Consider the following 142,167-nt stretch of genomic DNA (forward strand, 5'->3'; position numbering starts at 1 on the left):
AATGCAGAGTGCCCCATTGTTTTTGACTCTAACACTGCCTCAGATAATCTTCCAGTATTTTAGATGGCCAGTCTAACACTATCTATCGAGGGTGATAATGCTGTACATCTAAAACATCACATCACACAATTCTTTGATTAGCATTATTAATGTTTCCAGTTTGGGGCATGCTGACCTTAAGCAGGGAGGCACACGATGAAAAAAAAAACACCTACATCTCTGCAGTTCAAGCCAGAATTGCTGAAGTACTGGAAGAGAGGCTGGTCTCATCGTCACGTGTCCTAACACACACACAGCAGCCGTATACGTTCAGTTGGAATGACCATTACTTTAAAAATTTTAAAGAAATAGAACAAAAGTCTCCATTGGATTCTCCATGATCCTGTAGCAGAGGTTTAAACTTTCTATCATGGGAATAAAGAAAAGGAGTACTTGTGGCACCTTAGAGACTAACAAATTTATTAGAGCATAAGCTTTCGTGAGCTACAGCTCACTTCATCGGATGCATTTGACACGGCTGCTACTCTGAAACCTATCATGGGAATGGAGCTGCTGCCTAAGTTCCCCCAGGTCGTTGAATGGTTCAGCTCTCCAGCTCATCAGAAACTCTGCCCCTCCCAGGGAAAACAAACAAATATCCAAAGATGCAAATAAGATCAGGTCTGTCTGTAGCCAGCTGACCTAGGCTCTCCATCAAGAGGTTTAACGAACTCCCTTCCTGCTGCAGTGGAGGAAGCAGATGAAAGTTTCAACATAGCCTCTCCTATAGGCTCCAACTTTGCACCCCTGAAAGGATGCAACTGACGAGCCTTTCAGCCCACAATTTCTCCAGGTAAGGTCCCTTACCTCACCTAAATGTATTTCCCCCTTGCTGGGGTTCCCAAATAGAGCTGATCAGAAATTTTTGAAATTCAGCATTTTTCAATCAGGAAAGAAATATTATATATATATATATATATATATATATATATATATATACACACACACACACACACCGACATTTTAAAAACACATGTTCCAGCTAACTCTATTGCTAAACAAAGTCCAAAAATAAACCACACTTTCTTCCAGGATTTTTCCTTCTCTGGTGTCTCTACAAACATTTTATCCATAGCCCTTCATGGTTAGCCTCAGCTGCAAATCCTGGTCTGTCAGTCATCTGCACGATGGAGTACCTTGAAATACTTCCTGGTATGAGGCCTAGAATCCTAAGCATCCCTTGGAACTAGTTTCCAGGATGCCCTACTGCAACAATGAGGTAAAGCAAGACACTAGGCCTAGCTTAAAAAGGCCAGCACACATTGTTAGACAGGCCCATGCACCCTACTTTTATATATAAAAATTGTATTGCTGACTAATTGACCAATTCTCAAAGCTTTCTCCCAAGTCTCATGTTTTGTCACTCCCTGGATGTCAGAGAGGTGAGACCTGCCAAATCGTAGTGTGTCTGCCAAGGAGTCACACTCCTGGTATTGATAGTACATGAATTCGGCATAAAGCACGAGTTTTTCTTTAAGGACTACATGACAGTATTAAGGAAAATGAAATCTTCTGCAGAGGGTGAAAAGGGCAAATACTTTTGCTAAGAGGTTTCACTTAATCCCTGTCCAGAAAAAGCAATCTGAAGGGTCAGTTTTAGAAGGCAGAATTACTGTTTTCACCTTTGAGATAAAATAAGGGCACATATCAATGAGTAGAAGTAAAAATAGGACTTTTACCCATCATATCTGCTTACTTACCAAAGAAAAACAATAAAAACACTCCACCCTATCCTAATTGCTAGCTCTGACAAAACTCAGTCTAGCAAAGTCAAGATGGGAGGGGAGGGTCTTTCCTTGTCCTACATCAACAACCGTAATAAGAGTGCTGTAGACCTAATTTTGCTTTCAATTACATCTGTGCAACTCCTACTTCAAAATTAAGCTCTCCCTTATACCCATTGAATTCAGGTGTAATAAATTAATTGTCTTCAATGGGGTTAGGCAAGTAAATGAGGATTGAATTCAGTCCTGTGATAATTAACAATGCTGTTGATGTGTGAGATGTAGCACAAGTAAGTATTTTTTATGGGGGGTTTTTTAAATGACAATTTTTTAAAGTATTCACAGATTTTTTTTTCTCATCATCAGTTGATTTCAGTTTTTCAAAACCCAGAATGGTTTGAGGTTTTTTTGTGTATAAAAAAACCCCTAAACTTCAAAAAACATTTTCCCATTACAAAAGGCATTTTTGTTTGTTTGCCCTAGTAAGAAGGAATAAAATACCCCTCACTTTGTCATAGCAGTTTCCTCTGCACTGCTAACAGAATTAAAAGTACATGCAAAAGTGATACAATGCCAATAGTTAAGGTTTCCTAATCCTTTCTATAACAGCTCTCTTCCACCTCCAACATGGAGTTGTGTCTGCTGCCTCAGTATCCTCTCGTAGATGGGATTCTCAGGAAGCCAGGCTACCTTAATGTGGGCACTTTATAACTTTTGAGTGCTCAACATTGCCACTGTTTTACACATTTTTTGTGTGAAATGTATATCATCAATGAACTAAGATGATGCGGTGCTGAATACACAGGGAACAGATTTGTTTCATGTGTTTCCAACAGACAGAAGCCCTCTCAGGTGTCACTGAGAGAAAAGACTCAAATGTGTTGAATTTACAAGTTTACTTCACCAGGATAAATAGCTTTTATGATAAATCCTATGTTGTGATGCTGGGAGAGAGACTTGTATAGCCATAGTTACAAATGTGAGTAAAAGTGAATATGTTCTAGTATCTGATCATGAGCGTATTTATGAATGACTTTAAAAGTAGGACACATATCCGGCTGTGCTATATGATACCCGAGTTAAAAGGCACTGTCAGAGAAGGACGTCCTGGATTCCTTACAGCAAACAATCCTCATGACAAACTTAGTACCAAGTGCTTTACTTACAGTGTGACTATAACAGCAATTCCCCCACAGTTACATTCTCCCAAGGAGTGGGAGGGGAGGAGGGTTTCACCACTCTGAAATCCAGATCTTCACTAGTCCCTTCTTCCAAACTACCCATCCTCTCTTCCTCCTCCTGTCCCTCTTAACTGTCCTCAGCTGATGAGCTGAGCTACCTTGTTAATTGGTTTCAGAGTAGCAGCCGTGTTGTTCTCCTTTTCTTTTTGCAGATACAGACTGTGTGGCATCTTAGAGACTAAACAAATTTATTCGAGCGTAAGCTTTTGTGAGCTACAGCTCACTTCATTGGCTGCATTCAGTGGAAAATATACGGGGGAGATTTGAATACACAGAGACCATACCCACTGTAACGAGAGCGATCAGGGTAAGGTGAGCTTTTACCAGCAGGAGAGTTGGGGGGGGGGGACTTTTGTAGTGATAATCAAGGTGGGCCATTTCCAGCAGTTGACAAGAACTTCTGAGGAACAGTGCGGGGGCGGGGGGGAAGAGGGGAATAAACAGAGGGAAATAGTTTTACTTTGTGTAATGACCCATGCACTCCCAGTCTTTATTCAAGCCTGAGTTAATTGTATCCAGTTTGCAATTTTTATTCCAAGTCAGCAGTCTCTCGTTGGAGTCTGTTTTTGAAGTTTTTTTGTTGAAGAATTGCCACTTTTAGATCTGTAATCAAGTGACCAAAGAGATTGAAGTGATCTCCAACTGGTTTTTGAATGTTATAATTCTTGACATCTGATTTGTATCCATTTATTCTTTTACGTAGAGATTGTCCAGTTTGGCCAATGAACATGGCAGAGGGGCATTGCTGGCACATGATGGCATATATCACATTGGTAAATGCGCAGGTGAACGAGCCTCTGATAGTGTGGCTGATGTGATTAGGTCCTATGATGGTGTCCCCTAAATAGATATGTGGGCACAGTTGGCAACGGGCTTGGTTGCAAGGATAGGTTCCTGGGTTAGTGGTTCTGTGGTGTGGGGTGTGGTTGATAGTGAGTATTTGCTTCAGATTGGGGGGCTGTCTGTAAGCAAGGACTGGCCTGTCTCCCTAGATCTGTGAGAGTGATGGGTCGTCCTTCAGGATAGGTTGTAGATCCTTGATGATGTATTGGAGAGGTTTTAGTTGGGGGCTGAAGGTGATGGCTAGTGGCGTTCTGTTATTTTCTTTGTTGGGCCTGTCCTGTAGTAGGCAACTTCTGGGTACTCTTCTGGCTCTGTCAATCTGTTTCTTCACTTCAGCAGGTGGGTACTGTAATTGTAAGAATGCATGATAGAGATCTTGTAGGTGTTAGAGCAAATGCGGTTGTATTGTAGAGCTTGGCTGTAGACAATGGATCATCTGGTGTGGTCTGGATGAAAGCTGGAGGCATGTAGGTAGGAATAGCAGTCAGTAGGTTTCCTGTATAGGGTGGTGTTTATGTGACCATCGCTTATTAGCACCGTAGTGTCCAGGAAGTGGATCTCTTGTGTGGACTGGTCCAGGCTGAGGTTGATAGTGGGATTGAAATTGTTGAAATCATGGTGGAATTCCTCAAGGGCTTCTTTTCCATGGGTCCAGATGATGAAGGTGTCATTAATGTAGCACAAGTAGAGTAGGGGCATTAGGGGACGAGAGCTGAGGAAGCATTGTTCTAAGTCAGCCATAAAAATGTTGGCATACTGTGGGGCCATGCGGGTATCCATAGCAGTGCTGCTGATTTGAAGGTATACATTGTCCCCAAATGTGAAATAGTTATGGGTGAGGACAAAGTCACAAAGTTCAGCCACCAGGTTTGCCTTGACATTATCGGGGATACAGTTCCTGACGGCTTGTAGTCCATCTTTGTGTGGAATGTTGGTGTAGGGGGCTTCTACATCCATAGTGGCTAGGATGGTGTTTTCAGGAAGATCACTGATGGATTGTAGTTTCCTCAGGAAGTCAGTGGTGTCTCGAAGATAGCAGGGAGTGCTGGGAGTGTAAGGCCTGAGGAGGCAGTCTACATAGCCAGACAATCCTGCTGTCAGGATGCCAGTGCCTGAGATGATGGGGCATCCAGGATTTCCAGGTTTATGGATCTTGGGTAGCAGATAGAATACCCCAGGTCGGAGTTCCAGGGGTGTGTGTCTGCAGATTTGTTCTTGTGCTTTTTCAGGGAGTTTCTTGAGCAAATGGCGTAGTTTCTTTTGGTGAGTTTCTTTCTTTCCCCCTCAGTGGGATCAGAGGGTAATGGCTTGTAGAAAGTGGTGTTGGAGAGCTGTCTAGCAGCCTTTTGTTCATATTCTGACCTATTCATGACAACGACAGCACCTCCTTTGTCAGCCTTTTTGATCATGATGTCAGAGTTGTTTCTGAGGCTGTGGATGGCATTGTGTTCTGCACGGCTGAGGTTATGGGGCAAGTGATGCTGCTTTTCCACAATTTCAGCCCGTGCACATCAGCGGAACCACTGTATGTAGAAGTCCAGTCTGTTTCGACCTTCAGGAGGAGTCCACCCAGAATCCTTCTTTTTGTACTCTTTGGTCACTCGATTACAGACCTAAAAGTGGCAATTCTTCAACAAAAAACTTCAAAAACACTCCAAGAAGAGACTGCTGAATTGGAATTAATTTGCAAATTAGATACAATTAACTTAGGCATGAATAAAGACTGGGAGTGGATGGATCATTACACAAAGTAAAAGTATTTCCCCATGTTTATTCCGCCCCCCCCACCCCAACTGTTCCTCAGACATTTTTGTCAACTGCTGGAATTGGCCCACCTTGGTTATCACTACAAAAAGTTCCCCCCACCCCACCCCCGACTCTCCTGCTAATAGCAGCTCACCTTACCCTGATCACTCTCATTACAGTGTGTATGGTAACACCCATTGTTTCATGTTTTCTGTGTATATAAATCTCCCCACTATATTTTCCACTGAATGCATCCAATGAAGTGAGCTGTAGCTCATGAAAGCTTATGCTCAAATTATTAGTCTCTAATGTGCCACAAGTACTCCTTTTTTTTCTTGTTAATTGGTTAATCACTTAATACTTAAACTGTTACCTCAGTAATTTACCTCATGTGAGGAGACTTCCAAAGTACATAGAGTGATGAGTTAGCCTAAGGCTACTCACACTGTCACAGGCACATAGACTTGAGATTACATAGCCAGGTGCAAGTAAGGTTCTCCCTTGACACAGATTGATTGAAGTGCTGTACTGTGCCTCCAGGAGCCACAGTACGGAAGGTGCAGCTCCAGGAGAGTGGGAATAAACATGGCTTTAAACCAGTTGTTGTGCTAATTTATAGCAACCTCCCATGAACGCTGAGCTGCTCCACTGTCTGGAGTAGCCCAGAATCATCCACTCGGGTCCTGATATGTCCCTGCCTCTGAATGACCCCTGCAATTCTATGCGCTGACTTAACAGGGGATTCTTGCGCCATATTCCCTACTTCTGTACACCACTGCATCATGTATAGGGTCAGGAAACTGAACCTGCCCTTTTCTGTTATAGAGTTTGTTATATCAAAGTCCTACTGTTTTCTTTTCAGAGTAGCAGCCCAGTGGAGGACTCTGTGGTAACACATTTGTTTATTTTCTGTTAAAGAAGCCAGCTAAGATTCAAGAACTATATCTGAGCCTGTCTCTTATCCATAGTCTGTTACCCACATCCCCACAATGCCCATTAAATATCACAGATGGTTTTAAACTGTTTCCATTTTTTTTAACCAAACGTTCATAGAATTTGTTAAAAACAGTTAGCTGAGGCGTAAAACAAAGTGAGCCAAATGCCTGTACATTACATTTTTAATGTTGCATTTTATGACATTAGAAGGAGGCGGGGAAACAAAGAAGTAAGCCTCAGAGGCAGAATATAAATACAGAGTATGAATATATGCACAGAGTGCAGCACATTGCATTTGTAAAACATTTAAATGCCGAAACAAAATTTACAAAAGCATTTATAATTTCTTTATATGTGTCGACCTTCTTTTAAACATAAGAATAGTTTAGTGAATCTTACAAAGATCAAAACCTTTCACCCTTCACCAAGTTAAGGATGGTGAAGAAAGTGTATTATTTAGAAAAACAAGAACAAAATACAATTTCAAAACAGGTACCAAAGAAACAGTATCTAGCCATCTTCGGTGAAATTCAGCCTCAGGCAGAAGGCCAGCAAAAGGCCAACACATCCTGAGATTTCAGTGGACTTAAGTAGCGGATGGGCTACTGTTGGCTGAATTTTATCCCTAATTTCTGAAACTACTCCTCTCTAACATACTATTTATCGTATATAATAATTCAGTGCCCCATTTCCTGCCCTCATTCAAACAGATTTTAAGATGTTTTCATTTACATTATGATGGATACGAAAATAAAGTGTTGTGCCTCATGTACCAGTATGAGACCTCAATCCTGCAAAGAGTTTTGCAGAATTAGCTTTAAGCATTGTGAACGGTCCCGTCAAAATCAATGGTATTTTACACAATGTGTAAAGGTAATTACATGCATAAATTGTTGCAGGACTGGTGTCAATTCACATTACTGGTAGAGCTACACCCTCCTTTTTTTTTTTGTATGTTTAATTTAATTACACATTTAAAATAAAATCTTTATTTAAAAAAAAAAAAAGATACCCAATACTATGTGGCATCTCGATAACAGTTCTCCCAGTATAAATGTCATGCTTGGTATTTGCAATGCTAATAACTGCTTTGTATACTTTTTTCTCTTATTTGTTCATTTAAAATATAGCATGCTTAAACAACTATTCACATTTCAAATAATTGAATCTGTTGGGGTTTTGTTTTGCCTTTTTTTTTTTTTTTAAGCGATAGGCCAGTAGCCATCAGTAGAATTCAAAGTGAAAGGATCAGATACTTTGCTGTGAAGTTTGGCTCTCTCATTTCCTATGGAAGAGGCCGAGAGAGTTAAATGATGCCATCGTTTTTCAAGCAGAACTCCCTATTGAAATCTACTCAACATTCTGCTTAAAAGCTGCTGGCACTGAATGAGCCAGCTGTATCACGAAGAGTCAGATTTTGTGGCTGTCAAAAATGTTATAAGGAAGTAAATGTGTCTAACTATTGAAGTCAGTGATGTTGGATTGCTGCACACTGACTTTGGGGAATACAACAAAACTAGGGCTGACGATTAAATCGCAGTTAAATCACGCGATTAACTCAAAAATTAATCGCAATTAATTGCAGTTTTAATCACATTGTTAATGAATACCAATGGAAATTAGATGTTTTTATACATTTTCAAATATATTGATATCAGTTACACATATTGAATCTATTTCCCCATGTTAAGTATCCTCACACCTTCTTGTCAACTGTCTAAATGAGCCATCTTTATCATCACTACAAAAGTTTTTTTTCCTCCTGCTAATAATAGCTCATCTTAATTAGCCTCTTACAGTTGGTATGGCTACTTCCACCTTTTCATGTTGTGTGTGTGTGTGTGTGTGTGTGTAAAAAAAATCTCTTACTATATGTTCCATTCTATGCATCCTATGAAGTGTGCTGTAACCCACGAAAGCTTATGCTCAAATAAATTTGTTAGTTTCTAAGGTGCCACAAGTACTCCCTGTTCTAATTACAACACAGAATACAAAAAGTGTACAGTCCTCACTTTATACTTTATTACAAATATTTGCACTGTAAAAATGATAAACAAGAGTCTTTCAATTCACCTCATACAAGTACTGTAGTGCTATGTATTTATCATGAAAGTGCAATTTACAAATAAATATTGTGTTTGTTACATAACTGCACTCAAAAAACAAAACAATGCAAACTTTAGAGCCTACAAGTCCACTCAGGCCTACTTCTTGTTCAGCCAATTGGTAAGATAAGTTAGTTTACATTTACGGGAGATAATGCTGTCCGCTTCTTATTTAAAATGTCACCTGAAAGTGAGAACATGCATTCACGTGACACTTTTGTAGCCAGTATTGCAAGGTATTTACATGCCAGATATTCTAAACATTCATATGCTCCTTCATGCCTTGGCCACCATTCCGAAGGACATGCTTCCATGCTGACGTCGCTTGTTAAAAAAATTAATGTATTAAATTTGAGACTGAACTCCTTGGGGGAGAATTGTATGTCCCCTGCTTTGTTTTACCCACATTCTGCCATATATTTCATGTTATAGCAAAGAAGGTAGCAATGCGAGATTTCTAAAGAAAGCTACAGCACTTGACCCAAGGTTTAAGAATCCAAAGTGCCTTCCAAAAATCTGAGAGGAACGAAGACTGGAGCATGATTTCAGAAGTCTTAAAAAGAGCAACACTCCAATGCAGAAACTACAGAACCCAAACCACCAAAAAGAGAAAATCAACCTTCTGTTGGTGGCATCTGACTCAGATGATGAAAATGAACACATCAGTCCACACGGCTTTGGATTGTTATCAAACAGAACCCGTCATCAGCATGGATGCATGTCCCCTGGAATGGTGGCTGAAGCATGAATGGACATGTGACTCGTCAGCACATCTGCATGTAAATGTCTTGTGATGCCGGCTACAACAGTGCCATGCAAAAGCCTGCTCTCACTTTCAGGTGACATTGTAAACAAGAAGGGACAGCATTATCTCCTGCAAATGTAAACAAACTTGTTGGTCTGAGCAATTGGGTGAACAAGTAGGACTGAGTGGACTCGTAGGCTCTAAAGTTTTAGATTATATTTATTTTTGATTACAAATATTTGCACTGAAAAATGATAAGCAAAAGAAATTGTATTTTTCAATTCACCTAATACTCTAGTGCAATCTCTTTATCATGAAAGTTGAACTTACAAATGTAGAATTGTGTACAAAAAATTGCATTAAAAATAAAACAAAGTGAGCATTGTTCACTTTGTATTGTGTTGTAATTGAAATCAATATATTTGAAATGTAGAAAACATCCAAAAATATTTAAATAAATGGTATTCTATTATTAAACAGCACGATTAATTGCGATTAATTTTTTAACTGCTTGACAGCTCTAAACAAAACATTTTTACATGCTACTGTATTTTAACTTGTTGCTAAATGTACCCATTTACATAGAAAAATAAATAAATAGTTGTCTCATGATGAATGATTAGAGTAAGGAACTTGCTGTATGATGTGTGTATGAGATTATTATGCGTGTAAGTGTTTGTGGAATCAGACCTTTAGTTTGTGTTCATCATGAATAACTGAGCTCCATGCCACAACTCAATAAATCTTTGAGGCCTCAATTCAGCAGTCTATCCCTGTTCAGCAAAGCACTTAAGCATATGCCTAAATGTTTTGCTGATTAAGGACTAGCGTTATTTAAAAATTAAATGTATACTGAAGTTCTCCAAAATCTTAGCAGTAAGTTTATCATACAACAGTGTTTGCAATGGTGTGAGAGCTGACACTTTGAAGAGAGAGGTAGTTTTATGCCAGTCATAAGCTGCTTATTTTAAAAATTATGTAGTATTTTATAGTGCTACTTGTGAGTAATGTCACTAGCATTTGTGAGTGTATGCAGGATCAGACTTCAATCTTCTATGTAAGTTTACCAGAACTCCAAGTACATTTATAGGGAATTGGAATCCTAGGATATTCAGCAGTGGAGTATAACCATGTTTGCATGTATTTAACATGAATATCTATCTGGATTTTTTTCATCATAATCCCCAAAGACTAAAGACAACTCATCTGAAGCTCATAAGCGCCAGGGGCTTCTATCCCTGATATCTGTACCAGAGCAGTTAGTTTATGCATTCCATTACCGAATTTTAAGTTTTAATAAGATTTACAAAACAACCAAGTATGAAATTTCTAGCTTCGATCATTACCTGAATATAGAAGTTCTGATTATAACTTACGATATCATGCTGGGGGTTTTCATCCTCATGTAGCTAAACAGCTCCACTTCTTTTGTTCTAAAGTATCTGGCCTCAAACAAAGTGCAAAAAAGAAACCTGCCTGAGAAAGATAAGAGCAACTGAAAAGGAAGGACTACAATGGAAGCTGAACTCAAGCTTAACAAAAAGCAGCAGGCACTACCATGCAATCACCCATTGATACCCAAATACATGTCAGCCAAATGTTCATATTATCACCACCTCTTTGTGAGAGCTGAGAGGTGAAACTGATCTTTGCTAATTTACGTATTTTCACATACAATAAGAAAATATGGTTTAACATTCATTTTAATTTAATCATGTAAACATTATGTACACTTTAGATTTTCTTTGGACTTCTTATTCTATATATGTTATGTTACTGGACAAATAGCAGTACATAGCACTTAACGTCTTCAAAGCACTGTACTAACATTAACTACTGTTAATCCTCATCCCCTTCTGTGAGGTAAATAAAACACACACCATTAACAATAATCAGTTACTGCAGCATTGACTATGTATCGTCTAAGTTAAAACAAATACTGCAGAGAAGCATTTATACCATAAACGTGGTAAATATTTACCATTTAATGGTGCTTATTGTAACCAGGTATTATCTCATTTTACATTTGGGACCTGAGAGTCACAGGGGCAGATTCTCATCTGGTGTATTTGGCATAGCTCCACTGACTGCAGTAGAACTATGAAAATTTACATGAGCTGAAGATTTGGCCCAGTGAAGTTAAGAGTCAATTTTCTGAAAGTGGCCTCTAATTTTAGGTGCCACTCTTCAGACATCTAGAGCCTAATTTCAGAGATGCTGAGCAACCAAAATTTAAACCGAACTCTTTAGATAAAACTATCTAAATTCAAGCCTTGAGACTGGGAGTGGATGGGTCATTACACAAAGTAAAACTATTTCCCCATGTTATTTCTCCACCCCACCCCTCACTGTTCCTCAGACGTTCTTGTCAACTGCTGGAAATGGCCCACCTTGATTATCACCACAAAAGGTTTTCTTCCTCCCCCGCCCCCCCTTTCCTGCTGGTAATAGCTCATCTTAAGTGATCACTCTCCTTACAGTGTGTATGATAAAACCCATTGTTTCGTGTGTGCGCGCGCGTGCACGCACACATATATAAAATAAAAATCTCCTCACTGTATTTTCCACTGAATGCATCCGATGAAGTGAGCTGTAGCTCACGAAATCTTATGCTCAAATAAATGTGTTAGTCTCTAAGGTGCCACAAGTACTCCTTTTCTTTTTGTGAATACAGACTAACACAGCTGCTACTCTGAACCCTTTTTAAGGAATACCAGGCTGGTAAGGTTCATAGTTTTAAAATGCTGTTCTAGAGTAATTAGAGTACTGTGTAAAATATTGCTTCAGAAATAAACTACCTTGATTCTAAAATAATGCACGCAAAGTAAAGAGAAATTCTATCATCTGTTTTTTCAGTGCTGTGGCGTGCGTTTATTTAAATTAAACTAAATCTAGTATTCTGAATTTGCATCATAAGGAAATCAAACTTTAGATTCTGAACCATTTTATAAAAATCTGATGTTTGTTAAATAACCAAAGAAATTCACATTAAATAGATAATTCTGTAATACCGAAAAAGGACAGAATTTGCATTCTGTTAACATAATTGAGGAATGCAATTACCTTATAGCCATCAATGTACATTGGGAAAAATTCTGCCCTCGGTTAAGTCTATATAACTGAGAGCAGAGTTTAGCCCCTGGTAACTGCAGCATTAATGACAAAACTTTTACAATTAAGAAAGGAACTTCCTCATTTGTTAGGCAACACTGACTTCCAGTATAACAAGAGGGGAAGAAGTGTATCAACCCCACTAAGTGGACAGTTGTTTGAACAGAATGAATACATACAAAATATGAAAAACACCAGGAAGTTCAACAGGTGAGGGATATTGAATATCATGCCATTGGTTATGATTAAAAAGACTTTACAATTCTCGAACAATTTGTCCTTGGGAGTTTGTTCAAGTGAGTTTCTCTACTAGAAGTTCATGGATAAACTGGAAATGACAGTGGTGCTGTAAAAGTGTAAGTAGAAAAACAGTGCAAGGCCAAAGGCCGAACATTTTAATTTGTCATGAGTAACCCCCAAACACTACCATTACCCCTCCTAAAGAGAAAACATACATAAAATACTCTCAGCTTATCGTAAATCACATTGGCCTGCATTGTACTTTATATTTAGAATGTACTGACTACCTTCCTGCTTCACTTAGAAGCTCTGGATGAAGAATAAATACAGTCTTTCAGACTAGTACACTGTCTACTTTCCAGGTTTCAGAGTAGCAGCCGTGTTAGTCTGTATTCGCAAAAAGAAAAGGAGTACTTGTGGCACCTTAGAGACTAACAAATTTATTAGAGCATAAGCTTTCGTGAGCTACAGCTCACTTCATCGGATGCATTTGCATCTACTTTCCAGTCATTATTGATCGCAAATTCATTCAACCTTAATTTTTTTTCAAAGAGAAGCAGACACTATTTATTTAAGGCCTTTGTCCCTGTTAGTCTGCTCCGCAGGCTATGCTTCCTTAAAATAAGATGTTTACCACCGTTTCAGCAGCCAAAGAGCGAAGTTGAATGAAAAGGTCACATTTACAATTGCCAAGAAGGCAAAGTTCCTGAGGCTTAGCCAAACAAAATAAAATTAATGTTCACTTTAGTTCTCTCTTTGTAGCCTGGGAGGGAGGATAGACTAGAGGATTGGATGCCTGATACCTTTTTCTGACTTTGCATCACATTTCATTCTCCTTACAGCCCTTGCCAACTGGGGTTGGAATTACTACTGATTGTAGAGAAAACGCATGTAAATTGCCACAAATATAAAATGCACAAACAGGATCCCATAACACAAGTAAGCACCAACTAATGGTGGTATAAACACCATGGAACCAAAATTTGATCTCAAATTATTCCCATGCAAATCTGGAGTGAAGTCCATGAGCTTCAGAAGAGTTATTCTGAATTTACATTGGCATAGTTCAGATCAGGATCTGAATCATGCTTGCAGTGAAGAACCAAATTAAACTAGAGCATTAAATAACAGCCTTTTAGAGACATAAAGTAACTACTAATAAATCATTAACAACAGTGCTCTTTACCCTTTTGGGGGATAGAAATAATAACTACCAATGAATACAGCTAATATTTATCCAGGGATGTGTGTTATTTGCAACAATTCTAAAAGGGTTACTTGGTGGGATGGGTTGGCCACATCTCAAACCTATACTGAGTAATTTTTACAAGTTTCTTGTTGCTACCCTGTATAACCCGTTTAAAATGTATAAAGAACTCTGAGTGAGTGTGAGTGTGCACGCCCACACAAAGTACAATATATTTACATACACAAATATATTAAATATTATGTACTTTGTGTGGGTACACCCACACCCACCCACCCACCCCATATATGGTTTCCTGCATATTCTATGGGAGATGTAGCATGTCCTTTGCTAAAACATTAGATTTGTTTCCAGAAGTTTACAACATCCACAATACTCACAAAAGGCAGAGGGAAATGGAGCCACAAGTAGGTAGAGCGGTCAGCCCAAGAATGAAGCAGCCATGTATATAAACCTAACATTTCAAGAAAGATGTGCCATGGATGACTTGTATATGCTGCGTTAAAAGGTGATGTTACAAGACAGTGATTTCCACCGAGGCATTGGCAAATGAGATTTTTTTTTTTTTTTAAAATAGGAAAGAATATTGGTTGCTACTGCTCCCACTGAAATCAATAGTAAAAATACCATTGACAACAGCAGCTAGTTTGGCCCCTTTTTCATAGTAATGAATATCCAATTAAGATCAGAGTGTGCAATAGCTATACCATCTGGGTTTATATTTGTGTCGACTGTGGTATTTTCATAGTTGTTAGGTAATACACCTAAATAATATAATTTAAACATAGTTTGTAGTGTGGTGTAGATCATTGGTAATGGTGTAATACACCAAAAATCACTGGTGTGGCATAAGTGAGTGCGTGTTCACTGAAGTACAATCCGTACAATACAATCGTTTAGTTATGAAATGATAATTACCAGAATCCATTCTTGGTAAATATCCTCTTCATTATTTCTCTAGTATTCCCCTCCCCCACCTCACCCCTTCAACACAAAATGCTGTGGCATCTAATTGAAGGGAAGTTATCAAATATATGTAACTATATATTTGTTATTTTAGATAGGTCACAAGCCAGCAGATAATGGCAACATGCTTCTTCTTTTACTTTACAAATCAGCAGAGTACTAAGAAGTGGGCTTGTTCATTTGCCTGTACTCCCTCTACTGGCTGCATGACTGGTTCTACAGAAGCAGAAGAACAACAATATTGCAGGATAAATACATGTTCAGATTCTGGAAGATCCCTCTTTCTGCAAGATTCTAACCGTTTTAAAGGTGGATCATATTTGTGGCTGAATTACTTGACCATGACCTTTTTTTTTTTTAAATTACATTTACACACTACAATCCCCCAGTCATTTCCTCAACTGTGGTTTGCTAGCAATATAGTGGTCTGAAAACAATAGGCTCTTAGCCTCAACTTTGGCAAGTAGAGGGAGAATTATTGGTAGGTATGGCACCAAAACCCAATCTTTGTGCTTTCTCACATACATCTACTATATAGACTGAGGAAGAAACAGTCAGTTTTAGGTTGTCGGTGGGGCATGCTTTTTCTTTTTGCCCCTGCAGGATTTGCAGACACAGCAGATGATGCACGGAGATGCCACAAGCAGCAAGGGAGAAGTCACCAGCGCTATGATACCCAATCCCACCAGGATCCCCACAACCTGCAAAGTTTAAAGGGAAAAAAAATTAACCAACAGGAAAATAAAACAGTGTGTGAGAGAGTTGCAATCCTGACAGATTGTGGTAATTAAGTGAAGGAGATTTCACCTTTCCCTTAATGTTTGGCATTGATCTGTTTGAGCTGGTTATCAGCATACCTGTGTTCTGTTCCACATAACTGAGGCTCGAGAATGACCCAGTTTGTTTCTGCAGGGGCCTTTGTCATAATGTCGTAAGAAGATATCATTCTGAAAGATAGAAGAAAAACCTGTACTGAGCAGGTCACACTAATGTGGGGAGATTAACAGGACAGGAGTAGAACTACCACATTTCTGACAGTGCAGTAAAATTAGCTGTTCTGGTAGAGAAGTTTGCTTGCCTGTTACTTAATTACTTTGAGAAATTAAATGGGAAACTTTAGATCTACAAGTCACACTATTTAAGATATTTCATATCCCTAATATTTCTCTTCTGTATTCCTAATATTTCTCTGTTCTCTAGTCAGTTCTTCCATGGGCTTAATAGACTGCTCTTTAAAATAGAAAGTCCCCACTTTTTTCCCCTATCAAACTAATATTTATCAAACTAATTACTTTATCTCACTAAGATGAGGGGCACTCAGTTTCCAAACACCCTCCCCCTGACAGTTCCCCTGTAGCTTGAGCCCTGCTTTTTCCCCATTCATTCTTTAACCTAACTTTATTGTTATAAAAGCATTACCTTGCAGTAAACTTTGAATACCTGAAACCTTAGTGGGTTTATAAGAGCTATATTGTAACCATGCAATGACTACACCTTGTCAAAGAAATCATTTAATTGACTTATCTTTAACTGATTAAAACCAGCTAAGGGCATATATACAAACAACCATCACAGCTTCACATGTTTAGACTACAATGGAAACTTGACAGCCCTCCAATTTTTCATAGTGTTACACAATCATTGTGTACTCTATGTACTCCAAAACAGATTTGAAAAAATGGCACCCATAAGTGAACTGAACAGAAAGTTGAGCACACCCTGTTTAACATATAGAGAATAAAGAGGAACAAGGAAATTGTTCACCATTTCCAAACTGTGTTGCAAAACCCATTTAACTTTATTTTACCTCAAGGACTAGTACAAAGAGTTCTTTTCCTCACCTCCCACAAGTATTACTACTCACTGTGCCAAAAACTGATGTTATCATTGTACACCAGTATGTTCCTTCTTTTGGACCTAATCCGGTGAGGAATTCAAAGTCAATACAAGTGGAGAATATTTGATGTTAGGGTGGCGGTGCTTGGCAACTTGCAGATTTGGGCACTTTTTAACGATAGTGTCCCCCAAGTTCAGACTTCCTGTTCTCCCTTCCTCTTGAGCTCTTTGTATCCCTAATAAGATTGTGAACATGGAAAGTAGTTTCCAAAACACTTTCATCCTCAAAACTTATTAACTGGATCATTCTCTTCTGCTAATATAGCACTAGAGACCGACTATGGAGAAGTGACCTAGTTTAAATGAGCTCTGAATTGACCGCAATTTGAAACTGTAGCCTTTATCTGTGCCAGACCAAATCGGAACATTAACAGGTTGGAATCCAATGAACTGGGGGGCGAAGGGGGAACACAATTAAATTTGCTGTCCTTAGCTCTCAACCCACCTATCTATAGCTATAGTATTGGAAAATCCCTCTTCCTCAAGAGAATTAGTATTGGACCAAGGGATATGGCTACAATCCACTTCAGTTTAGGAAAAAAAGAAAAATCTCTGAGGCTCATTGGAGGCAGAAGTAACTTAAGCTTTGGTCACCATGAGGCCATTTAAATACAATGGCATTCACTCAAGTAAAGATTCTTTTATCCTTAGCATAAAGGAACAGAACTAGAACATACATGATTCCAGTTATGACATATGAAACTTATCCCCCAAATCCCAAAACTAGCCTTGTTCTAGAACCTTATTCACATGGCACTTACATCCAAGTTCTGTAGGCAGTACCAGCAAAATGTATGCTTGCAGTTCTTACACATCATTTGAGCGCAGCCTTCATTTCGTTCAATATAAATCCGGCACACTGGGCACTGTTTAATTGGAGCCTCTGTGTCAGTCCTGGTAAGTGCTCTAGAAGGGTAAGAAAATATATGAAAGATGAAATTTCAGTGCAAAACCTGTGGCCGTATGACTGGAGTACCAACATCAAGTAGTATATGCATCATTATGTTCTTTAGGGCCTCTAGTTGGCACTCAACTCCATGGTCTGGCATGCTCTGTGAGTTTCAAGATTAAGAAGCTAACATCAGGCAATGTACTGGAAGTGTAAAATCTCATATTCAAGGGAATGCATTAAAACATACTAAGAGCCAAAAAAACAAACGAACTGCTCATGCAGCATAGAGACAAATTAAATGTTCAATTCCACTGATTTTTCATAATGTACAAAGTAAACACTCACTACAGCCATGCATGTAACAGATATAACATTAAAAGAATGGCACTGGACAATGTGGAAAAGAGCTTCTGTATTAAGACGACTGGACTGTGTAACTCAAAGTACTGTCCTTGCTTCTGTATGATAACTTTAACCTCAAGCAAAGCCAAAGATCTAGTTTGAAGATCAAAAATCATATGAAGATCTCACAGGCAATTCCAGTTTGATGAAACACCCCCCACTCACCAGAATGCTTAGTTGTAACTTTCAACTCTTGCAAAAATATTCACAGTGGTGGAAGCCACAGAGCACAATAGAGAGTTTAAAGATTAAACTGTGCATGCCAGGGAATGCTGTTCCGTTTCTGTAAGCACAGGTTAGCCAGAGAGCTGGTGTAAAGCAAACATAAAAGAGTATTTACAGAATTCAGAGACATACAGCCATTGCGAGAACTATGTATCCCCACTAATAGGCTGTTGTAAGGACACACCTAGTGCAGTCGTTTGCATCTGTGCAAAGTGTGTGTAAATGGCTACCAAATCAGAATTCTCCACTCACACCAGTGGAAGAATTTTGCACCTACTTAGCACAAGAGTTAGGCCTAGTCTATGTACCGTTTTTATACCAGTTCAACTATTATGGTTAAGGGGTACAATTTCTCTACCAAAATAGTTAAATTGGTGTAATGCCTAGTATAGACACAGTTATGTTGTTTCAAAAGTGCCTTATGATGGTATAGTTTATTCCCCTTTGTGATGGGTTGTTCACCCCAACACTGGTCCTGAAGGGGTTACTATAGGCTAAGAAGGGGGCCAATTAACCAGACAGGCCACAGCCTGAATAATGAGGGAGCCCAGCTGAGGAGAAATGAGCTGAGCTGTATTTTATGAAGGCAGAAAGTTGGCAATAGAGAAGAGTAACTGCAGTTGCTTTCTGGGAGAAGGGAGTTTTGGAGTGGACAAATCCAGAGAAGTGGGGGAGCCAGGAGGTTAGGAAAGGCTCAGGGAAAAAGCAGTAAGATCTGAAGTGAAATAGACCTTAGCTATTGATCAGAGGGTCCCCGAGATGGAACTTTGAGTAGACGGTGGGCCCAGGTTCCCTGCCAGCCATTGGGAAAGTGGCACTAGCTAGGCAGTGAATGGAAGACTGCCTGACACACATGACTTGGCTGGAAGACTAAGCCATGAACACAGAGCATCTTGCCTTACTGAGAGCAAGGAAGAGAAGGCAGGATGTGCAGTGAAATGGAAGAGAGGCATTGGACCTGGAATCAGTTAATCTCCAGAGCAATCAGGAGCAGGCGCACTAGTGGGAAGCAAAGCAGTGACCCCCTTCCCTGTGGAAATAGCTATATTGGTATAAATCACCTTTATATCGCTATACAGTAACTGCATCCACAGTAGGGAGGTTGCATCACTTTAACTACACTGATATAAGAAAAGGAGTACTTGTGGCACTGTAGAGACTAACAAATTTATTTGAGCATAAGCTTTCATCATTTCATCGGATGCATTCAGGGAAAATACAGTGGGGAGATTTATATACACAGAACATGCAACAATGGGTGTTAGCATACACACTGTAAGGAGAGTGATCACTTAAGATGAGCTATTACCAGCAGGAGAGCGGGGGAGGGGGACGGGGGGAAAAAACCTTTTGTAGTGATAATCAAGGTGGGCCATTTCCAGCAGTTGATAAGAACGTCTGAGGAACAGTGGGGGGTGGGTGGGGGGGAATTAAACATGGGGAAATAGTTTTACTTTGTGTAATGACCCATCTACTCCCAGTCTCTATTCAAGCCTAAATTAATTGTATCCAGTTTGCAAATTAATTTCAATTCAGCAGTCTCTCGCTGGAGTCTGTTTTTGAAGTTTTTTTTGTCGAAGAATTGCCACTCTTAGGTCTGTAATCAAGTGACCAGAGAGATTGAAGTGTTCTCCGACTGGTTTTTGAATGTTATAATTCTTGACATCTGATTTGTGTCCATTTATTCTTTTACGTAGAGTCTGTTGAGTTTGACCAATGTACATGGCAAAGGGGCATTGCTGGCACGTGATGGCATATCACATTGGTAGATGCACAGGTGAACGAGCCTCTGATGGTGTGGCTGATGTGTTTAGGCCTTACGATGGTGTCCCCTGAATAGATATGCGGGCACAGTTGGCAACGGGCTTTGTTGCAAGGATAGGTTCCTGGGTTAGTGGTTCTGTTGTGCAGTGTGTGGTTGCTGGTTAGTATTTGCTTCAGGTTGAGGGGCTGTTTGTAAGCAAGGACTGGCCTGTCTCCCAAGATCCATCAGTGACTTTCCTGAAAACACCATCCTAGCCACTATGGATGTAGAAGCCCTCTACACCAACATTCCACACAAAGATGGACTACAAGCCGTCAGGAACAGTATCCCGGATAATGTCACAGCAAACCTGGTGGCTGAACTTTGTCCTCACCCATAACTATTTCACATGTGGGGACAATGTATACCTTTAAATCAGCAGAACTGCTATGTGGTACCCACATGACCCCACAGTGTGCCAACAGTTTTATGGCTGACTTAGAACAATGCTTCCTCAGCTCTCATCCCCTAATGCCCCTACTCTACTTGCGCTAAATAGATGACATCTTCATCATCTGGATCCATGGAAAAGAAGCCCTTGAGGAATTCCACCATGATTTCCACAATTTCCATCCCACCATCAACCTCAGCCTGGACCAGTCCACACAAGAGATCCACTTCCTGGACCCTACGATGCTAATAAGCGATGGTCATATAAACACCACTCTATACCGGAAACCTACTGACCACTATTCCTACCTACATGCCTCCAGATCACACCACACGATCCATTGTCTACAGCCAAGCTCTACGATACAACCGCATTTGCTCCAATCCTTCAGACAGAGACAAACACCTACAAGATCTCTATCAAGCATTCTTACAACTACAGTACCCACCTGCTGAAGTGAAGAAACAGATTGACAGAGCCAGAAGAGTACCCAGAAGTCACCTACTACAGGACAGGCCCAACAAAGAAAATAACAGAACGCCACTAGCCATCACCTTCAGCCCCCAACTAAAACCTCTCCAATGCATCATCAAGGATCTACAACCTATCCTGAAGGACGACTCATCACTCTCACAGATCTTGGGAGACAGGCCAGTCCTTGCTTACAGACAGCCCCCCAACTTGAAGCAAATACTCACCAGCAACCACACACCGCACAACAGAACCACTAACCCAGGAACCTATCCTTGCAACAAAGCCCGTTGCCAACTGTGCCCACATATCTATTCAGGGGACACCATCGTAAGGCCTAAACACATCAGCCACACTATCAGAGGCTCGTTCACCTGCGCATCTACCAATGTGATATGCCATCATGTGGCAGCAATGCCCCTCTGCCCTGTACATTGGTCAAACTTGACAGTCTCTACGTAAAAGAATAAATGGACACAAATCAGACGTCAAGAATTATAACATTCAAAAAACCAGTCAGAGAACACTTCAATCTCTCTGGTCACTCGATTAGACCTAAGAGTGGCAATTCTTCAACAAACTTCAAAAACAGACTCCAATGAGAGACTGCTGAATTGGAATTAATTTGCAAACTGGATACAATTAACTTAGGCTTGAATAGAGACTGGGAGTGGATGGGTCATTATACAAAGTAAAATCATTTCCCCATGTTTATTCCCACTCCCCACTGTTCCTCAGACGTTCTTGTCAACTGCTGGAAATGGCCCACCTTGACTATCACTACAACAAGTGATACTACACTACAAGTCTCCCCTTCCTTTTTTCTCCCCTTCCTTCCCTCCCCCCCCCCCGCTCTCCTGCTGGTAATAGCTCATCTTAAGTGATCACTCTCCTTACAGTGTGTATGGTAACACCCATTGTTTCATGTTCTCTATATATATAAATTTTTCACTGAATGCATCTGATGAAGTGAGCTGTAGCTCACAAAAGCTTATGCTCAAATAAATTTGTTAGTCTCTAAGGTGCCACAAGTACTCCTTTTCTTTTTGTGACTACAGACTAACACGGCTGCTACTCTGTACACTGATATAATTATAGTATAATTTGTGTGTAGACAAGGCCTGAATGACACACAAAAATGCAAAGCACTGGATAACCCAGACTGAGGACCAGTGGAGCTTCCAACTCCATAAGTAGCTGCTTAATGCAGGACTAACAGCAGCATGTGAATTGTATTTAAAAAACACATCTGTAATGATGTATTAGAAATAAGTCTAAAATATGGAGAAGGCAGGTCCATGAAGTAGATGTGGCATTGGACACCCATTTTGTACCACTAGCAGAGCTGAGAGATGGCACAGCCTAGCTGAATTCTGCTCTTACCCCTGCTCAGTTGGTATTACAATGGGTTGGTTTTCCTGGCACAAGTGCTGTGGGTGCCACACTTCTTTGCAGGATGAACAGAATTTCAGGTGACAAGCTGGGCATTCTACAGGCACTGCTTGCCCTGAGTCAATCAGTTCAACATGGCACATGGTCTGGCAGTCAGCAGCAGGGCACCACGTTCTGCATGGGTCCAAGTGGACTTCTGAAACAAATACGGAAACAAAACTGTTTAAAATCTGCATTCATGATGTACTCCTTTTTTCACTCCAATTACCATTTCTCTAGTCATACAAGGCCTGATCCGATGCCCACTTAGATCTTTAAAGGATTCTGCATTGCTAAGACTATGGACGTTGTGCAAACAGTGTTGCACTGGACACAATTAAGATGAGAATTTGTCAGACACTGTCAGACAAACTTCAGTCTTTCACCATGAGAGGCTGGTGATAAGTTAATGAGTGAATGTTAGATAGTCTGCCCATCTCTCTCTAGAAGAGCCTAGAACAGGGGTTCTCAAACTGCAGTTGGAACCCCTCAGGGGGTTGTGAGGTTATTACATGGGGGGAGGGGAGGTTGCAAGCTGTCAGCCTCCATCCCCAACCCTGCTCTGCCTGGTATTAAATATATTTTAAAGTGTTTTTAATTTATGGGGGAAGGGGTCACCAGTACAAAAGTTTGAGAACCAATGGCCTAGAACAATATTAGCCTCTGTTGCACTATTACAGGCCCCTGCTGAATAGCTGGCTTATCCATTTAAGGTAGTCTCTGGAAAAGTAAATGATATGAAAAACTTTTCTTCCTTACGGGCTGGAATGATACTCCTTCAAAAAAAATAAATAAATGCTTTGCCACGTTTGTACTGCTGTGATTCTAAATTTAAACTGCTCATAAGCCCGGTCCTTGAAGTTTTAGGCAACAGGACTGAATTACAAAAATAGGAATAAATACAGCTAGCTAACAAGTCTGTTAAATCAGGACATTTTTACACAATGTCAACATGAATATGTACCCAATATCCCTCTAAAAATACAAGCAATTATGATCTTGCACTTTTATCAGGAGAAGCTCCACTGAAGTCTGAGTTAAGTCACTTCTCTGGGCCTCATTTTCCCCCATCTATAAGAAGAGTGATACTACTTCTCCTCACTAAGTGGTCATCACTAAAAAAAAACAACATTGGTCGGCTGTTACCACATAATAGCTTCTGTGATGTCGCCATTATCACCCAGGCATTGATGTGGTATCTCATAGACACTATCATTTGATAATGAGTGATAAATGTTGACTTTTGCTACTGTGCCCCTGTGTTGATTAGAGAAATTTCAATGAGAACCCAGCTAAAATATGATCATACTGACAGAGTTTCACTCTGTGATGTATTTGATTTGATTTCACTGCTTTCCAGCACAAATTGGAGGAAGCCAGGCTGCAAACCACAAAAATATATGCAAAAAGTCTGTTAGGAGCAGGGTGCAACTGCTAGTCACCTGCAACTCCTGTTCCACTGGGAGCCTCTAATACAATGGTGGACAACCTGCAGGCCTCACATGGTGCATCAGAGTAATCCGCTGGTGGGCTGCCAGACAGTTTGTTTACCTTTGCGTGGCCACCCACAGCTCCCAGTGGCCGTGGTTCACCATTCCCAGCCAATGGGAGCCATAGGAAGCGGTGCAAGCCTCACAGACATGCTGGCCACTGCTTCCTGCAGCTCCCATTGGCTGGGAACAGCGAAGTGTGGCCATTAGGAGTTGCGGGAGGCCGTGCAAATGTAAACAAACTGTCTAGTGGCAGATTACCCTGACAGGCAATGTGAGGCCCACAGACCGCCCACCACTGCTCTGACACAACCACAGAGAAGGGATGTGGATGGCCCACAAATGGGTGGGATTTTGCCCAATTGTGAGATGTCATTCAGCACATCTCATGGGAAGCCTCTACTGGTGGGACTCCAATGGTAGAATCCTCAGTGAGGCACATTTACTGAGAGTGCTTGATATTATGCAGTGAAATTAATTTGGGTCCCAGATATCCAGAGACTAAAAATGTGCAACTAGAAATGTGCCCACTCTAAACCCCTGGGGTAGAATCTTCTACAAACTGTGGGGATTTCTCACATAGCTCCCATCTTTCTAATGAGCCAAACCAGAGTCTTATATCTGAACACCCCTGAATTTTGGAAAAAAGAAAAGGAGTACTTGTGGCACCTTAGAGACTAACAAATTTATTTGAGCATGAGCTTTCATGAGCTACAGCTCACTTCATCGGATTCATACAGACTAACACGGCTGCTACTCTGAAACCTGAATTTTGGAGTGATTCAACTGGGATCTGAATTTTGCAATCCATGCCCATCTCTAGTGGAAACAAACATTTTTGTCTATTCTATTTTTGGTTAAGAATAAATGATGTTGTCATGAAAGCTGCATCACTAGAGTCCTGATGCCACAGGAGGCTGAGCACTCAACTTCCATGGAACTCGTTGGCAGCTGAGTGCTCAGCACTTCATAAGTTAGGCTCAGCACAGGATAAGATCAGTCCCCAGTAGATACTGACCTATTGTCCAGTGCATCTAGCCTTTGCCACTACAGAAATGTAACACAAAAGTGTTTTCTTCTAGCATTGTAGTGCAGAGAAAGCAAAACAAGTCGCAGTCTCTAATGTACCCAACTCTGAAAACTTGAGTTCTTTCAAAAAGAAAATGGGAGAAAGAGATAGAAGAATGCCTGACTTGGCATTCACTGTTTTTAAAAGCTTATTGGCTTTGTGGAATCTTTGCAGCAAGATATAAATGATGCATGAAATGAAATTCCCTGCCCACCCAGTATACAAAGAACATACAGATGGTATTTTGCAGTCATTGCTGTGATGTGCTATTTGCCTTAGCACAGAGCACAATGAAACCAGAAATGCCCACCAAGCCTAGAAAGTTGCAGCTAAAAATATAAAGCAAACAACTCTAAAAGGTTGTTGAATACTTCTAGTGAGGTGGTGGTCCCTCTCCTGGTCTCCTCCACCTTTCCTCTGACTCACCACAACCTAGGCAGCCAACTAGATTCAGCTCTAAGCAGGGAGGTCTTCCCTAAACTGCATACCAGCCATACCACCAGAGGCTGTGCTCTAGTCAGTTCTCACAATACGAACAGTCAGGTGTTATCTGGAAGACAGCCTAAGAAAATGCAGAATGGTATTTTTGATTCCGTGGGGAATACTTTTTCTTCTGAATTGGTACTAAACCAATGCCTTTCACATGGTATTTGGGGACAGCGGACTGTTAAAAGTCCCATGCTTTGGATTAGACATAAAATGGAGGTTTTGGTCACTTGGGGTCATTAAAGATCCCATGGCAGTTTTCACAGAAATAGAAGCAAAACCCATTTATCCTGGCCAAATTCCATTCAACCAATTGCATTCTGCCTACCTCAGTTGGGATACAATATTAATTCATGTCCTAAGATGTTACATAGCATTACTATGCACTATAAAACAGCAGCTGCCTTTCACTGCAAAGGCGGCTGCACTCAAGTGGTGGATTTGTTTTTTTAGTATCATTAAATATTTAGTAGTGCCTGGATCAAGACTGGGAGCCCACTGTGCTAGGTGCTGTACAAATATATATGAAGACCCACTCTCGGCCCTGAAGACCTTACAATATAAGACGACAATCTAGGAGGAAGAGTAGAGTGATAGGGATACAATCAAAAATATGATATTCTTATAAAGCAGAGCCAGCACCAGAAATAGGAGCAACGCAAGAAGGAGGCAGTTGGGGCAGGGGGGAGCCTTGAGTAACTCAGATCCTTGGCTGTTGCGGAGAAGGAGCTTGGAGAACATGGCTGCAACATGGGGAAGGGATGAAACTGAGGCAACAGCAGCATTGGGAGCAGGTCCAGTGAGCAGGGAAGCTTCCTGGTGCTATGAAGAGAGCCAGACCCCTGCTTGGTGCAACCAATGGGAGAGAAGAGCTCCCGGCCAGGGCCAGTGTAGTGGCACTGGCAGATTGCCTAGGACCAGCATCTGTGAGCTCCTAGGCCCACTGAGCAGTGAAGTGGGCCCCCAGAAGGAGGTGGTGGGTCCTTGTGCCAGAGGAGTGGAATGCAGTCATCAGTGCGAGATAGTGGTTCCTCTTCTCTGAGCCTGGTTCCTGCTTGTGGCAGAGAGGATTTGTTTGTTCCTGGTTGGAGAGATACAGATTTGATTGGGGTGTGGGAGTTAGAGTGTTTGTACCTGGTATAGGAGTAAGAACCTAGGTGATGGGTGACTGCTTGTGAGTAAGGTTAAGATTTTAATCACAGTTATATTCAGTAAAAGTCACGGACAGGTCACGGACAATAAATAATAAGTCACTCAAACCAGCAACCTGTCCATGACTTTTACTAAAAATAACTGGAGGTGAGCTGACCTCTGAGGAAGACTGAAGGCTGAGCCCCATGGGAAAGTTGGGGGGATGGGGTGAAGCCCGAGGTCCTCTGCCTGGGGGTGGCATTCCAGCCGCAGCTGCAGGGACTGAAGCCGAAGAATTCACGGCGGAGTCTTAAAGTCATGGAATCCGTGACTAAATTGTATCCTTACTCATGAGCAAATGCTGGTTACAGCAAAAAGGTCATAGGCTGAAAGAATGGCTTGAGGGCAGAAGGAGCTGGGCTGAATTAACTAAATTTCCTAACAGTTAAAACCTGCCAGCAAGCCCATAAATCTTGGTTATGCAGCACCTCAGCCTCTACCACAATTGCACCTACCTGTTTCTTCGCTCATTCTAAAACTACAGACTTTATAACCCTCCTGCCCAGGAAAAAGGATGTGGTATGGACATATCTTCAGTGGAAATGGAGTTTGATGACCACCCTGCTTCTGGTCTAGGCCCTTTGAAACTCTGTTCCCACTCTTATACAAAGACTGGCGCCCAACAGGAATCAGGCCCAGGATGGTTTTTACAGGACAATTACTTGGCCAGACTTTTGAATTCTCTGTAAAATACTTGGTAGATTTCAAATGTATCTACAGAATCAAAACACAATCTTTTCTATGAATTTTTCATCAGACACTGCCCCTGGTTGTGATCAATGTATAAGATGGGAAAGCTTATTGGTAAAATGTTTAGACATTTCTGAAATAATCTTTCCTTGATTTCCATATCACTTTGGAAAGCCTATGGCAGATGTGGCAAGAGTTTAGACTCTAAGCAAATTGTTTAACTGATTGTGCATCTTCAATAGCTACAAAGCTGAAAAGAGGGCTGGATTTCCCCCCTGCACGTAATCAGTGCAATGGTTCTGGCTTAAAGAGTTTTGACTAATAGTATTTTCAAAAATATTCCTACAGAAAGATCAGAGACTCTGGCTCATTTGTGACACCAGATTTATATCTTTACAATCAGATCTGTGGATAATAGACTTTAACCTACGTAGACAAGAATGTGTGTAGTTAGCATTTAAAAACTGGTGGGGCAGCTAAAAATATCTGGGGAATGGAGGGCTTGTCTTCACTACTGGAGTAAGTTGACCTAAGTTATGCTACTCCAGCTACATGAAGACACTGGGGTATGTTGACGGGAGATGCTCTCCAGTCAACTTCCCTTATTCCTCTCATTCCAATGGAGTACCAGAGTCAACTGGACAGCGCTCTGCCATCCATTTAGTGGGTCTTTACTAGACCTGCTAAATCGACACCCACTGCATCGATTGCAGCAGCATTGATCTCCCCAGTTGTGAAGACAAGTCCCTATAGTTTCAGAGGATACAGAATAAATAAGGTTAAAATGAACTTTTAGTTTGGGAATAGCAGCAAAGAGTCCTGTGGCACTTTGTAGACTAACAGATGTATTGGAGCATAAGCTTTTGTGGGTTAGTTTATAAGGTGCCACAGGACTCTTTGCTGCTTTTACAGATCCAGACTAACACAACTATCCCTCTGATAGTTTGGGAATGATTACTTGAACTCCTCTCCTCCTTGGTTAAGTGATAAAAGCAAGCATAAAAAGATCTCCCAAAAATTCAGTTGGCCTTTATCCTGTGGTACAAGTACATACAGGGGGGTCAGTCTTAGATTTTAATACGAAGGAGTTAACATGCAAAGGATTGAAGAGGTAACAATTGGGCGATCTAACCATAACTGTAAATCTAATGGGGTGATTTGTACTGATATCAGGATTCTCAATTAGTAAATTAAGTTTTATCTCCCAGATTATGAATTTTGTTTTGAAATTTGTCAAAATGTGCTAAGAAGGGAAGATCCTTCAGTGGACTGGCCCTTTTTATTTCAATCAAATTAAATGCTACAGTTAATGTATTAGTTCCAGGTAATCCCTATTTCCTTTATAATATTACTTTAGTTGCTTTGAATATGCTTATTTGCCACCATCGGGATCCTCCTATTATAACAAATCCTTATGGGCAGAGCTAGAATCTTTTATTGATATATTGATTAATAATTATCCAAAAGCAAGTTTTATTTTTAGATCATTTTAATGCTCAATTGGGTGTAGAAGATAAGGAAATGTGAAATTATCATATTTTTCATGCAGTGACTGGTTGTTTGCTCTGCCCTTGAGAAATGCTACAGATAAAACAATAAATTGAGCAATCCAAAAACTTTTAGTGATTTTTGATAGATTCAGGGGGGAAGTTTCTAATGGTAGGCGTAGTAAGGACATGAAGGGGCACTTTACCTACACTGACCAATGGGAGTGTGGAGCTGGTGCTTGGGGTGGGGGCAGCACATAGAGCCCCGTGGCCCACCTGCCTAGGAGCTGGACCTGCTGCTGGCCACTTCTGGGGCGCATCACAGCGTCAGAACAGGTAGGAACTAGCCTGCCTTAGCTGGGCAGCACCACTGACGGGACTTTTAATGGCCTAGTCAGCAGTGCTGACCAGAGCCGCCACAACCCAGTGCCTTACATTCTGCGACCTAGTACTGGGTTGTGACCCACAGTTTGAAAACCACTGCCTTAAGAGAGTTTGAGGCCAAGGTATGTGCTCAAATTTTGTATGGTGTAGAAATATGGAAATGGACTGATCCCATGGGATTGGAATGATCCAAAACAAGTGTTTGAGGAAGATTCTTGGTCTCCCAAATAATACCTCAGCTGCTGTTCTTAGAGCCAAGACAGGCATGAATTCTATTGTCTAAAGTACAATACCAATTTTTGACTTCACATTCATAGTATGCATCCACAACATTTGCCAAGGCTATGCTTAGAGGAACAGCTCAGTAGGGCTTTTTCACATAAACTTCCTTGGTTAGAGTATATTCAAAACTATTTGCATTCTCTAGGCCTCAGAATTGGAAAAGATTAGACTTGAAATTTAAAAATGTGAAATCCCTAATCAAATTGAGATTAGACTATAGTAAAAAGCAATTAGACATGGCAGTTCTTTCCATTACAAAGATGTCTCCTTGGTTTCCTCTTGTTAAAAAGATTCTATTTAGACAGCTTGTCCAATAGCAAGTTATGGACAGTCTTTACAGCTCTGTTTTCAATCTATGCAGACAGCTTACTTAGAAGGCAGCCATACTGGCATTGAGAAATGTAACCGCCTCTCTCCACGTGGCTCTGGGCAGGCAGAAGACCTACCCCATTATATTGTAATTTGTATTGCCACTTGAGGTCAAAATGGCTGTCCCTGGTTTTGGTATCAGATGCCTTTTTCCTATGACCGCTCAGAAAATAAAAGGTTTATTAGGAACTGACCATGCATCTGATCTGAGCAGTTGCTGTACTTACATGGTCAGTCACTAGACTGAGGGAAAAGGCAAATGACACAGTGATTATATATGCTTTAATTGGTTTTATGTTAATTTGTATTTATATGTATTAATATTGTAAAAAAAATAAGTTTTATTGTAATATAGCTTGGTTTTGGCACATTGGCCTACGGTTAAGTCATTATTAATAAACTTGACTCATTAGATACACATATATAATATTTAAAATTAAGTATGTATGCGCCAAATAATCCAAACTGTCACTCAAGTCAACATTAACTGTCTGATTTCTTACATATGCCACGGCAGAGATAAGCCCTGAGAAGCAATTCAAAGGACAAGAGCGTAGTGGCCTTGCCAGTCATTCCAGAATAGGTCTTCCATTCCTAAGGGGCAGCACGGAAGAAGGTGCAGAAAGGTTTCGTGTAAAAAACAAACAAACAAAAAAACAACAACTTGTGAATGAGGTCAACATTGTTGGCTGAGTGGAGAAGATGGTGGAGGAAGGTGTAAAACTAAAACAGACCACTTGGCAGGGACAGAATTGTGAAAGGTGAGCACAGGTAGCTTGATCTTTATGCAGTAAGACAGGAAGAGCAGTGGAGGGATTCAAATACAAGCTACGTGAGCAGAGCAGCAAGCAATGAAGGAGATCTTAATAGCTCTATTCTAAGGGTGTCAGGCAGTTTGGAAAGGAGGAGGTTGTAATCACAAAGATGGGAGAGGAGGACAAATTGGATGACGTGATTTGCCTATTGCCTGTCAAAGAACAAGGATAGATTTTAGAAAGATGATGGAGGAAGAAGTGGGAGGTTGTGGACATGCCCTAAATATCCCAGGCTAACAGAGAGGGAAAAATTAAGAGGACAGACAAGTTGTAGGCTTGAGTGGCTGCAAAGTTGTTGCTAGTATAAAAACAATGACAGAAAATGTGGAGAGTGAAAAGGGGTTGGAACAAAAGATCAGGAGTTCTCTTCCGGCTAAGTTACATTTTAGTTGACACTCAGACATCCATGAGGAGATGTCGGGAAATTAATCTGTTCTCAACTGATAAAAATTTTGTTAAAACAATCAAATTAACGTATTATAAGAACCAGACTTTGTAATCCCTTAACATGCTGATTTAACTCTAAAAATTTTAGCTATATTCTTACATTATTTTTATCCAACACAACAGACAAGATGTTGCGCATCTTATAAAAGACAAACTGAAAATGACTTTCTAAAGAGCAAACTAGAGTAAGTGAATGTGTCGTTTGGATCTGGATGCGCCAAATTCAAAAAAGGACTTAGGTGCCTAACTCCCACTTTAAGCAGCTAAATCCAGCATGTAGGCTTCACTGGCATTCACAAAATCCTTGCTCAGCTGCCACCTAACTCTGGAAGCACCTAAATTCCCTAAGTGCTTTAATTTTTGTTATAAAAGTCCCCTAGGATCCTAAATCTGACTGGGCACATGCACTGCTGCCTCAGGCAGGTGTCTGGACACCTATCTCCTGTCTAAGCCCCAGGTCAATTCTCCAACTACTAGGCGTTGCCCTGCTTATCTTGGCCCAATCTGCAGGGCCCAATCTGGTAAATGTGCTCAGAGCCTAGCTCCACACACAACAGCCATGGAGCCTCCCTGACCCGATGACTCGTTAATTTATGCACAATGGAGCAGCTTCAACAGCACATTGACACAGCCCTGCCCTAGTCTGGTGGTTAGGGCATACACCTGAGAGGTAGAGACCTATGTTCAAATCCCTTCTCCTCCTCATGCAGAGGGGGGGAATTGAACCAAGACCTCCTGCATCCTAGGTGAGTTCCCTAACCAGTGAGCTAAAGGTTATAAGTAAAGTGTTTCTCTTCTGGCCAGAGATGACAACTCTTGAGCGTGGGAGGGCGGGACACAAGTTAAAGATTCTGGAAGGCATGTGACCTCATCATGCATCACCTCTGGGCTGAGGAGCAGCAACAGAGCCAGGAGTGCCAGGGCAACTGCAAGCAAGCGCCTCAAGGAGCATCTCACGGCAGCTAGACTCTGTGGACAGAGGCCAGCTCTTTGGGCATCACCAGCCACTGCTGGGCTCCTTCAGGGAGAGGCAAGAGCACCTTAGGGGTGCAGCTTGGAGCTCTGCCATCTGCCCTGCCTAAGGAGCGCCTGGTTATGCAGGGGCAGCCAGCTAGCACCCCGGCTCCACAGTACAGAGAGCCTGGCTCCCACCAGCTTCCAATCTGCTGGTTCCTGGCAGGAGGCAACGGTTTTCAGACTGTGAAAACCTCTGAGATAAATAGAAGGCATAAATCAAGGCAGGACGGAGGACACAACCTCATCTGCCCTCCCTTCTCCCCCACTCATCTCTGCCTCTGGCTGTTTTATGTGGAGTTAGGCATACACTTCTGCCTTTCTTGCATAGACAGCCTAGACACTTGACTCCAGGACAGTAGATGCCAGCTGTGAATCCCAAGCAGAGATAGGTGCCTAACTCCCTTTGAGGGGCAGAACTTAGGACACACACCCCTCCTCCATACTTGCTCTTGGCTAGGCTTTGGTGGCTCTCCACCTAGTGTGCTAGCTTTTGTGGATTCCATTCTTGAGTTCTCATTCATTGTATAGGGAGCTTAACTCAAGGTTTGTGTATTCCTTTGGCTGGCAGTGGACCTAAAAGTAAGGTACTGCAATGCTGAGTCTCGCAGCACCTAAGTCCCCTCTGCGACTGTAGCCCAACCTGTGGAAACTATGATCACAACCTGCCGCACATTTTGCGATCTGCAATTGACCGAATTCTTGGTTTTACTTTTTGTAGTGGCATGTAGCACAGAAACTGCTCTATTACAGCATTCTGTTGGACAACACACTACATGAAGCTTTAATATTGTTTGCCTTTGAAAAATCTACATATTTTATTTGACTATCTGCTGAATTACAGTATTGTATATTAACTTTACAGTCATTGCATGTTCATACCTTGTTATAACTTTGTTCTTTCCTGTATCTAAAGGAGTAAAGAATCTCTTTTGTAATTAAATTAAAGCAAGTGTGAAGGACATTTGCATTTAAGCATGAAAGTGCAAGCGCTATTGTCTAGACTTTCCAGGAGGAGCTAATAGATATGCACAGTCAGAGCAGGCTAAAACCGGAAAGACTACTGAAAGGGTGTGCTCCTCTGGAAAAGGCTGCAATTACCAGATACATAGATAAACTCAGTATGTGGGAAAGAGCCAACGCTGCTTTTGCAAAGGGAAATCATGCCTCACCAATCTATTAGAATTCTTTGGGAAGTGGGGGTCAACAAGCATGTGGACAAGGATGACAGAGTCAATATAGCATACTTGGACTTTCAGAAAGACTTTGACAAGGTCCCTCACCAAAGGCTCTTAACCAAAGTAAGCTGTCATGGGATAAGAAGGAGGGTTCTCTCTTGGATCAGTAACTGTCTAAAAGATAGGAAACGAAGGGTGGGAATAAATAGTCCATTTTCGGAATGGAGAGGGGAAAATAGCAGTGCCCCCCAGGGATCTGTACTGGGACCAGTGCTATTCAACATATTCATAAATTATCTGGAAAAAAAAGGAGGGGGAAGGGGGGGTAACAGGGATGTGGCAAAGTTTGCAGATGATACAAAATTACTCAATATAGTTACGTCCAAAGCTGACTGCTAAGAGTTACAAAGAGATCTCACTAAACTGGATGATTAGGCAACATCATAGCAGATGAAATTCAATGTTGATCAGTGCAAAGTCATACACATTTGAGACTATAATCTCGACTATATATACACACAAAATGACGGGGTCTAAATTAGCTGTTACCTCTCAAGAAAGATCTTGGAGTCATTGTGAATAGTTCTCTGAAAACTGCCCAATGTGCAGCAGTTAAAAAAGCTAACAAGGTTAGGAGCCATTAAGAAAAGGATAGATAATAAAATAATACCACTACATAAATGTGTGGTATACCCACAACTTGAATACAGCATGCAGATCTGGTCGTCCCATCCCCAAAAAAGATATTAGAATTGGAAAAGGTACAGAGAAGGGCAACAAAATTATTTGGGGGTATAGAACAGGCTCTGTACAGAAAGATTAAAAAGGCTGGACCTGTTCAGTTTAGAATGACTGAGGGGGGATATTCTAGTGGTCTATAAAATTATGGTACAGAGAAAGCGAATAGGGATGTATTATTTGCCCCTTCATACAACACAAAAACCAGGGGTCACCCAATGAAAAATTAATAGGCAGCAGGTTTAACACAAGCATAAAGAAGTACTTTTTAACACAATGCAGTCAGCCTGCAGAGCTCATTGCCAGGGGATGTTGTGAAGGCCAAAAGTATAACAGCGTTCAAGAAACCATGGAGGATAGGTCCAATCAATGGCTATTAGCCCCCTAGCTCCAGGTATCTCTAAACCTCCGATTGCCAGAAGCTGGGACTGGATGACAGGGGATGGATCACCTGACAATTGCCCTGGTTCTGGCCATCCTCTCTGGGGCACCTGGCACTGGCCACTGTTGGAAGACAGGATACTAAGCTAGATGGACCACAGGTCTCACCCATGTCATTCTTATGTTCTTAATGTCATCGGCTTCTTTATGACAAAAGCTGTAGTCCAGTGGTCCCCAAACTTTTTACCTCACGCCCCTCCTTACCCCTATCTGGGGCCAGGAGCAGGGTTGTCACTCCAGGAGTGTGGGGGGGGAACAGAGACAGGGTTAAGGGAGTTGAGGATGGGGCCACAGCTGGGGGTGGAAGCGGAGCCAAGGCTGGGGGCTGAGGCCAGCAGCCGGGACCCCAGACACGGGGCTGACGGCCACGGCCAGGAGCAGAGCTGGATGGCACTCCCGCCCCTCCCCCATGGGGACTTGCCCAGGACCCACCCATGTCTCCCAAATGTTCCTTGGAACCCCACTAGAGAGGTGTGCCTTACCGTTTGGGGACCTCTGCTGTAGTCAATAATAATGAGCCAGATTCCCTCCCATGGTAAAAACCAGGGGAGAAAATCTTTGAGGGTTCCATTGCAGAGGTCTCCCCACCTTCCCTTTATTGTCCTATCATGCAAACTGGGTTTGCTCACATGGGAGCACCCAAGCATTGCAGATCCTCTAGGATCATGAAAGCCAAGGACATCCACTTGGATGCTCCATGCCTCCATACCAACGCCAGACCCTGGCATCCTAACCTAAAGCAAATGCCACCTGGTCCCTTGCAGCACAGCTACACCCATTCTATCATGGATGCCCCCTCGCTGCAGCTCTCCCAAGGACCCAGTATGGGGGATTCTTCAGGAAAGGTAATCCAATCTCAGGCACACAAGTTTGAATATTTTTGCTAATAAGTTTAATCAAAAAAATTGCCCTGTTGGTCCTGTTCCTGTTGATGTTCATGGGAGTTTTGTTACTGACGTGAGTAGGAATAGAATCCAGCCGACTCCTTGTAGTTAAGTTATGTTAAAAGGAAGGCCTTTTCCCTCCCTACAGGAGGGTGCCTTCTAGTAATCAGTAGAACCCCGTCACCCCATATTTTAAGCCATGGTAAGATATATATAAAATAAATGGTTCACACCTCGTTCAAATTTCAGTCGCTGGTATAACTGAAACTGATCAACAGGTACCAAACAGGCAATCTGAAATGAAACATAATAGAAGAAATGTTAGGAAAAGAAAAAAAAGCCAGCCAGCCCCGTATGCCTGCTCTTTTGAGTCTCATCTCAACCAACCTTCCTTTACTAGTCCCCCCCCCCATTCTCCTCAATCCCTTCCTTCTCCAGAGGTAAGTCTAGGTAATTCCAGACCATCTGTATTTCAGGTCACACATTCCAGTAACTTAGTCCCTATTTTTATTATCCTTCACAAGAAATATAGTTCTTCATGGGTACTTTATTTACTTCTAGCTTCCCCATGTATTTCATGTGGATTTATTATTAATGAAAGGTGATAGATTGACAGCCCTGTTTTATTTATGTACAGAAGTACAACAATGAAAGCTTCCCTCTGCCAGTGTCCTTCAGTCTTGGTGACAGGAGTCACCTCTAGGGTACTGAGAGGGGAGTTTAGTCTCCCTTTGTCGTCATTTTGGCTAAGTTTGATGACAACAATGTTGCTGGATTTTGTGATGTGCACCCTTGTCCACTGTGAACTGGACTGAAATTACCAACTCATTTCATATAGCCAACTCGTTTCACATAGACATTAGCTGGCATGTCTGAGTCACTACCAACCATGGCTGGATTTGAACTGGTGACATAGAGGTGAAGGACTGTATCCTCCATTATCTACCCTATAAAGGCATTCAGTCACCCTAATTTTTTTAATATTATTAGCCAGAGCCTCATCTGGTGCAAGTCAGCATGGTTCATTTGAGTCAATGAAGTTACATTGATTTATACCAGCTGAGGATATGGCCCTTTGGATCTTAGATTTTGAACCCATCACCTATATTTATCCATCACTGTAAATAGTCTTCCATCATTCTGAAAAACTGTATTATTCCACCTCAGTCTCTTCTCTTTTCTCCTGAGAATAAACCCACCTTCCTTAATTTTCCTGTTAAATTAGGACCTGATTTCTGTGGTGCCTCAACTCCCACTGACACAAATGAACAGCTTCAGAGGGAGTTGAGGGCTCTCTGCACTTCACATGAGGCCCTACAGCATTACACCCCCAGAATCTAGCCCTCTCCCGTCCTCACTGAAGCAGTAACAACTCTTGGTTGCCTTGCCCTCAGTTGCACCAGTATGAAAAGTATTAGAATACAGACAAAAATACAATACAAGTTATCCTGCTTGTAATTTGGATTGTTTTTGCCACTGGGAAGGAGCAAAAAATGTGTTCATTTGTACATACTCATTTTATTCAAGGTACAAAAATTAATCAGTCTGGAATATAAAGTTGCATTTCAAAGGCAGATGTTTGGATCACTTATTTGATCTAACCCATGTTTTACAAAAAATAATGCCACTGACATCAGGATTTAAGTGTTTTAAAGATGCTTAAAAGATTTATAACTGAGGAAATCAAAGGATTATGTCAGACTTAGAAACATTAGCAAGTTTTTACAGGACACATTCTTAGCTTAATCAGTCAGAGTCTTAAGGTTCAAAATATTTTTTCTTTCTAATTCAGAGATTGAACAGAAATTACTATACACTGTCTTTTCAAGGGACAAACCTCTTTCCTCTGACAGCTCTCTAGGGTAATACGAGCTTCAAGACATTTTTCATCTGTTCATTAAAAATTAGTTGAAACATTCTTAGAAACACAACAGTAATCAAACTTTAAAAAAAAAAAAGGAGCTGAGGAATTTCAGTAAAGAATGAAACCAAAGAGTGAAAAAAGAAAGGTGTAATTTCAGCATTGTCCAGATTCCTCCTGGTTGCCTTGAAATCCGAACAGAGTTTGGAGAAAGTAAGCGTTAGTCCAGCTGTTCCTTTCTAGTCATTCAGGCTCTGACAGCTACTGTATTTTAAAATGTGTGGCATCACTAATGCATTAATTGGTGATTCCTAAGCATGGCCTTTACTACTCTAGCACTGAGGATTTTTGACAAATAGTTTGAGTGTGCAATTTTAATCGAGGTTGGGATTTTCAAATGCATTCAACATTGGCTTAACGCTGCTTCTGTTGAAATCAATGAGAATTTTACCACTGATTTCAGCTGGAGCAGAGTTAAATCAAAGACTAGAGCTGACTGTTTAAATATATGCACTCACAAACACAGCCTTCCATCTAATCAGCCCCTCTTTTCCTACCTAACCTCTCCATGGCTCAGAACCACCTCCCTCAGCTCTGAAATCTCTCTCTTCCATCACTTCCCAGTTCAGAACTCCTACTAGCACACCCCGTACACATAAGCCCAGTGGTGAGCTGGAGCCGGTTCGCACCGCTTCGCTAGAACCGGTTGTTAAATTTAGAAGCCCTTTTAGAACCGGTTGTTCCACAAGGGACAACCGGTTCTAAAAGGACTTCTAAATTTAACCAGCCAAAAGTGGCCCCTTAGGCACCGACTGAACCCGTTGTTAAGATTTTGGCAGCTCTTCACTGCATAAATCCTTCAGGACTTTGAAAACTCATCTCTAGGCTTAGAATCCTTCAGATCTTAGGTACTAATATGACCCCTGTTGTCACAGTATCTGAGCATCTCACAGTCTTTTACTGTATTTGTCCTCAATACACCCTGGGAAGGTAGGAAAGACATGAACTGCTACAGCCTGAGCTAAAGAACCATGGCTAACCCGTCCCCCACATCTCTGATATCTACCACCACTAGGCTCATAAATTGCTGGTCCTGGAGAAGTAGGAGCAGAGGTAACCGGGACAGATGATGACTTCAGGGAATGTATTCAGGGAGCCCCATATTCTGCCTCTATGGAGTTAATGGGAAATAGCCCCATACAAGCCTGTAATCCTGGTTTTGTGCCTCCTCCCTCTGCTGTCTGCAGTCTATATGCTGCAGGGGTTTCCAGGATTGCAGGTCTAGAACACACCAGTGGCAACGCAGGGAGGGTTCTGCTTATTCCAGGGACTGGAGCAGTATTAGCTCTACCAGGAGTCCCAGAAGATGGTATTGCATCAGCTACACAACTCAATATCTACAGTGTGGCTGGTAGGGATGGCAATATTTGAGGGGATTATCCCTACTAGTTTTAAAGGCCAGCTGCCCCCTGTTCACAAGAACCTCTGAACAAAAACAAAAAAAAGCTGTTTTAATAGCTCCACTTAAAGTTAATAAATATACAGTGAAGTGCACAATAGGCCAAAGTTCATTGTAGACTTTACTCCTTCCATGTAATACATAAATATTTGCTCTTTTGAAAAAAAAAAATCCTAACTCTGAGAAGAAAATGTGTTAAAACTTTAATAGATACTATAGTTAAAAGGTTCATCGTGTAGAAAATAGGAAGTACAAGAAATTTCTTTATAGAGTAAATACAGAGAAAAATTGCAATGTGGGCCTGATCCTATTGGTTTCAATGGATTTGACTCATGCCCTATGTTATAAGAGTGGAAGAGAGAAATCTTGTAGCTACATTATGGGTTAAGGAGTCAGAAAGCCTGAGTTCCATTTCCAGCTCTGTTACTGGCTCATTCAGATCTTGGGCAACTCATGTAACCTCTACCAGTTTTGCCATCTTTAAAATGGAGATAACATTTTCTCAGGAGTCTTGTGAGACTCGGTGCATTTAAATGAAATGTGATACAGAAGTACAAAATAAAAAAGTATCCGCATTGGAAATTTCCATACATAAGAAAAATTCACTCTACTTTGCAACCAAAAACATAATCCTATTGGTTATGTAAACAGGGCTGGATCCTCAGCTGTGACTAAGATACATTTAACGGGCAGGGAAGTAGCAAGGATGTCTTTATGTCTACTTTATGACACCCTGACCCTGGGGCTGGTGAGTCCCAGCCCAGCCCTTCAGATAACTTAATTACATCCAGCTGACTAGTTCAATGGGCCTTTCTAGCAACTGGGGACTGCAGGATTGGCCTGGAAAGCGGGTGGCATACAGCTAATTCCCCATTCCATGGAAATCCTCACTCAGACAGACCCACCAAGTTTCTGGCTCCTTTGAACCACAAAGTTGGCAAAAATAGGACCAAGGATCTATCCCACAATTTCCCCAGATTTCCAGGTGCCTTTAAGAAACACCCAAATAGATTATTTTAAGAAATATCATCATTGCTGGTGTATATGACACCTTAATAGCTGCTAGTGCTGTGAATTAAAAAAAAAAAAGAGAGTGATGAAATCATAATTATTTATTTTCAGCCCTTGGCACTTCATAGGGAAATAAAAGTGGCACATCCCTGACACAAGATGTTTTTAATCTCAGTTACATTTAATAAAGCAAAGATGACAAGCATTGGATGGGATCATAGTGAGATTAAATGTTTGTCTCCACCTATCCTGGCATTTTTTCAAGCCAACTTTTAACAGCTCTCTTACATGTCTGTTACATTTCTACCCCCCACTCTCCCAATAATCCCATCCACTATATCCACACACCCAGAGCTTCCAAACCCATTGGGAATCAGGGTTCGGAATCAAAGCTGTAACAAGTCTGATTAAAAAGTGACAAAGAAGGAGAGCAGGTATGTGACAGAAAGGAAAATACCAAAGCTTGTTCCAGGCTAAGAAATTGTCCAATTTAAGGAGGCTGGTTGACAAATGCCAAAGGAAATATTTCAGAGCTGTTTTTAATTACGTTAAAGGTCTAGTGAAAAATGTACATGGAGAAGAGGACAAATGCTCTTCTCCTCTGAAAAGCTGTCAAGCATTACATTTGAGATTTATCATACATTTTGGCTTTTAAATAAGTTTTAGATTTTGTACACATTAGGCACTTATACAATACTGTTATAAAAATATAACTGTAGTTGGAATAGCGCCTTTCTCACAAAGCAGAAAGATTTATAGGAAATCCCAGTAAGCATATGGAGATGCTGTAACTCAAAACGCTCAGTGACGCCCTTGCACAGTGTCCAACAATAGGATTCTTAATGAGTTCTATAAAGGTTACAGTAACTGGGAGACACTGTAGGTCCCTGAGGCAAAGAAACAAAGAAAGGAGGATGAAAGGAATGAGGTTCAATGCACACAAGGCTAGACTGTCCATTTTTTTACAGCCCTCAGTACAGGGTAGCATATGGAAGCAGCTAGGAATTAGTCCTTTCTTGGGCCCTCCCCCACTTGCCCACCCACTACTCCAGTGGCCAGCACATGGGAGGTGGCAGAGTCAAAAAGCTCCATCTACTCTCCCAGATGCATCAGAGATGCACCAGAGAGGGAGCGTACTGGACACACAGCCGCTGCTTAAATCCTCATGCTTGCAATGGAACTCAGGGAGGTCACAGAGGGGAATGGATCTTACATCCATTTATGTCCCTCAGCAGCCATGTGGACCATGCCATAATCTTGCCCATAGAGAGGGAGGTTCCTCACAACAGATGATGTTCTAGTAAAATGGATGTTTAAATAAGTGAGACCACCACAAACACCGTGAACCAGGCTACCACAGGGAGCTGCACCAGCCAGTAACCTCCTCTGCCAAAACCCCTAAATCCATGCCTGGAGGCAGCATATGTAAGCAGGGGAATGGTCCAGCTATTGTGGGGGGAACTTTCTTGGCTTCTGCATTACAACGGTGAAGTGAGCAAGCGAAAGGATCCGAGTCCTCGCTCCCCCTTCCTTTACCCAGAGGCCTCCCTGTCTCTGAGGACTCCCCTTCCATTCTCCGGCCTGGCAGAGTCCTTGCAACCCCAACAAGGCTGGGCCCAGGATATCTGGGGGGCTTGACCCCAAAACCTGCTGTGGTCACCTAGGACAGGGGCTAGGGTGTCCCCACTCCAGAGTACTCTCCGCACTGGGCACTTCCCTGACCCACTGATCATTACATACAATTTAAAGCAAATACAAGTTGTTTAATCAACAATTAATTTAAAAAAGAATAAAGAAAAATGGGAAAGGTTTAAGGAAATCACCACCCCACTCAGTGGCAGGGAACATCACAAACAGTGTCTCTGGAATGTCGGGGCAATTCACAGTCTGTTCCTTGTAGGTCCCAGGCCTTCTTCTCAGGCCCTGGCTGTGCTGCAGGGATGCTGCATGTTGGACACTTGCTCTGGTGGTGGCCACACACCTCCAGGCTTTGGGTGGTGGGACCCTTCTTCCCAGTGTCAGCCCCCCCATTGTGTTAAGATCCCCCTCCCAGTCTGGCCTGCAACCACCCTTGGCTGCAGGTGTCTTTCTGCGCTGAGCCCTTTGCCCAGGGTCCCCCCTTGCTCATCGCACCTGGGTCTGTGGCTGCAGCTTTGCTCCTAGCACAGGGTCTGCTCTCCCTGGGCTGCTTCTGTGACTCTGCTCCCAACTCTGACCTGCTTCCTAGGCTGCTTTTCTGGCCCCTCTGGATCTGGCACAGCTCCACTCCCCAGATCAGCTGGGTCCCCTGCTCTCTCCTTAGCTCAGCCCCACTCTGTCTGACCCAGCCTGCCCGCCCTGTCATTCAGGCTGACCTGGACCATTGACCTCTCCCCATTGTTCCTGGGGACTATCAGTCTCAGGGTCCTGATTTCCCATCGACCCTTCCCCTTTTAATCCTGGGAGCTAGCCAACCAAAACACCCCCACTGAATGTTAGTAAGGGGCAACAGTCCTGTAACCGGGCACAGACTCACTGGCGGCCCCTCATGCTGGTCGTCTCAGGGAATTAGTGTTCCAGCCTCCGGAACGCCCTCTTCAGGCCGGTGTCTTGCCTCGCTGCTGCTGGCTCCCGTGTCCCTCCCAGGACCCCACTGCCCCTTTCACTGGGTGCTGCCCCCTGGTAGTACCCCACAGTTCTGGGTCTCCCCCTCCCAGGGGAACCCCACCACCCACTATCCCTACCTCACCTCAGTCGTAGGCTCCTGCTAGTCACCAGCTGGCCCCCGCGCCCTGGGGCAGACTGCAGTATGAGCCACTCAACACCGGCAAGGTTGGGTTTGGACCTGCTGCCTCTGCCTACCCATGGCTGCCCCTGCAATCCCTATACCTAATTGGCCTTCCCAGGCCTGCAGCCTGGGGCTTTCCTAGGCCAGAGCCCACAACTCCCTTGGCCTTTCCCCAGCCCTGCTCCAAACTAGGTCCTCTATTCAGGTCTCTGCAGTCAGGTCCCTCCTCTCAGAGCAAGCGAGCGCGTGCATGCTCTCTGCTCCTGGCTTTTATAAGGCCCGCCGGGTCTTTTGGGGCATGGCCCCCAGCTGTGGATGCTCTGCCAATCAGCCCAGCTCTTCCCCTGCCCCAGCCCTCTCCCAGGGTTATCTTAAACCCCTCTGGGCCCAAGCGGGTGTCCACCTCGCTACAAGTCCCCTTACACATATACTTTTGTATATGAGAAAAGTTCAAAATCATTCCTCATAGCCTTCCAACCTGCAGACGTCACTTCTACAGAGAATTCACCTAAAAAGGTCACACCTTAAATATTTAAAAGCACAAATTGTATGGCCCTTGCATTTATAGCAGAACGTTATTGACACCACAGCAACAGGAAACACTTTGATAAGTCAAGACCAAACAACGTAGTTGGGTTGGGTTTTCATGGGCAGAGGGAGGTTTCAGTTTCCTCAGCATCGGAGACTAACCTCACTCCTCCCGCCACCAGATACAGTGTTCACTAGTTTCATCATAAAATATTTATCTTCACCATTAAGGAGCTCGCTCATCTCAAATAGGACTTGCTAACTTCGCGTTTATTGGAAGCGCCAGTGGATGACAAAGAGGAAAATAAAATAATTTGGATCCTGGAAAACAAAGATCTGATGGCAGTGGATCCCTACCTTCTTACACTTCACTTCTGGTGAATGAAGAAGCAGTTTTCAAATTAAAAAGAAAGAAAATAATTAACCTTTTTTAAATGCATGCTAATTGGATTTTTGCCCAAATAAGAACTGATATACAATCAGTAAGAACTTTAAAGTTTTGGGCCAATGTTACTTAAAAAAAAAAAAAAAAAGAAAAAAACACCACACCATTCAGACCATCCCTGCATCTCTTTATAAGATAGATGATGGGCCTGAGTCAGCTCTCAGTTATACTGGTGTCTATCATGTAAATCAGAAGTAACTCTACTGAAATCAATGGAGTGACTGTGGTGCAAAACAAGAGAGAGGAGAGTCAGGCCAGATTTATATTTATGCCTGCAATGAAAACAGGACATTTACAGATCTAAATCGTATACACATTAGGCCTATAGATACCAAGTGCTACACACTTCATACTATATAGGAATCAGAAGTAACAGACAAATCATGAACAGAGAGTCTCACACTGTAGGCTGTGGACTAATTGTGGCCAGTTGACCATTCGCTGGCAGTCTGTGGAGAGCTAGCTGGTCATATGATGCTGGCTCTCCTCCTTGTTTCAGCTGCTAAACTGCATTAAAAGACAGCTAATGATGCCATAAGTACTTTCCTAATATTACTTTTCAACATAAGTGATTGCTTTAGCTGGCAGAGGAATGCTACATGAGGACAAATGGAAGAGAAGGCAGCAGGGCTGGGAGAGGAGAGGGACAGTCCCTCGGACACTCTAGTTGGAGAGCTCCTGCACTAGAAAATATAGGCCTTGCCTGCACTGGGGATTTGCTCCGATTCTGTGATCAGCACCATCAGAATTTACCTTTATTTGAAACTGGAGTAAGCTGCACAAATGCAAACTGTGGCTTATGTCTACACTGGAGGTTGTGCACTAATGCAGTTCAGTCACTCACTGACTCAGGGCAAATCCCCAGCATAGTCAAGGCCATCCAGTATGGGACAATTCTGCATCAGCATAGAGAAGAACTGGATAACATACTAGGTCCTTTCCATCTCTAACACCTATGAATCCAATTCAAAATTGGTTCTTAAAGAATAAAACTTCTTGTTTGAGAAGATAACTGGTTTGCTTTTTAAAATGCTTTTTATCTTGAAACAGACCCTTCCTTCATCAAATATTGCCTTTTCATACATGTATGCTTTTAAAATGACTACACTATGAACAACTGTTGATTTAACACAATACCCAGGATTTGACCTAGGATGAGAGCTTGTAGAAAATTTTTCAACAGAACATTATTCTATTCTGTCAGAAAGTGCCATTTCATCAAAGTCAGAACTTGATGAGAGACTGTTGATTTACATGAAATTTCATTGGGGGGAGGGACTTTTTAAAAGCAGTTAAATAAGGTCAAAACTAAACATCAATTTTTTTTATTTTGAAATGACATTTCAAAGTTTTTTAGAAAGTCAGAATGAAGTACTTCCATGTTATTGAATCAGAATGTTCCAAGCAACCCAAAACAAAAAACTTTAAAATTTTGTTTTGCAGAAAAATTCAAGTTTCCAAATCAAAAACAAAACTCAAATGTCTGACATTTTTCATGGATAAAAATTCCTGTTCCAGCACAGATCTACCTACGACATACCTTATGATAAAATATGGCCAAATATTTATATACTTTATGTCGTGGCTAAAATTGGTTATTTGGCTAATAAAATTGAAGTTGTTTTTTCCAGAGCACCAGTTCCACCACCACTACCACAACCACCGTTATACCAATGAGAGCAGAGAGCAAGCTGCCTAAAAGTAACATTTCAAATTGCAAGCATCCTGCTTGCTGACTATACTATGACAACATACTTAAATAGCCATCAGGATTATCCTTTGGATTCCATGGCCTGTAATTCCAGGCAGCCGATGGCCTTCTTGCGTGATAAACTACAGGCAAAACTTTGAACAATCTTTTTAAGTATTCATCCAGAGTAACAATTCACATAACACTATTTATCTTGAAAAATGGATTTACTTCCAATCCATTTTGGATTTAGTATCCCTAGCCCATCAGCAAAACAGTGCTTGCTATAATTTCTATAAACTGCGTACTTCCCATGCCACTTAGGCTGGAATAAATAAAAATCACTCTCTTGGAAATTTGAACATTTTTGTCAGCATATCAATTAGCTGTAAACCTTATATTGACGTCAACACTTTGGAAAGCAGTTAATACTGAGGATTATTAGATGAATTTCCAGATTTGGGGCAACAGAGGATGCTGTGTCAGAGAAGAAATAAGACTTTTGGTCAAAAGGTGGGCAGGGATAGATCTGTAATGAATCCTCACGGCTACACCTCTTTCCTGTATGAAAACTACTCTTCCCGATTTCCTCCCAATGAGCTCCATTTCACCCTACATCTAATTCCCCAACACCTTCCTCAGGCTGGGAGCAAGCAGTACATTCTACCCAAACATACCTGAAACGCTCAGCTGTGCTTTTAAAAAAAAACAAAACAAAACAAAACCACCACAGACATGTTCCTATTTTCATTTGTTTTTTTAAGCTAGTATGGTACATATACAGTCCTTGAGCAACCAGTAATGCAACATTGTTTAACGCTTTACTAGAATACAACGTTTAGCTTTTTCCAGAATAGAAAGCAACAAAACACAGAGCATAGGCTTCAGAATGCAGCTCAGAACAAAGATTAAGCCTGTAAATGCATCTAAAAATTCAGTTACACATCCTGGAGAGTTTTACTGAAATATAAAACATATCTTATTTATACTGAAAAACAGAATAGGCTATGGAGTGGAATAATAGAGATGCTGCACACCAAGAAGATAAAGTACCTTGATAGAGGGGTGTGGGACACATTCATAACACTAGCCTACACTTGCCAAGTTATATCTTGCTTTATGTAGTCCTTCCATTTCATGAGCATTCGGCGCTTCAGTCAACGCTTATTGAAGTCAATGGAAAGACTCCCATCAGTTTTTCAGTTGGCTTTGGAAAGGGTCCTAAATTCACCCCATGACCGTGTATATAATAAAAGGTGGGGGTAGAGGGGTTAATTGTTAGCTAACAACTAGAAATCTTACTTGGCCTCTAGTGTAGATAAAGTTTAACGTGTTTAAAACCAGGTTAGAGTATTGTGAGGTTAAACCTGTGTTTAGATTAGGTATCAAATGTCCACTAACATGATTGGTTTAAATCCTTTTTCCTGGTTTAGACAAAGTCTATTCAAGTGTTCAATAAAATTGAAACGTTGGTTGTTTTCATTTGTCTTTTATTGGTGCTTTTAAAGGAGCATATACTCAAATGAGAAATAAATCATATGGAGGTCTATTCCACCAAATGGCAGAGAGGGTGTGGCCAACTGAGTCACATGGTCTCACGTAATGAAGTTATGTCAGGATTGAGTCTTTATAGGCAAAAGTTGGAGATCAACTATCTCATGAATTCACAAAGTAGATTATAACGTTATCATTTTTCTGCCTGAAATGGGAACTTGCATTTTAGATCCTGTATTGAATCATGTATGTTTAATTAATATTTCCATGCCAAACATCTTCAATATTCTTGTTTGTACAATGCCCTTGTACTGTCATCTATTTAAATACATAGCATGCAATTTGGAATAAAAGCATTCTATACTATCCAAATTGTAAAGGTTCGGACTCACCCCTGTAATGCCTCCTGCTGGTCATTGGGGAAATTAGCTCTTTCCAGCACCGAGCGCCCTCTGCAGAGCAGTGATCCGCACACTCTGGTCCCCCATGTCCCCCACAGACCCTGGTGCCCCTTTCTCTGGGGTTCTGCCCCCTGGCAGTACCCCCACACTCTTCCTTTGGGTCTCCCCTTCTTGGGGAACCCCAACCCACTAGCCCCACCTTGCCTCTGTCTGGGCTACTGCCAGTCATCAAAAAGCCCCTGCTCCCTGGGGCAGACTGCAGTGTAAAGGCCACTCATCATAGGCAAGGGGGTTCAGACCTGTTGCCTTCCTCTGCCTCCCAGTACCTCTGTGGGCCTTGGACCAGGCCTTACAGCCTGGGGAATTGCCAGCCTGGAGCACCCCCGCTCAGCCTGTTTCCTCCCCAGCACTGCACCGCCCTCAGTACCCTGACAGGCAGGCAGGCCCTGCTCTCTCCCAGCCTGGAGAGAGACTCCTTAGGCCTCTGGCTCACAGTCTTTTTATACAGGCCTGCTAGGGCCTGATGGGGCATGGCCCAGCTGCAGCTGCTTCCCCAATAAGCCATCCTTAGCCACAGCCCTCTCCAGGACTGCTTTTAACCCCTTCTATTTTAGGAGCGGGGTAGCCACCCCACTACTCAAATTAACTATTTTTTATTTTTTTAAAAGTTTAAGTGGTGCAGTCCTGTAGACGAGAAAGAGAAACAGAAATAAAAGGTTCCACATATAACCGACAAGTTTTACAAAATAACCTTTTAGATCACTAAAGATAACAGGAGAATGGTTTTACTATTTTCTGCTATCTGTTGTGAACTATTTTTCATAGTAAAAAAGATATATTCAATGAAACCCATAAAACATTTCATTTTAAACAGACTTTTAAAATGCAAAAGGCTCATTTTTCTAGTAGCAATAGGGAGTTTCAGAACATTCTTTCATTCATGGGTCATTAATGCACTTCTTGGGTTGTGTAGTCACTCAGTCTTTAGCCCCAGAAAGCGTCCAAGGAATACATTAATGGCCGTTAATGCATGCCCTGGAGTGGCCTCTTGATTAGCTAATGGGAAATACATCTTTAGAATTTCTGCAGCTCCACAAACATAGCTTAATAGAGTAAAATTCTTTGTAACATTTGTTAAGTGTTTTGATACAACTTTAAAGCAAACATTCTTTTCTGTTCAAGGCTGGTTGCCTACTTCCCAAGATGAGAGAATGCCCACTAGTTTCTCACCTATTTCCATGCAGAGTAAAGGAGGAGAAGAGGAAATGCTGTGAAAGGTGAAGAATAACTCCATCATATGCCCATGTGCTGTAAGAACCCCAGATGTGATTCTCAAGCCCCAGTTCACCAAAGCACTTAAGCACATGCTTAATTTAAGCATGTACTGGGACTTAACCAGGTGCTTAAGTGCTTTAACAACCTGGGGCCTTGCAACATGCTCCTATTACAATATGCACATACTGGCTTTTCAAAGGAGAGGAAAGCAGACCTGGGATACCATCTCCAGTCTGCTAGTAGGAGAAGGCAATCACAGAACGAGGTTGGCTCATCCTCATTTCCTACAGGAGTGAGGAGGAGTTATAGGAGAGCCATATCCTCTGAGTCTTTTCTTCACTTCTCAGCAGTGAGCACAGCTCTTTTTCTTTCATCCACCGGGTGCAGGCTCCTCTCCACACCTCCCTCATCAGGGAAGTAACATCATAGAGCAGGGGTCGGCAACCTTTCAGAAGTGTTGTGCCAAGTCTTCATTTATTCACTCTAATTTAAGGTTTTGCATGCCAGTAATACATTTTAACATTTTTAGAAGGTCTCTTTCCATAAGTCTTTAATATATAACTAAACTATTGTTGTATGTAAAGTAAATAAGTTTTTAAAAATGTTAAAGAAGCTTCATTTAAAATTAAATTAAAATGCAGAGTCCCCCCGGACTGATGGCCAGGACCCGGGCAGTGTGAGTACCACTGAAAATCAGCTTGCATGCCGCCTTTGACGCACACATACCATAGGTTGCCTACCCCTGTCATATAATGAGGTCTTCTTCATATTGCCCCATAGCCCCAAGCCTTCTCTTCCGCTTCCTTTGCTTACTCTGAATTGGTGCGGGGGAAGGGTGCCACAGCCATTCTCATACTAAGTTATAGTTTCTGCATTCCAAGAGGTCGAGAATAGCAGCTTACTAGAGAATGACATTTCACCACAGGTGGAGTGAAGTTTACTTTAAGCCTTGTCTACATTACAAAATAAACCACATTTAAAACAGTTGTTAAAATGGCTTAGCCTAGGAAGCAAGGGTCACTACCTTGGCTATTGTACAGTGCAAACACTCTGAACAAAGATACTCACAGGTCACATTCACTGGGGGATTCACAACAGAATTCTGCTGGCAATGCCCATGTTTGAACTGGGTTATAGTGAGCACAGCTATGCCATCTTTGAATACAGGGCTGTAGGAGGCCCAAAGGATAACAAATAAGTATTTGCTTTTGTGCAATTCAGGGGAAGAAAATTCAGGGCTTGGGTCTCATTTATTTCATTCCTGCATTTGGGGATGAGAGAAAAGGAGTGAGGGCAAAGGTAGTTTAAAGCTTTTAGCCACCTTTGCACTCCCTACATTCTCCCTGTATTTGCCATGTAAGCAAGAACAGTCTTGGGCTGCTCTCTCTGACACTCTGTTTTTTATGGCCTCTGGGAAGCAGAGAATTGCTGCAGTGTAGTACACTCCAGCCATACTAGCGACCCATCTCTTGTGCCAAGGGTTGGGAGTGGGGTCAGTCTAGGAACTTTACATCCTTTCTTCAATAGCCAGGCAACCCATTTGACCAAGGGCTATTTCTGACCACTTTACACAGACTAAATGGCATAAAGGGGACATAATATAACTGAGAATTGGATGCTACCTCAGTTTCTTTATCTCAAACCTTAGAAGTATATATGCATGCTCCTCTGCATGTGTGTTATACATATTTGTGAGTGTATACACACGTGTGTCTGTGTATGCACACACTAGTGTAACCTCCTTGTTCAGCCTCAGGGCTCCCAAAGTCTCATCTATTGGAAAGTTCTCTGTTTTGGGTTTTGAGACTCTCACTCTTCTCATCTGTCAAATCCAACTCCCACCCAGCTTTCCCTTACAATTTATAGAAAGACTTACACCCAAGAAACTGTCCTCATTTTTCCTGCTTCACCCCAATATAAACACATGGGGTTAAATCCTTACCCCACTTAAACCAGTGGGAGATTTGCCATTTACTTCAGTGGAGACAGGATTTCACCCACCGTAGGTATCCATATCAAAGCTGTTCCAACAGTCATTGCTAATGAATGTTAGTGGTTCCTGGATGCAGGATATTTTGGTTAAATCACCTGCCTGGGTAATTCAGAAATTATCTGGATCCCAAATAAGCATTTTCTCAAGACAAAAAAGAAAAACATCTATTTGTCTCTAGTTCCTATGGTCAGGCAGGCTTCCTGTCACAGACTCATGAGAGGTAATTAAGAGGAGGAAACAGAACAATATTGTGTTTATTATGTAAATGAAGGTGGAACTAAAAAGAGGAGAGACGACAAGTGTCACTACCTCTGCTTCTTGTAGGATCCCATGGTTCAAGCACACCATGTCTGGACAAGTGATGGGAGAACCACAGCCTTCTCGAATTGCCAGCTGCATATACTGCTTCAGGCACTAGAAAGGAGAAAAGAAAAAAAATGATGGAAAGTTGCAACCCACATGATAGGAAAACGTAGATATTAACACTGCACTACACAGGTGCCACCTCCACTTCCTTAATTGGCTGTCCTAGAGCACTAGGGAAAACATAAATTATCATACGTGTGAATGCTAAGACCCATTACTTTGGGAAGAATGCAGCAAAGAACAATTAATTATGTATGACTTCATCCATCACATATTGAGTTTACTCAAGTCAGCAAGTCAAGTCCTGTGCTAATACATTTTCTCTATATTAAGCCTAGACTTGGAAAAGAACAGGCTATATTTCACTCTAATTAAAACAGGTTTTGCTCTTCTATTTTCCCTTCATATATTCTTAATTCAGTCTCTCACCTGGTGGCCACCATTATAGGGCTTCACTTACAAGCAGGAGAGTTGCTTTCTCAGCAATCTGCAATGAAGGCAGCTTATAGATTGGCTAGCAGAGCACGGATCTGGAAACAGTGAGGCTATCAACTTTCCTCTAAATAGATTGTGTCATTTCCTTGAATTGCCATCAATCACTGGCCTACTGAGCAAGTCCGTTTCAAACAGAGAGGCCCTCCTGCATGTGTCTCCATCACTTTGCTGCACAAAAATAATTGTGTAGTATTTTTTCTTGGGATGAGAAAAAGCAGATCCCCAATGTTTCATCCCCATTATGACACATCCAATTTGGATTTTAAGGGCCCTATTCTCCAGCCCATTACACTAGTTTTATGCCAGTGCAACTGCATTGAAGTCAAAGAATTTAAAGGAATATGAAACTGGTGTAACAGAGGTTTCTAATTCTAAAATACACAGGAAGTAGTGAACCCAAATGGTCCTGTGAAAAAAAACATTGACCAATGTTCCAGTTAAAAGTGATGTAACAATGTATACTGCAAAATGATGCAATTCAACTCTACCGTGCATGCCAGCAAAATGTACACCTGCCAAATCCTTGTGGTCACTTAAACAGTTTATTTTAAATGAAAAAGAATATATCTTCCACCAAATGGCATGGCATTTAAAATAACATCTGATTTCCAATAAGATGTTTAATTTTTTTTAAAATTTGTATTTAAAGGGAGATCATCAGGTAATTTATTATCAAAATTTAGGCATTTAATTTTTTAAGAATTTCAAAAGGCTAATTTTAAAATCAACAGGTCAAACTATAGCCTTGCCACATGCCCCTGCAGGAGTGTAATAAGGTATAAAGAGCCCCTTTTTAGTCCCTGCGTGGACTCCCTGCATTTCTAGTGCCTGTAGGGTAGGCCCCCACTGGACTGTTATTCCCCCACCCATCAGGTGGGAGTCTTGACTCTGCCCCTCCAATGCGCTGGTAAGCACAGCTGAGCTGGCACAGACGATGAAGTAATCTGTGCCAGCAATAAGTTGCCCCCGATCAAAGGGAGAAGGGACTAGATATGACCCTGGGGGAGACACTCTGGTTTTGCCCTGCTCCCGGGTTTCAGTCCAGCCCCATATGTTTCTGACTTATGTTTTAAATTTCAATCAACTTTTATTTGTTTACCTTTAAACAGTTCCCTACATGACAACTAGAAAGTGATACTAGTAGATATAAGAATAGAACTGGCCAGTCTATTTTCACATTCCAAGATGAGCAAAGGTCAAAAAGTAAATAAGCAGTATAACTATTCTAACAATTTTAATAACTTAAGGTGTTATTAGTAACACAAGGAATTTAGTGAAACTTAACCAGACGCTGTCCCTTTATTCATTCAAACAATGTAGTTAATGCTCCTTGCCAAAAGGCACCTAGAAACAACACAAGAGTCAGTAATTGAAACATAAAGTGGGTTTAATGCCTAGCTACAAAAGACACCTCCCATCTGCATAGAAAAGTAAATGGAAACAGAGGAAGTAACATAGTTATGACTGACCCCAACAGGAAACGCTCTACTCCAAAGTCTGCCCCCAAAAATCCAAATGCAGTGGGGTGGAGGAAGGCTGCATAGCTCATGAGGGTAGGACGGCCCAGCAATAGGTGCCAACTCCGTGAGTGCTCCAGCCCCGGAAGACCCATGGAAAAAAATTAGTGTGTGCTTAGCATCCACCTGCAGCCAGTTCCCCCCCTTCCTCAGCACCTCCCACCCACCAGCGGCCCCACCAATCAACTCCCCCGCCCAGCAGCGCCTCCCGCCTGCTACGGATTAGCAGTTCCACAGCATGCAGGAGGGGCTGAGAGGGAAGGGGAGGAGCAGGGATGGGGTGTGCTCAGGGATCTGGGCTGGAAGAGGTGGGACAGGGTGGGGCCTTGGGGGAAGAGGTGGAGTGGAGGTGTGGTCTAGGGTTAAGCAGGGACTGAGCACTCATGGGGAAAGGAAGATGATGGTGCCTGTGGGCCCAACACATGCTCCCTGCATCCTGCTCCCATTGTTCAGAGCCCACCGTACCCTTTGGGGAGTGTAGATTTTCCTCCTCAGTGTGTCTCTCAGTTAGTGTTAGAACAATCCTTTTCTTTGACTGCAACCCCAGCTCCTGTCCCTTCTGGGATGGGTGACTATATTTAGTAATGTACTTGACAGTAAGATACAGTAGACTCAGATTCTAAGGTCAGTTCAGGCCGCCCCATTAAAGAGAGAGGACAAAGGCTAAGAAGTTACTGAAGGATTCATGGAAGCCCAAAGGCTTTTTCTTACTTTAGACTGCTAGGGCAGTTGCCCTCAGCACTAATAATTATTTTCCTGTGGAAGAATGTGCGTGCAGTTCTTATGTAGCTGGGCAACAGATCTATACATGTATAGACTTTATATTTGAGTTCTGTACACAATATACCTTTAGGGATACACCTTCAAGGAACTAGATGGCTCAAAAGCTTGATACCATAATATGAAACCTTTCTCCTCTAGTTTGCTGGTTCAAATCCAGATTAAGTTAACAAAGGCTAGTGTGTCCTTTATGTTGTAGTTTCACAGACTGAGTTCAACAAGCTTTGGATCAGAAGCCAATAGCTGCGGATCTCAAAAGTACTTTACAAACAACAGCCCTGTGACATAAATTTTACAAACATTAAATCTTTTACAGATTACAGAACTGAGGCTGAGGGACTATGGGCCTATTTCAGTCAGGTGCTGAGGAGAGCTGAAGGTACTGAGTGCTACCCAGGTGGCACACAGCACATTCCAGGACAAAGCCTTAAGTGACTTGCCTAAAGATTACACATCAGTCTGTCTGGGAACCAGAAATAGAACCTCATCTCTCCTCTTCCCAAAATTAGCAGTAAAGGAATTAAAAAAAAAAAAAGTACTGTAGCTTTTAGCACAGCAGAACCGCTTTAAGCTTTTACTATTATTATTTATTTAAAAACACAGCCGCTAATTTAGTTTAATTATAAAGTAGCTGAAAATGAAGCACTGATGCAAGCCGTGACTGTGGTGAAGACAGGGCGAAGAAAATTATAAATTTATACAGTAAAATACTTATTTGCATTTGCAGCATCATACAAACATTTCCACACCCCAGAAATGCATCAAAAGTTGACAAAAACATTGAAAATTTGCACTTTTTGCTTAGACAAACACCACAGTTATGAAAATCTATTGATACATACAATTTCCTGCGTACAGAAACTATGGCCAAGATTTTCAGAAGTGGGAAGTGGGCACCCAACTCCTTTTGAAAATTAGAACCCTTTAAGGCATCTTACACAGACGGAGAGTGTGTGCAAGTAAATACAGTTCTTTAAAGATAGGATCATTGCAGAAACACAGGAAGCAGTGGTTAGAGATGTGCACATGACATGTACTCAAGAGTTCTGAGTTGTATTCATGGCTCTGCCACTTTCTCCCTGTGTGTGACATTAGCAAGTCACAAAGCATGTTTACCTTCTATTCTGAAAGTAACTTCCTAAGAATAGTATTGTTTCTCAGCAAGAGACAATTTAATGAAAAAATGTGAACTGCCAGACCTGCAAATTCACCCTGGTCAAGTTGTGTTCTTCCTGGCTTGCATATTACCAACAGGAAATGGAATTTAGACGTGTATGTTCATGATACATGAGCCAGAATAAAATCTTGTTCCTTCTCCCATAATTTTGCAGTAGTGACAGAAATAAGATAAATTTTAAGAGTGGGATTATTCAAAGAGTTTGCTGCTAACGTAACTGCTCTGACTGAAGTCAATGGCACTTCCATTAAGTTCAATGGAAACAGAGTTAGGCCAATGCTGAGTGCTTTGGAAAAATCTTACCCAAAAAAGAAAGGGGAAAAATATTTTCTCATTAAAGCAAGTAGCTATGGCTCAAAACACACACACAGATACCAAGCAAATCTGTTGAGCAAGATGTGCCATTTTTGTACACTCTTCTGCCCATAAATGCATTTCAGCCTGTAATTCCCTCAGATTTTTTATCTACAAAATGGGGATAATAAATACTTACCTACCTCCCAGGATGTTGTGAGGCTTAATTAGTTAAAGTTTATAAGAGTGCTTTGATGAAATATATTGTTTCATGTACATATATACAGAGAGAGAGATTATATTACAGTATATATGTTGTGACCAAGTTCCTCCTCTACCTGGGTGGGTCTTGCGCTTATTGGCAGATTTGCTCACCTCGGAGATTCACAGCAGCCCTCAGTTCGGCCGTTTTCGTGAATCCACAGTCCAGGTCAAATTCTCCTGTGTCTGACCAGGAGTTGGGAGGTTTGGGGGGAACCCAGGCCCACCCTCTCTCTAGGTTCCAGCCCAGGGCCCTGTGGAATGCAGCTGTCTAGAGTGCCTCCTGAAACAGCTGTGCGACAGCTACAATTCCCTGGGCTACTTCCCCATGGCCTCCTCCCAACACCTTCTTTATCCTCACCATAGGACCTTCCTCCTGGTGTCTGATAATGCTTGTACACCTCAGTCCTCCAACAGTATGCATTCTCACTCTCAGCTCCTAGCGCCTTTTGCTCCCAGCTCCTTGCACATGCACCACAAACTGAAGTGAGCTCCTTTTTAAATCCAGGTGCCCTGATTAGCCTGCCTTAATTGATTCTAGCAGCTTCTTGATTGGCTGCAGGTGTTCTAATCAGCTTGTCTGTCTTAATTGTTTCCAGAAGGTTCCTGATTGTTCTGGAACCTTCCCCGTTACCTTATCCAGGGAAAAGGGACCTACCTAACCTGGGGCTAATATATCTGCCTTCCAATGTCTGTTGCCTTGAGAAAAGCCTGGTGACTATGGCAAATTGGCCTGTGCTTCTGGAAACTATGCCACAGTTATCTCCCACAATCTTGAAACTAAGAAAACCTGCATGAAGCTGCCTTCTGGTTTCAAGAAGGTGATCTCTTCTGCAAACAGAGCTGTTGGTGGCATTGTTGCTGGTGGAGGTCATATTGACAAGCCTATCCTAAAGGCAGGACATGCCTATCACAAATACAAGGCAAAGCAAAACTGCTGGCCACATGTCCGTGGTGTGGCTATGAGTCCTGTAGAACATCCCTTTGGTGATGGTAACCATCAACATATTGGTGAGCCTTCGACCATCAGGAGAGATGCTCCAGCTGGTCAGAAGGTCGGTCTCATTGCTGCCTGTCGTACTGGTAGACTGTGTGGAACCAAGACTGTGCAGAGAAGGAGGACTAATGTCTTTCAATACAGTTTACACAATAAAAGGCTTTAATTCCTCCCCCCCCATCACTCTCCTGTAGTCATCTGGCCTGACCCTGTCACAATGTCTAATATAAACACTCCACTATATTCTATTATATATAGAGAGAGATAAGGAATGAGAGGGCGCATATAGACTTGGACACATACTCATTATATATCTACAGCTCAAGTGGAGACAATATGACATTTATTTTCAGAAAGGAAGAAACTGCTAAGAGATGCACTAAAGAGATCTGTCCTACCACATGGACTAACAACATACAAATTTCATTTGGAGTAAAACATTTCATGCAAGCTTCAGCCTAGAGGAGTTGTTATGATAACATTCTTAATCTAACTCTGGAAATAGGTGCTTACATAGTCACTATGAATAAGTGCAGCACTTCCCGTAGGAACGGTTCTAACTTCACTGATTTCACTAATATATACAACAGGATTAAACAAAATATTGCCAGAGATAAAGGTTTTTAGTGTGGGATTTAGTCTATATCGGGCATTAGCACAATTGCACATTTTTACCTCTAGATTTTTAAATTAGTTCAGGCAATGTATTTAAATCTCATGTTGCTAGGCAATGACACGACAAGGGCACTTGTACTCCTCTCACTACAAATCCATATTTCTATTCAAGGCCACTTTCAAATAATCTTCTCCTTGCCACAGACAAAAGACTGGTTTCAGTCATTACTGCATATTGCTTTTTCAAGTACATCAAGCACATTCAGTGTGTTCTATTAACTTTCTCAACTCCAATTTGTACAAAGCTTTCCAGCTCACTAATTGTAACTTTTATTGCTTTTGATAGAAAATACGAAAGGAAACCACAAACCTGATGTGACAAATTTTAATATCAAGTTTTTGATTAAGAAAAATAAAGGAGACAGTCAGTTAAAGAATGAGGGTGGAAAGGAAATCAGGTCAGCCCTTTCAATCATATGTCCTATAGGCAGTACTGTTGACCCCTGTATTTAGTTAACATTTCACTGCAATTATTATATCATTTAAAAGGCAAAAGCAGTAGGTTGTGATTGGGATCAAAGTATGACCAGTGCTTAATATGAGAGTAAGGTAGTGGAAATGCAAAAGAACTAGGAGAGCTCACTGAACATGCTCTGCCAGAACAATTTAGACCGAAAATGGTTTTTCAACTAAACTTACATTTTCATGAAAAAAAATCCATTTTCATCAAAAACCCACAAAACTGACATTTTTAATTTTAAACTAAAATGTTTCGATTTTTATATGCCAAAAACTGATTTTTTTAAATTATTATTATTATTTTAGTTTGTAGTCTTTTGATTAAAACCAAAAAAAAGGACAAAGAAAGTTTTCAGCAAAAACAAAAAAAAAGGGGGGAAAGTAACTTCCCAACCAGCTCCACAAGTTACAATTTATTTACTATTTCTATTGTGGTAGCATGTAGAGGCTTTAATCAGGGAGCAAGGTTCCATTTTACTCACTATCTATTTTTATCATGTAGGACATAATGCTTATTTCTTTAATTCTTTCCATTCATAAAGACCCCAGTTGTTTAATACATACCCATGTGCAGTGCAATTGACGTCAATGGGTCTACTCATGTGAGCTCTATGAATATTCACCACAGTGAGTACAGATTTGCAGCCTGGCACCAGATGTGCCTGGTCAGTGCCAGTGCATGTACACTTACATTCAAAAAGTACTTGCAGTGTATATTTATCTAAGGTTTTATAATGTGCTCGTCATCATGTTATTCAAGTGCCTGGTATATATATGGTCAGCTATTATAAAATACACAGCTTAAAGTATTTGTCAAGATAGATTTACCAAGTGTGGTTAAAAAATCAGCACCATTTCATTTTCCACCTCTGTAGCTTAACATTTAAGGCCTGATGCAATGCTCATTCAAGTTGCTGGTAACATCTCCATTGGACAAGGGATGAGGACCTATAAGAGTGAGACACATGCAAAAAGAGTGAAAAATCCTTTTATAGTTTGATGAGTGTGTTGTGGTCTTGTGGTCAGAAAAATCAGTGGCTGTATACATTTTTTTTGGTGACCGTATGGCCACAAATGGCGTACCCACTTTTGAAAGCAATTGAGTGTCAACAGGCAAGTGTGACCACAGGGCAATGTATGCTGCTTTCTAGCTCATCATTCCATAACAAGAAGTATTTCATTTAGTGGCTCTTTCTCACACCCAACATGATAAATGCAGTTATTGGGATTTGTTCCTTCATTGGATCTGCTTATAGTATTGGTAATCACCATTCTTACGTGCAATTTTAAATTGATTTGCTTATGCTACTCAAAGTCTGAAGAGCCATATTGTAAAAATCAAAATAAAATACATATTGGCTTCTGGTACCCCAAATGTAGTGGGATCACTATCATTTAGCACCAGAGAGTGAATATACCCGAAGCCATAAACAAAGTGACATGTCACATTAGAGCTGGTCCCAGTGTGTTCTGGACTGAGGACTGAGTCCAGATACCTGTGTTCTGTTAGGCCTGGCTCCGTTACTGATTTACTGCTGGGTATTGGGCAATTTACTTATGTCTCTGTCTCAGTTTCACCACATATAAAATGGATAATACGTACTTCAAAGGGGTGTTGTGAGAAGTTCTTTGAATACATAAAGTGCTTTGAACATGTGCTAAGTATTATTTTATATACGCCAATTTTATCATGTTTTTTGAGCTCATCTAAATGAATTAGCCTCTTATCCACCTTTTCATGTTCTCTGTATATATATATATATATATATATATATATATATCTTCTTACTGTATGTTCCATTCTATTTATCCGATGGAGTAGGCTGAAGCCCATGAAAACTTATGCTCTAATACATGTGTTAGTCTCTAAGGTGCCACAAGTCCTCCTGTTCTTCAAGCTTGGAAAGAAACCCGAATGCCACAACATGACAGTTGGTGGGTAGACATGGAAAACAATCTGAAGTAAGCTTTATTTAAAATCATTGGGGCGTTGCGGCACAGGGTCTGAATGTTTGATCTGCCTACACCGAAAGAGAGGAGTATAAGAAAGTGATGCATGGGGAGAGGGAATGCATCTTTTCTTGAAATTAGCAAGAGGAAAAAGGATGGCCTTTAATATTTGGATTTTTTTTAATCTAATTTGCACCTTACACAGGTTTTACATCATGTAAACTCCATTAACTTTAATGGAGTTATTCCAGATTTACACTGGTGCAAGAGGAAATCAGACCTTTAACTACCTCTATGAACTGAAAACTATTATCTCACTGGGGCACAGGTGTGTTGATTTTGGAGATGGGCCATTATTTTCTTGTGTGAGAGAGAAACAACATGTGGAAAAGAGAGTGTGACTGAGGATCAACTCTGGTCCAGGTAGAAATCTTCCCTTGCCCTGTGTTGTCTCTTTCCTCCTCCTCTTCATTTTTCACCTCCACCTTTTGGTTGTCTCTCACCTGTTTTTAAGTTGTCTCCCTCCCACTCTGCTCTCTCTCTCTCTCTCTGTCTCACACACACACAATGCTGTCTTTTCACAACTGTTTTCTCCATTGTGCTGCTCAATGCTGCCTGGGATGCACTAGGTACAGCAGAAAATTCTCAGGCTTCAGAGTAGCAGCCGTGTTAGTCTGTATTCGCAAAAAGAAAAGGAGGACTTGTGGCACCTTAGAGACTAACAAATTTATTTGAGCATAAGCTTTCGTGAAGTGAGCTGTAGCTTACGAAAGCTTATGCTCAGAAAATTCTCCTCTCTCAAGCACCTCCAGATAAAGCAACAGATGCACAGAGTGTTTCATAAATCAAGATGTCTCCATGGTCTGTGTGCTAAGTCCTGGGAAAATGGCTGGCCCCTTTGTATCTGCAATAACTCGCACTTGCTTAGTGGCACGCAGCAGCAGTATCGTGGAGGAAACTGAGACTGGGGAAAGACAACAGGGTAGAATGGCTTCAGGGCCTTTCTCAAGCTGGGCTCTCACTACACCCTTTGAAATGAAATCCAAAGTAGAAGGCTCTTCTCACTACAGTTCAAAAAAGTTGAGAGGTTAAATGTACTCTCACTTGCCCTGCTAGCATGGCATTGTCTATTAAAATCACCCAGACCTTAGAAGGGGAAATCTTATTCTCCTTTACACAGAACTATTGTACTAGTGTGTGTGATGACACATGGATTGTTATAGTGGCATTTGTTTCATGAATTTTCCATTTTAGTTAATTCACACACTTCTCAAAAACATAAGACCACATGAATGATGAGTCATGCCATTGCTACATAAACATGTGCCAACACCCAGAAGCTAGGATGTGAAATTGTCTTTTGTTTTTGCAAGATTGGTCTGTTATTGTACATGATAAAAAGAAAAGGAGTACCGGTGGCACCTTAGAGACTAACAAATTTATTAGAGCATAAGCTTTCGTGAGCTACAGCTCACTTCATCGGACACATGATATTAGACAGCTCAAACCTTGTTCTGGTGAGTAACATACAACTTGAAATTAATTGCTGGTTGGTGACTTTAGCAGGCATGTCATTTGCAGTTAAACTCACTCATATAATACCGAAGATCAGAGTATTTGGAAAAAAAGTTGAAGAGGGGATTGGAGCAGGATTTGGCATTGCTATTCTGAATTCTTATTAGCAGGAGTGCAAGTAGAGTGGTATCCACCAGTACACATTACCGACAAGAGATTTTAGCGGGTATGAGGTATCAGAAAGACTTGGAGCTAGTCCCCCGCCTTCGGGGGGGGTGTTAGGGTGGGGCTGCACTGTGCTCCTTAAAGAAGCAGAACGTGGCTAGGGAGGGCATTCATTCTTTAAATGGCTTTAACAGCACAATATATAAGCTAACAAACTTAAACAAAGGCTTTGTTTAAATTTGTTAGCATATGTATTGTGCTGTTATGTTGGTCCGGAGTCCTCAAGAGGGAAGGGGGTGGGGGGCGGAAGGTGTTTAAACAGTGTTTTTAACTCTGTTTCTCCCCATTTGTCTGAATTATCCATGACATCCATACTGCATCATATCAAGTCCAAATCATTAGAGGAATGCCTCTGCTTGCACTGACCAGAGGATGTTTGGATTCCGATGTCAGCCCAGTTCTGCAGCCTTACAGGAATCAGGTGTTGTCCCTAGTGTACACAGAATCCTTCTTTGCAGCCAAACTAGTCTAACATGCATTTTGTTAACTGGAACTGGAGCAGCAAAACAAAGAAAACAAATGCCTCATTTTTCAGCTTTGTGGGTGAAAGAACTATAAGTGAAGATTATAATGCCGGACACTGATGGCCTTAAACCAGCTGCCTCAGGAATCTGCCAAGAACTTTGCTGAAAATATGTTCCTCATCTTAGCAATGGAGCTAAGACTTATCACACATCTGCCCAACTTTATTCGAATGAAGCTCCTTCTGATATGACAGCTCAGGCATTGTTAGTTTCACACAGAATAATTTACAAATTTGGAACCTAATCCTGTAAACCCTTAATCATTTGATCAATCTCATTAAAGACAATGGGACTATTTGCATGATTATGGACCACTTTTTTTGGTAAGAGTTTCAGGAGTCTGTTCCTATAAAAAGTACTTGTGGCACCTTAGAGACTAACAAATTTATTTGAGCATAAGCTTTCATGAGCTACAGCTCATTTCATCGGATGCATGCAGTGGAAAATACAGTGGGGGACATTTATATACACAGAGAACATGAAACAATGGGTGTTACCATACACATTGTAACAAGAGTGATCAGGTAAGGTGAGCTATTACCAGCAGGAGAGAAAAAAAACCTTTTGTAGTGATAATCAAGGTGGGCCATTTCCAGCAGTTGACAAGAATGTGTGAGAAACAGTAAGGGGGGGAAATAAACAGGGGAAATAGTTTTACTTTGTGTAATGACACATCCACTCCCAGTCTTTATTCAAGCCTAATGTAATGGTGTCCAGTTTGCAAATTAATTCCAATTCAGCAGTCTCTCGTTGGAGTCTGTTTTTGAAGTTTTTTTGTTGAAGAATTGCCACTTTTAGGTCTGAAATCGATTGACGAGAGAGATTGAAGTGTTCTCCGACTGGTTTTTGAATGTTATATTTCCTGACATCTGTGTCCATTTATTCTTTTACGTAGAGACTGTCTGGTTTGGCCAATGTACATGGCAGAGGGGCATTACTGGCACATGATGGCATATATCACATTGGTAGATGTGCAGGTGAACGAGCCTCTGATAGTGTGGCTGATGTGATTAGGCCCTATGATGGTGTCCCCTTAATAGATATGTGGACACAGTTGGCAACGGGCTTTGTTGCAAGAATAGGTTCCTGGGTTAGTGTTTTTGTTGTGTGGTGTGTGGTTGCTGGTGAGTATTTGCTTCAGGTTGGGGGGCTGTCTGTAAGCAAGGACTGGCCTGTCTCCCAAGATCTGTGAGAGTGATGGGTCATCCTTCAGGATAGGTTGTAGATCCTTGATAATAAACCCCCAGGCTGCAGGCCTTGTGCAGATCCCAAAAGATACAGGGGCTGCAGAGGCACAGGCTGAAGATAGGCAAAGGCAGCAGGTCCTAACCCTTTGCCAATGATGAGTGACCATTACCCTGCAGTCAGCCCCAGTGAGCAAGGGCTAGATGATGACTGGCAGTAGCCACTGAGGCAAGGGGGTTTAGAGGGTTGGGGGTTCCCTGGGAGGGGAGACTCAGAGTATGGGGTCACTGCCAGGGGGCAGCACCCCAGGGTGAGGAGGCACAAGGGTTCGGGAGGGACACAGGGCCAGAGGCAGACGAGACACTGGCCTGCAGAGGGCGCGCCGAGGCTGGAAAAGAACTAATTCCTGAGATGACCAGCAGGAGGCGCTGCACCGGTGAGTCGTCGCCTCCCTACAGTGTAGCATTGTAGGATGACTTTGTTGGTACTTGGCTACTAGCAGCTTTTCTACATCTAAAAGAGAAAAATCCATTTTGAAATCTGGTATCTTATATCCCTTCAGAACTAGATACAGGAGTTTAATAGCCTTTGGAAGGGGCAATCCCACATTCTCAGCTGGATATGGAAATCACTTCTAGTCCCTGAAACATCTGACAATGGAATTTTAAGTAACATTTTGAGATACAGTAATCGTCATTTTTAGAAATTTCTATAGTTCCTTCTGAGCCCTGGACAGTTGTACTTTTGGTAACTAAGGCACCTGGCTTTACAAGCAGAAAAATAAAAAATGTCCCAATGCTGTTTTTTCAAAACTGTTTAAAACATTTCTCTGTGTATATATATCTTCCTACTGTATTTTCCACTGCATGCATCCGATGAAGTGGGTTTTAGCCCAGAAAAGCTTATGCCCAAATAAATGTCAGTCTCTAAGATGCCACAGGACTCCTTGTTTTTATTTCTAAAGTAGTTCTTCTGAGGTGTGTGGCCTATACAGTACAATATCTGTTAGCGTGGTGCCCTCTAAATATTTTATTAGCACTTGTTTGGATGAACTCCATTATATAAGAGAACTATCCCAAATACATGCTAATAAAATCTTTACACCACACTACATCATCATATAGTCCCCATATGTGTAGTATAGATTTATAGTACACACAGAGGAGCCAGGCAGAGACTCCAGACATGAGGACCAGAAGGAGCCAGAGCAGGGACTGCTGCAGTCGGGGAAGGGGTCAAATGGGGCCCAGTGAGGGCCACCCATCTGCCTACCACTATCCCAGACCCTGAACTGTATACTCTGGGAGCACTAGGACCCAGTTGGTGCTTCCCTGTGTCCCTACCTGGCCTTGGAGGAAATCTGCAGAGATGAGTCAGGCTAGGGTGACCAGATGTCCCGATTTTATAGGGACAGTTCTGATATTTGGGGCTTTGTCTTATATAGGTGCCTATAATCTCCCACCACCACTCCCATCCTGATTTTTCACTCTTGCTATCTGGTCACCATTAGCCAGACTCCAGAAAGGACACCAGGAAGCGCAGAAGCAGCCAAAGCAGAGACCTCTGGACATTCAAAAAAAACTTTCCACAGTTTTGATAGGACTTTCTCTGCCCTGTGCTAATTGGCTAGTTGCTCCAATCATCCTTCTCCCTCATTGTCTCTTCACCTCAGCTTCACTCCACACCTGCCCCTGGCCCTCTTCTCCCCTCCCCCTTCCTTTCCTGCCCTTCAATGTCCCCTTGCCCTTCACTTTACTTGCCATTTATCATAGCCCTCCCTAACTAACCCAATCCACCGCTGTGAAATTAACTTGACGTTTGCTGCCATCACGTAGTTCACTCTGATGGTGTGTTCTACCCCTTCCCCCCACCCTGTATCTGTCTTGCCTATTTAGATATTAAGCTCTTCAGGGCAGGGATTGTCTACTCATCTGTTTGTACAGTGCCTGTCACAATGAGCTGGCCCTTAGGCATTACCATAATAAACATGATTATTACCAATGCACAGTTTGTTATGAGACTCATCCACGTTCTCATTTTAAACTAACACAATTCAGACTCAGCCAAGTCACCATATACTTTCTCACAGATCCCAAGAAGCTGCAGAGAATTACTTTGGGCTTGCGCTCATGAGTTTTTACTGTAGGCTTAGTTGAACAGCAACAAACATTGCAGGGATATCTGGCTGATGCCATCTTATTTGAACTTAAGCCCAGGTCCAAAGTGAAAAGTCCATGTATAAATCCATCACGTTTTTCCTTTTTTTTTTTTTTCTTTAAACAGCTAAAATCAAATATTTCTAGTTGAAATCTCCCATCTTAGTAGCACCATTCCACTCAAATGCAAATACACACATTTCAATAAAATTTACTTTGGTTGGAATACAGGTTTTAGGAGGGATAATGTTTATTACATCAACTGCTAAGCTGGAAGAATACCAGATGCACAATACTAACCCATTTAACTTTTTTGTTTTACAGATCACAAATGATAGGGAGAAACGTAAACCTTGATGCCTGAATAATTAAATTTCCATTCGCCCTCAAAGTTAGTAATGATGTAGAGGAAAACAATTGTGCTTTGGAGAATTCGGAAATACAGAGCTAAGGTAATTATCAGCTGACAACATGTATGTGAAAGCAACAGAAACCCATAGTAACACCTTTGCATAGGACACACTCTCTCCATGTTGAGCCTACCTGCTACATCAGGCTTAATGTTATCCTTGGCTCTGCATGGATAACCTTGCTATGGAAAACAAAACAAACTAGACTTGCTTAAAGCATCAGCACCCCAAAGACTGTTTATGTCTTCATTCCAGATACTAAGACTGAGATTCTTGCCCCAGCTTCAATCTTTTCATATAAATAAAAGGCTCAGAGCTGGGTAAAGAGGGGATCTAACAGCCCTGGAGGCAGCAGGCATAGAATTATACTTCAGTGCAGGAACTGAGGAAACCAGCTGCATAAGAATGGCCATACTGGGTGAGACCAAAGGTCCATCCAGCCCAGTATGCTGTCTGCCGACAGTGACCAATGCCAGGTGCCCCAGAGGGAGTGAACCTAACAGGTAATGATCAAGTGATCTCTCTCCTACCATCCATCTCCACCCTCTGACAAACAGAGGCTAGGGACACCATTCCTTACCCATTTTGGCTAATAGCCATTAATGGACTTAACCTCCATGAATTTATCTAGTTCTCTTTTTTAAACCCTGTTATAATCCTAGCCTTCACAACTTCCTCAGGCAAGGAGTTCCACAGGTTGACCGTGTGCTGTGTGAAGAAGAACTTCCTTTTATTTGTTTTAAACCTGCTGCCCATTAATTTCATTTGGTGGCCCCTAGTTCTTATATTATGGGAACAAGTAAATAACTTTTCCTTATCACTTTCTCCACACCACTCATGATTTTATATGCCTCTATCATATCCCCCCTTAGACTCCTCTTTTCCAGGCTGAAAAGTCCTAGGCCTCTTTAATCTCTCCTTATATGGGACCTGTTCCAAACCCCTAATCATTTTAGTTGCCCTTCTCTGAACCTTTTCTAATGCCAGTATATCTTTTTTGAGATGAGACCACATCTGTACTCAGTATTCAAAATGTGGGCGTACCATGGATTTATATAAGGGCAATAACATATTCTCTGTTTTATTCTCTATCCATTTTTTAATGATTCCTAACATCCTGTTTGCTTTTTTGACTGCTGCTGCGCACTGCGTGGATGTCTTCAGAGAACTATCCACGATGACTCCAAGATCTCTTTCCTGATTAGTTGTAGCTAAATTAGCTCCCATCATATTGTATGTATATGTGATGGGTTGGATCACAGAAACCTCCTTGGGGCTGCCAACTGATGTGCCAAGACTACTTCTGCCCCTGCTTTCCCTGCCAGCTTGGGACTCCAGCACCCTGTCTTGCTGAGCCAGACACGCCAGTCTGCTCCAACACAGATGCAGGGTCTGAACCACATGCCACAAAGCTGCAGACTTAACGGAAAGCAATTTACTGAAGTGTTCCTGTCTTTAACACTCAGATGCCCAACTCCCAATGGGGTCCAAACCCCAAATAAATCTGTTTTACCCTGTATAAAGCTTATACAGGTTAAACTCATAAATTGTTTGCCACTATTACTCTATTTCTGCTTACCGCTGTACAGAAGATGCAGCTGCATTCTTGAAGAGTGGTCATCTTATTAAGAGAATGTTCACAGAGACATAGCTTGCAAGTGACTAGAGGTTCCAGACACAATTCCCCAGCTTCTGACACATCAGCTGTCATGGTGGGATGGCCGATTTTACCAGCAGAGTCCATCCGTTCATTAATATCTTACTCTGGTCCACTCAACCTGCAGAAAGAAAACAGCTGAAACTCCCCAAAAGCAATGCCAATAGCAAAAAAGTTTACATAATAATCCAATGTAAAGCCATCTAAGGGGTTTGGTTTAGTGAGCTTCCTCTAACCTACTTGTAGTTCCTAGTTCATGTTAGAGTTGTGTATTGTATATCTGGATGAAAACCCTTGTCAGCTGAACTGCAAGATGTTGATTGAAAACCTTCTACTTAGTTTTGTGCATGTTTTCAGACTGAGGCATTTAAAAAAATACTGCACAATACTGGGGATAATTTCATTTGACTGTTCTGTTTCATGATCCTCACATTAAATGGAGCATGTCAAATTCTGAAATGTGAAATGGTGGAAAGTAAATATACCGATTTTATTCAGAGCTTCTTACCATTTTCTAAATAGAGTGCAGCGATTAAAGCACAGGACAGAGAGTCAGAAGGTATGGAATCTATTCAGAGTTCTGAACTGATTTGTTATACAACCCTGGGTGAAGGATTATATGCAATATACATTAGAGAGTGTTCCCAGAGCTAGAGGCCTGATTGTCTGTTGGCCTGCAATGCGTGTAGTCATTTTCACCAGAGAAAAGCAATGGTAAAACTTTGGCAAATCAGAATGACACCATTATGCACTCCTTTTACAAAGGTGTAAATCACTACGGTAATGGAGAATCAGGTCCAGTATTCATGTGTGCATGTGTGAATGAGAAGAAATATATTTTTCTCCAGATGGAACTGAACCCATACAAAACCTTTCTGGAGATATAAAAAGTCTAGGTTATTTTATAAATTATTTTTACTTTCTAGACTCCTCTATACTTCCTGGTTGTGTCTGGCAGTGAAGTCCTGAAATACCATAAGAAGAGCCTTTCTTGTTAGACTTTGGGCCCACTTTTGCAGACCCAAACAATGTGGCTAAGGTTCATGCATCCAAACTTCTAGGTGCTCATCCAAAGCAAAGCTCTCCTTTACAGGTTCACTAAGTCCAAACCTCATTCCATTATCTTTAGCTCAGTCTCTTTATGGTACAATGCCATCCATAACAATGAGTTCCTTATAACGGTAGAGCAAGAACAATAGCAATTGCCAGAAGCCTTTGGAATAAAACACCTCTCTGAGTCAGAATCTATAATACGCTGTTTTGTAATTGCTGCAACAGAGATGTGTCAGTGAGTCACTGGAACTGTAATAGTGAATCAAGAACTATCTATCTGTTATTTAGTTCTACATTTTAGATCTTAACCCAATATCTAAAGAATTACAACATATGTTTACTCAGATATATACACACACACTTCTATTGCAGCTGTACCTTCACAGTATTACACTCTTACCAAATGCTATGAAGCACTATGTTATTCACTTCAGTGACATGCAGAATTTCCAATTTTTTGGGTACCTATAGTAAAAGGTGTGGCTGGAAATAGGAACTAGAAGTGGAAAAGAAGAGGGGGAATATTTTAGGTTTGGGATTTCAAGACAGAAATGGGTGTTCATCTTTTCCAGGGTCAGATTTCCAACGAGCTCTAAGGGGGCTGTGATGCTGGATTTGCACTGTGTATGAATGAAACAGTAAAGAGGTTAATAAGACTCAACGTGGATCATGGAGTTAACAGATTTTTTATTAATTTTAAAGATGATCAAAATTTGTCAAAGTGACAGACAAGTAGCACTAGTGACTGTAAACACACCAGTCCTGATTCTCAGCTTTGTCTGAGCTGGGCTTGAATGTAGTAGAGAATGGAAACCACAGGGAGCTGGTTGTGGCTCCCTGGTTCCCAGCTGCCTCGCTCAGGTGGGCGCTCAAGTAGCATGGGACCTACTCTGTCATTTGCAGATAAGGCTTGGTAGACCATGGCTCTACTACTGCTCCCTATTACTCCACTCCTTATACCACAGGTAGAGCAACAGCTGATGCTGGAGGCAGCTGTGGCAGAGATTCCCAATAAATGGGGGGGAATTATCCTGTGAGGATTTCCGGCCAGTGACACAAAGTGAACTTGGTGGTGGACTAGAGAATCTGGCTCATAATGAAGTAAAATCCATTTTACCTTACTTAGCACATAGTCCCACTGCAGTGGGACTCTGCAAGTGAGTAAAGGAAGCAGGATTTCATCCAGTGTCCACATCCATACTGTGCAAGCTTTCTCAGATAGACCTGATGATACACTTCAATCCTGACCTACAACATTCCTGCTATGCAACATTTAGGCCTCCGCAGAGCAGTCAATCCACAAACAATCTTCTAATTGGGACACAGGTAAACTGGAAACAATGAACATTTTGTCTGCTTATTTTAATTAACTATAACAGAGGCCTGTCAAAGTGCCTTTACAAAAGATTAAAATTCACATTATAATCAATAAGTAGACTGCTCCCAAGTCTACTAAGCACATGCCAAAAATTCAAGTTCAACACAAATAAATTAACCAACAGCTACACATGTCTGGAATGAAAATAATAGATGGAAGAAAAAGACGGTGCCCTATGTTTTGGTCAATAAAAATGTTAAATATAGCTATCTGAAGAAATTCAGAAGACCTGCTGTCACCAATTCAATGTCATTCACCCAAACAATGTCTTTGAAAACTGATTTTACAAGACTTAACAAATCTGTAAGCACTATGATCCATTCTATCTTCCCAACTTTTCCTTTCTTGCCTTTATCTTCCACAATGCTTTAACCCATTTAAAATAGGATACTCAAATCAATATGAAATGTATTGTTACCCCTTTTACTGGAGGCCTAGTCAAAGTTTGGGGGCCTGTAGGTGGTGTTCCAGTTGGGAGTATAAATTGGTAGTAGTCAGGTAATTCTTTGATGTAATTTTGTTTATTTACAAAGAATATACAAGCCCTGTGTCACTGAACACAGAAGGAATAAAGTAGCAGGAAACAGTTTATTTTATTTTGCAAAAACAGCTTGAATCCCTGACTAAAAAAAAACCTCTCTCCCCAGGTTTCTTCTAGAGTCAGCCTTTTAGCTGTTCCTTCCGGTTGTCTCTCTCACTTTGTCTGTTCTTGTCTGACCTCAGATTCAGTGAGATCTCTCTTCCCACACACATACACACCTATTGAAAACAATACTCAGCCAAAAAATCCTGGGTGGGTTCACACACCCTTTTGTTTTAGGCAGGGCTTAGACTTAGTGTTATGTTAATTGAAGAATATGTTCACACCTGCCAATCTTAAATCAACCCTATTACAAGGTTTCACCCAGCTCATAACAGTATCATTGAAAGCTGAGTGGACTAGAGTACAGGGCATAACTGTGCAATAAACTTCTTCACTGAACAATAAAGACTATTAGCTGTTTTCTGAACACAGTTATAGTATTCCAGAAACGCTCTAACCGCAAGAGAGATTCTACATTAAATTCTTCCTTGATGTAAATCAGAGGCATTATCCCAGGGATGTATTTGAGCTGGTATATGCAACGGCTGCCTCACAAGTTGAAAAGGCAAGAGATCGAGACTATTTTTTTTAAGTCATTGTCTATTCTCTTTACACTGTATGTACTTTTTAAGACGTATGGTGTGTTTTCTTAAATTGCACCAGCTTTGTCAGATGTGCTCACATTTCCATAACTGTGCGTCTCTAAGAGTAACAGCTTTGGTGCCACATGACCAGGTATGTCCTGCAAATGCAATGAATCTGAATGGAAGTCCTATAGAAAAGGTCAGCTCAGGGGAGGGTAAACTGCATAGTCACCAGGAGTGCAATTCGCTGAGTGGTCAGTACAGTCAATGTTTTTGTCCGTTCCATTCAATTGTCTGCAGATGCTTTCATTTGTCTCTGGGATGTGACAGAGCTTTGTCCTTCAAAGCAACACTGAATTGTCTTAACGCAACCCATAAGCAAGAAAACAGAAAGGCATCCTCAACGCAGAACACAGATGGCCTGGAGGTCAATGAATGAATACGGACAAAAAAAATAGTAGAGGAGTTCATAATAAAAATAAATAAACAAACAACAGAAGCGTTTGAGGGGTGCATAGTTGTTGTTTGTCCTGGGGATTTTCTGGCAATGAGGTGTCCTGTTCTTAGAAAACTGTCCGAGTTTGGTGGAAAAAATAATTTTCAAGGAAAAAATAATTTTAAAACGACTAACTGCTCTCAGGAATTTACCTAGCCTGCCTGGTGTCTGTTTCCTGACTTAGTTGCCAGTGGCAAGTCTTGATAATAGTGTCTGGAGGCGGGGAATAATCACTGGAGGCAGATTCTATGGACTCTATTCACCCCTGTGGGCACAGAGCATTGCAAATTACATGATCTGCTACTAATGTCACTTCACATAAAGAATTCACCACGAGGAGAGGACAGATAATATTTGCACTACTGCCCTACCTCAATAGTTTTTACCCTGTAGGGTTACAGGATAGAAGCTTCAAATTGTGTTAGTAGGAACTCCACAATTAGAGGCTAACGTTGGTGTAGTCCAGGGGTGAATCTGGCTCTATATTAATAAGTCAAAAACATCTATTGCGTGATTTGTCGTAACCAGGTAGGTGAGGTAATATCTTTTATTGGACCAATTTCATTGTTATCACAACCAATAATATGTCCCTCTGAATTTCACTATATAAAGCTAAGAAGTATTATCAATAATAATTATTTTCAAACACTCTATTCTGGAATCAATATAAATTTGAAAAAGACATCTGATCCAAATCACAGAAAAGAACAGAAGCTTCTATTTCTCAGATGAAAAGGTAGGAACAACAAATATGATGTCACATTTCATCATCTGATTCACCATAACATATGCAGTCCATATTCACAGGATTTAATTCTATTTTTATTGATAAATGTTGATTGTCATAAATATAAAGGGAAGGGCAAACACCTTTAAATCCCTCCTGGCCAGAGGAAAAACCCTTTCACCTGTAAAGGGTTAAGAAGCTAAGACAACCTCGCTGGCACCAGACCAAAATGACCAATGAGGAGACAAGATACTTTCAAAGCTGGAGGGGGGGGGGAACAAAGGGTTCTCTCTGTCTGTGTGTTGCTTTTGCCGGGACCAGAGCAGGAATGCAGGTCAGAACTCCTGTAAAGGGTTGATAAGCAATCTAGTTAGATATGCGTTCGATTCTGTTTTGTTTAAATGGCTGATAAAATAAGTTGTGCTGAATGGAATGTAGATTCCTGTTTTTGAGTCTTTTTGTAACTTAAGGTTTTGCCTAGAGGGATTCTCTACGTTTTGAATCTGATTACCCTGTAAGGTATTTACCATCCTGATTTTACAGATGTGATTCTTTTACTTTTTCTTTGATTAAAATTCTTCTTTTAAGAACCTGATTGCTTTTCATTGTTCTTAGGATCCAAGGGTTTGAGTCTGTGTTCACCTATGCAAATTGGTGAGGATTTTTATCAAGCCTTCCCCAGGAAAGGGGGTGTAGGGCTTAGGGGGATTTTGGGGGGAAAGATGTTTCCAAGTGGGCTCTTTCCCAGTTATATTTGTTAGATGCTTGGTGGTGGCAGCAATAAAGTCCAGGGACAAAAGGTAAAATAGTTTGTACCCTGGGGAAGGTTTTAACCTAAGCTGGTAAAAATAACCTTAGGGGGATTTTCATGCAGGTCCTCACATCTGTACCCTAGAGTTCAGAGTAGGGAAGGAACCTTGACATTAATAAAGGTTGATTTCACCGTACTGAAACAAACAGATAAAAAAATATGTCCTTCGATAGGTCAAAATTTACAGATAGGCAAAGTAAGAAAAATGCTGCTTAAGAAATAAGAGTTTGATTTAAGGATTGTATATATTTGACATGTGAGGTTAACAATTTGTGGTTTCACCGTTATAAAGCTTTGACTTTTTTAATCTCAACATCTGCAGTTATTAAATAATTATTGTCTGAGCTCCACCCCCTCCTCCACCCATTATCTGACTACCAATAATTTAAAGGATAGGTCATCAAAGGCTATTAGCCAAGATGGGATTCAACCCCATGCTTCAGGTGTCCCTGAACATCCAACTGCCAGGAGCTGGAACTGGACAACAGGAGATGGATCAGTTGAAATTGCCCTGTTCTATTCATTCCCTCTGAAGCATCTGGCATTGGCCACTGTCAGAGATGGGATACTGGGCTAGATGGACCATTGGTCTCACTCAGTGTGGTCATTCTTATGTCCTAATTTCCTGCAACTGTGAAATTTAAATCAATACAAATTGAAAAAAGCTAAAAACAAACATCAATATTCATTGAAATGATAAAAAATAAAATCAATATATTCCATTTTTAAAGACTATATAAGCATATTACTGTTAATAGTCCAGGATTTATTTATCAGGTTAAATCCTGGATTTGGATATGCAGATGGATATCACCATGAAGTGGAATAATCAGTGTTTTGAAAGAGCCACACAGATGAACACACTCAATTGAGGGGTCTTCAACTCCTAAAAATTGTACTTTAGAATAATTAAAGATCCATCCCAAATAAAGTGTTTGACTTCACATGAGCAACCTTAATCATACATCCCAAATGTTGAAAGTCTGCTATCACAAACCAGGACCTTCAGACTCCAAACTTCTTGAGTGCATCATATTCCATATGCATCATGAAATAAACAATCCACAAAAAGTCTCCTCAAATTCATTGTCAATAGGGAGTTTCCTGCACACGTGATTTTATACATTTTTCCACTACATCAGAGATCCAAATGCAACCTCCAGCACTTAGGGACATCATTGAGAAATGTGAAAACCTTCTGCCTTGATGCTGAATGCATAAATAGACTATATTCATGTATATAAGTCATTTGTCCATCTTTTACATTCAATGTCCAAAAACAGGACCTAAGTCAGCCCTTGTGTATGCAGACATTATTCCACTGAAGTCAGTAGAGCTGTATGTGTTTACCCAGGGTTGCAGTTAAAGGGTGTCAAGAAAGGGAAATAAGAAAACAGGAGCAATGAGGCTCCAGGAACTGTTAACTACACAGAAAGTGGTAGTCATGTTTTTTTCAGCATGGTCTACACTATGAGGAGAATCTGGACTCTATTTTTGGCAGAGATGCCATCAATAAATCATGGTATCTTGTGGACGCAACCAATGATACTTCCATAGATGCCGACCAGGACCGAACCAAAGAAGATTGATCCTGAAACCCAGGATCTTGTAGACCTGCACAACTCACTGAAGTCTGAAGCAGACAGTGCTGGAGACCCCAGACTCTCCCGAATCACAGGCAGAGGTGTAGGGCACTAATACATCCCTGAACCTGTGTCCCTGACGAGTTGCAGTGTTTCATAAAGGCCACCTCTCTGGTTATTCAAAACATTCAGCAAGTCTGCCCACTTCCTCCTCCCATCCATCAGCAAGGTTCTCTTCCTCACTCTCACATAGCTTCTTGCTGTGTTTTGCACAACCTAGTATACAAGGCAGATATTGCTCATCAGTCTCCAGTCTTGACATCAGGCACCTCCATCTCCCAGAATGACAGGAAGAAGGACAACACCCTCAATGTCCATAGTGATCCTCGGAGAAAGAATTCCATTTTTCATTGCAGAAAACAGTCCACAGTTTCTAAAGATCCTGGCATCAAGGACCTTTCTAGACCACTCCACATTAGTATTGGTGAACCTTCCATGGTGATCAACCAGGCTTTGTAGCATCCTACAGAAATAGTCCTTTCTGTTGATGAGTCCTGAGCCTGGTGGGGGAGCAAAGAAAAGGCATGTGGGTCACATCAAGGGCTCCACTGCTATTCAAGAACCCCAATCGTGCAAATCCATCAGTAATATTCTATGCGTTGTCATGACTTATGAGCCAGGGAAACATCACCTTCTTGATAGCAAAGTACACACCTCCATTACAACAACCCCAATGGTTGAGCTACCAACACCAAACTGGTTAGACACTAACCAGTAGCAATCAGGGATAGCAAGCTTCCAGATTGCAAAGGCCATACACTTCTCTACATTGAGGGGAGCTCTCATGTAACTGTTCCACCACGGCAGTGCCAGGGCAAGCGCTGCACAAATCTCTAGGAAAGTTGCTTTTGACATCCTAGTTTTGCCACCAATGCTAGTCATCCCAGGTCTGAGCACTACCATGTCCCCCCAGTCACTGCTAGTTGTCTGAAACCAAAAGCAATGGTCCAAAGAGTGAAGCTGCTCAAGGAAAAGTTCAAGCAAAAGTGTCTGCTTAATTTCAGCCACCACCTTCTCAAATGCTGTATCACCCTGGTTCTAAAGTCATTGAACAGCTTGAGATATATCGCAGCAGCCTGTTTGAATTAAGCGCCATAAGGATCAGAACACTCAGCAATGTTTCCTCCATGCTGCCTGACAGCACTTTGAAAATGGTGCTGGCTTGTAACAACAAGGATGCTGAGCTGAAACAAGAGTAATCATAGGAACTATTTACTTTGACCCCAAGTCCCACAATTCCAGTCCAGAGCGTTCCAGTAGGTAACCCATACAGCCTAGTTGCTGAGCAATGCACCATGGAAAGACTGCCCAGAATGTTGAGTACTTAATCTGAAACAACACAGAGCTTTGTGGATGCAATGATCACCAAGGGAAGTAACTTAACCAGGGATAACTATGGGTATGTCTACACTACGAAATTAGGTCGAATTTATAGAAGTCGGTTTTGTAGAAAGCGTTTTTATACAGTCAAGTGTGTGTGTCCCCACACAAATGCTCTAAGTGCATGTAGTCGGCAGACTGTGTCCACAGTACAGAGGCAACAGTCGACTTCCGGAGCTTTGCACTGTGGGTAGCTATCCCACAGTTCCCGCAGTCTCCATCGCCCATTTGAATTCTGGGTAGAAATCCCAGTGCCTGATGGGGCTAAAACAGTGTTGCGGGTGGTTCGGGGTACATATCATCAGGCCCCCGTTCCCTTCCCTCCCTCCGTAAAAGCAAGGGCAAACAATCATTTTGCACCTTTTTTCTTGAGTTACCTGTGCAGACGCCATACCACGGCAAGCATGGAGCCCGCTCAGCTAACCATCACCATATGTCTCCTGGGTGCTGGCGGACATGATACTGCATTGCTACACAGCAGTAGTTTATTGCCTTTTGACAGCAGACAGTGCAGTATGACTGGTAGCCGTCGTCAACGTAGTCCTGGGTGCTCTTTTAACTGGGCGCCTGGGCAAACATGGGGGTGACTCAGCCAGGTCATTTCCCTTGTTTCGTCTCATGGCGATTGAGTCCTACCGGCAGTGCACTGTCTTTTAATTTGCAGCCAGCAGAAGACGATGGCCAGTAGTCATACTGCACCGTCTTCTACCGAGCACCCAGGAGGTGACGATGGGTAGCGGTCGTACTGCACAGTCTGCTGCCAGCATAATGTATAAAGATAGATGAAGTGGCTCAAAACAAGAAATAGACCAGATTTGTTTTGTATTCATTTTCTTCTCCCTCCCTCTGTGAAATCGATGGCCTGTTAAACCCAGTTTTGAGTTCTATCCTTGAGGTTTTGAGTTCTATCCTTGAGGCGGCCATTCAGTTTCTCGCAAAGCCACCCCCTTTGTTGATTTTAATTCCCTGTAAGCCAACCCTGTAAGCCATGTCGTCAGTCACCCCTCCCTCCATCAGGGCAACAGCAGACAATCGTTCCACGCCTTTTTTCTGTGCAGACGCCATACCACGGCAAGCATGGAGCCCGCTCAGATCACTTTGGCAATTAGGAGCACATTAAACACCACATGCATTATCCAGCAGTATATGCAGCACCAGAACCTGGCAAAGCAAAACCGGGCGAGTAGGCGACATCAGTGTGGTGACGAGAGTGATGAGGACATGGACACAGACTTCTCTCAAAGCACGGGCCCTGCCAATGTGGGCATCATGGTGCTAATGGGGCAGGTTCATGAGGTGGAATGCCGATTCTGGGCTTGGGAAACAAGCACAGACTGGTGGGACCGCATAGTGTTGCAGGTCTGGGACAATTCCCAGTGGCTGCGAAACTTTCGCATGCATAAAGGCACTTTCATGGAACTTTGTGACTTGCTTTCCCCTGCCCTGAGGCGCAAGAATACCAAGATGAGAGCAGACCTCATAGTTGAGAAGCGAGTGGCAATAACCCTGTGGAAGCTTGCAATGCCAGACAGCTACCGGTCAGTCAGGAATCAATTTGGAGTGGGCAAATCTACTGTGGGGGCTCCTGTGATGCAAGTGGCCAACGCAATCAAAGATCTGCTGATATCAAGGGTAGTGACCCTGGGAAATGTGCAGGTCATAGTAGATGGCTTTGCTGCAATGGGATTCCCTAACTGTGGTGGGGCCATAGACGGAACCCATATCCCTATCTTGGCACCGGAGCACCAAGCCGGAGAGTACATAAACCGCAAGGGGTACTTTTCAGTAGTGCTGCAAGCACTGGTGGATCACAAGGGACGTTTCACCAACATCAACGTGGGATGGCCGGGAAAGGTACATGACGCTCGCATCTTCAGGAACTCTGGTCTGTTTCAAAAGCTGCAGGAAGGGACTTTCTTCCCAGACCAGAAAATAACTGTTGAGGATGTTGAAATGCCTATAGTTATCCTTGGGGACCCAGCCTACCCCTTAATGCCATGGCTCATGAAGCCATACATAGGCAGCCTGGAGAGTAGTCAGGAGCTGTTCAACTACAGGCTGAGCAAGTGCAGAATGGTAGTAGAATGTGCATTTGGACGTTTAAAAGCACGCGGGCACATTTTACTGACTCGGTTAGACCTCAGCGAAACCAATATTCCCACTGTTATTACTCCTTGCTGTGTGCTCCACAATATCTGTGAGAGTAAGGGGGAGACATTTATGGCGGGGTGGGAGGTTGAGGCAAATTGCCTGGCTGCTGGTTACGCACAGCCAGACACCAGGGCAGTTAGAAGAGCACAGGAGGGTGCGGTGCGCATCAGAGAAGCTTTGAAAACCAGTTTCATGACTGACCAGGCTACGGTGTGAAAGTTCTGTTTGTTTCTCCTTGATGAAATCCCCTGCTCCTTGGTTCACTCTACTTCCCTGTAAGCCAACCACCCTCCCCACCTCCCTTCGATCACCGCTTGCAGAGGCAATAAAGTCATTGTTGCTTCACATTCATGCATTCTTTATTAATTCATCACACAAATAGGGGGATAATTACCAAGGTAGCCCAGGAGGGGTGGTGGAGGAGGGAAGGACAAGGCCACACAGCACTTTAAAAATTTAAAACTTTAAAACTTATTGAATGCCAGCCTTCTGTTACTTGGGCAATCCTCTGGGGTGGAGTGGCTGGGTGGCCGGACGCCCCCCCACCGCGTTCTTGGGCGTCTGGGTGAAGAGGCTAGGGAACTTGGGGAGGAGGGCGGTTGGTTACACAGGGGCTGTAGCGGCGGTCTGTGCTCCTGCTGCCTTTCCTGCAGCTCAACCATACACTGGAGCATATTAGTTTGATCCTCCAGCAGCCTCAGCATTGAATCCTGCTTCCTCTCATCACGCTGCCGCCACCTTTCAGCTTCAGCCCTCTCTTCAGCCCGCCACTTACTCTCTTCAACCCGCCACCTCTCCTCCCAGTTATTTTGTGCTTTCCTGTACTCTGACATTGTCTGCCTCCATGCATTCGTCTGTGCTCTGTCAGTGTGGGAGGACAGCATGAGCTCAGAGAACATTTCATCGCGAGTGCAATTTTTTTCGCCTTCTAATCTTCGCTAGCCTCTGGGAAGGAGAAGATCCTGTGATCCTTGAAACAAATGCAGCTGGTGGAGAAAAAAAAAAAGGGACAGTGGTATTCGAAAAGACACATTTTATAGAACAATGGGTACACTCTTTCACGGTAAACCTTGCTGTTAACATTACATACATAGCAAATGTGCTTTCGTTACAAGGTCACATTTTGCCTCCCCCCACCGCGTGGCTAACAGTGGGGAACCTTTCTGTTCAGCCATAGGCAAACAGCCCAGGAGGAATGGGCACCTCGGAATGTCCACTTAAGAAAAGCACCCTATTTCAACCAGGTGACCATGAATGATATCACTCTCCTGAGGATAACACAGAGAAATAAAGAACAGATGTTGTTTGAACGCCAGCAAACATACACTGCAATGCTTTGTTCTACAATGATTCCCGAGTTCCCGAGCTACTGGCCTGGAGTGGTAAAGTGTCCTACCGTGGTGGATGGAATAAGGCTGCCCTCCCCAGAAACCTTTTGCAAAGGCTTTGGGAGTATATCCAGGAGAGCCACGAATGCCAGGGCAAATTAATCATTAAACATGCTGGCTTTTACACCTTTTATAGTATTTTAAAAGGTACACTCACCAGAGGTCCCTTCTCTGCCTGGTGGGTCCAGGAGGCAGCCTTGGGTGGGTTTGGGGGTACTGGCTCCAGGTCCAGGGTGAGAAACAGTTCCTGGCTGCTGGGAAAATGGTTTCTCCGCTTGTTTGCTGTGAGCTATCTACAGCCTCCTCATCATCGTCTTCCTCGTCCCCAAAACCTGCTTCCATGTTGCCTCCATCTCCATTGAAGGAGTCAAACAACACGGCTGGGGTAGTCGTGGCTGAACCCCCTAAAATAGCATGCAGCTCATCATAGAAGCGGCATATTTGGGGCTCTGACCCGGAGCAGCCGTTCGCCTCTCTGGTTTTCTGGTAGGCTTGCCTCAGCTCCTTAAGTTTCATGTGGCACTGCTTCGGGTACCTGTTATGGCCTCTGTCCTTCATGCCCTGGGAGATTTTGACAAATGTTTTGGCATTTCGAAAACTGGAACGTAGTTCTGATAGCACAGATTCCTCTCCCCATACAGCAATCAGATCCCGTACCTCCCGTTCAGTCCATGCTGGAGCTCTTTTGCGATTTTGGGACTCCATCATGGTCACCTCCGCTGATGAGCTCTGCATGGTCACCTGCAGCTTGCCACACTAGCCAAACAGGAAACTGAAATTCAAAAGTTTGCGGACCTTCTCCTGTCTACCTGGTCAGTGCATCTGAGTTGAGAGTGCTGTCCAGAGCGGTCACAATGGAGCACTCTGGGATAGCTCCCAGAGGCCAATACCATCTAATTGTGTCCACAGTACCCCGAATTCGACCCAGTAAAACCGATTGCAGGGTTAATCCCCTTGTCGGGGGTGGAGTAAGGAAATCAATTTTAAGAGCCCTTTAAGTCGAAAAAAAGGGCTTCGTCATGTGGACGGGTGCAGGGTTACATCGATTTAACGCTGCTAAATTCGACCTCAACGCCTAGTGTAGACCAGGGCTATGTGGTGTGGGTGCACTGCTCATATAACATAGATTCACAGAACCTGCAACAGCTTTCAAGGGTAGACATGCCCTGACCTACTTAAAGTTAAATGAGTGCTTTGCTGAATGAGGGCCTCAAAAAAGACAATTGACATCACAGATTGAAGGTCGGATTTAAACTGTAAACTATTGCATTCAGACTGATTTAGCATCTTAAATCTGTGCCTTGGGAATACAGCAAGTATTGATACATAACAACTCCTTTTCTGGATACTGTAAAATGCCGCTCAGAACATGGCAATGTTTAAAAAAAAAAAAAGAGGAAAAGAAATCGTTCTAAATCTCTTCTTATTATGCAGTCCTAGGAAATCAAAGCTAGCACATCTGTAATCTCTTTCATGATGGGTCTTTTGCTCTGTAAAAATTTTATTTTAAGAAAAGATGTTTAAAGATCAAGCAGCTTGCAAAAACATGCTGTCTGGTATAAAATAATACAACAAAAGCAATTTATCTCATTTGTTTTCATTGGGAATGGTTGAAAAATTAAGCACTTCAGCTGCTGTTCATGAGGCACTAGATATACGAAGTATTTTCATATTGTGCTGGCAACCAAAAATAAATAAAATACTTTAAAAAGAATGCAGTGGGTGGGAAAGCTCTGACACTGAAAGTGTTTTGAATTAGTTCACTCACCATCTGTGACATTAACTAGCTTCCTGATAAGTATAAAATATAAAATCAATATTAGATAGATAGATAATCAATTCTTCTCTTGTTCTATTAGCATTTTAGGATACCTGAAGCATGCATTTTAACAGTTTCCTGGTTTCAGAGCCATTGTGATCAAATAGATATCATCACCCTCATCATGGCAAATCCCAGTGGGATGTGGCCTCCTTGCAAACAAGTAGATATACTTTAATTAAGATGAAAGAGTAATACAGAATTTATCCAAATCACTATAGTCCACAACGGTGTTGCTGCAGTGTTTGTGGGCATAACTGTAGAGTACTTTAGCATTTCTATAAGGGTGTCCATAATATGGAAGATTTTAGAACACTGATTCTTCATAGTAACTTGTAACAACTCCTTATCATTTCAAGCCCTACTTAGAGAAAGGAATAATTGATCTTGACTGAACATAATGAACCAAATTCAGCATTCATATAACAAATGCAACTACACGGGTACCAGTTAATGCTCATTATAATGATGGTGAGGGTGGCTTTTATTATACCTGCCACTAGGAGTCAGAGGAAAAACCTAGGCAGTTTGGTTTTATGTTCCTATTTTTATTTAAGATTTTAAAAACTAATCAGTAGCCTATCATTAAAAGAGAGCTGCCATTATGCAATTGAAAGAAAGCTAAGAGAAGCTCCTGCAGATCACTGGCCCACAACATCTGTAACTGGCCAGAAGAAAATGAAGCGTCTTTTTATTACTCAACTGAATTGCCTATCTGGAAAATGGTCTTTATGACATCTCCCTACTGGACAGTCACCAAACAGCATTCTTCCCAGATTTTAAGCCCAGAAGGGAGCATTACAATCATCTCATCCAACACAGAGGCCATTGAATTTCATCCAGTAATTCCTGAATGGAGACCAAACCTTATGGTTGAACTAAAGCAGTGGTTTTCAAACTGCAGGTCTCGACCCAGTACTGGGTCACAGAATATAAGGCACTGGGTCACAGTGGCTCTGGACTGCACCACCGACCAGGCCATTAAAAGTCCCATTGGCGGTGCTGCCCAGCTAAGGCAGGCTAGTTCCTATCTGTTCTGATACCACGCTGAGCAACGGAAGCGGCCAGCAGCAGGTCCAGCTTCTAGGTGGGGCAAGTCCATCGCATTTCATGCTATTCCTACAGCCTGTATTTCAGTGACTAAGAAGCAAGACCAGAAGGATATGCAGCAAACAGGAACAACTAATATATACACATAACATTTCCAAGTATTTTCTAACAACAAATTCATAATAACAGAATTATAATCCTTACTCATAGGAATATGATTCAAATCTAAAAATTAAAATGAAATGAATCCAGACTGATACCGTATATTTGTTAATGCTAAACTACAATGACTTCCCAAACAATTATTTTAGTGTACTCAAAGTGTTAAGAAAAAAACAAAACAAAAAACACTTCACTACCCAAAGAACTCACGATACGTTTTTATAATTAATAAAAGCAAATGACAGTTTTCCATAATATATTAAAATATACCACTCATCATTTTAGACAAAAGGATGCTGTTCAAGGTAATTTAGGAAGTTTTAATTTATTTTTAAACACATTGGATCAAGGGCAACATTTTCAAGAATGCCAAAGTGACTTATGCTATGTCTACACTGCAATTCAAAACCCACAGTTGACCCGTGTCAGCTGACTCAGGCTTGTGGATCTTGGGCTAAGGGGCTATTTAACTGCAGTGTACACTTTCAGCCCAGGCTTGAGCCCAAGCTCTGGGACCCTTCCCCCTTGTGGGGTGCAGACACAGGTATTTAATTGAAGTGCAAAAATACCCTTAGACACTTAGGAGCTTAAGTCTTATTGCCATTCAATGAAACTTTGGCTCCTAAGTGCCTAATTCACTTTTGAAAATGGGAGATAGGGATCTAAATCATGTAAGCACTTTTGAAAATTTTATACCAAAAATGTGGGGTCACTCAGAGGTGAAAGTAAGCCAGTATGCCGCAGTACGGCATACCGGCAAGAGCCGGTACACCATACTGGGGCAGCCCAGCTTCCCCAGGAGGCAATTTAAAGGACCTGGGGCTGCAATTTAAAGGGCCTGGGGCTCCCAGCAGTGGCTGGAGCCCCAGACCCTTTAAATTGTCTCCAGAGCCCCACTGCTGAGGCCGTGGGGTAGCGGATGCAGGGCTCCGGCGGCTATTTAAAGGGCCTGGGGCTCCCCTGCTTCTACTGGCCCGGTCCTTTAAATAGCCCCCAGAGCCCCACTGCTGCTACTCCAGGGCTCTGGGGACTATTTAAAGGACCGGGGTGGTAGAAGCAGGGGAGCCGCAGGCTCTTTAAATAGCCCCAGAGCCCTGGGTTAGCGGGAGCTCCAGGGGCTATTTAAAGGGCCAGGGCTCCAGTAGAAGCAGGGGAGCCCCGTGCCCTTTAAATAGCCCCCAGAGCCCTGGGCTGCTGCTGCTGGTTGGGGGGGGAGAAGGAGGAGGGGACACTTACCTTACAGGGTGGGCTGGGGCTGGCTCTGACCACCTAGCACCACCCCTTCCAGGGGCCAGAGCTGACCCCAGCATACCGGTAAGTCACTCAACTTACTTTCACCCCTGGAGTCACTCCATTGACCACGGTGGAATTTGACTGGGAATGAATTTAGCCCATTAACAGGGGTTGCTATTGTAAGCTTTGGCCCTGAGATAGCTACAAAATGTTATACTTCTATTAAATGTTTGAGCATTTATGGAAACAACCAGTGTCACCCACCACGATTCTTGTAACAGCTCTTAGGAAATCCTGAAATCTTTCCTCAGTCAACCTCTTACCAATTTCAACAGGCATTTGCCTAAGTAAAAAATGCATGATGAGAGAGAGAGAGGGATCAGTCCCTTCTATGGTAAAATCTGCAGGAATGGATAAGAGGAGGAAAATTCAGTAAGGTTCCCCTCACTGAGGCTTCCCTCTCATTGTTCCATCAGGCATTTGAGTTGCAGTTTTCTCCCTTTCCCTCCCAGCCTGCCTATGGAATGAACCATGGGTCCCACCCTCAAACCCCATGGATCCTAGGGAGAGGGAAGGAGATTGTTTTGGTAGAGGCATCAATTCTGAGACCCAGCACTCACACCCCCATGCTTCCTAACATAGGAACTGTGGTGCTGGAACTAAGGGTTCGGGATGCTCCCGCACCCCCCGGCTTGAAGTGGTATCCATCATATAACAGGTTTACAGTTTGGTTCAATGGCTCTCAGCACCCCCACCACACAAATTGTTCCAGCACCCCGGCTTCTTAGGAGCATGATTTGATCTATCACCCTCCCTCAGCCGTTCTGCAAAGGCAAGGCATCTTTAATCTCTGGGAGGAACTGCATACGCAGGCCATTGGTGGAAGGATGCTATGATTCTGAAAAAACACAGAATGTGTTAAGAGAGACGTTAACTGGTAGATTAAACATGCATATCCTAACAGCAATTATTCTTTGGTAAGTCTGATAAATACTGTACTATGGTAACACTGTAATTTCTTGCCTTTATATTTTTACTTTTACAGAGCCGGACATACTTTGCTCTGCATTTTTTCAGCTATACAGAAAGGCCTGACATTTTCCTATCAGACTTCACCTAGAGAACTTGACAATGATTAGGAAGCTGGTGTGCTGAGAGCACTGCTGAGCATGCGACCAACGTTGTCTCATTGTTTCCTTGTGCTCCCCATCTGTGTCTTTATCCAACTGTTGTCTCCTGTCTAGTACTTAGGTTGCAAGCTCTTTGGGACAGGGACAGTCTTTCTGTTCTGGGTTTGTACAGTGCCTAGCACAATGGCATCCTCGTCCAAGATTTGGGCTCCAAGTTGCTGCCGCAATGCAAATAAATAACAAATCATGGGTACACTAGAAACCTAGTATCAAAGGAAAACAGAAAGATGTACATATTCGCACATGCTAGATTCCATCTTTGAAAGCCTCACAGTGTTTGTTAACAAAGAGCCAGCTTCTGTGCACAATGTTTACTTCGCTCATGCAAGTATTCCCATTGGCTTCAATGGGAATACTCACGTGAACAAAGTTAAGGGAGCATGCACATTTCAGGGATCCAGCCCTAAATCCCTGATCGTCAGAAAGTTGAGCATTCATCTCTTTCCACAGAAAAACCTTTCTTTGCAACTGTCTGACTATGACTGGCATTCTGTTAGTGTTATCTTGTCCTATCTTCCTCCATATTGTGGAAATCCACTGGGGAAGGTTTCAGGGTCAGTGGCTAGCAGGAAATATTTTAGCAGAATGGGGCTGTGCTGGGAAGGTGCTGGAAGGGAGTATAAAGGTAAATGGTCCCCAGGATTTGCTCATTTTGCCCCAGTTTAATCCCCAGCAATTTCTGCAGGAGTAAACTACATCCTCCCCCCACAATCAGAATGTTTCCAAGTTTCCACAAGTACAATCTCATGGAGTTTCCCATCCCCTACCTAGGAGTAATCTGTGTCATTGATTGTCTGTCCCTACATTTATAATTTTTAAATAGCCTAGGAATTTTTTTTGTCCAAAAATGATTAGCATCTACCCTAATTGTTTCAAAATTTGTATTTTTGTTTTAATGTATACAAATAGGGTCTTGAAAACTGCAATGATATTTTAATTTGATTGTTTAATTTTATTGTCTGCAACCATAATTACAAGAACAAAGAATTTTACCCCTTAGCCATGGTGATAGGCATGATATTAAAGCATAAATAGAGACAGCCTCCCGGGACAAAATTCAGCCCTGACAAAACTGGGTTCAGCTCTTTGGTTTTAAAAGGAGAAGTCATTGCAAACATATAATAATACATCATATCATGTCAAACACAGGGTTTTCAAGGCTCTAAAGTTACGCACTTGAAGTCATGAAATAATAATCTGTATTACAATAAAAATCACGCACCACCAATATAAAAGCTTCCGTCACACATCCAGAGAAAGTTCTTTCTTTTATTAATGACTCATGTCTTGTACTCCTAGATGCTTTCCTCAGTTTATTCTCATTACTAGTGCAAATTAATAAGGGTGCAAGTAAATCTGTTGTGAGCTTTTTTACCAGGATTGACTTTCAGTGCAAGTAGGAGTGAATGTGGGCACAACAGCTCAATGATTTTTTTTTTCTTGCAAAAGTAATTGTATACTCTGATCATGTCTCCCTCAGACTCAGAGATAGCCTGCAGAACAACTCCCTCTGCCTGGCATGTCAGAGGTCCCTCCAGGAAGGAAGCCTACTTAGTTACAGCATCACACTGATGTACTTTAATAGCAGGGTATAAACAAATAAAAGTTTGGGTTTTCCAACATGCTCAGCATTGTGGCCCAACTCTGCTCCCTCTAAAATCAACAGGCGTTTTACCATTAACTTCATTGGGAGTCGAATTAGAGCAATGCTGGGTTCTTCTGAAAATCCTACCCAATGGGTTGCGATCCTGGAGCCCTCACATGAGTGATCCCACTGACGTCATAAGTAAACACTGCAGGATCAGTCCCAAAATCTTATTTGAAAGGCACAGTGAGCCAGAGCAATGCTGAAGTCTATAGTTATGTTTATATAAAAATACAGCCCCTAGATTACTGCATGCTTTGGGGATGTTACAATTAGATACACAAAACATGAATTAAAACTGTAAGGACTAGTAGCACACATAGGCTCACAATACTTTTAAAGAATCACATCTAAAGCCGGAATTGCTTTCTAATTACAGTGCTTATCTAACCACTTGTTCTGCAGAGGTGGTGGTTGGTTGGTTAGTTGGTTGTTAAACAGAGGTACAATACAGTCTACCTGCTCTTTCAATAACCCTAGTCTGTTATAATTAAGAAAATACAATACAATTAAAGACACCAGAAACAGAGTATAGTGATCTCACGGTGTATTTGCATGTGCAGATACTTATATATTGAGGAAACAATCTCAGCAAAGCAGGAACGGGTGTTCAGAAATTTTAATTTAGAATGTAATTGTGTTTGCAATGCCTTTGGTCTGATACCACATTCCTTAATTAGTTGAAATTTCCACTTTGGGGTGGAATATTCAAAAGCACTCAGGTCTGGTTAACTCTGTTCCCATTGACTTGATAAGAGTTTTACCTCAGATGAACTGAAATCTTGCTAGAGTAAGGACTGCCGGAGCAAGTCCTTTATGAATTGAGATCATATAGTATATTATTTTTAATGAGTGGTTTAATGAGTGTCTGCTGGCACTGATGCCCACTGTGTTCCCTCTGAACTGAATCCAGTTATCTGAGAGAGAAGTAGAGAGGGAATACTGAACACTGAATTTTATTCGTGGATCAGCACAAAATTATTTGGCACAGGCAACTCTGCAAATATTTCTGAAACAGTGGGTAAATTTGCCATGTATGATGGCCCTCAAGCTTGTACTTCCCTCTGTGTGGTGTGGCGGCTCATAAATCCAGTGCTGGTGCTCAGTAATGCTGTAATAGGAAACATATTGATACAGGCTGCATCCAACGTCGCTGGTAATTTTTTTCTTATATGACCTATTCTGCTTTGTTTAGCTTGATGTTTCCCTTTATTTGCAAAAAGCAGCTTATTTTTAAACTAGATTCCTTGCCCTAGAGGTTTTCCTCACCATAGCAAAGTGCAGCCTTAGGCTTCAGTCAGGCTTAGGCAAGCATGGAGCCTTCAAGCACAAGTTGTCCCATTCCCCAGGGGTTCCTCCAGGAGAGGAGGGAGTACAGTGGATGCCATTTTCACAATCTTGTGAAAGGTAAGGTAGCCTCTGTTTTGATTTGGGCGGGGGAGTCCCTTTGAATGCAGGCCAGCTCCACGTGGGAGACAACTCCACATTGTAGATGGATGCCACAAGAACAGGTGAACATAGTATGACTGTGAGGCTGCAATAATGGCTTTAGGTTTCATTATGCTACTGGCTCAGGAGGTATTTGTGTATCTGATCTGGATTGTATCTAGACATTATGTAGTTTTAGACATATTTAAGTAAATCCTTATCCCCCACATTCCATTTCCCCCGACCCCTAAAGAACATAAAGGGGGGAAGTTAAAGCTCTAAGGACGATTGAGGCCTCACTCCACAGGCTTCCTCTTCTAGGCACTCTGTGTTTGGGACTCCCACTGAAATTAATGGCAGTTCCCTACATGGACACTCACAGGAAGAAGCCACAATAACTCATGTTATGGATATTGTATGAGGTGTTCTATTGAACTGGGAGTCATGTTTAAAATGATTGCTCTTTCTGTTTCTTTATGAAGTGACTCACTTCTTTCCATGGGACTATTTTGAATGTATTAGGATCATAATAAGGAGAAATTACTTCTCCCAACAGGAGGAAAAACACTGATAAACCTGCTCTTTCACTTTTCTAATACTTGTGAGGCACTTAGGCCAGATCCTTAAAGGTATTTAGGCTCCAAACTTCTATAAAATCATGCAGAGTTGACAGGGTCTTGTTTTTTAACATCCTACCAATAGTAAACTGCATGGAACAAAATGAGCCTGATTCTTCTCTCACACTGGTTTGACATGGGTATAATTCTATTTACTTTAATGGAGTAACTCCTCATTTACAACAGTTTCAGGCATTTTCTACATGGGAAAAAATTTTCAGTATAATCCAAGTTGTGAATGAAAATCGCTATAGTTAAATTGGTATAACACCCTCCTCCCCCCCACACACACACTCCCTCCCAGCCCCTGCTTGTGGGCACTCTAATTCTGATATAAAAGTGCTTTATTTTTTTATTTAGCTTATGTCGTTTGGGAGGGCTTAAGGGGGTTAAGTTGTACCAAAAAAGCCACTGTTACACTGGAATAAGAGTGTCCAGACAATGGGAGAGGAGGTTATAGGGTTTCCTATGTAGGCAAACTGTAAGAGTGAGAGAAGAATCACGCCAATGTATCTAGTTCAGAAGAGATAAAGGGCTGCATCAACTCAGCCAGATTTTGAAACTTTTGATTCAAGGTATCTAGATACTACAAACCTAATGCTTAGACTTCTAAGGCAAGCCATCCTCAACCAAAGCACTCACCTTCATCTTGAGGGTTACCTGACAGGTCATGTTACTGCACCTACTCGTGGTAGGTTATTTTGGTACATGTAGGTATTTCAGTCCTGGCCTGTGTCTATGCTAAATCCATTTATTCAAAAATATTCAGTGTCTATTTACCAAAAGAATGGTAAGCCATGCTACACTATTTCCTTAATTATAGTCCTTCTAAATATTTAACTACCTATAGTTCTCCCTGGAGGTGGATTTTTGCATTCTATAGTGAATGGTTTGCTATAAAGGTTATACACACAGTACGAAGGCAGAATGCCTTCATTTTTTTTTTTAATAATACGGAGCCTTATAATGAGAAGTTAGAGTGCAGCATCCTTATTTTTGAGGTAGCTGTGTACTGAGAAACCCTTGTACTGAGAAAAAGGAGAACACTATTTTTATATTGGTAAACATAGAGTTTTCCTGTCTGTTTAGTGTCAAAAACCTGATCCACATTAAAAATCAAATGTATTGTTCATTTAGTATTTATGTGCTTAATCTCAGTATCCTTAAACTGAATAGAATTAGAAGATTATACCAATATTTAGCATTCAGATCTGTAGTCTGTTTTCCCGATAGGAGTTACATGATGCTGTGACATATGGAATGTTTTTAAACCAGCAGGAAATCTGTGCATTTCAATCCCACCCTTCCTTCAGCTCATTCAGATATATGTTTTTGATGTAAAATGAGTTATTGTATGTAAGCTATTGTAGATAAGCCTAAATGATATCATGCAATTTTCTCCAGTGCTTTCACATACACAAATATGTCCTAATACTGCAGCATTTTCAAACAAACCCATCATGCAGATGCTTTAAAAAGTTACACTATCAAAACTAATTTCATTCTTTTGTAGTGAACCAAATGCATATTTAATTTTCTATGCTTTTAATAGCTAAGCATCCAAGAATTCTCTTTGCTTCAGATGGCTCTGTGCACCACATGGTTACAGATTTCAGTTAAAATCATGTATAAATGTTTTCTAGTTATTTAACCTTTCCCTTTTCTTTCCTCTCTCTCTTGTTTGACAAGCACTATATACAGAATCATTTAGCCTTTTCAGTCTCTCACTATAAGGAAAAGTAGGTTAAAAAAGAAAGAGTAAGAGCGCTATCTTCCAACATACCTTGCAAGGAGAGTACTGTTCACTCCCAGCTGTTTGACTTTTCAGTACCTTCACTCACACTTCAGTGCTCCCAAGATTTATAATGTCACAATCACTGTTGACTTACAATTTGAAGCAGAAACAGATTTCTCTCTCTCACCCTTCCCCTCTTTCTCTGTGCAGCTGACAGCTTTACACTTTGTTAGGACTGTAACAGGACTTGTCTCTCAGCCCTTTCACCACTCTGATGAATAATCTCCTGCCTGCTATTAAGAGCATGTTGCCATTATATCTTAAAAAGCACGTCAGACCTTGTATGCAGTAGCTGTGGGAAAGCTGCATTTATTTAAACAGGAAGCTTGAGCACAGCACTTCCTACTTCCCATCTGAGTCTCAGTTGAATTGCAGGTGATTACTTTAAACCGTCAAATTCCAACCAATACATATCCCAACCTTCTTATTTTGACATCTCTGCTATTTGTAATTATAATTCCCATCTGAGTCCTGACAAGATAAAAGTAAGAGGGATATAATGGTGTATCTGACACGTATACATAGCCCTCCAGTTGTCACTTAACCAGCTCTAGGATAGTGGATTGTATAGCAGCTGACCTGTTGGCACGTTGCCTGAAATGTTACTGCTTTCTGCTCATCCCCTCACATGAATGAAATGTTTTGAATATGAAGTGATTTCCCCATGAGGAAAAATATCTGAAATTACAAATATAAATTGCAGGTGCAACTTCAAATCTGAATCTTATTACACTGTTGATTTTATTCAGCTTGCGTCATTAGGACAACTAAGGGTATGACAGTGCTGCAGAAAAGAAGGCTGCAAAACTAGATTCTGACTCCTTAATCTGAGGTTGTATGCAACAGAGGTGATTAATTCAGAGGATCCATACTCCTTGCACAAGTGCTCTGTTCATCCAGTGAACCAGCAGTGGTACATACTGTACCATATAGAATCATAGGACTGGAAGGGACCTCGAGAGGTCATCTAGTCCAGTCCCCTGCATTCATGGCAGGACTAAGCATTATCTAGACCAGGGGTGGGCAAACTTTTTGGCCCAAGGGCCACATCAGGGTTGAGAAACGGTATGGAGGGCCGGGTAGGGAAGGCTGTGCCTCCCCAAACAGCCTGGTCCCTGCCCCCTATCTGCCCCCTCCCACTTCCTACCTCCTGACTGCCCCCCTCAGAACCCCTGACCCATCCAACCCCCCCTGCTCCTTGTCCCCTGACCACCCCCTTCTGGGACCCCACCCCCATCCCCATCCAACCACTCCACTCCCTGTCCCAACTGCCCCGCCCCCTATCCACACTCCCACCCCCTGACAGACCCCCCAGCACTCCTCCCCTACCTAATCCCCCCACTCCCTGTCCCACCCAACACCCCGGGACCCCACCCCCCATTCCCTATCTCCTGACCACCACCCCCTGAACCTCTGCCTCATCCAACCACCCCGTCCCCTGATTGCCCCTGGGGGCCTACTGCCCCTTATCCAACCCCTCCTCCCTTCACCCCTTACCCTACTCTTACCCTTACCCTGATGCTGAAAATAACCTCCCCCCAAAACTGGCAGAGCCCCTTCCCCTCCAGACACACACACCTCTTCAAAAGCACCCACCGGCAAAAACAAAAGTCAGCACCTGTGCCTCCCTAGGTTTGCCCCTGTCAATGGTACACATTGTGCATAATTTGCATATGGCTGTGGACACCACTGAATGCAGGAAGTGTTCTACTTAACCAGGAGAGGACATTTTGTGGGTTAAAGCAGGACAGTCCCATGAAACCCAGGACTGTTGGGAGGTATGGCTGGGTGGCCATTTTGAAAAAGGCAAAACTTTACGAGTATGTTCCTAGTCATCCCTAGATCACAAGACATTACACACACACACACAACTCAGTTGGCAACTCTGTCAGGCCCCATCATCACATGTATATATATAACATACACATAAGCCCCCATACCCTGATAAGTCTATGTATCTCTGTGTCTGGTTGACAGACAAGGTAAGTCTGTTACAGCCCTAGCTAAGGAGCCTTAGCTCATGTGTAACAGCTCCTGCTTTCAGATTTGGAGGTTGTTGGTTCAATCTGTGGTGTATGTCAGCTAAAATTGTGGCTATCAGACTATTGTATAAGAAGAATAGAAAAGGATAAGGTTAAATAAAGAGCAAAATGAGACAATATGATTACATTTTTCCAGGAAAAAAGCATAAAAGACAGCTAACGTGCATAAATACTTTCCTAATATTATGTTTTGCATAGCTACATAGAAAGGGAAAGTGATCCACATGAACGTGAGAGAAAAGGTGTCCATGAGATGATCTCACATACAGCATCTTAGACAGCATATTTGCTCAGGCACTGAATTTTTGAGATATCATGGTGACTCTTTCAAATGCCACCAGTGAAAGTCTGAATCTAACCCATTGTACCATCCTTCTCAAGTACTTGTGGTCTTTTTTATAGAATTACAGTCCCTGCCAGCTATTCCTCAAGTCGGCTAATACAGTACATAAGAGCTATACAGAAACCCATCTTCTAGGTCAAGCTAATTTTGTGAACTGTAATAAGTCATGCTAAAATTGCTACCCAGCTGGATTCCCCTGTCTCCCACAGCAACCCAAATGGATTCAGTATTTTTTTTTGTTCATTGAAAAAGAAAAAAATCACAAAGGCATTTCATGTCATATGTCAGCTCTCACAAACTAAACGCTTCCTAAATTAGATTTCTTTTTAAATTATGGTGATGGAGTCACACAAGCATGGAGTGTCACACTAACCTTTTAAATTTGAAAAGAAAAAAAGCCTCTTAACTGAGATGTTATATGCCAAGATAAGCCTCCAAGTGAATTTTTAGATGAGTTTGAAACTTCTAGAAGAGTAAATGTTAACACAGTTGAACTATAAACAGCTACCAGGTCTGTCTTTCCATCTCCTGTAAGTATTTCTAACTTGTCCATCACTGAACTATCAGTGCACAAACATGTCACTGCAATTACTAATTATTAATTTATAAGGTAGCCTAGCCACAAAGCAATAACGTGACCACTGACCATTTTTCAAGTACCATAACCACAATCCCATTAAGAGCAAATGAATATGTCAAGTTAGTGTGATACTAAAAGCCTTATTATAACTCTGCATAAAGAGCCAGGATCAGACTGAAAAAATAAATGATGCTTCCAATTCTCAGACTGAGAATTGTACAACCAATAAATTAAGAACGGCAAAAAAATGAATGGCTTACCACTCATGTTATAAAAAACAATGTCATGTTGTGGGACAAGTTTTTAATGCCAGAACCTAACTCTCACTTACTTACACACACACACACACACACACACACACACACACACACACACAAAAGAAAAAGTGTCTTCATGTATTTTACCCACCGAATATGTAAATCTCACATTTGCATGCGCAAAAAGTATTTATATATGCAAAAAGGACAAATTCACAAGGAAATGGGGTGCTTATGTGTGACATTACTATCAATTTTTAAGAAAACAAATGCCTTTTGTGTGCAAAATGGGTAGATGTGTATTTTATGTAGTTGCAAGAGCGGTGCTCATAGTTTCATTGGATAATAATGGTCCTTTGCAAAACAGCAACAGAAAAAGTTTTCAGAAGAGAGACTTCATCCTAATAGTTATTGTGCAAAAGCAGTGGCTTTATTCACCTTATCATGAGGTTCTATGCTATATACATACCACGCAGGTGGTGCTAGAAATCAGATGACTGCACAAAAAAATGCAAAGCTTCATGGTATATTTTGTAAGCATTTTTTGCATATCAAAGTTTATTTTGATTTGTTACAAGAAAATCAAGATTCTGTCTTTTCCTGTTATATTGTTCTACAACTCTGAGTTGGTATGCAGATCCCTCACTGATATACTAGGCTTGAAATCTTAATAATTCTCTTTGGCCAAAACATAATCAGACTTTATAATAAAAATGTTTGGTGGTGAAGTATAATACAATCAAGTAGACTTTTTTTTTAAGTACTGGTTAAAAAAAAAAAAGAAACATACCTACAGTGAAAAATGTGAGTGAAAGGGCATGGCATACTGCCATTGACAGCATGGTTATTCCTCATCTGATTCAAAAATGACTGCAGTTTCCTTCTGAACCTTTATGATCCATAGGACCTCAAAACATATGAATGTGCCTCACATGGACACAATGAAGAATAGGAAGAAGTGATTGTAAATCACCCCAGCTCCATAAATAAACCAAAATGCATTACTTGTTATGAGATGTTGGTATGTGGGGCCCCATGCAAACATAACACAGTTGTGTAACTCCCACAAGAACCAGTATTTCTCCTAAGGATGTGACAAATACAACTTTGAGAACTTTCTCACACAGAAGATATTAATTATTGGTATCTGTCAAATAGAGAAGAGATGTAGCCAAAGAAGAAGCCATGAGAAGTCTTGCTAGAAAGTGGTAAGAGTTAGCATATGTAAAGGGTAATACCTCCATCAGCAAATAGGGACACCTGTACGTGGAATGCTTGCTCCAGAGACAGATTCACAGAGATCTTGGCATCCTGTGTAGAGACTGAAACCACAATACCGGGATTCCATTCAAATTTTGGGGATGGATCCTGCAGGGACTTACAAGTGTACTTATTTCCATTAGAAGTCCCCTTGGGAATACTTATGGTAGTAGGTATTTGCAGGTTCGGGCAACTTTGTCGTCAGCAACTCAACAGCTCTGCAAGATCCCTCTGTGATTTTTAACCTAGCTCCTTTTAATGACTGTTCAGCAGTATGAAGAGTTAGGGAAAAACAAACCAAGCTGGGATGGAACTGCCATAAATAAAATGCCAATGAGTTTTCAGTTAATGACTAAACATTATTTCCTGAAAATCAGATGTTTTTCATGAACATTTTGCCAACAGAAAAATAGGTTAGAATCATCACATTGTTTGTTCAGCTCTAACACAAACATGTAATACGCACTGTTATGGAGTTGCTGGGTTCTTCTGTGGACTCACCCTAAGAGCAGGTGTTGAAACCCTGAAGGGAGTTGCTGACTGAGCCCCGTTGACTCACTTTGGCTTGTCAATATGTAATTCTATAATAGTTCTGAAGAGAAGGGATTGGTCCCCTAGGCAGTGGTGCTGATATGTCACAAGACAGCAACCCTACAGTCAACCAAGCTTGAGACAAAGGCTTGGGCTGGAGTTTAAGTTGTTGGTTTTGTGTTGCCACATTAATAAAGCCAAATACAAGGAAAGGGGTGAGTATTGACTCTGTACAGTGTGTATAGTTTGTTCTAGAGTGGAAATGTGACCTCTTTATAGACATGTATTCATCCATATCGGATCACAGACCTGTAACTGTCCAATAAACATAAATGAAATCTACTATAAGAACATGTATCTACAAGCTTAAGGCAGATGGAAAGAACAATTTGTAAACTCTAGCATTCAGGGTATCACACGTATTCTCGCAATAAGGACTTACTAAAGTTTTTCTAATCTTTAAAAATAGAAGTGTGCACTGATAAAAACCAACACAGTGGAGATTCCAGGTTGAGTAATAGGAATTCTTATTGCTTTTTAACTATGTTCACTGCTAAATTCAGAGCTTGGGCCTTAATTTATGTAGTTTTTGTCTTCTCGTTTTGATTATGCTCCCAAAGTGATACAAGCTGTTGACTGGTTTCAAAGTAGCAGCAGTGTTAGTCTGTATCTGCAAAAAGAAAAGGAGGACTTGTGGAACCTTAAAGACTAACAAACTTAGTTGAGCATAAGCTTTCGTGAGCTACAGCTCACTTCATCCGACTTCAGTGGAAAATACAGTGGGGGAGATTTATAGACACAGAGAACATGAAACAATGAGTGTTAACATACACACTGTAACGAGAGTGATCACTTAAGGAGAGCTATTATAGGCAGGAGAGCGGGGGGGCCTTTTGTAGTGATAATCAGGGTGGGCCATTTCCAGCAGTTGACAGGAACAGCGCGGGGAGGGGAGGAATAAACATGGGGAAACTACAGTGCTAATAAGCGATGGTCACATAAACATCAACTTATACCGGAAACATACTGACCGCTATGCCTACCTACTTGCCTCCAGCTTTCATCCAGGCCACACCACGTGATCCATTGTCTACAGCCAAGCTCTACGATACAACCGCATTTGCTCCAACCCCTCAGACAGAGACAAACACCTACAAGATCTCTATCAAGCGTTCTTACAACCACAGTACCCACCTGCTGAAGTGAAGAAACAGACTGACAGAGCCAGAAGTTACCTACTACAGGACAGACCCAACAAAGAAAATAACAGAATGCCACTAGCCATCACCTTCAGCCCCCAACTAAAATCTCTCCAATGCATCATCAAGGATCTACAACCTATCCTGAAGGATGACCCATCACTCTCACAGATCTTGGGAGACAGGCCAGTCCTTGCTTACAGACAGCCCCCCAACCAGAAGCAAATACTCACCAGCAACCACACACCACACAACAGAACCATTAACCCAGGAACCTATCCTTGCAACAAAGCCCGTTGCCAACTGTGTCCACATATCTATTCAGGAGACACCATCATAGGGCCTAATCACATCAGCCACACTATCAGAGGCTCGTTCACCTAAGCATCTACCAATGTGATATATGCCATCACGTGCCAGCAATGCCCCTCTGCCGTGTACATTGGCCAAACTGGACAGTCTCTACGTAAAAGAATAAATGGACACAAATCAGACGTCAAGGATTATAACATTCAAAAACCAGTTGGAGAACACTTCAATCTCTTTAATCACTCGATTAAAGACCTAAAAGTGGCAATTCTTCAACAAAAAAACTTCAAAAACAGACTCCAACGAGAGACTGCTGAATTGGAATTAATTTGCAAACTGGATACAATTAACTTAGGCTTGAATAAAGACTGGGAGTGGATGGGTCATTACCCAAAGTAAAACTATTTCCCCATGTTTATTCTCGCCACCCCCTGCTGTTCCTGTCAACTGCTGGAAATGGCCCACCTTGATTATCACTACAAAAGGTCCCCGCCCCCATTTTCCTGCTGGTAATAGCTCACCTTACATGATCACTCTCGTTACAGTGTGTACGGTAACACCCATTGTTTCATGTTCTCTGTGTATATAAATCTCCGCCACTGTATTTTCCACTGAATGCATCCGATGAAGTGAGCTGTAGCTCACGAAAGCTTATGCTCAAATAAATTTGTTAGTCTCTAAGGTGCCACAAATCCTCCTTTTCTTTAAGCTGTTGACTGTTAATTAAGTGATTTTGTGACCTACCTAGAGTTGTAGTGATTCCAAACGGTGAAGTTAAATTGCATTTAAAAACTGGAAGAGCAAAATATATAGGTAGGGTAGGGAGACAGGTAGCGTCACCTGTAATAAAGACAGTCAAATAACTAACACTGTAATCAGAAAATAATCTTGAATCATGGCCTTCTGTCCCAGTGTCTCTATTTCTCTATCTGTCTGATGTTCTTCACTGACCTTTTTTATGAAAATATAGCTTTATTCTAAACCAAGTCAATTTCATAGGATGATTGTTTTATCTCACCCTGATGGGGCCATATTTTGGAATTTAGAAGTTAGTTACGAGGTGGAGAGCAACTTAGTGATACATTTCAGCCCAGACCTTGTTGTTTTGAGTACTCACCTGTCAGAAATAAATGCCGCTCAGTGGGTGGGGAAATTGATGAGGACAGCAGAGAAAGGGGGACAGTCCAATAGTAAGTGAGGAAGACACTTGACAAGGGACAATAGGTAGCTCCTCCCCTGGGAGTCTCTGACACCTACTGGCCACCTGGTAGAGAGGGGTGCTGACTGGCCAGCATTCCCCAGCTCCTAAGATTTAGGCCAATGAAGAGGCCATGTGGAGCCTCTTTCGGCTCCGTTCCAGCAGGCCACCCTATCCACCCAAATTAGGAATGGGAACCCAGCCTGACAAATCCTGCGGATCTAGCCAACATCCGTATAGTGGTCAGGATGGTATTTTTTCTCCCATGGGCCAACTGGCAGAAGACTAAGGAGGGGTTGTTGTTTTTTGCCTTCTTTGTAGCACCTTCAAGCCACAGTAGGAACAAATTTAGAACTTAACTAAGGTACTGGGGTGGTGGTGTTTATTCATTACAACTTGTAGACAGTTTCCAGTGCAGTTAAGAGAATACAATGAATGGTTCCCAGAGGTGATGGATTTTGAGCTCATGTGATAGTGTGAGACCTTGTGGCCTTTGCAGGCTGAGGTCAGACCTTTTGTCCCTCGTAGGCCAAAGTCCCCACTCTCCTATACCCTCTGTCACCATTACTGGGGAAAGGGTGCTAGAACTCAGAGAGAGCTGAGTCCTTGGGGGCAGGGTATGCTGAGGAGAGCCTGGGTAATATGGTTTATATGAGGAGAGCCTGGGTAATATGGTACAGAGCCCTGTAACCCTGGCACCAGTTAACAGATCAGATGGTAAGGAGCCCAGTAACCCCCACGCTGGAATCAATTAAATGCCTAATATAATAGGAGAGTATGGGTGATGGGCTGGTAGCGCCCTTCCCCTGTGTTAAAGTTTAATAAAAGTTGAAGCCTGCCACTTAATTCCATGTATGTGTCTCTCTTCATTTTGCCACTGTGCCCACATCAATACCTCCAGGGGGCAGAAATTAAAGGCCTGATTCTGTGTTCATTAAAACCAGTTGCAGATTCCCCACTAACTTCATTGGGGCAGGACCAGGACATAACAAATCTTTGAGTCACCTCTGAGTGATGCTGTTTATCTGTTTCAGAGTAGCAGCCGTGTTAGTCTGTATTTGCAAAAAGAAAAGGAGTACTTGTGGCACCTTAGAGACTAACAAATTTATTAGAGCATAAGCTTTCGTGAGCTACAGCTCACTTCATCGGATGCATTTGGTGGAAAAAACAGAGGAGAGATTTATATACACACACACAGAGAACATGAAACAATGGGTTTATCATACACACTGTAAGGAGAGTGATCACTTAAGATAAGCCATCACCAGCAGCAGGGGGGGGAAAGGAGGAAAACCTTTCATGGTGACAAGCAAGGTAGGCTAATTCCAGCAGTTAACAAGAATATCAGAGGAACAGTGGGGGGTGGGGTGGGAGGGAGAAATACCATGGGGAAATAGTTTTACTTTGTGTAATGACTCATCCATTCCCAGTCTCTATTCAAGCCTAAGTTAATTGTATCCAGTTTGCAAATTAATTCCAATTCAGCAGTCTCTTGTTGCAGTCTGGTTTTGAAGCTTTTTTGTTGAAGTATAGCCACTCTTAGGTCTGTGATCGAGTGACCAGAGAGATTGAAGTGTTCTCCAACTGGTTTTTGAATGTTATAATTCTTGACGTCTGATTTGTGTCCATTCATTCTTTTACGTAGAGACTGTCAAGTTTGGCCAATGTACATGGCAGAGGGGCATTGCTGGCACATGATGGCATATATCACATTGGTAGATGCGCAGGTGAACGAGCCTCTGATAGTGTGGCTGATGTGATTAGGCACTATGATGGTATCCCCTGAATAGATATGTGGACAGAGTTGGCAACGGGCTTTGTTGCAAGGATAGGTTCCTGGGTTAGTGGTTCTGTTGTGTGGTTGCTGGTGAGTATTTGCTTCAGATTGGGGGGCTGTCTGTAAGCAAGGACTGGTCTGTCTCCCAAGATCTGTGAGAGTGATGGGTCATCCTTCAGGATAGGTTGTAGATCATTGATGATGCGTTGGAGAGGTTTTAGTTGGGGGCTGAAGGTGATGGCTAGTGGCGTTCTGTTGTTTTCTTTGTTGGGCCTGTCCTGTAGTAGGTGACTTCTGGGTACTCTTCTGGCTCTGTCAATCTGTTTCTTCACTTCAGCAGGTGGGTATTGTAGTTGTAGGAATGCATGATAGAGATCTTGTAGTGTTTGTCTCTGTCTAAGGGGGTGGAGCAAATGCGGTTATATCGTAGCGCTTGGCTGTAGACAATGGATCGAGTGGTATGATCTGGATGAAAGCAAGAGGCATGTAGGTAGGAATAGCGGTCAATAGGTTTCCGATATAGGGTGGTGTTTATGTGACCATCGCTTATTAGCACCGTAGTGTCCAGGAAGTGGATCTCTTGTGTGGACTGGTCCAGGCTGAGGTTGATGGTGGGATGGAAATTGTTGAAATCATGGTGGAATTCCTCAAGAGCTTCTTTTCCATGGGTCCAGATGATGAAGATGTCATCAATGTAGTGCAAGTAGAGTAGGGGCATTAGGGGACGAGAGCTGAGGAAGCGTTGTTCTAAGTCAGCCATAAAAATGTTGGCATACTGTGGGGCCATGCGGGTACCCATCGCAGTGCCGCTGATTTGAAGGTATACATTGTCACCAAATGTGAAATAGTTATGGGTCAGGACAAAGTCACAATACCATCATAGGGCCTAATCACATCAGCCACACTATCAGAGGCTCGTTCACCTGCGCATCTACCAATGTGATATATGCCATCATGTGCCAGCAATGCCCCTCTGCCATGTACATTGGCCAAACTGGACAGTCTCTACGTAAAAGAATGAATGGACACAAATCAGACGTCAAGAATTATAACATTCAAAAACCAGTTGGAGAACACTTCAATCTCTCTGGTCACTCGATCACAGACCTAAGAGTGGCTATACTTCAACAAAAAAGCTTCAAAACCAGACTCCAACGAGAGACTGCTGAATTGGAATTAATTTGCAAACTGGATACAATTAACTTAGGCTTGAATAGAGACTGGGAATGGATGAGTCATTACACAAAGTAAAACTATTTCCCCATGGTATTTCTCCCTCCCACCCCACCCCCCACTGTTCCTCTGATATTCTTGTTAACTGCTGGAATTAACCTACCTTGCTTGTCACCATGAAAGGTTTTCCTCCTCCCCCCCCTGCTGCTGTTGATGGCTTATCTTAAGTGATCACTCTCCTTACAGTGTGTATGATAAACCCATTGTTTCATGTTCTCTGTGTGTGTGTATATAAATCTCTCCTCTGTTTTTTCCACCAAATGCATCCGATGAAGTGAGCTGTAGCTCACGAAAGCTTATGCTCTAATAAATTTGTTAGTCTCTAAGGTGCCACAAGTACTCCTTTTCTTTTTGCTGTTTATTTGGTATCCAGTTCTTAACAGGGACCAAACCTGTAATTCATTATTATTGGACATAGCTGACAAGTTTTGAGGAGCTCCTTGAATGACGTTTATCACAGAAGTGAGTTTGGCTTGAAGAGCTGGGGTTGAGGATGCACCCCTACCTGAAAACTGAGAATTTTCCCCCTCTCACCCAAGCTTCCTCTTCTCATTTGATTCCCATTTGTCTCTCCCACATTTGCCCTGTCCCTTATTGTACTCCCTCAGTCCTCCTTCCCTCACCCCCTAATTTCCCTCAACTCAGTTATACTGAAAGCATATGTGACAAGATTAACCCAGCTACTCTTCACTCCCCTCTGGGAGTAACTGTCGCAAGAATAGGAACCAGGGATTTATCATTATCCTGTCCCCTGCTAGGTGATGGTAACATCTCTTCCCTGCCCCTGCTCAGAGGAGGGGGAAATTATGCTAAATCTCCTTGAAATGAGACACTTAACACCCACCACCTGGCAGGTGGGTGGTAAATGCTGCACTCCTAAAATTACCACAGTGGAAGCTCACAATCAAGCAGATGGAAGCTTCACTGTAAATTGAGTAAAAAGAAAAGGAGTACTTGTGGCACCTTAAAGACTAACAAATTTATTAGAGCATAAGCTTTCGTGAGCTACAGCTCACTTCATCGGATGCATTTGGTGGAAAAAACAGAGGAGAAATTTATATACACACACACAGAGAACATGAACCAATGGGTTTATCATACACACTGTAAGGAGAGTGATCACTTAAGATAAGCCATCACCAACAGCAGGGGGGGGAAGGAGGAAAACCTTTCATGGTGACAAGCAGGTAGGCTAATTCCAGCAGTTAACAAGAATATCAGAGGAACAGTGGGGAGTGGGGTGGGAGGGAGAAATACCATGGGGAAATAGTTTTACTTTGTGTAATGACTCATCCATTCCCAGTCTCTATTCAAGCCTAAGTTAATTGTATCCAGTTTGCAAATTAATTCCAATTCAGCAGTCTCTCGTTGGAGTCTGTTTTTGAAGCTTTTTTGTTGAAGTATAGCCACTCTTAGGTCTGTGATCGAGTGACCAGAGAGATTGAAGTGTTCTCCAACTGGTTTTTGAATGTTATAATTCTTGACGTCTGATTTGTGTCCATTCATTCTTTTACGTAGAGACTGTCCAGTTTGGCCAATGTACATGGCAGAGGGGCATTGCTGGCACATGATGGCATATATCACATTGGTAGATGCGCAGGTGAACGAGCCTTTGATAGTGTGGCTGATGTGATTAGGCCCTATGATGGTATCCCCTGAATAGATATGTGGACAGAGTTGGCAACGGGCTTTGTTGCAAGGATAGGTTCCTGGGTTAGTGGTTCTGTTGTGTGGTGTGTGGTTGCTGGTGAGTATTTGCTTCAGATTGGGGGGCTGTCTGTAAGCAAGGACTGGTCTGTCTCCCAAGATCTGAGAGAGCGATGGCTCGTCCTTCAGGATAGGTTGTAGATCCTTGATGATGCGTTGGAGGGGTTTTAGTTGGGGGCTGAAGGTGATGGCTAGTGGCGTTCTGTTGTTTTCTTTGTTGGGCCTGTCCTGTAGTAGGTGACTTCTGGGTACTCTTCTGGCTCTGTCAATCTGTTTCTTCACTTCAGCAGGTGGGTACTGTAGTTGTAGGAATGCATGATAGAGATCTTGTAGGTGTTTGTCTCTGTCTGAGGGGTTGGAGCAAATGCGGTTATATCGTAGCGCTTGGCTGTAGACAATGGATCGAGTGGTATGATCTGGATGAAAGCTAGAGGCATGTAGGTAGGAATAGCGGTCAGTAGGTTTCCGATATAGGGTGGTGTTTATGTGACCATCGCTTATTAGCACCGTAGTGTCCAGGAAGTGGATCTCTTGTGTGGACTGGTCCAGGCTGAGGTTGATGGTGGGATGGAAATTGTTGAAATCATGGTGGAATTCCTCAAGAGCTTCTTTTCCATGGGTCCAGATGATGAAGATGTCATCAATGTAGCGCAAGTAGAGTAGGGGCATTAGGGAACGAGAGCTGAGGAAGCGTTGTTCTAAGTCAGCCATAAAAAGTCAGCCGCATGGCCCCACAGTATGCCAACATTTTTATGGCTGACTTAGAACAACGCTTCCTCAGCTCTCGTTCCCTAATGCCCCTACTCTACTTGCGCTACATTGATGACATCTTCATCATCTGGACCCATGGAAAAGAAGCTCTTGAGGAATTCCACCATGATTTCAACAATTTCCATCCCACCATCAACCTCAGCCTGGACCAGTCCACACAAGAGATCCACTTCCTGGACACTACGGTGCTAATAAGCGATGGTCACATAAACACCACCCTATATCGGAAACCTACTGACCGCTATTCCTACCTACATGCCTCTAGCTTTCATCCAGATCATACCACTCGATCCATTGTCTACAGCCAAGCGCTACGATATAACCGCATTTGCTCCAACCCCTCAGACAGAGACAAACACCTACAAGATCTCTATCATGCATTCCTACAACTACAGTACCCACCTGCTGAAGTGAAGAAACAGATTGACAGAGCCAGAAGAGTACCCAGAAGTCACCTACTACAGGACAGGCCCAACAAAGAAAACAACAGAACGCCACTAGCCATCACCTTCAGCCCCCAACTAAAACCCCTCCAACGCATCATCAAGGATCTACAACCTATCCTGAAGGACGAGCCATCGCTCTCTCAGATCTTGGGAGACAGACCAGTCCTTGCTTACAGACAGCCCCCCAATCTGAAGCAAATACTCACCAGCAACCACACACCACACAACAGAACCACTAACCCAGGAACCTATCCTTGCAACAAAGCCCGTTGCCAACTCTGTCCACATATCTATTCAGGGGATACCATCATAGGGCCTAATCACATCAGCCACACTATCAAAGGCTCGTTCACCTGCGCATCTACCAATGTGATATATGCCATCATGTGCCAGCAATGCCCCTCTGCCATGTACATTGGCCAAACTGGACAGTCTCTACGTAAAAGAATGAATGGACACAAATCAGACGTCAAGAATTATAACATTCAAAAACCAGTTGGAGAACACTTCAATCTCTCTGGTCACTCGATCACAGACCTAAGAGTGGCTATACTTCAACAAAAAAGCTTCAAAAACAGACTCCAACGAGAGACTGCTGAATTGGAATTAATTTGCAAACTGGATACAATTAACTTAGGCTTGAATAGAGACTGGGAATGGATGAGTCATTACACAAAGTAAAACTATTTCCCCATGGTATTTCTCCCTCCCACCCCACTCCCCACTGTTCCTCTGATATTCTTGTTAACTGCTGGAATTAGCCTACCTGCTTGTCACCATGAAAGGTTTTCCTCCTTCCCCCCCCTGCTGTTGGTGATGGCTTATCTTAAGTGATCACTCTCCTTACAGTGTGTATGATAAACCCATTGTTTCATGTTCTCTGTGTGTGTGTGTATATAAATCTCTCCTCTGTTTTTTCCACCAAATGCATCCGATGAAGTGAGCTGTAGCTCACGAAAGCTTATGCTCTAATAAATTTGTTAGTCTTTAAGGTGCCACAAGTACTCCTTTTCTTTTTGCGAATACAGACTAACACGGCTGCTACTCTGAAACCTGTAAATTGAGTGAGGACCCTTTCAATTGCACTGAAGCAATGTGGGATTTTCACTTAACACTAAGTACAGTCTAGCTACCCTTGAGTTCAATCCACTGGATTTCACGAAAGATGCCAGTCTTTACATAATATGTTAAAAAATTTCTTCTTTTAAGTCCTAGTGGGTAGAGAGAGGTTCTTGAAGCTAAGCGAAGGTGACATGAGCAGGGCTGGAGCTGTATGAGGCCCAATGGAACAAAAGTGCAGGAAGCATAACATTTACTTTCCCTGTTCAAGCACTACTTAAGTCCAAGCAAAGAATGTTTCTGCATCATGACTGTCTGCTGTCATTGAGGAAGTGACTTGGCAATTAATCTGTTGGTGAAGCATGACTTCACTTTTGAAAATCCATGCTAGCTATGTCTAACTCTTCTGTACTTTTCTACAGGAGATAAGGCTCAACAGAAGATTTTACAGTAGAAACCCCCTGAAATATGCAATTATCTGTCCAGGCACTGTTTTCTGATACAAATAACTAGAGCTGGTTGAAATTTTTCTTTTACATTTTTTGATGAAAAGTGGCCTTTTTTAAGCAAAATTTTTCACTATTTACTGTTTCTCATCAGAACCCCAAATTAAAACATTTCAAATTTAGACATTTTAAAAATTTTGAATATTCAAGGTCTTTTTGCTTCTTTCCCCTCATTTTTCCTTTTTCCTTTATTCCCTTCTACCTCTTAATGCAATAAAATGAATGATGTATTTCCCCCACACACATACACTCTGGAAAAGATACAAAATGGCAAAAGGAAAAATTAAACTCAGATATTCATCAAAGGTGGGGGAAGAAGTGAGGAAGACGAGGGAGGAAAATGATACATTCAAATTTTCAAAAAAATTTGAATTAATATTTTGTGAAAAATTACCCAAAATGAAAAATTGTTCTATTTCAATTCCTGTAAAATGGAAACAACTTTGACATTTCAATTGTTTTGCTAAGTGTATTTTCCATTTTTTGACCGTTCTACAGATAACATTGCAGACTACTGTCTACTATTTGTTGAATGGTGTTCTCTAGCAACAGCCAGCCTCTGCAAATATCCTAGACCCTTTCCAATCATGCTTTAGATCAGAGTGTGCCATAGAAATGGTATTAATTGGAGTATTGAATTATTTTCTTCAGGCTAAAAGAGCAATGCGGTATGATTAGTTATTTAGTGTCTGAATACTGTGCAATTACATTAAAAACAGGGTTTTTTAAAAAATTGAACCAATTCATTTGTGCTTTTCTTGATCGTATCCTCTTACAGTTTTGGTGGTTGAGAGGCATAGAACAGCTTTTGAAACTCCTCAATTCATTCTTTTCTCTTTTAGGAGAAAACATACATTTCTCTCCTTTGAAGCAAAATGACAGGAAGGGTGGAACAAAACCACTTGAATATTGACAAAAACTTCCTTTGTGCTTACTGTCATACAATCTTCTTTTTATAACCTGGGTGGATATTTTTGGTATGTTTATTGTGGAAATCTCATTAATTGCTAGGGACTTACCTTTTTGATGTAATGTGGTACATAACATACATATTCTTTGTGTCAGTCAAGTTGATATGAATGAGACTGGTAAAAAGGAAGGGAATTGAAGAATATAGTAGGGAAAACAAACAAAATGTACGTTTTAAAGGACAGCAGTCAATTTCCACTGAACACAGCAGAACATGGGATGACTGGAGGAAACTACTTATAGCTCTTTGATTCTCTGTCCCATCCCCAGCCCTAGTGCAGATTAGAACAGCCTTGGGACTATTCTAACTTGCTTCAACTGGCAACAGTCCCTAAAGAACCATCTGCCAGCTGGTGATACCAGACTCCACTCCAGCTACTAGTCTTCCCTGTCCCAGACCATGCCACCTGGCACCTGCAGTGGGTCTAAACCTGCTGAGAACTTCCCCATGTGAGTTATCCCCAGCTAGAGAACTACAGAGAGTTTCTGCTTCCTTTGCACCATCTTCAGAGAGGGTGGCTCAGCATTTTTATCTTTCAGATTTGAAGTTCCAAGGGGAAAAAATGGTACAAAATGCTAACAAAATCAGAATCAAACCCTTTAATATTTTTGCATCCAAGCATTTTTGGAAATGTGGCAGTAAAAGAAATGAACAAGAGTTTCCTCATTCAGAAGGTATTTCCCTCAGGCTTGAAGATTTATTGATGATGTAGTTATTTTTCTATAAAACTAAATATAAAAAACAATACAGTTTCATAATTTTTAAGGGCTTGATTCTAATGTTGATTTAAGCAAATGATTTGGCATTGTTAATAATGATGAAAAAGCTAAGTGATTTTGTAATAATGTAGTAATCTTTACTGAAGTCAAGGGAGTGCTGACTAGACTTGTAGCTATTTATGCACATAGCTATTATGTTGTGTATTTGTACTTGGGTTTTGCACATACAATCGCCATATAATAAGCAAAGAAGCAGAGCTTGCATTTCCTTGATGATCTGGTTTTCTTATCTATAAATGGTTATAATAATACTCACCTGCCACACAAGGGCATTGTGAAGCTCATTTAACCAATGATTGTAAATTACTCTGAAATTCTTGGCTGGAAGTGTCAGGAGGTCAGCGGGGGTCCGAGACGCTGAGTGGCTTTGGGACTGCAGTGCCCCAGCAGCGGGAATCTAAGAGGGCACCTTTTCTGGCAGGTGTAAGTAGTGAAGGTCTCTGGAGCCGCGTCCTCTCTGGCGGCAGCCGTGCCTAGTGGCAAGAGTCCAAGGAGCCACCTTCTCTCTGGCAGCAGCAGTGCCTACTGGCAAAAGTCCAAGAATCCGCCCTCCCTAACGGCAGTAGTGCCTGATGGCAATAGTCCAAGTAGGCGCCCTCTGTAGAGGCAGTAGAGCTTCATAGCATTAGTCCAAAGAGCTGCCCTCTCTAATGGCAGTAGTGCCTGGTGGCAATAGCAGAGAAGGTAGGGGAACCCTGGCCCACCCGGGGGTGCTCACCCCCCCAATCGCCCCCTTCCACTAAGGCCCCACCCCTGCCCCACCTCTTCCCACTCCCACTCCGCCCCTGCCCTGCCTCTTCCCAGCCTGTTCAGTACCCTCTCCTGAGCACGCCCTGTCCCTGTTCCTCCCCCTCTATCCCTGCACCTCCTGCACGCTGCAGAACAGTTGATCCGCGGCAGATGGGAAGCGCTGGGAGGGCTGAGGAAAAATTGATTGGCAGGGCCGCCAGTGGGTGGGAGGCGCTGGGGTGGGCAGGAAGGGAGTTGGCTCCCAGTGGGTGCTAAGCACCCTCTAATTTTTTTCCACTGAGTCAGCGCCTATGGTGCATGCCCAGAGGCAAAAATTCAGGCTCAGCTTGGGGCCCAGGCTCTAGGACTCTGTGAGGTGAGAGGGTCGCAAAGCTGAGGCTGCAGCCCAAGCCCGAACATCTACATTGTAATTAAGCAGCCCCTAAGCCCAAGCCCTGGGAGCCTAAGTCATCTGTCACAGGCCAGTCATGGATGTCTAACTGCAGTGTAGACATAGCCTTAGGAGGCTAGGTGCCTACAGGGTTAGGAAGCAGCTGAGTAGAATTTTGGTAGATCACAGTGGTGCCTAAAAAGGTGACTTGAGCACCGAGATACCTTTGTGGCTCACTCCCCTAGCTCCTACATAAAGAAGCCAACACTCACTTCTTTAGAGCCTCAAAAAGCTGCATTTGAGTGGTGAAGGGTTAGTGCTAATCATTGCTGTTCATATGACCCAGTGGATACTGATAGATTTGACGAACATCATCAAACCCACAGAACTCATTTAGCCTTTCCATTCCCACTGGTAAATATGAAAGTAATAGTAAATCTTTTTTGACAGCTATCTCCAGTTTTATTGGCACATAGTCAGGGCCCAATTTGAACACATTGCTTTGCACCATACATGCATCAAAACCAAGACACAAACTGTCTTCCTGACTCTTTTTCTGCAATTATTGAACACATTAACTTGCCTGCTCAAGAAAGACATGTTCTCAAAAGACAACGGTAGTAATAGTTGTCCTGAAAATCAAGAGATTAAAGGTTAAGTTGTGTTACAATTTAGAGAGGAAAAAACAGAGATTCCCTAATTTTTAAAAAAGACTCCTAATGAATTTCACAGACCTCCTAGAATGCTTGTCATTTTTCCTTATGCTGATGATTGAGCCAAACATATTGGTGCCAGCCAGGTGATTAGCTCACTCATAGTTACAACCTCTTGGGAGAATAATGGTAGCTTTGTACTATCCTACTTATGTGGGCAGGACTCATGCACCCTACTACCATCCCTCCATATTCTGTATGTTTATACCACTCGTGTCACTGGTTAGGAAAACTGTCACAGAGGGGCTTTTCTTCCATTCCCCACAAGTGGGCGTGGATTCCCTAGATGGGGAATTGTCATAGTTGGTGGAGAGGTGCTTTTTTTAAAATAATTTTTAACCTTTTTTGAGATGTGATCCCAGGTATGGAAGAAGCAGTGCAGTGACTCCTCTTCCTCCATGAAGGGAGACTGTGCATTACTTAATGCATGATAAGTAATTTGTGCCAAATCATGATACACAGTACGTTTGTTAACTAATCCTGGAACAAATTAGCGGATTATAATTACATGGCTCTTCATTCTGACCATGTAATTTAAAATGATCATTTAAAAATTTCTAAACATTTTATCCAATCATGTCTTGATTTACATTCCTCCTGGAGAAGTACAATTCCTGCCAATTTTAAAATCTATTCCTGATGCCGACTGTTGAGTTATACAAGTGCAAAAAATAAAGTTATTTAAATATTTCAAATGGGGAGTGTGTATTTTAGTTGACATTAGCAAAACTTGAAAAGGGTTAAACTCTCTGAGCTCAAGCTTTCCAAAACCTCTACCTATTATATTCAATCTAAAGCTAATCAAATAGAGCTAGGTCAGCTCCCCAAGTCCATGGGCCACTGGCTGTGACATCCAATCCTAAGAAAAGCATGTTGGCAGCTTGTCCTCTAGGTGAAGGATCCAGGGTATACCTCAGTACCTCCAGTAATACCCCCCCACATCCATGGTCTTCACTCATAAACACGATGCCCCCTGCTGGTTGTTTTTTCCTGTCTAATATGACCACACAGGTAGAGGACCCCTGCAAATCTGTGGATACCTGCTTTACATCTGCAGATATCTGCAGACCATGTTTGCAAATCGGAAGTGGATACAAATTTTGTATCCTCACAGGGTCTCTATAAATCCTGGCCTAAGCATTCATGGGACCAACCATTGATTATGCCACAGAGGCCTCAACTTGCCAAATGATTTGATACCTGATTGGCATTTTCACTAGGCAAGTTTTTGTTTGTTCCTTGTTTGGTGTTTTATAGAGCTTTATGAACTGTACCACAATGCATACTATTTTGGTTCTGTGACGGCTAGAAGAACCATCTGAGACAGACCCAACCCTGTCATTTTCTAATCTAAGTCATCACTTACTCCACATTTAATCATTTGGGGACAAGTAGAAATATAACAGCTGCCCTTCCCTTGGTACAGGCTGAATCAAATTTGTGATCCTACAGTTTTCATATGACTTCATAACCAAAAAACAAAGAGCAATATCTTGAATCCTTTTGGTTCCAGTAAAGTGTATTTTACACATACCCACACCCCCTGCACTAATTGTTGAAGAAAACTGAAAGTGCTTTGCTGGTGGAAATTGTCAGGCATGACCTCAATTGTATATGGGGAAAGAGAAATTGTAATGACCTCGGTAATCAACTATTTACTGTTATAAGAGTGAAACAAGGAAACCCGCTGCTATAAGAAGATCTTAATAATCAGCTTTTACTGCAATTCTAGCACTGTGAGGAAAAATACTGTTAACAATCTAAACTAATGCTATCCTTTAACCACTCAGTTACAGAATGGATGAATGTGATTTGTCAGACTGCTACGAAAAAGGCCTGTATAAGAATGCTAGTCGGATTTAAAGAAAAATGTCAGCCAATGCAAGGAAAAGGGTTTAGCCACATCCCCAAACGAACTCAGATTTACACTGCAAAAGAAGTATAGTCTGGCACTAATCTGCCATATACATACACCGGCAGGACTAATTGTTATGGTGGACTCTGAATGGGGCCATCTGGAGGTTAGATGTCTACACACACAAATGTGTCCAGGGCCTCAATGCAAAATGTGTGTAACTTTAGCGCCCTTGTGGCCAAGATGGAGTCTGCTCCTGCAGGCAGCTCTGGCCAAGAAACAGCGCGCGCAGGAATGCAGCAGGAAAAATCCCTTCCACCCCAGGGGCACCTGTTCCAAACCCTCCAGAGTGAACACACACACACACAAGGGAAAAGTACAATGGATATAACAAAGGGAGATATATATTTACAGAGGGATGAGAGGAGAAAAACAACAAGGGGAAATGTAGGGGGAGCAGTAGAACAGGGGTGCATCTAAACCAAGGCCCCTCAGGCCCAGAGGTAGCACAGTCTGAAAGGGCAGACACTGAGCAAGGTGTCTGCATGCAGAGTTCAGGAGTCAGGAGCAAAGTTCCAGTTCAATGATGAGTCTTGGGTGCTCTTGGTCATCTTCAGCACCAGTGAACTTTCCCCAACAAACCACTCCGGTACCCTCTTCTGCCGCTCTCTGCAAAGCCACACAGCGCGACAACCTCTCCACTTAACTAACTAGCAGCCTCCCTCCTTATTCTCAATGCAGAGTCACAAGCCCTAGTACTCACAGCCCCATGTAGCTCTGGGCAGCAGTGATACTGGGTCCAGCTTCAGCCTGTCCCTCTTGGGCAATTCCTCCCTGGCATAGTGCTCCTCCTGGCTCCTGTCGTGGGGTGTCCCCGATCAGCCGCCCTGTCCTTCCCAGGCTTCAGGCAGGTTCTCTCTCCTTTGCTTTGACCAGGGCCTCCGGGCTGCAGTCTCTCTCTCCCCGGGGTTCCAGAGCCAGACCCCCAAGTTTCCCTTCTTTCTCTCACTGCTCCTCCTCCCCAATAGGAAAAAGATTTAAAGGGGCCATGCGTGGGACTTGGGAGGAGCCACAAAAGGGATGGACAACTTTCTCACTATGCTTCCATTGCTGGCTATTCTGGTGGGCTAATATTATGCCCAATACTTGGCTATAATTTGTTGTTCTTTGTGGTAAAGATACAACCCTCTTTTGGATAATAGGTTTTTGAATAAGCAGATTTTCAGGTTCCATATGGAAGCATAGATCTTCTGATATTAAAATAGTTCAAACAGACTCCCTAGGTGTATACTCAACTTCATGTTACATTTCTTCACAACCCAAAACATTTTGCTTGGAGGCTGAATTTATGGTACAGAACAATCTTACAAAGAGGTAGGGACAAGTGATGCCCTCTGTGGGAAAACACTACAGAAGGACCAAGTAACTCTAAGAGACTGGGAACTGTTTGATAGCATGTAGTCAGATCCCATGTAAGATAATTCTTCCATTGGCAACCATTATTTAATGCAGGGAAATCTCCATTGGTTTGTAGGGGGCTGGTGCCACAGAGTGACTATTTCGTGACCAGCCCTTCAATTTCATTAGGTATTTCACTGTTTTTCTTTCTTACGCAGGCAAAAAAATGGCCCTTAGTCTTTTATACAGCTCAGTAGCCTACATGCTGTTCTCCGCAAGCTTTTCCTTAAACTTATTGACAAGTTTCAGACTTCAAATATAGTTCATTAGTTTTGGTACATAGTCTTAGGCCTCCCTCCTCTGAAGGAGTAAAGCAGTGGTGAACACTAAAATCTGTTTCCTACAATGAATGTAATTTAGCGATATTGCAATATCTAGTTTCAACTTGTAACACATCTCTCTAACATTAAGTATTTCCTACAGTATATCCGTATCAGGGAAGCAACATTAAGACAACTGATGTATAGCAAGCACTATACAAGGGAAAAACCCCAAGAGGGCGTATAAATGATAGTACAGATGCAGGTTTCAGAGTAGCAGCCGTGTTAGTCTGTATCCGCAAAAAGAAAAGGAGTACTTGTGACACCTTAGAGACTAACAAATTTATTTGAGCATAAGCTTTCGTGAGCTACAGCTCACTTCATTGGATGCATTCAGTGGAAAATACAGTGGGGAGATTTATATACACAGAGAACACGAAACAATGGGTGTTACCATACACACTGTAACTAGAGTGATCACTTAAGGTGAGCTATTACCAGCAGGAGAGCGGATGGGAAAAAAACCTTTTGTAGTGATAATCAAGGTGGGCCATTTCCAGCAGTTGACAAGAACGTCTGAGGAACAGTGGGGGGAGATAAACATGAGGAAATAGTTTTCCTTTGTGTAATGACCCATCCACTCGCAGTCTCTATTCAAGCTTAAGTTAATTGTATCCAGTTTGCAAATTAATTCCAATTCAGCAGTCTCTCGCTGGAGTCTGTTTTTGAAGTTTTTTTGTTGAAGTATTGCCACTTTTAGGGTTGTAATCGAGTGACCAGAGAGATTGAAGTGTTCTCCAACTAGTTTTGAATGTTATAATTCTTGACGTCTGATTTGTATCCATTTATTCTTTTACATAGAGATTGTCCAGTTTGACCAATGTACATGGCAGAGGGGCATTGCTGACACATGATGGCATATATCACATTGTTAGATGTGCAGGTGAACGAGCCTCTGATGGTGTGGCTGATGTGATTAAGCCCTATAATGGTGTCCCCTGAATAGATATGTGGACACAGTTGGCAACGGGCTTTGTTGCAAGAATAGGTTCCTGGGTTAGTGGTTCTGTTGTGTGGTGTGTGGTTGCTGGTGAGTATTTGCTTCAGGTTGGGGGGCTGTCTGTAAGCAAGGACTGGCCTGTCTCCCAAGATCTGTGAGAGTGATGGGTCGTCCTTCAGGATAGGTTGTAGATCCTTGATGATGCGTTGGAGAGGTTTTAGTTGGGGGCTGAGGGTGATGGCTAGTGCCGTTCTGTTATTTTCTTTGTTGGGCCTGTCCTGTAGTAGGTGACTTCTGGGTACTCTTCTGGCTCTGTCAATCTGTTTCTTCACTTCAGCAGGTGGGTATTGTAGTTGTAAGAATGCCCGACAGAGATCCCGTAGATGTCTGCCTCTGTCCGAGGGGTTGGAGCAAATGAGGTTGCATCACAGAGCTTGGCTGTAGACAACGGATCATGTGGTGTGGTCTGAATGAAAGCTGGAGGCATGTAGGCAGGAACAGCGGTCAGTAGGCCTCCAGCACATAGTGGTGTCCATGTGAGCATTGCCCATCAGCACCGCAGTGTCCAAGAAGTGGATCTCCCATGTGGACTGGTCCAGGCTGAGGTTGATGGTGGGATGGAAATTGTTGAAATCATGGTGGAAATAAAGGGCTTCTTTTCCATGGGTCCAGATGACGAAGGTGTCATCAATGTAGCGCAAGTAGAGTAGGGGCATTAGGGGGTGAGAGCTGAGGAAGCGTGTTCTAAATCAGCCATAAAAATGTTGGCATACTGTGGGGTCATGCGGGTACCCATCGCAGTGCCACTGATTTGAAGGTATACATTATCCTCAAATGTGAAATAGTTATGGGTGAGGACAAAGTCACAAAGTTCAGCCACCAGGTTTGCCGTGACATTATCAGGGATACTGTTCCTGACGGCTTGTAGTCCATCTTTGTGTGGACTGTTGGTGTAGAGGGCTTCTACATCCATAGTGGCTAGGATGGTGTCTTTAGGAAGATCACCGATGGATTGTAGTTTCCTCAGGAAGTCAGTGGTGTCTCGAAGATAGCTGGGAGTGCTGGTAGCATAGGGCCTGAGGAGGGAGTCTACATAGCCAGACAATCCCGCTGTCAGGGTGCCAATGCCTGAGATGATGGGACGTCCAGGATTTCCAGGTTTATGGATCTTGGGTAGCAGATAGAATACCCCAGGTCGGGGTTCCAGGGGTGTGTCTGTGCGGATTTGTTCTTGTGCTTTTTCAGGGAGTTTCTTGAGCAGATGCTGTAGTTTCTTTTGGTAACCCTCAGTGGGATCAGAGGGTAATGGCTCGAAGAAAGTGGCATTGGAGAGCTGCCTAGCAGCCTCTTGTTCATATTCTGACCTTTTCATGATGATGACAGCACCTCCTTTGTCAGCCTTTTTGATTATGACGTCAGAGTTGTTTCTGAGGCTGTGGATGGCATTGTGTTCTGCACAGCTGAGGTTATGGGGCAAATGATGCTCCTTTTCCACAATTTCAGCCCGTGCACTCTATGTAGCAGAAGCACTCTATGTAGAATCCAGTCTGTTGTTTCGACCAATATTCTCTGATCCAAGCACTGTTTAAACCGTGGCAATGAGAACACTGTTCTGCTAAAACTTGTACAACAGCAGCCCTGGTCCCATAAATTTTCCTACCAAAACTGTGCTTTTTATTTTAGCTTCACACACAACAGTATCAGTTAAGACTGAAATAAAACACAGTAGATGAAATTCTTAGCTAAAGTAACATGTTCACTTCAATGAAGCTATGTCAACTTATACAGCGGAGGATAATTCTTCACTGCCTTGCATCTTGAATAATGATTGACACCTGTAAAGTGGGTGTAAAATACTACCAAATCAGAGTAGTAATATTTTAAACCCCCTTTGTATAGGTGTGCCAATGACTACATATGGTGTAAAGCAATGGAGATTCAGGCCTCATAATCTGTGCTTTGCGGAAAATATAACCACAATATGGGAAAAGAAATCAGATGGCATAGAACAGACAAATAGAATGAGATGTAGAAGTGTACCTGCCTTAGGCTAAGCTGCTTGAAATTGGGACATGAAGAAAATCTGAACAAACAGTGATCAAGAAATACTGGATAAACCCGATCGGACTAGGATATATAGTATCAGAGGGGTAGGCGTGTTAGTCTGTATCCACAAAAACAATGAGGAGTCCGGTGGCACCTTAAAGACTAACAGATTTATTTGGGCATAAGCTTTTTTGCGTTAAAAAAAACCCACGTGGAGTGATACTCCATGCATCTGAAGAAGTGGGTTTTTTACCCACGAAAGCTTATGTCCAAATAAATCTGTTAGCATATATAGTGGCTCTAGCATCCCAAAAATAAATTTGTTTACAGGACAACAAAGTCCATTCTTTCCTTTACTCAAATACCATGATTTTGTTTTTATTGAAAATGAAAGAAGATAATTATATATCAATATAGATGGCTAATTACATCATCATTTAGCTATTGAATTATTGAGAGTAATATGCAAGAGAGAAAATGCCTTAGATTTTTCTTAGAAAGACAAGGTGAGTGAGGTAATATCTTTTATTGGACCAACTTCTATTGGTGAAAAAAAGACAAGCTTTTGAACTTATGCAGAGGTTTTCTTCAGGACTGGGAAAAGTACAGTACTCAGAGTGGTGTCACCTGAGTGTTAGCTTTTTACATGCAAACACTGCATTCTACTACTTTCCATTAGTCTAACGAGCCCTCTAGTGGTCACATATAGAGTTCTTTATCAACTATTTAAAGTGGTAAACTACAACCTCCTTGCAAATTTGTACTTACTCATTCTCTTGAAGTGAAGAAAGTATCCTTAGTTTAAGGGTGGGAAAGTAGATTGTAGACATTGGGTGACGATAAATTTGTATAATGGTTTTGCAAGACTAGACTGGTCTCACCTTAAATCATGAAATCATGGAGGCTATCTGTACCCCAGAATATTATATATTCCTATTGTATATGATTTCATGGACACCTTTTCAAAATCATACCCAAGACTATATAATTATAGGATTAAAAGTGGACCTTAACCAAAACATCTATCTCCATTTGGGATCCAGAGCCACAAACCCTCCCTTGGAGTCAGGCGCCTTAGCAAGATTGGCAGCGATGCAGGCTAAACGCCACATATAATGGCCTGGCTGGGGGAAGAGAAGAACAACCCCCCTCATGACCGTTAGCCTAGCGATAAGGATATTCACCCAGGCTATGGGGAGACTACAGTTCAGTTCTCCCCTCTGCCTGATGAGGACCATGGGAGAGGGATAGCTCAGTGTTTTGAGCATTGGCCCACTAAACCCAAGGTTGTGAGTTCAATCCTTGAGGGGGCCATTTAGGGATCTGGGACAAAAATGGGAGATTGGACCTGCTTTGAGCAGGAGGTTGGTCTAGATGACCTCCTGAGGTCCCTTCCAACCCTGATAATCTATGAGCAAGGATTTCACATCTCTTAGGTGATTACTCTAACCACTGGAATACAGAGCAGGGGCGTAGCCACGAGTGGGCCTGGTGGGCCATGGCCCACTCACTTAGCATCCAGGCCCACCCCTAGCCCTGACTCTGTTCTGGCCCCAGTACTAGCCCTGCCCAGACTGGGGGATGCCGCACACCGGGTGCACACACCCTCAGCCCAACTGGAGGGGGGGGTGGGACAGCAGCGGCACAGCAGCAGAGGGCCAGACAAGCACGCTGTACATGCACGCACACCGCAGTAGGAGGAGCCGGGTCCGGCGTGGGACGGTGAGATGAGGACGGGTGCCAGGAGCCATGCACCCTGGAGAGTGGTATCTCCTCCTGGAGCTGGGTGTGCATGCAGGGCCACAGGGGGGCGAGGGGGGTCCCTGGATAACACATCCAGTGCCCCCCACAAGGCCAGCTGGAGGGGGCTAAGGAGGGAGGTGGGCCTCCCGATCCGTCCTGGCCCCCTGATCCTTTCTGCCCCCCATCATTGCCTGCCCACCTGAAGTTAGGGCCCACCCAAATGTCCCATGCTGGCTACACCACTGATACAAAGTCATTTTTACTTTTTGTCTGGCCCAATGCATATTAATGATTTATACAAAGTGGAACATCTTGAACAAGAGAGATTGGGAAAGTCCCACGTCAGAATATCCCTGAACCCCAGTAGTTAGAGCAATCACCTGAGAGGTCTCCTACCAGGAAAAAATTAGAACAAATAATGCTGATTTTCAGGGCTTACCGCATAAACTCTCTTAAAGGGAAAAAGGCACAGTCATTTCCCAACAAGAATCCCTAAGGTGGCAGGGAGAAAGAGGCCTAATAAGTCTCTTTCAAAGAGTACTTTTACAGAGGACCAGGGGAAACCCTCTGAAAACAAATGTAGCCACACCAGGTGCTTTAATGTTCATGAAAGGAAAGATCTTAAAATATATAATATATATACAGACTGTATAATATAAAGACATTCAGACAGTATAACAAAACATAAACCTCAACCTAAGCTTTCTCTCCCCCAAGCTTGGTTATTCCTAAGATTTCCCTGTAGGCCTTTCTCTGGCCTAGTCACTAGGGCCCAGACCCACATAAGGAACTTGCATAATGACAGGTTTCAGAGTAGCAGCCGTGTTAGTCTGTATTCGCAAAAAGAAAAGGAGTACTTGTGGCACTTTAGAGACTAACAAATTTATTTGACCATAAGCTTCCGTGAGCTACAGCTCACTTCATCGGATGCATTTGGTGGAAAATACAGAGGGGAGATTTGCACGAGCTGAAATTGTGGAAAAGCAGCATCACTTGCCCCATAACCTCAGCCGTGCAGAACACAATGCCATCCACAGCCTCAGAAACAACTCTGATGTCATAATCAAAAGGACTGACAAAGGAGGTGCTGTCGTCATCATGAATAGGTCAGAGTATGAACAAGGGGCTACTAGGCAGCTCTCCAACACCACTTTCTACAAGCCATTACCCTCTGATCCCACTGAGGGCTACCCAAAGAAACTACGCCATTTGCTCAAGAAACTCCCTGAAAAAGCACAAGAACAAATCTGCAGACACACACCCCTGGAACTCCGACCTGGGGTATTCTATCTGCTACCCCAGATCCATAAACCTGGAAATCCTGGATGCCCCATCATCTCAGGCATTGGCATTCTGACAACAGGATTGTCTGGCTATGTAGACTCCCTCCTCAGGCCCTGCGTTACCAGCACTCCCAGCTATCTTCGAGACATCACTGACTTACTGAGGAAACTACAATCCATTGGTGATCTTCCTAAAAACACCATCCTAGCCACTATGGATGTAGAAGCCCTCTACACCAACATTCCACACAAAGATGGGCTACAAGCCGTCAGGAACAGTATCCCTGATAATGTCACGGCTAACCTGGTGGCTGAACTTTGTGACTTTGTCCTCACCCATAACTATTTCACATTTGGGGACAATGTATACCTTCAAATCAGTGGCACTGCAATGGGTACCCGCATCACCCCACAGTATGCCAACATTTTTATGGCTGACTTAGAACAACGCTTCCTCAGCTCTCGTCCCCTAATGCCCCTACTCTACTTGCGCTACATTGATGACATCTTCATCATCTGGACCCATGGAAAAGAAGCCCTTGAGGAATTCCACCATGATTTCAACAATTTCCATCCCACCATCAACCTCAGCCTGGACCAGTCCACACAAGAGATACACTTCCTGGACACTACGGTGCTAATAAGCGATGGTCACATAAACACCACCCTATATCAGAAACCTACTGACCTCTATTCCTACCTACATGCCTCTAGCTTTCATCCAGATCATACCACACGATCCATTGTCTACAGCCAAGCTCTACGATATAACCGGATTTGCTCCAACCCTTCAGACAGAAACAAACACCTACAAGATCTCTATCATGCATTCCTACAACTATGATACCCACCTGCTGAAGTGAAGAAACAGATTGACAGAGCCAGAAGAGTACCCAGAAGTCACCTACTACAGGACAGGCCCAACAAAGAAAATAACAGAACGCCACTAGCCATCACCTTCAGCCCCCAACTAAAACGTCTCCAATGCATCATCAAGGATCTACAACCTATCCTGAAGGACGACCCATCACTATCACAGATCTTGGGAGACAGGCCAGTCCTTGCTTACAGACAGCCCCCCAATCTGAAGCAAAGACTCACCAGCAACCACACACCACACAACAGAACCACTAACCCAGGAACCTATCCTTGCAACCAAGCCCGTTGCCAACTCTGTCCACATATCTATTCAGGGGACACCATCATAGGGCCTAATCACGTCAGCCACACTATCAGAGGCTCGTTCACCTGCGCATCTACCAATGTGATATATGCCATCATGTGTCAGCAATGCCCCTCTGCCATGTACATTGGTCAAACTGGACAGTCTCTACGTAAAAGAATAAATGGACACAAATCAGACATCAAGAATTATAACATTCAAAAACCAGTCGGAGAACACTTCAATCTCTCTGGTCACTCAAATACAGACCTGAGGGTGGCTATCCTTCAACAAAAAAAACTTCAAAAACAGACTGCAACGAGAGACTGCTGAATTGGAATTAATTTGCAAACTGGATACAATTAACTTAGGCTTGAATAGAGACTGGGAGTGGATGAGTCATTACACAAAGTAAAACTATTTCCCCATGTTATTTCTCCCCACCACCCCACCCCCGACTGTTCCTCAGATGCTCTTGTTAACTGCTGGAAATAGCCTACCTTGCTTGTCACCATGAAAGGTTTTCCTCCTCCCCCCCCCCCACCCCGCTGCTGGTGATGGCTCATCTTAAGTGATCACTCTCCTTACAATGTGTATGATAAAACCCATTGTTTCATGTTCTCTGTGTGTGTATATTAATCTCCCCTCTGTATTTTCCACCAAATGCATCCGATGAAGTGAGCTGTAGCTCACGAAAGCTTATGCTCAAATAAATTTGTTAGTCTCTAAGGTGCTACAAGTACTCCTTTTCTTTTTTTAAAAAGGAACTTAGGTGTTCTGACACTGAATGTCTTGCAACGCCTAATTTTTAGACACCTAGAAAATCACAGGAACAGTGCTAAGGTTGCCAATTTTGGTTGGACGTATTGCTGGAGGTTTCACCACATGACATAATATTTAATTAAAGATTAATCTTTAATTTCTGGAGACTCCAGGACAATCCTAGAGGGTTGGCAACCCTTTGTGATCCACAAAGCCTGAGTTCATTGCCTAAGTTCCCTTAGGGTTGACAACCTGGTAATATTTAAAAACCAGACACTCCAGCCGGAGTGCTGGATTCCCCTGCCCCACCTCTTTCCTTGAGCCTGCACCCCTGCCCTGCCTTTTCCCCTGAGGTTCCACCCCCATCCACTCCTCTTCCCCTCTCCCCCCCGTCACTATCTGCTGTTCCCCTCCCAACCAAGGCAGAAGGCGGCCCCAGCTGAGTAGGGGCCGCCATGGGTGATGACCCAGTACCTCCCATCTTTCCTGCTAGCAGTAACCAAACTTTGGGTGTCCAGTCAATTGATCTGACCAGACACTGAAAACCGGACACCTGGCTACCCTAGGCTCCCTATACAATAAACAAGAAGAGATAGTGCCTACGCTGTGACCCACAAAACAGCACACCAGGCAGGGAGCTGCCTAAGCTACCCAATGGAAGATGCTGTTGAGTAGGGACAGATTTCCATTTAGGCACAGTAGGCACGTGCCAAGGGCGCCAGCCTGACCTCTCTAAAACTGAGTGTAACATGACGGTCAGCTGTAGGCAGATGCTGTGCCTAGGGACGTGTAATTCGGCCCTGCTGGCGAGAGGGGTGTATGCTGAGCCCTGCCCTCTCCGAGTTCAGCACCTCCCTCTGCTAGCAATCCATGAACTAAAGGGAAGATAAGGGTTTGGCCACCTAACTTCCATGTGGGGCCCAATCTAGTGGGTGGAATCAGAGGCCTCCTAACTCCACATAAGAGCTGTGGAAGGAGGACCTCCCTTAAAATCTTTAGCCCAGTAGTTAGGGAACTCGCCTGGGATGTGGGAGAGAGCCCCTGTCAGTTCAATGCCTCCCTCTAGCTGATGAGGAGAAAGGATTTGCCCTGGGCTCTTCCACCTCCCAGGCAAGTGCCTGAACCACTCAGGTATGGGATATTCTGATGCGAGTCTCTCTCAGTGTCTCCTGTTGAAGTTGTTCCACTTTAATTACACACTTGAATAATTAAATATTAGTTGAGCCAGACACATTGTTAGAGAGATTCTGTAGCCCACTGGTTGGAGCACTCGCCCAAGAGACAGCAGATTCCTAGTCTGTGGTAATGGTCCACTTGGTGCACTTCACTTACAAATACAGCCCTGATGAGCTCATCTTATTTTCTGGCTTTCCGCAAGCACTGTGGAACATTCCACTGCCTGGCCGCACACACTTCAAATGCCTCACAATAGCTTTTCAAAAACTCCGGAAGAAAGTTTTCTGACTGAGAAAGAAGCATGAGCTGAACATTCACCTTGGCCTCCATTCTGAGAAAAAGGCTTGGAAGTAGCATCTGCAGGGAATTATGGAAGTTTCCCAGGAGAACATGGGAGTTTTACCTCTTCTGTCACAATTCTCCTGGGTGCCATAAGGTATTCCACAGTTCATTTGAAACCTCCAAGAAGCCATTGCTTCCAGGAGCTGTGCCTGGAACTGTAGCATATTTGTACTTAGAGAGCAGGGCAGCTGAAACAGTGAAGAGCAACAGTGTCTGCAGAGGTCAAAAACTGTAGTGTCCTGGAACAACATGGCCAGTATGGACACTATGCTTACACACTGATACTATCGCTCCAGTTTAATTAGAAACCGTTCAAATTCACTAGTAGAGATTTAAATTTAAATTCTCATCCTTAACTTTGCATTTACCTTTTTTTTTCCTGTAGGATTCTTATCTATATTATGAGTATGATGTAATGCCTTTACTTGGAATCCTCACCTATGATGAACTTAATCACTCTCTCTGTGTCCTTGTGGCTTCCCAGAACAAAGGTCATTTCTCTGGCTGCATCAAAGGTTGTTCTTTAATAAGATAATTCAGGAAATAGCAAGGGTGGCTTTTAAACTCATCTTTCCACTCTTCCTTGTAATGTTTACTATTTCTTAACTGCCATTGCATGCTAATCACAGCTCTGAATGAATAAGAATTGTGACCTTGCAGTGAAATAAAATTTCACACCTTTAATAGTGATCTAAAGATTGATGATAGGTTATTCTAACTACTTTTTTTTTTTAAACCATGGTAAGAGGTTTTGAGTCTAAAAGTCTGATGACAAAAATATCTCCTGTGACAAGAATATTTCCCTCCAGGATGCTTTATAGTATATTGAAGATTACTGCTCGGGAGCAACTATCCTTTAGAATTCAGTACAGCCTAATGATACATTATGCATGACCAGCAATATAGCTAAAATCATGGGATTAGTAACATAACATGAGCCTTCATCTTGCTCCTGTTCAGCAAGCCAGAGACATGAAGGGTATTTAAATAACTACTTGCTCATTCTTCCATCAGGGACAGTGAAAAAGAGAGACGGTATCTTAACACCCAGGCATTTATTTAAAGGATTCTAACTGCAGGGATCTGGGAGGCTACATGTGTGCTGCTTGTGTTTTAAGTAGGATATGACTCATTTTAGTGTGGAAAAGAGGAATTCAATTACCTGGATTATGTAGCACTTCTACAATAGCTTTCAGACTTTCATCTTCCTAAATTTAAGGCAAGATCACTATCAAAATGTAAACCAAATTTATTTTTCCCACCAGTATACAAATATTTATCATGGCATAACATACAAGAATAATATATATAGCCCTGGAGTGATTACAAATCTATGATAGGGCTCTGCTGTGGTCATTAACCACAAGGTCAGAGCTCACAAAATTTATGAATGGCTATAGAACCAAAAAAGTAAGCTTGTATACCCAGAGGAAATTCAGTTCTACTTTATAACTATTATATTTTTACAATGTAAATTATGGTAGAGCTCAAAGATTCTTGTTATGATTCTCAGGCACTTCTCCTATTCCTGAAATCTCTATTGGAAAATGAATGAGTAGTATGAGTATGGGAGAATGTAGACTGATGCTAGAACAAAAGAATTATGATGTTTCCACATGACAGATCAGGATTTCTGTTTTATTATATGAATTATTACTTTCTATTAGCTTTTAATTCTCTAAAGATCATGATATAAAAGGAGGAAAATAACTCTCTTTTATGGTGAAAAATTGTAATGGCTAACATTCCACTTATATATTACATATTTAAAGAAGAATTAGCAGTTGCTTTTCAGAAGGAGAGAATAATTTACAAGAATTGGTTTTTAATATTTATTGTTCTACAGATGAAAAAAAGAAGAAGTGTATTTAAAGTATTCACTGTTTGAAATAAGTCCTATAGGAGAAAAAATATTCTGAGGGTGGAAAGCCACAGAGACCCTTCAAAAATGAGCAGTACGTCTTCACAACCACTTTTTTTTACCCTGCGCTGCTGCCCCATTCTCCATTCAAGTGAATTGCCTGTGTAGTGCCATGGAGATGTTAGTACAGCTCAGCTGAGTGCTTCCAAGCTGGTAAAATCAAGTAGCTTCAGTGGAAGTGTACAGATAAATCCATACCATGGAGATGCATATTTAATAGAGGTGACTATAACGCTAAAAGAAATTATAAAGATTCCAGAGCCTCAACTGTACCTTTATGAAACCACAAGTTGGATCTTAAGCAAATGAACACTTGAAGCAGTGACAAAATCATTAAACAACCATTAATTAATAAAATACTTTATTCTGCAAGGTCCCAGTTCAGCAATCCATCTTTATTCAGCACAGTACTTAGGCACATGCTTAATTTAAGCACATGCTTTAATTGTTCCATGGACCCGACCCATAAGCATAGGTTTAAATGTTGGTGAATAGGGGCTTAATCTATTACCAATTAGTGAAGATAGATATTAAGTAAATCAGTTAAGAAGGGTCACAATCTTTACCTTCTAGTTCCAAGATCATCTCTTGTTGATTGTGAAACCGAAAAATTTCATAAATTAAACAGGAAAGAAAAGATCAAGCTCAGTGAAGCTTTTAGTTTAATGCTTTCAATAATAATGGTGCCATTGTCTTTCTTTTGCAATAATTTGTTTAATGTTAAAACTCTTGATTTATGCTACAAATATAGCAAATATCACAAATCATAGGATCAAACAGCTGCTGTGAAATTAAGAGAATTTACACAAAATTAACAAAAGATTAAGTAAATTAAAAAATTGTAGGATGTAAGCAACAGAATTGTTATAATATCATCAACACCCCCAACTCCTTGAAATTCTAAGGAACTTTAAAGAGTTTTTTTTTAAAGTTATGATTAATCCTGTCTAAAAAGAAAATTTAGAAGGGTTTCACAGATTGACTTTGAAGGGTTATATTGGTCCTCCTTCATGAGGTTGTAGGAGTAAATGCGTATGCTGTTAAAATACATATTATCTCTAAGGTCAGGAATGAACTCTGCAAGGTACTATTTGAAAGGAACATTTTCAAATACCTTCTATGACTTGATATCATACACCTGTTACAAGTCACATGTCACAAATGCAGGTTTCATTTTAAATTTGACATAGCCCAGAATTATCACCTAGTTTGTACCTTGGGATATAAAGAATTTTAAATAAATACATGATGCTATTCTCCTCTCAAATATAACAGACTGGGAAAAAATGGGAATACATGCTTTAGAGACCCGTGCAAGGTGTTTTTTGAACCAGCAAATAAAGTGAGCAAGCAGATTTCTTTCATCTTAAAAGTGAAATCAATTTAGGATGAATAGTGTAAGTAATTTGTTTATAATGTAAAGAGAAAACCAGCAATAATAGGAGTACTACAAAGATAAATAGTGCTCCACTCTTTAATTATTTTGAAATACATTTATTTAAGTAGAAGTCATTGTCCAGATCTAAACCCACTGCTATGAGTTTCAAACCCGAAATACAACCTGCGTTTTTCATTCCCCTCTTTCCAAAAGACATTTCAGGGGTCAGAATATTTTCTTTCCTATCACTGATCCAGGACCAATTCTAGAAAAAGTTTACTGGTCCTATGAGCATTTACACTAGTGTTCTCAAATGTTCCTACCCCTTAAAGACCACATAGTATTTTAAAAGCATGTTATTCTGATTACCAACTTGGGGGGTAGGGGGTAGTTCTTCCCATTTCAGTTGAAACGTAATTCTAGCAACAGATATTTTATGAAACATTTGATACCATGAGAAACTCCAGATACCAGCTTTCCAATGATACAGAGCATTCATTTCTATTCACAGCAGCTCTTGAAGCAGCAGCCACTAACCCTTACCAGAATTCGAGTGGGAATTCTGAAATAAGAATGAAGTAAGTGATTTTAAAACTTAAACATCTTATGATCTTCTAAGGCTTATAACAATAATTATATGCCACTGGGAATCTATAAATCAAAGCCTTCCGTCGCAGAAGGTGTGCGTGTGGTCCCTGCTTCTTGGTCCAGCTGTGGTTTTTAGCACTGCTCCAGAGGCTGACTAGAGCAGGGCACAGATTTCAGATCAATGTAATTTTCATTCCCTTCATACACAATGTTCCTCCTCATGGCAGTATATGACATATGGGGCAATATATGGCACAATCTCTAAATTTTAAATAAAGCTGCAAGGCCTGATAAACATCCTTGTGTTTATATTTGTACTTCTTGTAAAAATGTGCTCAAACCTTTATGTCTGGGCTTTATGTTTCTGTTTTCAAAGCACACATTTATTAACACTAATATGATCTGAAAGAAAAAATGTCCAGTAGCTGCAATATGTTATAACTTAAAACTAATGGATCTCATCAAGTGACATTTGTTATTAATAATGTTATTTGTTAAAGTATTCTTGATACAGATTGGCTTTCTCTGCTCAAAAGTTACTGTTTTATTCCTTGAAATGAAAAGTGCAATAAGTGGTCTGAAAAGTTGTCTAGTTTCACAGTAACTTCTTTGTGTATTTTTGTATCCCATGCTGACTTGCTATGGTGATTTTTTTTTTAACAGAACTATTCATTATTGAATCACAACATAAATCCCTCAGTTTTCTGTAGCAGCAATATATTAAGGAAGCTACTGCCCCTTTTCTCACAGCACAGCAAAAAACACCAGTCTCAAAAATTTGTGCTAAAAACAACACTGGACCTCTCTACACTGGTACTAATACATTGTACACAATTAGCGCCAGCCCCTGAATAATGGTAGCGAACAAGCTACTCATTAGTTCCTCAAAACACTTTTCCCAGCCATTAACTCAGATTTATCTGAGTTGACCAGGAGCCAACTGTTCTACATTCAAGCAAAAATGTCTGCTACCCTGTCAGAGAACCAGGAAGAGACACACAACAAACTGGTACTAATGAAGGCATAGAACTATCAGCTTACTAATGGTAACTCCACATGCATGTGTGCACGCACACACATATCTTGTGCTCTAGCGACCTCATATACATGTTGAAAAACCAGAGGATGAAAATCAGAATCATGAGGCTCCACGTAAGGGAGAACAAAGGCCTATCAGTACCATGGGAGAACAAAGGGCTGTCAGAACCTTATTATTCTTCAAGTTGGGTAACAGTGAGTTATGTGGATTATATGACAATGGGGACCAGGCTGGATCCCTTAACTCTTCATTTCCAGACATTCTAGTATATGCCGTTTTTCTAAATGGAGTAAAATTTTTATAAAGAATGCATACTTTTTGGGGGTGTTAACAGGACTCCCTTGGAACACACTTGCAACCTGATTTCTTCTTCTTGAACAAAGTTGTTTTGTTTTTTAATCAGTTTTTACAGTGAGTTATATTTGTGTGCTGAGAATTTTGGGAACTGTAATTTTCCTATTGGTTCAAAAGGAAAATTTTAGTTAAGAATTTAAAAATGAACATTTTCTCTAAAAAGTCTCCAAAAAGGGAATGTTCTTTCTTTCTGGAGGGTTTTTCAGTAATGTTGAAATAGACCCAAATGTATGCAAAACTGTGAACGGGCAGGGAAATCAGAAATTGGATACCTTATGTTCATATAGTGCTAGGTGATTTACAGAAGGTATGAAGACAAGAGCCCTACTCTAAAGAGTTGACAAAGACCATGCAAAAAACTTATGCATAGGCTTAACTTCACACCCTGTGTCCCTAATTCAGCAAAGCATCCACATTTAGGAAAACGCTTCAGCATAAATGCCTTTCCAAATAAGGATGTATTTAAACTCATGCTTAAGTGCATTCCTGAAATGGGCCTGTGAGTAATTCCACTGATTCATATGGATAAGTCTTTGTAGGACAGGGGCCTTGTATACAAACAAAATGAGAGAACTGAGAGGTGATGAATAAAGCAATCCAAATCAGTGCTGAAGTTGAGCACACACTGCAAGTTTTTACTTTTTTCTACTGTATTACTTTTTTAAATACACATATTTTGTAGTATTTTGCAACCATAATTTTGTTTACTTACTACTCAGCAGGGATAGTGACTAAGTTTGATAAGTCTATGAATCAGTTAATGTGTAATATAAACCTATTCAGAAATCGTAAGTGTTGTTATGATTTGCATTAAAAATCAGCTGTCTTTTTAAAAAAAAGGCAAAGTAATAAAAAAGTCTCAAATATGTCATTTGAGAATCTGAATGAACAAAATAGAAATCAGAATTATTTGATTCAGATTCTTTGTGAAGCCCCGAAAAGTCAGCCCAGAGAGTCAAAATGCATTTTAAAATCTGTTTGCACATTGCAAAATGTTGTACTCCTAACATTTCAGGCACAAACCTTGATTTTACAGAGAATAAAAGGAAACGTTTCATAACAGAGGTAAAAAACTGAAACATCAAGTGGTTGAATAGCTTCAAAGATTACGTTTTATCGTTTTTATATTATTAATGCTTGCTTCAGAACTCTGATTTTTCACTCTGTTTCTCATTTACCACTATGTGGGGAGAAAGAATGCTACTTTATAATGAAGAAATTCCAACTGTGAAGTGGGAAAAGGCCCATTTTAACTGCCATTTTACTCATTAATTATTTCTATTTTTAAGTATTTGGGAGCGACTCAGATACTCCGGTGATGAAGATGGCAGAGACAGATAGATAGATTTGCCTAAGTGGACTGGTAAATATGAGCAATGAAGGAGAACAGATGAAAAATCAGCAAGACTTGTCTTGCATACGACAAGTTCAGATAATGTGCTAGTCATCAGAAAAACGCAGATTAATGTATTTTTGCAGTGGATTAGCAGTCCTCCACTGTATATTTTTGTTTTTATTATTTTAAATTCTCCCACTTTGGGGACAGTTTAATATTACTCATACTTTTCACTAAAAATGTAAATGAAAAACCTAATCCAGTGCACAGGGCACTAGACTAGGGGTTAGGAGACCTGAGTTATTTTCCTGGATCTGCTACTGTGTGATCTTGGGCAAATCATTTCACCTCTCTGTGCCTGCTTCCTCTCCCAACTTTGTCTTGTCTATTTAGACAGTAGGTTCTTTAGGGCATCGGCTGCCTCTTGCTCTGTATATATACAGGGCCTAACACAATGGGTCTCTATTCTTGGCTAGGGACTCCAGGCCCTACTGTAATACAAATAATAAACAACAGTACATGTATTTTAAAATAACTTATACATGAAACAAATATTTTTCAAATAATAAGAAAACTACAATCTAGTTACTTAAGTATACAAAATTATTGTCAAATACTCTGTAGAAAGAGAAAATGGGCCAAGTTCTCCTCTCACTTTAGGCTGCATAGGGTGTAAATGAAGGCAGAATGTGACCTAATGGGTACCAGAGTGATTTAAAAAAAAAAAGTTGAAATAAAATTTCTTTCCTGTTGAAAGGTTGAGAAATGTTATTGACGGGAACAAAAAATAACTCTGATTAATGCAGTCATACTGCATGTGGTTCTTCTAGATGAACACAAAAGCTACCTGCTGCAGAAAAGCCAGGCACCATCTGAAGAAGGTGCAAACCAACACCTTCTGGCACAGCTACAGAGCCCACTTCAGCCCCAGGCCATATAGCTTTATTTTTAAGTGGGAGTTGATGATGATAGAAAGAAGGTTTTTTGAGATGAGGAATAAGTTTCTATGCCAAAGAATGTGATCTGTTTGGCTAATTCAGAGAAAGTATTTTGTTTGAGAAGCATCAGAAATTCTTAAAGTGACATAAATTTGGACTTTTTGCAGTTTATTTTATAGCTCTCAAAACTGACAAAGGCTGTGACCAATTCCAGAAGGTTAGGGCTGGATTCAAATAGAATGCTAAAAGACAGTAAGATTATGTCTGCCTACATCAAGGTTATGAAGGATTTTGAGGTAGTGGTAATACATACTGATTTTGAAAAGTACAAATTTTTTATAGCTGTGTGGGTTCTGGCCATGGAGGCTCCACAGTTTTCCCCATATCAGCAGACGTGGAACTTAACTACAGCGTCAGAGAAGAAAAGAGTTTCCCTTTACTACACCATCAAATGCATTTGGGATTCCCTCTTCTATGCACTACTGTCACTATTCAGAAAATATCTGCAGAACGGTCTCCCCAAATGAACACCTTTGATGACCTCAGTGATAGCAACACCAGGAAGAAGAGTATCCTGAGGCTGATAGCAAGTCAGCTGATGACTAGCCAAGGACATTCTTAAAGGGCTTTCAAAGTATTTAGAAATAGTGTAATGATATTCAAGGGCATATTGCCCCTGAATGAATAGAGAAAGATTCACTGTGTCAGGAAAACATGTACTTAATTTTTTTTTTAAAATAATGAAACTTATATTTTGTGTGTTTTCCAGGTGAGAACAGTCCAGTGTTTCTCAATCTGCAGACAGAAATTGCAGTTAATCCAGTTTTTCTTTGAGTTCCCTAATAAAGTTCAGTGAAGACAGAGAAGCAATTTTTAGCACTAATCCATCAGGCAAGCAGGGTCTTATGAAGAAGTGTACAATGACTGCATTTCCAGGCTAATGTTTTTGTACAGAGCTCATAGCAATGGACAAAGACGGTTCATTCACTAGGCCCATTTTTCAGATGAATTATTTGGCCTGATGAAGAGCCAAGATCTGTGATCTTCTGTGCCAAGTAAGGTCACATATCTTGTTTATTAAATAGAGTATAAATTAGATTCTCCTTTAAAAAAGAAAAAATTAACCTGAGGGAAGTTATTAGTGGAGTTCCTCAAGGATTGGTCTTAGGACCAATCTTACTTAATACTTCCTTTAATGACATTTACACAAAAAATAGGAGTGTGCTCATTAAATATGCTAGTGTCACAAAGTTGGAAGGCATTATCTACTCAGAGAAGGATAGGAATATTATACAGGAAGAACTGGATGACCTAGAGAAATGGAATAATAGAAATGGGATAAAATGTAATGGTACAATATGCAAGGTTATGCACATAGGGACTAAATAAGATTTTTGCTATAAACTGGGAACTTATCAATTGGAAATGACAGAGGAAGAGAGTGACCTGGATGTATTAGTCGTACACAAGATACCTATGAGCCACCACAATAATGTGGCTATAAAAAGAGCAAATGTGGTCCTAGGAGGTATCATCAGAGGTATTTCCAATCAAGATAGGGAAGTATTACTACCATTGGACAAAGCACTGGTAAAACCTCATCTGGAATTCTGTGTACAGTTCTCGTGATCCATATTCAAGAGAGATTATTTCACATTGGAACAAGTGCAGAGACAGGGTACTAGGATGATCAGGGGAATGGAGATCTTACAAGGAGAGACTAAAAGAGCTTGGCTTGTTTAGTCTACCAGAACGAAGGCTGAGAGGGGATATGATTGCTCTCTTTAAATACACCAGGAGAATAAACATCAGGAATGGAGAAGAGCTATTTAACCTAAGGACAATATTCACACAAGACCAAGTAGAAATGTAGGCTGGAAATTAGAAGACTGAGATTCTGGAACAGCCTCCAAATAGGCAAAGAACCTAACTAGTTTTAAGATGGATCCTGGAACATTTTCAAACAGGATTATATGGCAGGGTTGCCTGTGATAGGCAATGAAGAAGGGGCTCAGCAGGTACTTGTTGAAGGTGGAAGGGTAAAGAAGAAGAGAAGAGAGGCTAGTCCTATAGGAAAAGCAGAAGAGTCAAGGGAGACTACACCAAATATGAGCCCCAGGAGGATACAGGATAGGTTGAAGAGGATTATAAGGGAAAATAGGAATGGGAAGAACTTGCAGCCAGAGGGAACAGAGGAGAGACTGGAGAATAGCACTTTCACCAGGAAAAGGCAGGTCTATGTGATAGGGGACTATTTATTGAGAAGAATAGATAGGCCTGTAACCAGAGCGAATCCAGAGAATAGAAGGGTGTGCTGTCTTCCGGGTGCTAAGATACGGGATGTAGACCTGAGGTTAAAAAGGATCCTAAAGAGAGCGGGAAAGAATCCCCTAATTATCCTTCATGTGGGAACAAATGATACGGCTAGATTCTCACTGGAAAGTATTAAGGGAGACTATGCTAGGCTGGGGAAGACGCTTAAGGAAATTGAGGCTCAGGTGATCTTTAGCGGGATCCTTCCTGTTCCTAGAGAAGGGCAACAAAGGTCTGACAAGATTATGACTGTCAACAGATGGCTTAAGCAGTGGTGCTATAAGGAGGGCTTTGGGATGTATGGCCACTGGGAGGCATTCACGGACAGAGGACAGTTCTCTTGGGATGGACTTCATCTGAGTAGGGAAGGAAATAGACTTCTAGGATCGAGGCTGGCACAACTGATAAAGAGAGCTTTAAACTAGGAATTAGGGGGAGATGGTTGGGAGATGTCCAGGTAATCTCCACGCCAGATTTTAGCATTGAGAGGGAAGAAGACGAAGTAAGAAAGGATACAGCCGTGGGTAGGAGAATGTATATAAGGAGCGAGGGCAGTGTGGATACTAGTCTAATAGGTTATACTGGCTGTAGAATGACTGTGCCTAATAGGGTACAAAATGTGAGTAAGGCCAAATAGCAAAAATTAAGATGTTTGTACACCAATGCGAGGAGCCTAGGTAACAAAATGGAGGAACTAGAGCTACTGGTGCAGGAAGTGAAACCAGATATTATAGGGATAACAGAAACATGGTGGAATAGTAGTCATGACTGGACTACAGGTATTGAAGGGTATGTGCTGTTTAGGAAAGACAGAAACAAAGGTAAAGGTGGTGGAGTAGCATTGTATATCAATGATGAGGCAGAATGTAAAGAAATAAGAAGCGATGCAATGGATAAGACAGAGTCCGTCTGGGCAAAAATTACATTGGGGAAGATAACTAGTAAAGCCTCTCCTACGATAGTGCTTGGGTTGTGCTATAGACCTCCGGGATCTAATTTGGATATGGATAGAGCCCTTTTTAATGTTTTTAATAAAGTAAATACTAATGGAAACTGCGTGATCATGGGAGACTTTAATTTCCCAGATATAGACTGGAGGACCAGTGCAAGTAATAATAATAGGGCTCAGATTTTCCTAGATGCGATAGCTGATGGATTCCTTCATCAAGTAGTTGCTGAAACGACTAGAGGGGATGTCATTTTAGATTTAATTTTGGTGAGTAGCGAGGACCTCATAGAAGAAATGGTTGTAGGGGACAATCTTGGCTCAAGTGATCATGAGCTAATTCAGTTCAAACTAAATGGAAGGATTAACAAAAATAAATCTGCAACTAGAGTTTTTGATTTCAAAAGGGCTGACTTTCAAAAATTAAGGAAATTAGTTAGGGAAGTGGATTGGACTGAAGAATTTATGGATCTAAAAGGTAGAGGAGGCCTGGGATTACTTTAAATCAAAGCTGCAGAAGCTATCGGAAGCCTGTATCCCAAGAAAGGGGAAAAAATTCATAGGAAGGAGTTATAGACCAAGCTGGGATGAGCAAGCATCTTAGAGAGGTGATTAAGAAGAAGCAGAAAGCATACAGGGAGTGGAAGATGGGAGGGATCAGCAAGGAGAGCTACCTAATTGAGGTCAGAACATGTAGGGATAAAGTGAGACAGGCTAAAAGTCGAGTCGAGTTGGACCTTGCAAAGGGAATTAAAACCAATAGTAAAAGGTTCTAGAGCCATATAAATAAGAAGAAAACTAAGAAAGAAGAAGTGGGGCCGCTAAATACTGAGGATGGAGTGTAGGTTAAAGATAATCTAGGCATGGCCCAATATCTAAACAAATACTTTGCCTCAGTCTTTAATAAGGCTAAAGAGGATCTTAGGGATAATGGTAGCATGACAAATGGGAATGAGGATATGGAGGTAGATATTACCATATCTGAGGTAGAAGCGAAACTCAAACAGCTTAATGGGACTATATCGGGGGGCCCAGATAATCTTCATCCAAGAATATTAAAGGAATTGGCACCTGAAATTGCAAGCCCATTAGCAAGAATTTTTAATGAATCTGTAAACTCAGGAGTAGTACCGAATGATTGGAAAATTGCTAATATAGTTCCTATTTTTAAGAAAGGAAAAAAAAAGTGATCCGGGTAACTACAGGCCAGTTAGTTTGACATCTGTAGTATGCAAGGTCCTGGAAAAAATTTTGAAGGAGAAATTAGTTAAGGACATTGAAGTCAATGGTAAATGGGACAAAATACAACATGGTTTTACAAAAGGTAGATCGTGGCAAACCAACCTAATCTCCTTTTTTGAAAAAGTAACAGATTTTTTAGATAAAGGAAATGCAGTGGATCTAATTTACCTAGATTTCAGTAAGGCATTTGATACCGTGCCACATGGGGAATTATTAGTTAAATTGGAGAAGATGGGGATCAATATGAACATCAAAAGGTGGATAAGGAATTGGTTAAAGGGGAGACTGCAACGGGTCCTAGTGAAAGGAGAACTGTCAGGCTGGAGGGAGGTTACCAGTGGAGTTCCTCAGGGATCGGTTTTGGGACCGATCTTATTTAATCTTTTTATTACTGACCTTGGCACAAAAAGTGGGAGTGTGCTAATAAAGTTTGCAGATGATACAAAGCTGGGAGGTATTGCCAATTCAGAGAAGGATCGGGATATTATACAGGAGGATCTGGATGACCTTGTAAACTGGAGTAATAGTAAAGGAGTACTTGTGGCACCTTAGAGACTAACAAATTTATTAGAGCATAAGCTTTCGTGAGCTACAGCTCACTTCATCGGATGCATTTGGTGGAAAAAACAGAGGAGAGATTTATATACACACACACAGAGAACATGAAACAATGGGTTTATCATACACACTGTAAGGAGAGTGATCACTTAAGATAGCCATCACCAACAGCAGGGGGGGGAAAGGAGGAAAACCTTCCATGGTGACAAGCAGGTAGGCTAATTCCTGCAGTTAACAAGAATATCAGAGGAACAGTGGGGGGTGGGGTGGGGGGGAGAAATACCATGGGGAAATAGTTTTACTTTGTGTAATGACTCATCCATTCCCAGTCTCTATTCAAGCCTAAGTTAATTGTATCCAGTTTGCAAATTAATTCCAATTCAGCAGTCTCTCGTTGGAGTCTGTTTTTGAAGCTTTTTTGTTGAAGTATAGCCACTCTTAGGTCTGTGATCGAGTGACCAGAGAGATTGAAGTGTTCTCCAACTGGTTTTTGAATGTTATAATTCTTGACGTCTGATTTGTGTCCATTCATTCTTTTACGTAGAGACTGTCCAGTTTGGCCAATGTACATGGCAGAGGGGCATTGCTGGCACATGATGGCATATATCACATTGGTAGATGCGCAGGTGAACGAGCCTCTGATAGTGTGGCTGATGTGATTAGGCCCTATGATGGTGTCCCCTGAATAGATATGTGGACAGAGTTGGCAACGGGCTTTGTTGCAAGGATAGGTTCCTGGGTTAGTGGTTCTGTTGTGTGGTGTGTGGTTGCTGGTGAGTATTTGCTTCAGATTGGGGGGCTGTCTGTAAGCAAGGACTGGTCTGTCTCCCAAGATCTGAGAGAGCGATGGCTCGTCCTTCAGGATAGGTTGTAGATCCTTGATGATGCGTTGGAGAGGTTTTAGTTGGGGGCTGAAGGTGATGGCTAGTGGCGTTCTGTTGTTTTCTTTGTTGGGCCTGTCCTGTAGTAGGTGACTTCTGGGTAATCTTCTGGCTCTGTCAATCTGTTTCTTCACTTCAGCAGGTGGGTATTGTAGTTGTAGGAATGCATGATAGAGATCTTGTAGGTGTTTGTCTCTGTCTGAGGGGTTGGAGCAAATGCGGTTATATCGTAGCGCTTGGCGGTAGACAATGGATCGAGTGGTATGATCTGGATGAAAGCTAGAGGCATGTAGGTAGGAATAGCGATCAGTAGGTTTCCGATATAGGGTGGTGTTTATGTGACCATCGCTTATTAGCACCGTAGTGTCCAGGAAGTGGATCTCTTGTGTGGACTGGTCCAGGCTGAGGTTGATGGTGGGATGGAAATTGTTGAAATCATGGTGGAATTCCTCAAGAGCTTCTTTTCCATGGGTCCAGATGATGAAGATGTCATCAATGTAGCGCAAGTAGAGTAGGGGCATTAGGGGACGAGAGCTGAGGAAGCGTTGTTCTAAGTCAGCCATAAAAACGTTGGCATACTGTGGGGCCATGTGGGTACCCATCGCAGTGCCGCTGATTTGAAGGTATACATTGTCACCAAATGTGAAATAGTTATGGGTCAGGACAAAGTCACAAAGTTCTGCCACCAGGTTAGCCGTGACAGTATCGGGAATACTGTTCCTGACGGCTTGTAGTCCATCTTTGTGTGGAATGTTGGTGTAGAGGGCTTCTACATCCATAGTGGCTAGGATGGTGTTTTTAGGAAGATCACCAATGGACTGTAGTTTCCTCAGGAAATCGGTGGTGTCTCGAAGATAGCTGGGAGTGCTGGTAACGAAGGGCCTGAGGAGGGAGTCTACATAGCCAGACAATCCTGCTGTCAGGGTGCCAATGCCTGAGATGATGGGGCGTCCAGGATTTCCAGGTTTATGGATCTTGGGTAGCAGATAGAATACCCCAGGTCGGGGCTCCAGGGGTGTGTCTGTGCGGATTTGTTCTTGTGCTTTTTCAGGGAGTTTCTTGAGCAAATGCTGTAGTTTCTTTTGGTAACTCTCAGTGGGATCAGAGGGTAATGGCTTGTAGAAAGTGGTGTTGGAGAGCTGCCTAGTAGCCTCTTGTTCATACTCCGACCTATTCATGATGACGACAGCACCTCCTTTGTCAGCCTTTTTGATTATGATGTCAGAGTTGTTTCTGAGGCTGTGGATGGCACTGTGTTCTGCATGGCTGAGGTTATGGGGTAAGCGATGCTGCTTTTCCACAATTTCAGCTCGTGCAGGTCGGCGGAAGCAGTCTATGTAGAAATCCAGGCTGCTGTTTCGACCTTCAGGAGGAGTCCACCCAGAATCCTTCTTTTTGTAGTGTTGGCAGGAAGGTTTCTGTGGGTTAATATGTTGGTCAGAGGTGTGTTGGAAATATTCCTTGAGTCTGAGACGTCGAAAATAGGATTCTAGGTCACCACAGAACTGTATCATGTTCGTGGGGGTGGAGGGGCAAAAGGAGAGGCCCAGAGATAGGACAGATTCTTCCGCTGGGCTAAGAGTATAGTTGGATAGATTAACAATATTGCTGGGTGGGTTACAGGAACCATTGTTGTGGCCCCTTGTGGCATATAGTAGTTTAGATAGCTTAGTGTCCTTTTTCTTTTGTAGAGAATCAAAGTGTGTTTTGTAAATGGCTTGTCTAGTTTTTGTAAAGTCCAGCCACGAGGAAGTTTGTGTGGAAGGTTGGTTCTTTATGAGAGTATCCAGTTTTGAGAGCTCATTCTTAATCTTTCCCTGTTTGCTGTAGAGGATGTTGCTCAGGTGGTTCCGCAGTTTCCTTGAGAGTGTGTGGCACAAGCTGTCAGCATAGTCTGTGTGATATGTAGATTGTAATGGATTTTTTACCTTCAGTCCTTTCGGTATGATGTCCATCTGTTTGCATTTGGAGAGGAAGATGATGTCTGTCTGTATCTGTGCGAGTTTTTTCATGAAGTTGACAGATTTCCACTCTATACGGCTAAATTCAGTGCCTTGCATAATCACAGGTTTCAGAGTAGCAGCCGTGTTAGTCTGTATTCGCAAAAAGAAAAGGAGTACTTGTGGCACCTTAGAGACTAACAAATTTATTAGAGCATAAGCTTTCGTGAGCTACAGCTCACTTCATCGGATGCATTTGGTGGAAAAAACAGAGGAGAGATTTATATACACACACACAGAGAACATGAAACAATGGGTTTATCATACACACTGTAAGGAGAGTGATCACTTAAGATAAGCCATCACCAACAGCAGGGGGGGGAAAGGAGGAAAACCTTCCATGGTGACAAGCAGGTAGGCTAATTCCAGCAGTTAACAAGAATATCAGAGGAACAGTGGGGGGTGGGGTGGGGGGGAGAAATACCATGGGGAAATAGTTTTACTTTGTGTAATGACTCATCCATTCCCAGTCTCTATTCAAGCCTAAGTTAATTGTATCCAGTTTGCAAATTAATTCCAATTCAGCAGTCTCTCGTTGGAGTCTGTTTTTGAAGCTTTTTTGTTGAAGTATAGCCACTCTTAGGTCTGTGATCGAGTGACCAGAGAGATTGAAGTGTTCTCCAACTGGTTTTGGAGTAATAGTAATAGGATGAAATTTAATAGTGACAAGTGTAAGGTTATGCATTTAGGGATTAATAACAAGAATTTTAGTTATAAGTTGGGGACGCATCAATTAGAAGTAACGGAAGAGGAGAAGTACCTTGGAGAATACTTGGTTGATCATAGGATGACTATGAGCTGCCAATGTGATATGGCTGTGAAAAAAGCTAACGCGGTTTTGGGATGCATCAGGAGAGGCATTTCCAGTAGGGATAAGGAGGTTTTAGTACCATTATACAAGGCACTGGTGAGACCTCACCTGGAATACTGTGTGCAGTTCTGGTCTCCCATGTTTAAAAAGGATGAATTCAAACTGGAGCAGGTACAGAGAAGGGCTACTAGGATGATCTGAGGAATGGAAAACTTGTCTTATGAAAGGAGACTTAAGGAGCTTGGCTTGTTTAGCCTAACTAAAAGAAGGTTGAGGGGAGATATGATTGCTCTCTATAAATATATCAGAGGGATAAATACAGGAGAGGGAGAGGAATTATTTAAGCTCAGCACCAATGTGGACACAAGAACAAATGGGTATAAACTGGCCACCAGGAAGTTTAGACTTGAAATTAGACGAAGGTTAGCGAAGGTTTCTAACCATCGGAGGAGTGAAGTTTTGGAATAGCCTTCCAAGGGAAGCAGTGGAGGCAAAAGATCTATCTGGTTTTAAGATTCTACTTGATAAGTTTATGGAGGAGATGGTATGATGGGATAATGGGATTTTGGCAAGTAATTGATCTTTAAATATTCAGGGTAAATAGGCTTAATCCCCAGAGATGGGATATTAGATGGATGGGATCTGAGTTACCCAGGAAAGAATTTTCTCTAGTATCTGGCTGGTGAATCTTGCCCATATGCTCAGGGTTTAGCTGATTGCCATATTTGGGGTCGGGAAGGAATTTTCCTCCAGGGCAGTTTGGAGAGGCCCTGGAGGTTTTTCGCCTTCCTCTGTAGCATGGGGCATGGGTGACTTGAGGGACGCTTCTCTGCTCCTTGAAGTCTTTAAACCATGATTTAAGGACTTCAATAGCTCAGAGATAGGTGAGGTTTTTCGTAGGAGTGGGTGGGTGAGATTCTGTGGACTGCGCTGTGCAGGTCGGACTAGATGATCAGAATGGTCCCTTCTGACCTTAGTGTCTATGAATCTATGATAGCAGCTCACTGGACTTGATGACCCAGGAAATCCTTTCTAGTCCTATAGCCTATGTAGGTTCTTATCTGGTACCATCACTGAGCACTTCTTAAAGGCAAACTAATATAGAACAGGAACCAAAAAGTGGATCTGATTTCTAAGACTCTGAACTCTGTGACTTTATCTCACGATCCAGGTCCCTGGAGACCCACCATAACATCCTTGGGGATGCTGATCCACTGTTTGAAAAACTCTGCTGCTTCAAAAATAGAGAGAGGCCCATGGGGCAGCTAGATGTCAGAAATTTGTGAAGCTTTTGAGGTGCAGCAGTTACCAAGGCAAATTTGGCCCTCCTTATATTCAGGTACTTCTCTATTCTAGGATCTTATTATAATAATTCTCCAAGAATCTCTTATATTTTAAAGAGTCCATCTCATTTTGATTTGCTAGATGTGGATTTGCCAAGGCTTTTTTCCCTTCAGACAAAAATATATATAATAGTTTCCCTAAAGTGTTTAGTCCTGTCATATCAGAGTTTTCATTGAAGAAAAGCATTCAGAAAAGAATGCTTTTAGCTTTTAGCCACACAAAACAATATTGTGGTTTTTTGTCCCTATTAAAACCATGTGTTACATGTGTACTCACAATTATTTTAGTCCCAGACTACCAAAGTGGAGAACCAGTTGACTCATGGATTACTCAATTTATAGATAAATCCTATATTAAAATAATGTCAAGAGTCTGGCTTAAACTGACAAAAATCCAGAAAACTGAAGCTTTGGGCCAGATTCTGCACTCAGTTTCATCAATGTAAATCCAGAGTTATTCCATCAAAACCAATGGAGTTACAGTATTTCAGATTTATACCATGGGAAGTGAGAGCAGAATTTGTCTGACTACCCTTAGTTTACTTCACTGAATCTAAGTACTGAAAGGGACATCAAACAATGGATAACTTTACAAAATATATTAAAAACAAAATCTTAGGTATAGTATAAAAAGGTAAATTAAGGACACTGTTTTGACTTCTTTGCCAAACCATTAAAATTACTTTAGTATGTGAGTGAACATAGATCCACTGGGAAACTGCATTAATTTAAAAAAAAAAAAAAAAAGACTCAGATGAAAATGTATATGACGGCCATGACGTTACTAAAGAAGCATGTACAATCTATGATATATAGGTATTATATACATATTGTGTGCCTTTAGACAATCTTAGTAAACATTTTTTATTCAGAATGTTGACACTAAACACTAAGAGACAAGTAACATCTGTCACTATCTATGTTTATATATTTCTGAATGCACACGAAGAGCCCAGTCCTGAAAAATCATTGGAACTAGTCATAGCACTAAACTCTTTGCCTGAGTAGGTATGTGGCAATTCTCAAAAAAAGGCCATATTTTTGGAGTTTAATGTATCCACCTTACACACATCTACATCATATATAATTTGAAAGCTTGTTTTATGTATGTTTAGATGAGGTCTGAGGTGGAGCTGTCAAATGGTACTGTAAGGCTGTAGAAGAGGTGAAACAAAGGAACCCAAAATGAGAAAATGTCATTTTTTGCACAGTTACAGACACACTGCAACATGACTATGACTAGAGTTTAAGTTCATTTCAATATCTTAATATGGTGTTTATTGGTTAAAGCTATCAAACAACTATATATTAAAAAAATTGATTGGATTTGCATGGGCAGGTATTTTTTTCAGAAATTATTAAGCTTTTTAGCATGTGGCAAAAATGGTGCATATCAACATTTTGCAAAATACTACAATTAAGTTTTTTTACATCACATTTTTGTAAATGTTAAAGTATCTCATAAGTGATTATAATAGTATTCTACATTTTCTATTGAAATATGCTGATCAGATCAGGCTCACACTGAAGGGTGTGCACCAGCAGCAGTAGATTGCATGCCCATAGTTTATATTGCATAGTGGGTAGCTATAAATGTATGTGAATTCTTAACGTAATGCTTCTCCATTTGTAAGCTTTTGAACATATACTATTTTCATTTGTAATTGCCTATGCATGCAGTATTAGCCTTTGAAATATTCTAGAAACTATTTTTTTTAATTCAGTAATATTTATGCACAGGTCAGTATTAGTGTTAGAGATGGGAATACACAGCTTTGTATTATGAATATGAAAAATGTTATGAGAGACAGAAGTGGCCTAACAACAAGTAGCAAAGACGAAGTCAATATGCAATTCTTTGCCTCTGCACTGAAAAGGGATGAGGAGCATGTTACAGATCTCATCAACAATATGACAAACCCAGAGGGGAATTAAGATTTATTGGGGCCCTAGGCACAAAGAACTTTTGGGTCCCCCACAACGCTCTTGCCCTGGAGCCCCACCCCCTTTTCCTCCTCTTCCTCCTGAAGCCCCACTCCCTGGCCAGACTGGAAGCTGGAGCAAGGCTGTGTGTTAAGAGCCACCCAGGGATCCCGGACCGCTGTGAGATGTCCCAGACCCTCCACTTGTCCTGGGCAGCATGCCTCAGGAGGCAGGGACACAGGCCAAGGGCTACTCTTGGGCATCCCAGCTCCCCACCTGACTCCAACTTCTGGCCTGGTGGTGGGGTCTTGGGGGCAAGTGGAGGAGCTGGGGTAGGGTCCCAGGGTAAGAAGAGGTCCAGGACTGTGGCCGGGCCAAAGCTCTGGTGCGGTGACCCCTCACACACACTTCTACATAGGTTCTGGCAGTCCTGTGGGGGCCCCCAAATTGGCTGGGGCCCCTGGGCATGGCCCACAGGCCCATGTGTTAATCCGCCACCGGACAAACCCAGACTCTGAATCCCATCCAGAGGTACTTGTCAACATATCTATTGGACTGCATGTAACATCAGATATACAAGAGTGTCTAGTGAAAATAGCAGATGTTGGTGAAGAACAAATGGAGACATT

General features: G+C 41.9%; 1 protein-coding gene and 1 long non-coding RNA gene across 3 annotated transcripts; both read right to left on the bottom strand.

The window, feature by feature from the left end:
• Nucleotides 1-5,824: 5,824 nt before the first annotated feature.
• On the bottom strand, nt 5,825-11,759 carry LOC122458753. Its single transcript, XR_006278983.1, has 3 exons — nt 9,919-11,759; nt 5,961-5,966; nt 5,825-5,837 (listed from the first exon to the last, which is right to left on the bottom strand). It is a non-coding gene; the product is annotated as an uncharacterized LOC122458753 (long non-coding RNA).
• A 2,750-nt stretch (nt 11,760-14,509) lies between these two features.
• On the bottom strand, nt 14,510-90,409 carry RNF144B (ring finger protein 144B). Of its 2 annotated transcripts, none has more exons than XM_038393322.2 (8): nt 90,069-90,409; nt 66,870-67,068; nt 50,614-50,718; nt 35,614-35,674; nt 22,368-22,572; nt 17,561-17,705; nt 15,761-15,850; nt 14,510-15,604 (listed from the first exon to the last, which is right to left on the bottom strand). In XM_038393322.2, the coding sequence occupies exons 2-8, from the start codon at nt 67,032-67,034 to the stop codon at nt 15,464-15,466; spliced, it is 912 nt and encodes a 303-aa protein (XP_038249250.1). In that variant the 5' UTR covers nt 67,035-67,068; nt 90,069-90,409; the 3' UTR covers nt 14,510-15,463. The 2 variants fall into 2 exon arrangements, with proteins under 2 accessions (XP_038249250.1, XP_043364253.1); XM_043508318.1 differs by lacking the exon at nt 90,069-90,409 and adding an exon at nt 88,928-89,767.
• Nucleotides 90,410-142,167: the final 51,758 nt, after the last annotated feature.

Source organism: Dermochelys coriacea, chromosome 2, assembly GCF_009764565.3.
Source record: "Dermochelys coriacea isolate rDerCor1 chromosome 2, rDerCor1.pri.v4, whole genome shotgun sequence".
NCBI lineage: Eukaryota > Metazoa > Chordata > Testudines > Dermochelyidae > Dermochelys > Dermochelys coriacea.

Coding starts and splice junctions, on each gene's coding strand:
- RNF144B (XM_038393322.2), bottom strand. CDS start 67,034: ATGGACTCTGCTGGTAAAATCGGCCATCCCACCATGACAGCTGATGTG. Junction 22,573..35,613: donor GCGACTGAAATTTGAACGAG/GTGTGAACCATT, acceptor TATTTGTTTCAG/AAGTCCACTTGGACCCATGC. Junction 15,605..15,760: donor TTATGTGGAACAGAACACAG/GTATGCTGATAA, acceptor TAAACTTTGCAG/GTTGTGGGGATCCTGGTGGG.